We start from the raw sequence: 112,250 nt of genomic DNA, 5'->3' as shown, positions 1-112,250 counted from the left end.
CTTGTTAATAAAAATGCAATAGAATAATTGATTTCACTTGAATTTTGAGTATATTTGAATTTTAATTTTACAATCGATTTAATCTAATATACAATTGTTGAACTATCCTAACGTACTTTCAATTTTCCTCCAAGTATCTATCAACTAATAATTGTTAATTTTTTATAACAATTATTAATTTGATTCAATTAAATATGTAATAATTTGATTAATCTACATTAATTCGACTATATTACTAACGTTCAAGTATCTATTAACGTTTAACAATATATATTTAATTAATAAAATTTTACTATTGTTACTCTAAAACGATCAATCACAAATAGAGTTATAAATTAGTTAATTCTTACAACTGAATTAAGTTCAATAATGCTAAATTGTAATAAAAAGAAAATTAATAATTAAATCCAAAATTTACTTTTGATTCAAGTTAATTATTTTAGCAAATAAATTTTAGCCAAACAATGATTATAATTAAAGAAATTTAATCATATAGTAATCAATAATAAATTTATAAAAAATTTCAAACATTAGTATTCCAATTTCATAAAAAATCAATGAAAATTTATATTCCAAAAATATGGTAGTTAAAAATTAAATAAATAAATTATTTGATTAATCCCTTTTTTTTTTTTTTATCAACTTCTCTCCCTTCTCTTAGGCTGAAACATCTGCTTCTGCTTTCTGGTGCTCAGCTCACCGCGTTTCTGCTTCTTCTCCAATAGCACGCGACTTCGCTTCTGCAAGTTTCTACAAACTTATGTGTCTAGCTCTCTCCACTATTTTTGCTATCTTTTCTACTTCATCCCCTGGCAACTTCCTCTCTCTGTGTACAGATCTGATTTTTTCTTTTTCTTCTCCTTTCTTGTTTCTTGTTGTCACATTTTTGTATGCGGTTGGAAGAGAGGGTTTTCTTGTACACACCTCATCCTTTTCATTTCCAGCATTCTCTTTCCCTTTTAGCTAAATCTCCCTGTTCTGCAATTTATTTCTCCACTCCTCGAAAACGATGCCGTTTGGGCGTCTGGTTCCCATTCTCAAAGCAGTTCCATTTTTGAGGGCTAGGATGGGTTTGAACATGTCTAGGTTTGGGTGCTCTAGATCTGGACTTGTTGGACTTTTTTCTCTTTTCTTCTTTTCTCTTCAGCTTCAGTTTCATTTTTTCTTCAACAATTCAACTACCGTAAAAAAAACTTATATCATAAATCACCTTTTAACTCAAAAATGCATTTAAATTTATTATAAATTTAAGTAATAAGGATATAAAAATATAACACATCAGGTGTCTTATGTAAGTTTCAATCTCAAGACTTGCAATGGTTTGTTTGTAAACTCGTTCCCTCTTCAAACGAGATCGGACAATTAGATATAAATGCGATCAGACGGTCCATATTAGATCGTGATGAACGATCTAGATTAGATCGTGATCAGACGGTGCAGATCAAATATGATAGACGGTCCAGATTAGATGAGGACGAATATAAATAACCCTCTTCACATCAAACCTTAACCTTAGCCGCTAGATGCCCTTGCCGGAGAAGAAGACCTAACCGCTGGGAAGGAGAGCCGCTGCTGCACCAGAGCCCTTTTCGACCGCCAAAAGAGGTAAAAATTTTCTCATATGCTCGGAATTTAATTTTAGACACCCCCATGGCCAAATTGAAGCAAAAAGACCGGTTGATTGACAGGAAACCGCGAGCAAAACCTAGTGGCACTGCCGCAGAGAATTTCACAAAACGCCTCCAATGAGGCCCTTCTTAATTCCCATTTTGCATAATTTTTTCACCGTTGTAATGACCGTTTCATTCTTTACAGCTTGACTGGAGCAAAACACCCAACCACAACAAGAGCCGGATGAACCGCCGCACCGGAGAGCCCCACTGCCGGTGAGTTTCAGTTTTTTGTATTTTTTTGGCTAACTGAGGCCCCTTAACGTATTTTCTCGTAAAGATTGATGCAAAATCGGCCAAAAACAGCCGACCCGAGGCAGACCGCCCGTTGCCGGAATTTCAAAATTGGCTAAAGTGGGCCCTGACACTGTTTTTGGATTTTTTTGGGATATTTGTAGGTATTTGTAACGTGTTTTAATCTTAAAAAAAAATTTAGGGAACCCAGGAACCGCAAGTAGGTGCAGTCACAGTTTAACTTTTCGGACATCAAATTGAGTAAGAATCTCTCACCTTATTATTTGTTATAGAATTGAAGTATAAATAAATAATAATATGATATTTTGTATAATTTAAAAAATATTCATAATTAATTTCGGAGTACTAATGGAGCCAAAATCAGAAATTATCTAGTATTGTCCTGTTGGTTATTTTCACAGTTTAAATACATGATAGTAGCTTATTGATCGATTTTCTAGTTTTGAATGTATACATTGTTTGATTTATGTGATTACGATTGAATTGGAAAATGGAAACTAAAGAAAAACGAAAAATTGTGTGATTAAGTAAATGGATAAAACGACAGCCTTACTGAATATCCTGGGAGATGGTGGATGGACCGGGTACAATAGAGAACCCTACCGTAAACGATGTCTCATATCGGACGAGGTATCGAGACTTAGTAATTTGACATTCATATCAGACAGAGTATGGGGACGACCCGTTTCACCCTCATACCGGACGGGGTATCGAGATTTAATAATTTGGCGCTCATACCTGACGGGGTATGAGGACGGCCCATAATTAAGAATGTTAAAGAAAAGGGTTCACGTGTTGTTTATTTTTATTATTATTAGAATTATTTTGATTTGATTTGATTTTAATAATTAATTTATTAGGTAATAATTATATAATTTTAATTTAATTTAATAGAAATAAAAATAATAATAATGATAAAAATGGGTAAAATTATTTTTTGGATTTAATTGAAAATGATTTTGAAAAAAAAGGGTGAAAATTTGGATTCTGGGGGTATTTTTGAAAAGAAAATCGAAAACCAGGGGTCAAAACGCAATTTAAAAATATTACACCACGTCAGCAGCCGGTCAGCAGCTCCGGCCAACCAGGACAGGCCGCGTGGCAGAGACACTGACGCGGGAAGGCCACACGGAACGGGACACGTGGGCGATCCGCGTGTGCGCGATCGGATGGCTGAGATCCGTTCCCGCGAGCACGGACGGCCCAGATCAAACGTGCGCACGGACGGTCTGGATTGTACGCGTGCAGACGGCCCAGATTGAATCACGCACGGACAGTCTAGATCGCATCGCGATGGACGGTTAAGATTCATTTCTAATTTAATCGTGATTGGACGGTGCAGATAAAATCGTGATGGACGGCTCAGATTAAAAGGGAATAGTTATAAATAATCTCATCCACACCCAACCCCAAACTCTTGCCGGAGAAAACAGCCCAGCCACCGGAGGAACCGACTGTCGCCACACCGGGGCACTTTCCAGCAGCCAAACGAGGTAAAATTTCTCCCCTTGGCTCGAATTTCGATGCTGAACCCCCTGTGGCCAAATCGAAGCTAAACCACCGTCCAATTGGCCGAAAAATGCCGCCGAAGTCCAGTGGCACCGCCGCGAGTTTTTTCAGTTTTTTCCTCCGATGAGGCCCTTTCCGTTTCCCGTTCGATGTAATTTTTATACTACTGTGACCACCGTCCTTTTCTCTACAGGTTGACTGGAGCAAAACACCAAATCACGACTCGCGCCAGAAGAGCCGCTGCACCCGAGAGCTCCGCCGCCGGTAAGTCTCGATTTTTTGAGTTTTTTCGGCCCACTGAGGGTCTTATGTGTGTTTTATCACAGGAACCAATGCAAGTTTGACCGAATTCGGCTAAAAATGGCCAACCCGAGGCAGATCGCCGCCACAAACGGCGGTGTCGTTGCTGGAGCACGGCGGAGCCGCCATGCCGGAATTCTGAAATTGGCCGAAGAGGCTTTGGGTCTGATTTGGAGTTTTTTGGGGACATGTGCAAGTACCGGAAGTGTATTTCAGTTTTCGAAAAAAAATTTAGAGAATAGAGGGACTGTCCGTAGGTGCAATGAGAATCCGGTTTCAAACTCCGAAACAAGTAAGGATCTCTCACCCTATTTCCTATCACGGTATTAAAGTCTAATAAATGATAAAATGATATTTTATGAATTCATGGATATGTATAATTAATTAAGGTTACTAATGGAGTCCGAATCTGATATGTTTTTCGGTCAGTTCCTGTTTAATCTATTTTATAGTCTAAATGCAGTGTAATATCTGATTTGTTTATTCTGTGGCTTCGTATGCATGATTCACTGTTTAATTTATTATGGTTTGATTATTGTGAACCCGATGTTATGTTTGCCTGGTTTGGTGTTCGCTACTGGTTTACGTATTCATGTTTGATTGAGTAATTGAGACTAAGAACAAATAGGAATGGGATTGAGTTGATAAATAGATAGGTTAACAGCCTCACTAGACATCTTGGGAGATGGTGGACGGATCGGGTCCATAGGGGACCCTATTGGGAACGTTGTCTCTCATACCGGACGGGGTATGGAGAGTTTATGTTATGGCACTCATAGCGGACGGGGTATGGGGACGGCCCGCTTCACCCTCATATCAGACGAGATATTGAGATTTATTGTTTTGGCGCTCATACCGGACGGGGTATGGGGACGGCCTTGGAATTAAGTTGTTAAAATGAATAGTTCACGTGTGACGGGAACCCCTATGGATACTAGTAGGCTGATAAAAGAGGAAATTTATTGCCTGATGATTGAAATACAAGAGTATGATATGTGTTATGTTACAGAGTGTGCATGATCTTATGATGTTTATAATGTTATTGTTTTCATAAGTTATTTTCATGAATCTCACCGAGGTAAGTGGACAGTAAAGGGTTTTATTATTGATAAATGAATTTGTTATAAATTATGCCCAATTGATCGTTTTTGTTTTCTACCAACTTCTGTGACAGTGAGATAGTGTGACATCTTTACTGGGGTAGTGTAACTCATTCCTTACTTAACTATTTCAGATCAGGAGAACTTGGTTTCCGAGCCCGTTCCATAGGAAGACGGTGAATAGAAGCCTAAAGATTTATTAGTTTTCCTTATAGTATTCATTCATAGTATTTCCTTTAGTTAGTTTATTCTTTCATATCTTTAATACATTTTGATTATTGTGTAAGGGATGTTAATCATAATCTATTTTATTTCGCTTCCGCGCTTAGAATAAATATATACATTTCCTTTTAATTTCCGGGGCCGTTACACATGTAGTGGGGACATTCTTATGAACCCCCATTAATGCCAACAGGCTTATGGAAAGTGACAGTTTTTGTTTTGGTTATTTGAATATGAAAGTATAATATGTGTTATATTGTCGATTACATATGAAATCATGATATGTATAATGTTATTATTTCTATATGTTATTTTTATAAATCTCGCTTCGGTAAGTGGACGGTAAATGATTTTATTATTAATAAATGCATTTAGTTAATTAAGTGCTCAATTAGTTGTTTTGATTTTCTACCAACCTTCATTTCTGTGTTGGTAAGTTGGCGTGATATTCTTATTGGGATAGTGTAGCTCATTCCTTATTTAACTATTTCATATCAATAAGACTAGGTTCCAGAGCCTGATCCACAAGAGGGTTACGAGTAGGATGCTTGTTTTATTTATTTTTCGCTTATTTCCTTATTTTGTTATATTTCTTTTAAAAAGGTAATTTCTGTAATATTATTTGGTACTTTAAGTTATTGTGTAAGAAATGTAAATCTTAACAATTTATTTCTCTTTTGCACTTAAATTATAATTTATTTATTTGGACATTCTGAGATCGTTACATTAATAGTTACAAATTTGTATGTATAATAAGGGTATCTGTAACGCCCGGAAAATTTGTATTTTATTATTAAGTATTTTTATTAAGTAAAAAAAAAAAAAAGAGCGCCACGTCAGCAACCACGTCAGCAGACCCAGTCAGCAGTCTTGGCCAACCAGGACTTGCTACGTGGCAAGAACACGTCGACCGGGGACGGGCCACGTTAGGGATCCGCGTACGCGCGATCAGACGGCCCAGATCAAGCGTGCGCACGGACGGCCCAGATTAAATCAAAATGGACGGCTGAGATCAAAAGGCAAAAGGGTATAAATAGAACCCCCACACCTGACCACAAAAACCCTAGCCGCCTGCCCTCGCCGGAGAAGACGAACCAGACGCCGGAGAAGCCGGCCGCCGCCACCCGCTGCCGCACTGGGGAGATTTTCGACCGCCGATCGAGGTAAATTTCATACCTCCGACTCGTTTTTCCACGCTGATTTCCTCTGTAGCCAAATTGGAGCCAAAATCCTGGCCAAACGGCCGGAAAACACGGCCGAAACCCAGCGGCGCCGCTGTGCCCCTCCTCGGTTTTTGCTCCGATGAGGCCCTTCCCGGCCTCCGTTTGATGCAATTTTTATATTACCGTGATCACCATTCTTTTCTTTACAGGTTGATCGGAGCCGAATCACCAAAACACGAACCTCACCGGAGAGCCGCCGCACCCGAGAGCACCGCCGCCGGTAAGCTTCGGTTTTCCGTAATTTTTTCGCCCCCCGAGGGCCCTAGGGTTGTTTTATCGTAAGGACCGATGCAAGTGTGGTTGAATTTGGCCGAAAACGGCTAACCCGAGGAGAATCGCCGCCGCTTGCGGCGGCGCCGTCGCCGGAGCACGACGGAGCCGTCGTGCCGGAATTGCGATATTGGCCAAAAAGGGGCCCTAGGCCTAATTTGGGATTTTTGGAACACGTGCAAGTACCAGTAGTGCGTTTCAGTTCCCCGGAAAAAATTCAGGAAAAATTAGGGACAGCCTGTAGGCGCACTGTGAAGCCGTGTTCGGACCCCGAAACGAGTAAGGACCCCTCACCCTATTTCCTATCACGGTATTAAAGTTCAATAATGATAAAACGGTATTTCTTGAATCAACGAATGTGTGCAATTGCTTAAGGTCGCTAATGGAGCCCGAGTCTAGTGTGTTTGTCGGTTAATTGTTATTTGGCATATTTTACAGTTTTAAATGCAGTATGAGGTCTGATGTTTTCATTTCATTGTTTCGTGTGCATATTTTACTATTTTATTGATTATGGGTTGAATGACTGAGAAACCGATGCTGTATGTTGTCTTGTTTGGCATAAATTACTGTTTGCTTGTTTGTATGTAAATTGATGATGCTGACTGAGGAAAAGGAGAATGAAAGATTATATAAATTGATAATTGTATAATGTGGTCAGCCTGACTAGATATCCTGGGAGATGGTGGACGGACCGGGTCCGTAGGGAACCCTACCAGGATGGTGGTCTCTCATACCGGACGTGGTATGTAGACCTTATGTGTTTTGGCACCCATACCGGACGGGGTATGGGGACGGCCCGTTTCACCTTCATACCGGACGGGGTAATAAGGTTTATAGTTTTGGCGCCCATACCGGATGGGGTATGGGGACGGCCCTGGAATTTGGTTTCAAGTGTTAAGGGTTAACGGGTAGCGGGACCCCTATGGATCCCCATGGATACTAGTAGGCTGGCGAATGAGGAAAATATGTTGTGTAATAATTGAATTACAAAAGGCGTGATAAGTATTATGTTATACAGTTCATATGATTTCATGATGATGATAATGTTATTGCTTTCGTATATTATTTTATAAATTTCACCGAGGTGAGTGGATGGTAAAAGATTTATTATTGGCAAAAGGATTTGTTGTAAATTATGTTCCATTAGTCTTTTTGTGTTTTCTACCCACTTTTATCTCCGTGACGGTGAGATATCGTGATGTCTTTACTGGGCTAGTGTAGCTCATTCCTTATTTAATCATTTCAGATCAGGAAGACATTGTTCCCGAGCCCATTCCGCAGGAGGAGGACGAAGAGGACGCCTAAAGACTCCATAGTCATATTCATAGCTTTTACTTTCGAGTTCTCCTTTATTTAGTTTGATCTTTTATATTTTGTGAGCACGTTTTTGGTTTTAGTGTAAGGGATGTTAATCGAAATTTTGACTTCGCTTCCGCATTTTATATTTTTAATACACATTTCATTTTAAATTTCTGGGGCCTTTACAGTATCAATCATATCATACTTTTTAATCATAAAAAAAAATTATATTCAATTTTTGAATTCATTTTATTTATTCCAATTGAGGATTTTTTTTTTTTTTTGTATCATGAAACATAATAAACTTATTGTACTAAATTTGTTTGGTCACTACATCTTAGCTAACATATAAGTAAATTAAGTTCTCAATTTTACTAAATCACATATTAAAGATCAATTACCACTAATTTATAATGAATTTAGAAAGTAACAAATCTTATTTTCTTAATAATATATAAACTCATAAATTTTAAGTATAACATAAATGTATTATTTAGTAGACTAAATTGTTGATGAGTATAAACCATATTGGTATATTTTCTTTTTGTCAAATAATAATTCTGTTTTAAAAATATAACAATTGAATACCTTTCAAGAAAAGGAAAAAAAAAAAAAGATTTTTCATTTGTTTATTCAAAACTATTTGAATTAAGGTAAGCATGTTGTAAGGAGTAAATAAAGATGGAATTGCATAATTAGGTTTTTCTTGTTAGCTCAGTTTGTAGGTTTTTAAAATTAAAATAAAATTAATATTAATTAATAACTAATCGAATCAATTAGAGTTTTATTATAAACTAAAAACTAAACTAATGGAATCAATTGACTTAGTATGCAAAACTAAATTATAATAAATAAATTTTGAAATTTTATTTCTATATATAATATTCTTTAATTAAATTGATCTCAATTTTATATTTTTAGAATTAAAAAAAAAAACTAAATTAAAAAATTGATTAATTTTACTCTTTTCTTTTTTCCTATTTTTCACAAAGTGATCCTCACTTAGAATAAGTAAATATTTAAGATAGTTGTCATTTTTATTATGAGTTATAAAATTTTATTAAAAATATATGTCCTCTAAAAATATTTTTAATTAAAAATTATTTACTGTTAGATAAAAATAGTTATGATAAAATTATTGTTATTTTATAAAAATAGAATATATATATATATTTTTTAAAATAACTTTTAAGATTTTAATATATAATTTTTTTGTTAAAAGTAAAATTATCTTGCAAAAATTATAAATTTTTGTTTTTATTTTAAACTTATTTTTTAATAAGTTTTAACTTTAATCTCAAACTAAAAATATATATTTTTTTTTAATTTTAAAGTTACTTAAAAAACTATTTTTAAAATACAAAAATTGAAGCCCAAAGCTATCGAAAATTAAGCCGCATTATAGTTTCAGTAAACTCGGCCCACAAAAAGCGGGTGCCACGTCACTCTCGTCATTCTGACTGTTCTTGACTCCTTGTTGGGAACTGCAGGAGGCAGACTTTACCAATTTTCTTATACTCATTGAAACAGAGAGAGACCAGGACGAGATTCGAACGAGAAAATGAATATGCGACGGAGAGGGTTTTGGTCGGATAAACAATGGGCAGCATTTTTGGTGATGATTATGTGGATATGCAACACAATTACAGGCGTTTATGGTTCGATTCACGAGTACAGGAGGGAAGCGTTCAGCCCACGCTCTAATGCTCACTTCTTCCATGGCGGCAGTGAAGGTCTTTATGCTTCCAAGCGTCACTATTCCAATGATTCTCCTGAAAACGCCTTCAAGGGAAAGTCTTTTATTAGGTTATTTTCTTCTCTTTTCATTTCTGTTGGTGTTTTTTTTTTTCTTTTGGGTCGTGGTGGCGGGGGTGGCGGCCTGGGAAAATCTGGGGTTGGAAATGCCTGGCTATTTTCTTTTTCACGGAAGTACTCGTTTGCTCGCGTTGATGTTAATTTCTATGCTAATTAGCTGATGAGGATTGTGTGTTGGGGATTTTTCTTAACTTATTTGCTGCAAGATTTTGATTGAGGTGATAGTCTTAGGGTATCTTTGGAACTAATGAAGTGTTTTCGTAGAATTTATTTGAAAATGAACGCTTATTTTAATAATGAGAATGGGAATTCAACTGAAATAGGATGGAAGTTTTCATTGAATATAAAATTTATTATTTCAACGTCAGTTGAAATGTTTCCGGAGACCCGTAGTTGGAATAAGTATTTATTTGTTGGTGAATTCCACAAAAGTAGCTCATTTGTTCCAATTTGAAGTAATGGTTGAAATGTCAACATAGCCAAAATTTTAAAAAAAGTGATGAATTTGAAACTTAGTATTTTAATACAATTGAATTCCTTTGTAATTGAACTTTAATTCTCTCTCATGGCTGAGCTAAGTATAAAATTTCTCATACGGTTGAAGTAAGGATAAATTACAGATGAATTTCACGAGAATACAGATTTTCTTTTTTTTTTTTTTTTTTTTTATAAAATAATTCTATGCTGTGTTTAAGAAATTAACTTAAAACCTTGACAAGAAATGCACGCAGAATCCACATACACATATAGATACCACAAACATATTTATATATATGCATGCCCAGCTATAAACCTATGTATATTATACATTGTTAGACACACCTACGTTTATCATATGTGTTATTGATCTCTTCGCTAAAGCTTCTTATCTAGAAGAATTGATGTTTTAGTTATTTTAGCGAGACTTGAGTAGACAAATATACTTCTCAAGGATTTGACTGATGGTTTTGATTTTCTATTTTACATTTGTGCGGAAACTTTGACGCTTTTTTTTTAATATGATGAAGTTTTGTTTTGGGGCATGTTTCTATCATCTAAAAATTCATGGATGAAAGGTGTTGAGTAATTTTTTCTGATGTGTGAGTTTACTTGTATTCTTAGTGAAGAGCTTGACTGTAAGTTCATCTTTCTGTTTGAAAACTGAAATCTCCTCTGCTTACTCAAGTTAGAGCACCCTAACTTTGGAATATGATTGGAGTTCCTTATGCAGGAAAAACTATTTTTGAGCTATATGGTAGGGAAGATGTTTGTTATAAATATTGCAACCAGTGTAACTTATGCTGATGGGATTTCAGGTTTGATGATGTCACCTTTGTGAGGACAAAAGAGTCTGCTAGTAGGCAGAATGACATGCAGACCAACACTGGATTGGTGGAGGCAATTATTCTTGAAGTGAAAGACAGGGATAGGATTGGGGGTTCATATTTAAAATCTGATGTTATATGCTGCAACCGTAGTCTTGCTGATGAGACATCCTGCAAGTTGGGAGAGGTTATTATTCATAGAAACCAAGACAACCCTGACTGGCCTAAGCGCATCAGAACCTTTTTTGAAGGGAATAAGGAAGAAGTCAAAATGCATCCTGAAGTTGTTGAAATAAATAACACCGGAATGTACTACCTTTATTTCATGTTTTGCGATCCACAACTCAGTGGTACTTTGATCAAAGGGAAGACTGTGTGGAAGAACCCAGATGGTTATTTACCTGGAAAGATGGCTCCTTTGATGACATTCTTTGGGTTCATGTCTTTTGCTTACCTTGTGCTTGGCTTAGTCTGGTTTCTAAGGTTTGTTCAGTTCTGGAAGGCTATAATACAGTTGCACTACCACATCACTGTAGTAATTGCACTTGGAATGTGTGAAATGGCAATTCGATACTTTGAATATGCTAATTTCAATTCCACTGGAAGCAGACCTATGGATATTACAATATGGGCAGTAACTTTTGCATCTGTTAAGAAGACTCTGTCTCGCGTTCTTCTTTTGGTGGTCTCAATGGGTTATGGTGTGATGAAGCCAACTCTTGGTGGCATAACCTCAAGAGTACTTCTGCTTAGTTTTGTCTATTTTGTTGCAACGGAGGCACTTGAACTTGTTGAGCATTTGGGAAACATTAATGACTTTTCTGGAAATGCCAAGTTATTCTTGGTGCTTCCTGTTGTTTTTCTGGATGTGTGCTTCATCCTGTGGATATTCTCATCATTGTCAAAAACTTTAGAGAAACTTCAGGTAATAATATGTTCTTAATCTTCCTTCCACATGGGCATGTGCACAAATAGATGAATGAACCACAATACACTTATATTTGAAGTGGCATCCTCATAAATGAAACATACATCTCAAAAAACTTAAATATGTAACGGAATCAGGAAGCCTGTCATCAAGGTCCTGATTCAAGCCTACCCGTCTACTTGTCTGTGGGAGGAACTGCATGTTATGGAACTTGCAATAGTTCTTTCACTTGAAATTTGTCTTTGAATTACTTTTCATTGACATTTTTTGGTATCTTATTTCATGCCGCTTTCCAGCCGTTCTTTTTGTGTTTCCATGTATTCATTTAGTTTTGTCATTCAGATTAAGAGAAATATTGCTAAGTTGGAGCTTTACCGGAAATTTACTAATGCCCTGGCAGCATCTGTGCTACTCTCTATAGCGTGGATTGGTTTCGAGGTAATACCTTTGCTGCTTCTGTTTTCAGAATAACTTCTATTTTCAGATTAGCAATTCTGTGACACATATTGAAGATGTTGGTGAACAGTATCTCATTTATGCATTAATTCATAGGAAACTGATGAACAAAGCTTCTTCTCTTCATTTTTGTCAGTTATACTTCAATGCAACTGACCCACTAAGCGAGCTGTGGCAAATTGCTTGGATCATTCCAGCTTTCTGGAATATGCTTGCATACTTTCTTTTGGTAGTAATATGTGTGCTCTGGGCTCCATCCTGTAATCCAACTAGGTACTTTCTTTGATGCTGGCTCGTAATTGTTTATTCAGCTTCTGCCTCTTTACTTGCTGCTATTGGGTTTCAGTTAAAGATGACTAGTTTACCTTAAAGCCTTAGTAGATATGAAAGTCCATGAAGGGAGGGGGGGGAAGAAGAAAATAGTTGCAACTGATACGTTTTAACTTGCAGATATGCATACTCTGAAGAGATGGGAGAGGAGTTCGATGAAGAGGGTATCTCACTTACTGGCAGTGGGACAAAATTGACAGGCGACACCGAAAGAAAGGATCATGTCTATGGGCTCGGGGAAGATCTTGAAGAAGACAAGCGAGAATAATTGAAAATCATGGGATACATTAGGGAATCCCTTGGGAAGCGTGGTTGCATATCCAGCAGTTTGTATGTAAATGTTGCTATTACAATTACTATACTACATGTAGAAACGATATCATTAAAATACGGGGAGAAAGGTGCATTGGATAAACTTCCATGGCTGGACTATATTTCCGAACATCGCTGATATAGACAAAGAAACCAACTGATACAGAGATGCTAATTGCAGAGTTTCTCGTCTTTGTGATAGTTTTAACATCTCAAAATTGTGATTTGGAATGTCTAATGACAACATATCATCCAGTAAGTCTCTGTATCATACGGTGGTCGCATTGTGATCCCCTGTAGAGAAGTTCTTTCTTGCCAGTGAGATGGGTGAGATGATAGAAAATGGCAGGAGAAGATGTAACATCGTGTTTGGTATGTACGGAATTGGATGTAATAAATTTGTTGTATGAATCAAACCAGACCATACCTTGGTCGAAATGAATTAGAAATTTCAGTCTAATAATTTTTGGATTGAAAACTAGACTGAACATTATTCAGTCTAGTCCAATCCGGACAGGATAATATTTGCCCCTATCAGAACGTATATTTTATTAATAGTATTAGACAAACCTATTAGATTACATGTATTATTGATATTATTACAATATGTTTGAAAATATATTGTAATAGTTATTTCTTTAGTTCGATTTTACATCTTGGCCATAAAAGTTTGTCAAACTTACGGAAATTAGGAATCAACTTTTGATATTTCTCAAAAGTCAGATCACTAAGTTTTGCTTGCTCCAACTTTTCTAGTTCTCCTAATAAGATCCAAACTCTCCCTTTGATACTCATACATTGAGCATAAGTTCTTACTTGCAAAGTACACTCTGTTTAAAACTTTCAAGGTTTTTGAAGCTTAAGTTTAAATTTAAAGGTTGTGTATAAAATGAGATAGACCAAAGTGTTACATATAGATCTTCTCTCAGTTATAAGTAAAAATAATAAATATATATATATTTTTTTTGGGTTAGCGGAGATTTTGAAAAAGAAAATAAAGAAATTCTCTTCTAAATTTGCTTAAATCCATAAGCTAGGAGGGAGAAGAAACTAGAAAAAAGAAACTATATTTTTTAAATCGAATTTAATCAGCCAAACACCATTTAAAGAAATAACTTAATCTCTAATTTAGTTTTTTGATTGAGTTTGATGCATGTATAAATACTCATACATTGAGTTTGGTATTATATAGATTTCAATAAAAGATTAAAATTTATAATAAGTTTATATGTAATTAAGAGTTAAATAAATAAATTTTTTTAAATTTATTTCATCTGTTCTAAGAACATGTGCAAACTTACAGTTGTATTACTTGAATTTTTCCGACCTGTATCAATTTAATTTAAATAATTTATTAAAAATTAATAAATATTTTTTATGTTTAGTACTGTTTCTAACAAAATGAATAATAAATTTTTTATATTTTTTTAAAAATAAATATTTGAAAAGAGTTACTATCTTACCATTATAATAAATATATGATATAATAGTATATTCTAAAAAATACTATACAAACTTAATAATTCATATATGACATTTCTTATTTTACTTTAATTATGTTACATCCAAATATTAGTCTCCATACCTTATTAGAATTGATTATTTAATATCTTTTATTTCTAGTATAGGACTAAGTTGACATTGTCTAGTATACTACATGTAATCATAAGAGAAAATTAAATTAAGGTAGCTTGATAAATCACAGTGTAAACTACAAACAACATAGAATAAGAGATTGTAATTCCCAAGTTTAAATTTAAATATATATATTTTTTTAATTTTAGTTTAAAGTAAAAATAAAGTAAATTTGATAGATGATAAAATTAAAAATAATTTTAGAAAAAAAAAGTGAAAATTTAGGTTTTTAGGATATTTTTAAAAGAAAAATTGAAAACCGAGGTCGAAATATAATTTAGAAAAGTTTTACTACGTAGGATGCCCGGTCAGTAGTCTCGACAAACCAGGACGCGCCGCGTGGCAACAGACGTTGATGTGGAGCCACGTGGGAGGTCATGCGGGCGATCCGCGTGCCTGCGATCAAACGACTCAGATTCGTTCCCGTGCGCACGAATGGCTCGGATGCGTTCCCTCTTCAAACGCGATCGCATGACCTAGATTAGATTGCGATCAACGGTCCAGATTGGATCACGATGAACGGTCCAAATTCACTCTCTATTTAATCGTGATCGGACGGTTTAGGTCAAATGCAATGGACGATCCAAATTAAAAGGAGACGAATGTAAATAACCATCCTCATACCAAACTCTAACCTTAGCCGCTGGACGCCCTCGCCGGGAAGGAGAGCCGCTGCCACCCGCAGCCGTACTAGAGCCCTTTCCGACCGCCAAAAGAGGTAAATTTCTCCATTTACTCGGAATTCAATTTTAAACACCCCCATGGCCAAATCGGAATAAAAAGACTGATCGATTGGCCGAAAACTGCGGGCAAAGCCTGGCGACGCTGCAGCGGAGAATTTCATAAAATGCTTCCGATGAGACCCTTCCCGATTCCTGTTCGGCGTAATTTTTCTACTATTGTGATCATTGTTTCCTTCTCTACAGGTTGACCAGAGCAAAACACCCAACCGCAACATGAGCTGGAGGAGCTGCCGCACTGAAGAGTCCCACTGTCGGTGAGCTTAGGTTTTTTGTATTTTTTGGACCAATCGAGGCCCCTTAAAGTATTTTTTCGTAAGAATCGATGCAAAATCGGTCGAATTTGGCCAAAAACGGCCAAAAATAGCCAACCTGAGAGCACTGTCGCCGGAGCACGGCGGGGCCGCCGTGCCAGAATTCTAAAATTGGCCAAAATTGGACCCTAAGGCTGATTTTGAATTTTTTAGGACATTTGTAGGTACTTATAGTGCGTTTTGATTCCCGAAGAAAAATTTAGGGAACCCCGAGGCCGCTAGTAGGCGCAGTCAACAATTTAACTTTTCGGGCATCAAATTAAGTAAGAATCCCTCACCCTATCATCTGTTATGGAATTGAAGTTTAATTTTAAATAATATGGTATTTTGTATAACTTAAAAAATATGTATAATTAATTACGGGTTACTAATAGAGCCAGAATCAAAAATTATTTTGTATTAATTTTTGTTGATTTATTTTACAATTTAAATGCATAATAGTATCTGATTTATCGATTTTATGGTTTGAATGCATGTATTGTTACCTTACGTGATTATTGTTAAATTAGAAAACCGAGATATGATTGCATTCCCTGATACATGTTTGTTTGTTTATGTGATTACGGTTGATTTATAAAATGGAGACTAAAGAAAAACGAAAAAATTGTGTGATTAAGTGAATGGATGAAATGACAGTCTTACTGAATATCCTGAGAGATGGTGGACGGACCGGTTACAATAGGGAACCCTACTGTGAACGTTGTCTCATATTGCATGGGGTATCGAGACTAGTTAATTTGGCGCTCATACTATACGGGGTATGAGGACGACCCGTTTCACCCTCATACTGGACGAGGTATTGAAGTTTAGTGATTTGACGCTCATACTGGACGGGGTATGGAGACAGCCCTTTAATTGAGAATGTTGAAGGAAATGGTTCACGCGTAGCGAAGACATCCCTATGAACCTCCATGGATACCAGTAGGCCGATAAAAGGAAAGGTTGTTTGATTTATTGAATATGGATTTATAATGTGTGCTTGTTACCAATTACATATGAAATCATGATAAGTGCTATGTTGTTGTCTTTATAGTTACTTTTATAAATCTCACTGATGGTAAATGATTTTATTATTAAGAAATGTATTTATTTTAATTAAGTGCTCAATTAATTGTTTTGATTTTCTACCAACCTTCATTTATGTGTCGGTGAGTAACGTGATATTCTTACTTGGCTAGTGTAGCTCATTTCTTATTTAACAATTTCATATCAAGATGATTAGAATTCAGAGCCTGATCCACAAGAGGGTTGCGAGTAGGATACCGATTTTATTTATTTTCCGTTTATTTCCTTGTTTTCTTGTATTTTCTTTAAAAGGTTAATTCTTGTAGCACCATTTGAGACTTCAAGTTTATGTGTAAAGAATGTAAACCTTAACTATTTATTTCGTTTCGTACTTAAGTTAAAATTTATTTCTTTGGACATTCTAGTATCGTTACAGAGATAATCAAGTTGAAGGAATTAATGGAAACCATACTTAATGTTTAAAAAATGCTTTATGTGTTACCATTTGAGAGAAATGAAGTAACAAAATTAGTAAATAAACATATTATTTCATTCATTATGACTCATGCACATGCACCCATGTTATATACTTATGTTATGCATCTTTGTTTTAATGCACATTCAATTTATATATTTTAATAATTTAGATATTTTTTACACGATATTTGATTCGTAAATAAATAAACTTCATTAGCATCTTTAATTATATAACGATGAATTTATATTTTCACGTGATATTTTTAATTTTAGAGAGTATTTTTTAAAATAATAGAAAAATGAATTTTATTTTCACATGTTAAAGAATAAATCACAAAAATAAAAAATTTGAATAAATTATGAGATCAACTTGAATCTAAATCTTGTTTTCATTCAAAATTTAGTTTATCTTTAAAATAAATCTAACAATTCTATGTAATTCATTTACAAAGTTGGACTTAATTTAACTAAAAATTATAAAATTACTCCCTAAAATAATATATCCTAAGTTTGATACCCTTTAGAATTCATTATTTTAATTTCACATGTGAAGTTATTTTTTAAATTGAATATAACTTTACATTATTTTTAATTAAATAAATATGAATTTCCGCAACTTTTTTATATTTGTTCAAATATATATTTAATTATATTTGTAATACATTACTATTTTTATTCAGATAATTTAAAATTGATTTATGATATAATTAATTGATCATTAAATAACTGACCTACTCGCTGACCCTCTTGAGAGAGTTAGACTCGCGATCTTTATCTCGTTACAAAATTACAGAGCTGAAATTATCTACTCCATTTTAATCCCTTTCTCATTCGTCTTCCCTGTCGCCTGTTCTCTATCAAATCAATTTGTGGTTGCAGATCTTTGACGCCACACAAGAACCAGAAAGAGAGACCCCTCTTTTACAAGCGTTAATCACAAGGTCTGCTTTCAATTCTTTCTTCTAGGGTTTTGATTTTTCCTTTTCTTTACTTACTGATTTATGGATTTTTTTTTTGGTATTTCCCCCCCTATGGTTGTTGTTGAACAGTGGGAAGTAGGGAGGAGCCATGGGCCACCATCATCATCACCACCATCATCATCACCACCACGGCGACAGTCCGTACGATGATCCGTTATTGAGATGTTGCTGTTGTCCGTGTTTGCTCGTTTCATCGATTTTCATGGGAATCGGAAGATGTGTGTTTCTGGCTTGCTATCCTCTGTTCCGGTGTTTTGGATTTGACGAATGGCGCCACCATCACCATCATCATTGATACCGCTTATTTCTTCTCGGATCTACTTGATTGCTGAGTCGTTCATCTTCTTCAGTGTTTGGTTCTCTTTCCTTTATACTTTACTCTCTGTTCTTTTCTTCATCTTGAAGCTTTAACCGTTCGTGGAATTGGAGACTTTGCTGTAATCAAAGACATACACATTGCTAAAATTTTTCAATTCGCTGATGGTGTCTGATTAAAATAATCCTTGGGGTTTCGTATTTTATATATATATATATATATATATATTATCCTCTATCAGTAGGTTTTCCATTTTTATTTATTGTCATATAATTACAACCAGTATATATATATATATATATATATATATATATATAGTATGTAGCATCTTTTCATTGCTTTTGTAGTTTCCAAGTTGCAAAGTGCAAAACTTGTAGCCTTTTGGCTAATTGGTGAATCCCTTTGTTTTTTCAACTTTGCAGCAGTACATGGGTGTTGAATCTTTTTAGATTTCATAAAACACAAAAGTAATGTTTATTAACTTTCCACTTGTTCTTTATTTTATTTATAAATTTCAATTATTTGCATATAATACTCATAATTTGTGGATAATCAAGTTAATATTATTTATATCATAAAAATAACTAATTTAACTTGAGAAATTATGAAATTAAAATATTATTTTATATTCAAATTTGTATTGTACAAAACTATAATCTAAATTAAATTTTATTGCTCCATCTGTATGTTTATTAATAAATTGTGGAATGAGGCAAGCTAAAAAGTCCTTAAACCGGAAAAAGAATCCACCCCAGCCAACAACCCAAATAAACCTACATTTATATCGGGCCAAACAGAAAAATCTAAAAGAAGAATAGCCGAAGCCTATTTCACGGGGCGACTAACTAAGACAGAAGAGAGAAACTAAAGAACAAGAGTGGGGGAAAAACAATGAGAGATGGGTTGTGTGTGGCAATTACGGTAAGAAAGGGGAGAAACTAGAGAGATCAAGAGGATAAAGAGGCTGAGAGAGAGCTAGAAAATGGGGGAGAAGAGGAGGAAAAAATTTGGGGTGTAAAGGTCCAAATCCCCTATTAGGGATTTTGAGTGTATAATTTAAAAATAATAAAATAAGTAATACTGAAATTTGTAATTTAGCGGAAGTAATTAGAGTTTAGGATTGCATTCATTGCACAGTTTACTTAAAATACTCAATAAGATTACGAGAATGTTTTTAAAAATTTAAATGGAAAAAGTATAAAAAAAAAACAAATATTAATTTCTGCTCGAAATTGGGGAAGCAAAAGAGAATTTCCTAACTACTTTTCTTGTTGTTCAGTGTTCGGGTCTTGGTCGTCATGATCTAAAATTACTAATAATAAAGGTTGAGTTACACTAGTTCAGTAAGAATATTAATGTCTTATTATTGATACATAAAATTAAAGGGTTGTAAAAAACATAAAACAACTAATGAAACTCATTTTTAAACTAGTATTCATTATTCGTTTAACTGAAAACGTTAATATTTTCTCGACTTACTTGTAAATTCTTAAATATCATTTATTAAGGTAAGAACTAGAATAACAATCTACAATACGGATTCTAAATGACATATAACAATTAACTTTATGCTATTTTTCGAAACTGGATTCCTTACCATATTCATCTCTATCATTTTAACTTTTTACCGGTGTTGCTAAGGGTCCATAGGGATCTCCACTATACGTGGACACGAACATTCATTCAATAATCAAATGACCGTACCCATTTTCTGTCTCGTAATTGACGCCAAAACATACAACTACCTCAATATCCCGTCCAGTATGAGAGTAATTAAAACAATTCCTAGCCTTTTCTGGTATGAGACTTTTCAGCTTTGTACGACTGAGGATAACGTCCACGATAGGGTTCACCATATGCACCAAGTTCGTACATTCTTTTCTAAGACATCCAGTAAGCCCTATTCATTTAAGACCGTTAATGCACACATATTTTTTCTTTTATTTACTATTTAGTTTTAAAAGACACATATATCTATATTCCAAACAACAAATGAGTATGGAATTCATATTTTTGTGTGACCTTTATCATCTGACACTCAGAGACATTATATGAACTAACATACCTGCATTCTTCCTACTGAGGGCATCGACTACCACATTATCCTTGCCCGGATGGTACAAGATCTTACAATCGTAATCTTTAAAGAGTTCTATCCAACGCTCCTCTAATACATATTAAGGTCCTTCTGTGTGAATATATGCTTTAGGCTCTTATAATCTGTATAGATTTCAAATATTTTTCCATACAAGTAATAACGCTAGGTCTTCAAAGTGTGGATAATGGCAGCAAACTCCAAGTTGTGAGTGAGGTAATTCTTTTCATGAACTTTTAACTGCATGGACCCATAAGCTGACTTTCTCGTATTGCATCAAAACGCAATTCAGTCCTTAGTAGGATGCGCCACTGTATACTATATACCCACTTATTCTATTCGGCAAAGCCAATACTGGTGTGGTAATTAGTCGTTCCTTAAGTTATGTAAAGCTCTATTCACATTCCTCGTTCCTCTTGAACTTGACATTTTTTTCGTAAATCGTGTCAGGAGGACTGCTATACTTGAGAACTTTTTTATAAATATGCAGTAATAATCTGTTATATCTAAGAAGCTTCGAATTTCCTTGACCAAGGTTCGCGGCTTCTAACCCATTACTGCATCAATCTTGTCAGGATTTACTGACACTCCATCTTTCAATGCTATGTGTCTTAAGAAAAAAGTTTGCTCAAGTCAGAATCTACACTTACTCAACTTTACATATAGTTTCTTTTCTCTGAGAACTTTTAAGACCCGAATTAGATGCTGAACTTGTTCTCCTCTGCCCTCAGAGTAAAGTAGGATATCATTAATAAAAACTATGACAAACTGATCCAAGAATGACTTGAAGATCCTGTTCATCAAATGCATAAAGATTGTAGACGCGTTAGTCAATCCGAACGACATAACAAGGAACTCATAACGCCTATATCGGGTCTTGAAGGGATGTCTTAGGAATGTTTTCTGCCCATACTTGATGGTATCCTAAACGTAGGTCGATCTTCGAAAAAATCTGAGCACCCTATAACTAATAGAAAAGATCATTAATTATGGGAATGAGGTACTTGTTCTTGATTGTGACAATGTTTATTTCTTTGTAGTCTATACACAATCTCAAGAACCCATCACTTTTTTTTTGTGAATGTGACTCTAGCATCCCAATGGGATATGCTATGTCGGATGAATTCGTTATTCTTTAATTCTTTGATCTGTTTTATTAGTTCTTCTATTTTGACACGACTCATCTAGTATAGGGCAACTAAGATAGGTTGGGTGATGAGCTGAAGATCTATGACGAATTCAACTTATCGATCTACTGATAGTCCTGATAGTTCATCACGGAATACGTCTGAAAATTTGTGGATAATGGGGATATCTTGAAAGCAAATCTCTTCCTTAGGTTGTCTAACATGGAAAAGAATAGTTAAGTTAAATGCATTCAATAAACAATACAGTCACCATATGACAACAATATATAATATTTCATTAATTAATGAAAGACTCTTCATTAGGAATATTGAATACAAGGTTCTTGTGATAACAGTCCATAGTGGTGTGATATAGTTCTAACCAATTTATTCCCAGAATTACATCAAAATTTTCTATGTCAAGTGCTATCAGATTTATGCTCAATTTCCTACATGCTATCTCTATGATACAAGCTTTGTATATAACATTCCTCAGTAATGTTTCATTCCCAAGTGTAGAGACAAACAATACAGAATCGAGACTTTCAGGTAATACATTTAAATTATGAGTAAAAGAATGTGAAGCACCAGTATAAATAAAAATATGTGCAAGGTGGTTGCAGATAATATACTTACCTTTTATTACATACAAGTTGGCTACAACATCCTGCTGAGTGAGTGTGTAAACTCTGTCCTACATTGTGGGTCTGATCTGATTCTGATTCCTCGGGCACTCTCTCACGTAGTACTAAACACTTTCGCATATGCGACAGGTGTTGTTGATGCGATAGCAAAGTCAATCTCCATGATCATTACAATAATACTGGCAAACTTTGTTGCGTCCTGCTATCGGGGCCAAGGGATGAGCTTGAGTTGCAGGTCTTGATCTTTTGTTTTGCTAGTTCAGTACAGTAGGTGCTGGCCTGCGATGCAAAAGCAGGGGCTTGGAGTTGCCCACTACTGAGGAAAAAATGCGGAGGTTTCTCTTTATTAACTGTGTCTTGGCTAAGACCGCGGAATAAGTGCCAAGCTCAAAGACATATAATTGTCGTATGATCTCAAGACAAAGATCCTATTCAAACCTTCTTGTCTTCCTGCCTACATTTATCATGTTCTTAGGGGAGTACCGGCCTAACTCCAAGAATTTTCGAGCATACTCTAATACTGACAAATCTCCCTGGATTAGGTGTGCAAACTCTATTTCATTTAGATGTAGGAGGTGTTCTAGAAGATAGTCAGCATTGAAGGCTGCTAAAAATCATTCCCAAGTAACTGAAATGGGTAAAGTAGCTTGCTTAAGTTGTCACCAACGTCCTGCCTCACATACGAGCATATAAGTGGCAAGGATAACTTTCTATACAAGAACCACCTCAAAGGTCACGAAGGCCTTTTCCATCTCTTCTAACAAATACTCAGCTTCCTCAAAAGTGGATGCCTCTGTAAAAATAGATGGATTAAGTCTCTTGTACCTCTCGATGTAGTCCAGGTCTATCATAGATGGAGCTGGGTCCTGCTGGAGGGGGATCAGATTACACTGGGAAGGAACCGAGTGGCCCTGTGGCGGTACTGGGATGTATGGTGGAGGCACCGAATTGTACTGCGGTAGTGCCGGATGGTACTGTGGAGGAGTTGGGTTATACTGTGGGGGCACTAGATCCTCTCGGTGTGGAGGTGACTCGTACTGTGGTAGGAGTGGAGGGGGATGAAACAACTCCCTTCTCTCCTTCTGAGTTTGTTAGGCAGAAATGAGTCTCTCAAGCATCTCGAAGAGCCGATCAATATCCTAACAAAGCGATCCCTTCTAAGCTGCTCTATTTAGCGGGGGCTTTCCTCTCCTCATGTTTCTTTACCTATATTTCATAATAATGGTTTAAGATTCGGGTTGTATTAAATTTACTCTAACCCTATGTGCAAGGAGTGGTTTTGAGAAACGCAGCTCTGATACCAATTGTAAAGACCAAAACCCCCTACTAAGAATTCTGAGCGTATAACTCAAAAATAGTGAAACAAGTAATACTGAAATTTGTAATTTAGCAGAAGCAATTAGAGTTTAGGGTCACATTCCTTACACAATTTACTTAAAATACCTAATAGGGTTACAAGAATGCCCTTGAAAACTTAAATAGAAAAAATATAAAAGAAAACAAATATGATTAACTTTTACTCAAAACTGGAAAAGTGGAAAAAGTAATCTCCTAACTAGTTTTCTTGCTATCAGGGTCCGAATCTTGGTCGTCCTGATATGAAATGGTTAATAATAAATGGTAAGCTACACTAGCTCAGTAAGAATATTAACGCCATATCACTTATACGAAAAATCAAAGGGTTGTAGAAAACATAAAATAATCAATGAAGCTCATTTTTAATAAAATTCGAACGCTAGTGCATTCATTATTCATTTCATTGAAAATATTAATATTTCTCAACTTACTTGTAAATTTTTACATTTAATTTATTAAGGTAAGAATCAGAATAGTAATCTGCAATACGCATTCTAAAGAACATATAACAATTAACCTTACGCTATTTTTCGAAACTGGATTTCTTACCATATTCATCTTTATCATTTTACCTTTCTACCAATGTCGATGGGGGTCCATAGGGATCCCCACTACATGTGGACACGAACATTCATGCAATAATCAAACAGTTGTCCCCATACCCCGTATGATAATGGGTGCCAAAATACACAACCGCCTTAATACCCCGTTTGGTATGAATATAATTAAAATAATTCTCAACCCCTTATAGTATGGGATTTCTCAGCTCTGTATGAGTGAGAATAACATCGACAGTAGGGTTCACCCTATGCATCAAGTTCGTACACTCTTTCCTAAGATACCTAGTAAGCCTCATTCATTCAACACCATTAATTCACACATATCTTTTCTTTTGTTTACTATTTAGCTTTAAAAGACACATATATCTATATCCCAAACAACACATGAGTATGAAATTCATATTTTAAGGTACATACGTGAAATAATCTTGCATTATACCGACAGAAACGTATTATACACACAGTAGAATAATATGACAATATAGATTAAGAAACCTTATCACGTTAGTCGTAGAATTAAATGAATAAATTAAAGTAAGCAGTACAATGATTAAATAAGCATAATAAAGAATTGAAGAAATAACTAATGCAATTAAAGCTCAAAACAAACATAGATTGACTGGTTACTTGCTCCATTGGCAACCTGTACTTAATCAATTAAAGGACTGCAAATTAGATAAGTTTTCGTTTATTATCAGTTTAGCTTCAATTTAACCATAACAGGAAAAAAGGGATGAGAGATTCTTACTCTAGGTTGGTTTCTAGAACACTGTCTTTTTCACTACGGTTCTCGGCAGTTTCCAGTTCTTGAATTTCTTAAATTTTTCTATTAAGATCAAAATGTACGTCAAAATAGCAAGAAAATATGCGAGAAACAGCAAAAAAAGACAACTCTCACTAAAGGGTTGGGTTGGGTTCTAGAGTAGTGGTGGCGCCATGCTCGGACGGCTCCTCATCTCGGTCAGGCCATTTTCAGTCGATTCTCAGTAAAAATCTGTTGAAATCAAGGTTAGAAGATGTTTATCGATGAAAAGAGAGGAGAAATAGAAGCTCACTAGTGATTTTAGCTTTTCGATTCGGTGGCTCAGTTGAGCTCCACCGTTCTTTCTCGTGGGTCACGGTTGTTTTCGGTTATTCTGCATAAAAAATGTGTTAGGCAGTTAAAGGGCGAAGAAACAAAAAAGAACAGGAAAAAAATCGCACTCATCGGCACGTTTTGGGTCCTCGGTGCGGTTGCGCCAGTAGCTAGGCTTCTCCTCCGGCCGCCCTTCTTCTTCTTCTCCGACAAGTGGGTGCACGGCTAGGGTTAGGATTTCGGTGGAAGAGATGCTTAAATACCCCCTCCCTCGATTTGGACCGTCTATCCAGGTCTGCATGGATCCTCTTCAGCTGTCCGATCACGTTATTACGGAAACAGATCTGGACCGTTCAATCGAAGATGCGTGAATCGTCTGATCGTGCTTATCCGGGAAATCAATCCAAACCATTCGTGCGCGCGGGAGTGAACACAGGTCGTTGGATTGCCCTGGCACGCAGATTGCCCGCGTGGAGCCCATGCCAGCATGTCTGCTACGCGACACGTTCTGACTCGCCGTGCTGCTGACATGGCTATCCTACATGGCCCGCACTTTCTCTTTTTGTGATTTAACCCCTGTTTTTATTTTTATTTTTCAAATATACCCCTATTTATTTACAGTTTTACCATATTTTCTAAAATTATTTTTAAATTCATCCAAAATTTATATATCTAAAAAAAAATTAAAAATAACCATTTTATTATCATTAAAAAATTAAATTACATCATTTCGAGTCTAAATTCTAGGCTCAGAATGAATGTTACAGGGAGAATATGGAGAGGTATAAAGGTGAATTAAGAGAGAAGAAAATATTGAACAACAGACAAAGAGACGTAAAGGAGGAAAACAATGAATAGAACTTGGGAGATTGAGAGCAAAATGGGAGTTTGTTGAAAAGAAAGAGAAGGGGGAAAGCATTAAGGAAAAGAAAAGGGTAGTCTGGAAAGGTGAAGTTTTTTAGTTTGGACTTCGGTTTTTGTGAGATGGGATATATATATATATATATATATATATATATATATATATATACATAAATGATGATTCGATAGATTGAACACGAGAGAGTAATAAATTATATTTGGATCAAATACCGGGTTGAATTATACCAATCGATTTAATCTAGTTGGAAGCAAATTGAATTGATTTTTTAAATGATATTTTTAATCAAAAAAGTAATTAATAAAACTAAAACAAATAATTAATTTATAAATTATAATACATTATTTTATTTCATAATTAATTAAATATTAACTACATGATGGAGCTTTGTTTAAACACCATTTATATTGTCTTCTATCATATTTCCTTTTCTTTTAATTTAATTCTATACCTACTTTCACTTTTACTTAATTTTATCTCAACATGAACGCTATACATGCATACATACATACAAATTAATATTTTATTATATAGTGTATATTACAGGATGGGTGCGCTCAGATTTCTACTTTAAAGACTGATATTAAATGTCTCACGTCGTCTAATTTGGTAGAACTAATGGCAAACCCTTTTTATTTTACAATAGAAAAAATTAGAGACACAACAATTTTTTTGGTTAATTTTAATTTATTGCATACCAGAACATGATGACAACTTTTGCATTTACTAAATTGAATAATGCACATAAAGCTGAACGGCAGTATGCCTTAGTGGCTTTGCCACTTGACACCAGAAAAACTTTTTATTTCACATTACATGTGTATATATATATATATATATATATATATACAGACTTACATGTATACACACACGCATATATATATATATATATATATATATGCCTCGGATGGTACGTACCTCCCAACAATGCCAACCGACCATAAAAAATATTATGTGCATAATGACCTAAATCCCACCAAACGCCAAATATTCCCAACCCATGAGAAGGAAAACCACTACACATGCCTCTATATATACGACATATATATATATATATATATATATATATATTTGAGATGGTAAACTCATATAAACACAAAATCGCAATATGACCATCTGTCTAGACGCCTACCTAATCCCATTAAGTCTCTTCCTCACGCTGGGTTACCATGCATATCTATGGCACATCTACAAGAACAAACCCTCTGCTACCTCCATTGGAATTCTTGCACTCAGAAGGAAATACTGGTTCCTCACCATGAAACAGGTAAGCTTCACACTTAGACCTAATCTTAACTCACAAATTCATCCCCTATATGATAATCCACTAAGAGATAATAAAAATTGCAGGGTCGTGATGATAAGAAAATTATGCTGGGTGTGCAAAGCTTGAGAAACGCATTAATGGTGAGCATACTAACTGCCATCATCGCAATTATGGTTAACGTAGCATTGGCAGCATTGACAAACAACGCGTACAAAGAGAGACATCTATTTAGCGCTGAGTTTATGGGTTCGGAGTCAGGGAGGATATCCGTGGTGAAGTATGGTTCGGCGTCATTGTTTCTGTTGGTTAGCTTCTTGTGCAGCTCCATGGCAGTTGGGTACTTGGTTGATGCAAATTTCTTGATTATAAATGGCTGGAGTTATACGAGATCAATAATGGAAAGAGGGTTCGTGTTGGGTTTTGTTGGGAGTAGGATGTTGTGCATCACCTTCCCTTTGCTGCTATGGATGTTTGGTCCTATTGCAGTGCTCTTGTCCTCTGCTGGACTTGTTTGGGTACTATACGACATTGACTTTGCTTCGAAATTCCATCATACATGATATTTAAACATCATATATATATATAAGCATCTAGATCTATATACTTGGAGAATATAAATATAAATATAAATATATATATATATATATATATGATTTCTTCAATTAGTATATGAAATTATTAATAATTCCAAGATACAATCCAATCAAGGTGTAAAATTAATTCGGTTATCATTCTTTGGTATATATCATTTCCCTACCAATTACTTTTTAAAGTTTGTGGTTGTGCTTCCCATTTGGACATGTATTTACTTTTCCTTAGCCCCATAATATTCTTCTAAATACTCAAAAGTTAATAGACATGTAGTATTTTCAAATCTTATATTATATGTATAAAATTTGGTATAAGTGTAACCATATCCAGTCACATAATCAAGAAAACATTAACCTTTTTCTAAAATAAATTTAATATAAACTTAATTTATATTTTAATTTACTTATTTTAGTTATATATTAATTAATATATCGCGAACATAAGTATACATCATCGCAGATAATTAAATTAATTATTTATATGTACCAATTGAACTGATATACAGATTGTGTATAATATAGATTCATAATTAATTTAATTATTTATGTGCATCGATTTGATTAATTTGATTAAGATATATATGGTATATATTACATAGATATATATATATATTTAATACGTACCTCACATGTTTAATAACTACTAAAATAAATTATTTTAATTAATACTATTTTATTATATATTATATTTTAATTTATGTTATATTTAAATATTATATAAAAATTATCAAATAACATAAATTTATGTTATTCATATTTAACAAACACACTTTGTTTTATATTTTTACTGATTTTTTTTTTTATATAAGCTATTTTAGAAACCAAAAAATAAAACATAACAAATATATTTAATCTAATTACATCAATTATATATTTCAATTAAAAAATATATATATACGTAGCCATGAAAAAGTAATTACTTTTAGAGGAACAAAAAAAAAAAAAAAAAAAAAAGGATCAGACATCCCACAGCAAGCCCTAAAAATCAAAGCAGATTTCCCAGCATTTCACATATAGAATCATCATAATAACATTTGGCTTCTGCTTATTAGGTTGGTAAAAACTCAAAAGAATTCACTGAACTCACCTGGGGATATTGGTGCTTTATCCAGGGAAACCATGCAATAAATTAATTGCTTATTAGTAAAAGTGTTTAGCTCTAGTGGCACATTTCTCTGTATGTGGATGAAAGATCATGGGTTCGTTCAATCTTTCTTTATGACAAGAGCAATAATCATTAATAAGAAAACAAAAAGAGAAGCACTGGGAAAGTGGAGACAATGGTGTATGCATGCAAGATAGATGTTGAGTAACTCCAAAAGCTATTTCATTGTTTATATAGGCCTTTGGTTCTGTAAATTTTCTAACCGTATAAGTTAGAGCATATATCTGCACTATAAATGAGCTCATTGTTGCGAGAATAACTCTATCATTCTACCCACCATCCAAATCACCTACTTAAACTGCATATGAAAATTCCCACTTAGTTCACACACCTCCGGGCCTCCTTCTTATTCATTACCTAGATTCATACAATCGCCCAAGAGAAAAGAACAGCATCTACCCTTTAACCAATTTGCTCCATAATCCTTCAGGCTTCCCACAAGCCTGAGTTCAACACATTCTCTATCATCCCTCTTTTCCAAAATTTCCTAATCCGATCATCCCTACTTTCATAGATAAAACCTAAGTAAGAGCAACACCATATATATGCATGTGCAAGAAAACAAGATCTTACTCTCCTATCTCTTCAAGAAAGTAATATAACAATGTATGATCTCTTAACTAGAAAGATCTTACAAAATAAAGGAAGGAAAGCAAAGGATAATACCTCTACACCAACCGAGAGGCGCAACCCGACTTCATCACGCCGGAGCAACTAACCCTATTGGGGTTTCTGGATTCTTCGCCTAGAGAGAGAACGAAAAATTAGGATTTTTTTAAGGAAAGCAAGATACTCATACTTCCGTGCCACTCCAGCTACAAATTGCATAACACATGATAATCTCATCATACTTAATGAAACAGTGTGCATTAGGTATGGATCCTCTCTGTGTTTCGGGCTTCCAGCCTGTTTGCCTCTAATCCATACTCAATTTACATCCCCTCTCAAGATGGAGAATAGATATATATTTTTCGCCCACTTATCATCCAATGGTTAATGTTGTGGATGATAAGTGCTTTCTTTTTTCTTCTTGTTGTATAAAATAGCTAATGAAATTTTATTTCTAAAGGGTTACAAATTTGATATGACATACAATAACAGGAATGTATTACACACACCCATCAAGGAGGTAGCTAACTACTGCTTCGGGAAACAGTATTGAATTGTAAACAAGGAAACCACTAATATATATTCTACTGTGGAGAAATATATATTCTACTGTGGAGAAATATATATATATATATATAGGAGAAACATCATCAAAATTCAAATGGGAAAACCTCATCAAATCCAACAGATATAGATTTCCCCATAACATCCATCTCCAAACTGTGATGAGTGCTCGGCATGCACGATTCAAATGTGGTGATATCGGGAGACAGAAGATAATTGGACGAAGATGAAGATAACTGGTTGTTTGTTGTCAATACCTCTTGTTTGCATTCATTTTTTAATGACGAACTACTGGGAAAGGAAATAGAAAATGGAGTATGATCTCGTTTGATACTGTCATTGGTGATACTAAAACCGAGCTGAATGGATTCATTGACTAAATGATTAGCGTTAAGAAAGTTTTTGCAGGTGTGATGCCCGTAATACGTGGTTCGATACAGTGGAGGATCGTCTCTAATCTTTTGCACTTGCTTGGTTGCTTGGCACTTTTGATCAGTCTTGTGCGTACACCTAAAGTAGCTCCTGCACACACACACACATATATACCCACAAATTTATGTAAGTACCCACTCCTAATCTTGAATCTGAATGTGTATATATGTATATACCTGGGATGGTTGGCTTTGAGGATATCTTTTTGTCCATACTTTCTCCAAGCAAATCCATCATCAACCAAAGCAACTGCCTCCGTAGTCCAAACATGTGGACTCTCTCTGCAAGTGTGGTACGAGTTCAAGCATTAATTTTCCTTCAGATAAATTTTTTTATTATAAGTAAATACATTTATTAATATCTAATAAATTAACAATAATCATAATATAATAGAAAACAATTTGACATAGAAGAAGAGTACGATCTGATTCAAAACCACAACTTTTATAAAAGAAGTAACTTACTTATCATTAAGTTTAGTGAGGGTTGAAAATTTTCATTAACATAATTTGCAGATCAATGGATATGCCTAAATTCTTCTTTAATCTGTAACCATGTGCAACTCAGGGAGATGTAGTATATGACCCACCTCTTACTATTTTACCTCATGATATTTTGATATCAAAATTTTTTATCAAACTGAGTATGACTGAATGTGTGATAGCATTTAGTATACCAGGAATATTAATGATCCTGGTTATTGCAATTGTTCTAAAAACCCTTTTTTTTTTTTTTTTTTTTAATCTTCTAGTTACCTTCTAAAATCTATTTGTTACTTCAAAATCCCTCTGACTAACATTAATTAGTAGATGGGTTCGGTCCAAAATAGATAAAATTATGACTAAAAATGTATAATCATTCCAAGATTATAAATTCATTGCGGCACTTATTATATAAAAATATATTACATAAATGAGAGTTATTAATTTTCTTTGTTATAATTTTTTCATTAATAATATATAAATATTAATCATAAAGTAATTAAGTATTAAGTTAAGGAGTGAACTAAAATCTTCACCGATATAACTTGACTATTGTGCTGAGGAGTGAATAAAAATTTGGATTGATATAATTCAAAGATTAAGGGATCCGTCTAAATTTTTCTTTAATCTATAACCATTGCAACCCAGGGAGATCTAGTCGATTTTGAATCCATTATCAAGCTCTTACAATTTGAACTTATGATTTTCCTGTAATGTGCGTGTGCGTGTGCGTGTGCCTGTGTGTATATTGCCCTAATTGTAAATAAGAAGTAATGTTCTCGAAGAGAGAAGGATATATCTATGTGTAGGTGTACCTTCTCTCGCAGGAGCCTCTCCTATCCTGACGCATCTTACTCCTAATACTTTCTGTTGAGTCTTCAGAGGATTTGTGGCCATCATAACAGGCAAGTGTATTTTCAAAGGACTCGAGAATTTCTGAGACGAGATCTTCCTTGGTGATAGAGTCGAGATCAGGTTGGTTGACGAGTTTCTGCAACTTTTTTGCGGACTCATGACCTCGAAGAAGCTCTTCAATGGCATAGATTTGGTTAAACGCCATCGTCTTGGTTAGTGTGCGCGTGTGTGACCTTCAGGCAAGAGGAAGAGGCTTACAGAGAAGAGAGTGAGGTTTTGGGTTTTTATTTTCAAAGGAAAGACAGAAAGAAGGAAGCCAGAAAATTCCTAATTTTCAGGAGTCGTCACGCACACGCGCTTTTCTTAAACGACCTTCTCCGCTAACTTACCCACATTTAATCATACATTATTGTATTAAGTTTGTAATCTTTTCTTATTTTTATAATTTAAAAAATTTAATTATTACGAAATATTTATCTCACTTAAAAATATAATAAATTTATTAAAAATTTAATTTAATTTGATCACCGTAATTTATCAATAAATTAATAAATAAAATTCTTAATTCTATTGATTTAAACATTATAAATTTATAATACACTTTTAAAATAACAAATTCTATATTATCAATATGATATTTTTCACTTAAATGCGGTATTGAACATTCAATAATAATTTTATGTTACACCGATCATATTAAAAATAATATTTTATTTATTAAATAAAAATTATATTTATATAAAAAAATAAATGTAATTTTTATACATGTGTATTTAGATATTTAAGAATTTTAAAGAAAAAAGAAAGACCTAGAAGTTTTTTTTTTTTTTTTTAAAGAAAAACTAAAAGCTTAGAATATTTGAATATTTGCACTTTTATAAATTTCTATGGTCAAGATTGTACTTTTAAATAACATTTTAATTCCCATTAGTAAACTAGGTGAAGTTTGAGTTAGTTGATAGTCAGCTTAGCGCGTGGTCAATTAGTATTGAGTTGCTTCCATACTTAAGTGATGTCATTTCATCACGTCACGTCCATGACATCATACCCTCGTTGCCAATTGGCACGCTTCGTATTAAAAAAGCATCATTATCCTTGTGAAAAGACTAATATACCCTTGATTATTGAATGCAACTCTGGTCGAATCCTAAAAAAGCAAACCAGACAATAACCCGGTCGTTAAATTCCTCGTTTCTTAAAAATGAGTTCTGCGGATAGACATGCACTTGGGGACGAAATTGTATACCCACTAATTACCGTTTCTCATGTACTTTCCTCACCAGTGATCCTCATCATTCAACACCAGCCGTCCGATATGCCCAACCTGCCCGATTCCAGTTTCCAATGCCAATTAGATTTCACTGGAACTATAATACTGTTATGAGGGATTTTTTTTTATTTATTTTATATTATGTTTTGTGTTTTTCTTACGTTAGTATTAAATTTTTTTGGACATATACTTATATTATATTCATATATTAGTTAGCAATGACTCCCAGGTATTATTATATTATTTTAAATTAATTTTTTATTTAAAATTTTTATTAATGTTAACATCTTAGTATCTTAACGCCCCATAAATGTAAGTATTATAATATGGTCTAATGTTTAGTTAATATTGATTTTTTAAAAATAATAAAGAAACTAAAAATACATGTAAACTCTTTTAACTTTTTGTTACCACTATGTATAATTTTTCACGTACTCCAATAAGAATACTACTTTAAATTTCATCATCTTGTAAATTTAGCACATTTTATATTTTATACTTTACTTTGTTAACATTCAATTAATTGGATTATTATCTAATCATACTTAATTTGGTCCAATTAAATATATGTAAATCTTGATCTTTTACTTAAAACTTAAGTACGTTAAATTGTTTTGATTTTACATTTTTAAGTCATACATAAGAATTAAACAAAAGAACAAATTCTACACTGTAAGTATTTTACCTTAGGAATCCCCAAAACTTTCTTAAAGAAAATCACATGTACAAAACACTTTTCCTCTTCACTTTTCATTCTCCAAGCTTGCAGTTTTAGGATAATATTGAGGAAAAAAAAAAAACCTTTTTCTCTTGTATTCAAGTCTTGATAAAAGGTTCGTATATATCTTTATATGTATATATATATATTTTTTTAAAAAAAAATCAAAAGTAAAATCTCCTAATATCACACACAATCCTTAAATTTTAGAATTATTTTTTAAGATCTTTGAGTGATTTTAAGAAAACTAAGTACTTTAACAAATAAGATTGTATACTCCATTTATATGCTATAAATGAATACTTTGATCAAATTATGAGATAAAGAAAGATCATGACTACTCGTCCGGTATGAGCCGACGTTCATGGTAAGGTTTCCTATGTACCCGGTCCGTCCACAATCTCTTAGGATATCCAGTAAGGTTACCATTTATTTATTCACTTAATTAATCAATTTTTTGTTTACTTTTAATTTTCAGTTTCACAATTTAACCGTAAATCAATGCAAGACAAACAATACATGCATAAAAAAAATACAACTGAATCATTTTACTAGTATGAATCAAACAATCAGTTAAATAGGATAACAATAATAAATAACCGGTTCTGACTCCATTAGTAACCTGTAATTAATTCTCGAAACTTTTTAAATTACGTAAAATACTGTATTATTAATAATTAGACTTCAATTCTATAATAGGGAATAAGGTGAGGGATTCTTATCTGAATCGATGTTCAAAATATTAAACTTTTAGATGCGCCTATTGGCGGTCCTTAAGTTTCTTGAATTTTTCTGTGGATGTTAAAACACGCTTCATGTACCTAAAAATACTCTAAAAAAATTCAAAATTGGTGTTAAAAATCTTTTATGGTCAATTTTAGAATTCCAACACAGCGACACCGCCATGCTCCGTCGTCGATACCGCCGCCCATGACGGCAGTTTACCTCAAACTGGCCGTTTTCGACTGATTTTACACTCATATTCACGAGAAAACACGTTAAAAGGTTTCAGTTGGCCGAAAAAAGTCGAAAAATAAAAACTTACTGACGACCAGATTTTTCAGTGCGGCAGCTTCGCCAGCTCACCTTCGCGGCTGAACATTTTTCTTCAGTCAACTTGTAGAAAACAGAATGGTGAACACAATGGTAAAAAAATTGTACGAAACGGGAAACAGGAAGGGACTCATCAAAGGCGATTTTTGATTTTTTCTGCAACGATGCCGCCGAATTTTACCTGCGATTTTTGACTCATCCGCCATTCCTTTTGCTCCGATTTGGCCATGAGAGCGTTTAAAATCAAATTCCGAATGAATAGGAGAATTTTTACCTATTTTGGCGGTCGGAGGTGGCTCCGGCACAGCGGCAGGCGGCGGTCAGTTCCCTTCTCCAATGACTGGTTATTCTTCTCGAGTGGGAGGCTAGTGGCTAGGGTTTGAGTTCGGTGTGAAGTGAGATATTTATATCCATCTTCTTTAAATTTGAGTCATTCATCACGTTTGATCTCGATTGTCTGATCGTGTTTAAAGAGAAAATGAATATGCACCGTTTATCGTGATTTGATCTCGACTGTACGATCGCGTTTAAAGAGAGAACGAATCTGGACCGTTAATTGCGTTTAATCGTGACCGTTCAATCGCGCTTGAAGAGATAAAGGATCCGGACCGTCCACGCACACAGGAACGCATCCAAACCGTCCACGCGCGCAGGAACGCATCCGGATCGTCCGATCGCAAGTACATGGATTGCCAGTGTGACCTCCCGCGTGGCACCGAGTCAGTATGCCTTGCCATGCGGCACGCTCTGATTCGTCGGGGTCGTTGATTGAGCAATTTTACGTGGTGTATTTTTTTTAATTGTATTTTAACCTCCAGTTTTTAATTTTTCTTTCAAAAATACTCTCCAAATTCAAATTTTCACCAATTTTTCCTAAAATTGTTTTCAATTTCATTTTCTACATATTTTTTTTTCTAATTTTACGTTAAATAAAAATTTAAAAATTATATTTATATATATGTTTTTTAATTTTAAAATTAATTCCAAATCAAATTTTGGGTCTGGGTATTATAACATTAAATGAAAATAATAAACACTAGTTTAACTACTTTAACATTTCAATTAATAAGTTAAACTTAAATGGCAAATATAATGGTAAAAATTAATTTTAATTTAATTAACTTCCGATTATAAGTGACCAAATACAGGACAATTAATCTATGTAGTTGTCACCTCTTATATGGTCAAATTATTGAAGTACTAGTTATTTAATTGAATGTTAGGTTTTCCCTCGTTAGGGGGGCAATCTTTACTCCTACTGGATGGTAACCAGCACTGAATCCCATTTTGGTTTGAATGTTTGCAAAACTTCCATTACATGTGTGGAAGATTGTGTGATTAGATGAGATTCTCTACTGTAAAAAATGAAGGGGGTTAACTGAAGAATGTAGAAAATGCACTATATTGAGAAGCTAAGAGCCTTAAATGGAGGAAATGCAGCCAGAGAGGGAGGAAATGATGGCATCTGAGAGCTGTTGAAGCAAAACAATGGTATATGCATGCAAGATATGAGTCACTCCAAAAGCTATTTCATTGTATATAGAGGCCTTAAATAACTCTATCTCGCTCTACCCACCACCCAAATCACCTACTTAAATTGCACACCTCAAGACCTCATTCTCATTCATTATCTAGATTCTTACAATCACCCAAGAGAAAAGACCAGCATCTACCCTTTATCAAGTTTGCTCCATAACCCTTCAACACATTCTCTTTCATCCCTCTTTTTCGAAATTTCCTAACATCCAATCATCCCTACTTTCACCAATAAAACCTCTATAAGAAGAACACCTTATATATTCAGTCAATCCATAATGTTGTGGATGATGACTGTTTTCCTTTTTTCTTCTTCTAGTATAAATTCGATATGACCTACAACAACAGAAATTATGTTACGGACACCCATCAATGAGGTAGCTAACTATTGCTTAGGATAACAGACATACGTAGTACTGAACTGTAAACAAGGAAACCATTAATGTATATTTTGCCGCAGAAATATATATATATATATATATATATATATCATCAAAATTCGAATGGGAAAACATCATCAAATCCCACAGATACAGATTCCTCCATAACACCCATCTCTAAACTGTGATGAGTGCTTGCTTTGCACGATTCGAATGTGGTAAGATCAGGAGAGAGAAGATACTTGGACAGCGATGAAGATAACTGGTTGTTTGTTGTCAATACCTCTTGTTTGCATTCATTTTTTAATGATGAACTACTGGGAAAGGAAATTGAAAATGGAGTATGATCTTGTTTGGTACTGTCATTGATGATACTGAAGCCGAGCTGAATGGATTCATTAACTAGATGATTAGCATTAACTAAGTTTTTGCAGGTGTGATGCCCGTAATACGTGGTTCGATACAGTGGAGGATCGTCTCGAATCTTTTGCACTTGCTTGGTTGCTTGGCACTTTTGATCATTCTTGTGCGTACACCTAAAGTAGCTCCTGCACATACATATACATATATATATATATATATACCCACAAATTTGTATACAGGTATCCACTCCTAATCTTGAATATGAATTTGTATATTAATTACAAAATTAACATATATGCATATACCTTGGATGATTGGCTTTGAGGATATCTTTTTGTCCATACTTTCTCCAAGCAAATCCATCAGCAACCAAAGTAACCGTCTCTGTAGTCCAAACATGTGAACTTTTTCTGCAAACGTGGTACAGGTTCAAGCATTGATTTTCATTAGAAATACATATGATTTATCAATACTTAATAAATAGACACTAATTATAATAGAAAACAACTTAATATGCGAAACAGCATAATTTAATTTAAACTTATAATTTTTTATAAAAGAAGTACCATACTAATTATTGTGTTTAAGTTACCGAAAAAAAAAAATTCATTAATGTAATTTGCAGAATAAGACAACTGCCTAAATTCTTCTCTAATCTATAACAACTGCAACCCGGGGAGATACAGTCAAAGTCGAATCCATCCTCAAACTCTTGCTATTTGAACTTATGATTTTATGTATACACAGTATTGATTTTCTTCGATATAACTTTTTCATTAATAAAATATATAAACATCAATCACAGAAAAAATTATTACTAACTATTGAGTTGAGGAGTGAATAAAAATTTTTATTGATATAATTTAACTATTGAGCTAAGGAGTGAATGAAAATTTTCATTAATATAATTCGCAGATTCAGGAATCCGACTAAACTTTTCTTTAATTTATAACCATTGCAAACCCAGGGAGATGTAACCGAGTTTGAATCCATCACCAAACTCTTACTATTTGAGCTTATGATATTTCTATAATATATGTGCGCACGCGTATATATTGCCCTAGTTGTAAATAAGGGGTAATGTTTTCAAGAAAATTGAAGGTGTTAGCACTTAAACTTAATTTAATGTATATGTACATGTATGACGGCAACCATAAAGTCGGCAATCAACATTAAGCATATCAAACTCAACACCTTTGAATTACACCAAAAGAAAGAATTATGGAAATCTTCTAAGCAACTCAACCCAACCTATTTGAACCCAACAACAGTAGGTATATTAAACCTACCATTTTTGAATCACAAAAAGGTAGAAAAATTGAATTACGAACTTATGGTTGCTATAAGTACAGCCTAGATCATTTAAGATTGAGAGAGAGAAATTGGGCTATAAGGTGAAAGAAATAGAAACGAGAGTGAGATTTATTGGTTGACGTCAATAAGGTAACCCATGACAGGATTACGATGTGAAATTTTATTTTGTGAGTTTTGTAAAATTTGTATCTTTTTTTATAAATAAAATTATGAGTATTTGCGTACTTATCAAATTCAATTTTTAGACAATTATAACAAATATAAATTGCAAATATCTGGTATCAGAATATAAGGTTTACTTAAAATGACTTCAAGTTCAACAACAGGAGTCCAAATTCAACAAGTGCAGCCAACGATTTCCAACTTTGATAGCAAAAATAATTTTGCAATGTGGAAGTACTTAATGAAGTGTTTGAGAAGTAATGGTTATGGTGAAATTTAGAAAAAATATCTTATTAAAAGGAAAAAGCCATCAGCTAAACAATTACAAAAAGTTGGATTGTGTTTGCTCGTTGAATGAAAAGGTTTTATCTTTAATTTATAAGTCTGTTAGAGCCGTTAGCTCTGGAAAAAATATTACATACTAAACTAACAAAAGAGACTTAGAATATTCTGCTCAAAACATATAACGGTATAATTCCAATCAAACAAGCAAAATCACAATGGTTAAAAAGATAGTTTGAGCTGATGGACTAAGGCAATGATAAAAGTTTTCGCAGTTATTTTTCATAAATGAAGAAGTTAGTTAACAAGATGAATATAACGAAGATCAAATAACGGAAATAGATGTCGCAGAGAAGATCTTACATGCACTGCCCAGTCAGTTTGATTACGTAGTGATAACCATTGAAGAGTCCAAAATTTTGGACATTGACCCTTAATGATTTACAAACTTCACTGGAATCATGCGAGATATGAATGAAGGAAAGGTCACCAAGCACAATATAAAAAGCTTTAGAGGTTCAAATGAATTTGAAGAATGAGAATGAATCACCCAAACCAATGCATAATCAAAGAGGCCCAAATTTCAGAGACAAGAAAGGAGGAAATTTCAGAACTACTTCAAGATAAGGAGCGATAAAGAATGAATTTTTTCAAAGTAAGTCTCACATTCAATATTATAAATGCAAAAATATAGTCACTATCAATCTGAGTGCAAGTCACCTATTTAGTGCTATAACTATAAAAAAAATATAGCCATTATAGTAGAGAGTGTTGTATAAGAAGACCAGAGCACGAAGACAATCGTGTCGGGTAGCTCAAAATGATAGTCCAGAGACTTTGGTGATCAACTCACAAACCTAGTGGAAGTAATAAGTAGTTATTATACTCATGTTGTAGCAATTGCCTAAGTGGAAACAAGGAATCTTTTTAGAATTAGATGAATGTTTTCGCACTTCGATGAAACTTGGCGATAACTATGAGGTCTCAATTTTAGAAAAAGAAAGAATTGCTATTAAAATGAATAATAAACTTTTAGACTCTATTTCTAAAGTTTATTATGCTTCTAATATTTGTCAAAAGCTGTTAAGTGTATGACTGTAAGAAAATTAATGCAAAATAAACTATCAATGAAAACTAGGAGAAAAAAGTTATGATTTGTGTTTCAACAAGCACGAGTACATTGTAAGTGAGATAAAAAAAAAAGATTGATACTAAAGACGAAAATGTCATCTAATCGTTCATTTCCAATGCACATCAGTTGTGATGCCTCCTATTGTAACTTTATGATTGTTGATGATAATTTGCTATATCATATGCGGCTCGGGCAATTAATTTGTTGGAACATCAAATTTCTTGCAAACAAAGAATGAATTTTAGGCTTGCAACTATTCAAGCTCTTAACCAACTTTATGAGCACTCTATTTTACAGAAGAAACACAAAGATCCATTTCCTACAAAGTAGGCATAAAGAGCCAAAAGAACCACTTAAACTTGTGCATTCAGACATAGTGTATGTGAAGGTTCCACCAAATAGAGGTAATAAATATTTCATTACTTTTATTAATGATTTCAATAGAAATGCATGGGTATACTTTTTGAAACATAAATCTGATGTATGTGGAATAATCAAGAATTTTGTGGCATATATTAAAAAGTAAAGTGGTCATGCTCTCAAAACTTTAAAATTAGATAGAGGGATAAAATATATTGTTTGTGATAGTTTTTTGAAAAAGTAAGAATCAAACATCAGTTAACAGTTAAGTATGTTTCTGAACAAAATAGAATATCAGAAAGAAAAAATATAACTAGTATGGATATAGTGAAAAGCATGTTGCATTATAAGAAGTTGTCTAAGAGTTTTTGGGCAGAAGCCATGGCTTGTATAATTTATATTTTAAACATATATCCTGTTAAAAGTGTTCGGGATAAAACCTTACAAGAAGCATGGTACGGATGGAAGTTAATTTGAGCCATACGAGGGCATCCGATTGTATTACTTATTTATATGTACCAAATGAGTTAAGAAAGAAGCTTGATGGCAAAGTGAACAAATGCATCTTCATTGGTTACGGCCTGAAAATAAAAAGCTATAAGTTGTATAATCCGAAAATCCAAAAGATGTTGTCAATTTCAGTGTTCATAAATAGTAAAATAGAAACAAGTAATCACACTGGTTAATAGCCTTTTTTTTTTAATTTCTAAGGAGTCATCTATTATCATTCTAGAAGCTTTATCTCCTCCTATACATAGACAATCGCAACGAGATTGTTATTCACCTGCTTATTTAAAAGATTATGAAGTTGGTGATAATAATGATGACATTGTTCACTATGCTTTCTTTACAGATTGTGATCCAGTAGTCTTCGAAAAAGCATCTAATGATGATCGGTGGATTAAGGTAATGGATGAAGAAATTCATGCCATTGAGAAAAATAATACATGAAAATTAACTATTTTGCTAAAAGAGAAGAAATCAATCAGAGTCAAAAGGGCATACAAGATAAAATACATATCTAATGAAGAAGTGGAACAATTTAAAGTAAGGCTAGTTGCAAAAGGATACATGTAAAAATTAAGTATTGATTATTTTGAAGTGTTAGTACTTGTTGCTAGATTGGCACAGTGCATATGATCATTTTGCTTGCACTTCAAAATCATCAAAAAATTTATCAAATTGATGTAAAGTTGGCATTTCTAAATGATGTACTTGAAAAAGAAGTGTACGTTGAACAACTACTTAATTATGTAAAGAAAAGTAAAGAAGATAAAGTTTATTGGTTGAGAAAGGCTTTGTATGAGCTTAAACAAACACCAAGGACATGGTACCCTCGTACTGTCACCTATTTTCTTAATCATAGTTTCTACGAGCATCCGTATAAACAAACTTTGTATATTAAGACCAACAAGGATCGAGACCTCGCCGTTGTTGACCTTAATATTGATGATTTGATCTTCACAAGTAACTAAAGTTTTTGTTAAAATTCAGGGAGGATATGATTTCCACTTTAAGATAATAGATATGGGGGTTAATGTCTCACTTTCTTGGTACTAAGGTCAAGCAAATGGATGAAAACATATTCATTTCCTAAAAAAAGTATGCAGGAGATATTTTAAAAAATTTAAGATGGAAGCTTGCAAAAAACTAACTCCAATCGAAGAAAGACTAAAACTTTAAAAAGATGGAAGCAGTGATTTGGTTGATACATCAAACTTCAAACTTCAAGAAACTTATTGGAAGCTTGAGGTACTTAACAACAACTCTTACATTGTCTATGCAGTTGCTACTGTGAGCAAATTTATGAATTCACCATGACAGTTTTATTAGCAAACTACAAAGAGAATATTGTGATATGGTAAAGGTATGCTTGATAGTGATATTTTATATTCAATTGCTAATAAAATAGAATTGGTTGGCTATATAGACAATGATTGGACATGTAACACTGAAGAAAGGAACGTATTTCGGGTTATGTGTTTAACCTTAGTTCAAGGGCATTTTCTTGGTCCTCGAAGAAACAACAGGTAATAACACTTTCACAACCAGAAGTAAAGTATATAGCAATCACGAGTTGTGCCATTCAAGTAGTTTGGCTAAGGATGATACTTAATGAATAACAACATCAACAAGATAGTGCAACGACAATCTATTGTTATAACAAATCAACAATCTCCATAATATAGAATCCAATGTTTCAATCCTCTTAACAAAGAATCCAATGTTTCATGGTAGTAGCAAATACATCGACATCAAACATCCTGACATCCAAGATTTGATGAAAGATGAAGAGATCATGGTCAAATATTGTGCATCCGGAGATCAAATGGTAGATATTTTTACCAAGATACTTACAGCATATACATTTATCAAGTTAAAGAAAATGATTGGAATGATTGAATCAAATTTGAGGGAGGATGTTAGCAATTAAACTTCATTATATACATATATGTGGCAGTAACTGTAAAGTTGGTAATGACTGACTTATGGTTGCTATAAATATGGCACTAGGCCGTTTGTGAGGTTGAGGGAGAGAGATATTGGGGTGTGAGGCGAAAGAAAATAAAAAAAATTAAGAATGAAATTGATTGGTTCGCTTCAATAAGCTAACACATAAAGAGTTAGAAATCTAAAATTTTTTCTTGTGAGTTTTATAAAATTATGTCATTTTCAGTCAATAAAATCTTGAATGATGATTAGTTATCAAAGTCAAATTTTTAAAGCAATTATAACAAATATAAATTGCCAACAGAAGGACATTTGTATGTATAGATGTACCTTCTCTTGCAGGAGCCATTATCATCCTGAATCCTCTTACTCTTAATGCTTTCCGCTGAGTCGTCAGAGGATCTGTGGCCATCCCAGCTGATCTCGTAACAGGAAAGTGTATTTGTGAAGGAATCAAGAATTTCAGAGGCGAGATCTTCCTTGGTGATTGAGTCAAGATCAGGTTGGTCGACTAGTTTCTGCAGCTTTTTTGCGGACTCACGACCCCGAAGAAGCTCTTCAATGACCTGGATTCGGCTGAACACCATTGTTTTGGTGAGTTGTGTGGCTGTGACCTTTCGGACAACAGTAAGAGGCGAGAGAGAGAGAGAGTGGGGGTTGGGTTTTTATGTTGAAAGAAAAGAGAGAAAGAAGGCAGACACGAAAATTCCTAATCTTCAGGACTCGTCACCTACACGCGCTTTTCTCTAACGACCTTCTTCTCTCCTTCCTTCATTCTCCGCTAACTTACCTGCCCGTTTACCCATTTAATTATAGATTATTTTATCTTTTTATTTAGTATTCAAATTTTGTTCCCACCAATTCTTTTTTTAATTTATTAAATTATTTTAAATTATAATTTTCTTTATAAAAATGATAAAAGCATTTATAAGAATAGAAAACTTTTTATTTTAAATTACGAATTAGAAAAAATTTAAATAATAAAAATATACAAAAACACACTAATAATAAGTTGAGACACACACTTATAAAAAATATATTAATAAATTAATCAATTATATTAATGTAATGCTCTTCAATTTTTTTAATATCAAAAAATTAAATTAAAATTTTAACTTATCATAATTATCTTAACTAAAATAATATAATTATTATAAAATATTTTTTTATTCTAAAAAGATAATACATTTATTAAAATTTAAATCAATTTACTTATTATAGTTCTACCAAAATATTAAAGAGTTAAATTCTAAATCACACTAAATTAAATATTGTACCGATTTATAATATATTTTTATTAAGTACCAAGTTTTACTTTATTAATATAATATTATTTACTTAAAATATTTTTTAAAATATTTAATAAATTATTTTATTTTACACTTATCATATTAAATACTAATCCTATTTATAAAAAGTACATAAAATCTAATCTATATATATATATGTGTGTATTTAGATATTTAAGAAACATTATATATATTAACATCAAATGTGGTTTGAGAGTTTAGAAGAAAAAAGTAGGCAAAAAAAAAAAAAGAAAAACTAAAAGCTTTTGAGATTTTAATATTTGTAGACCATTAATAAATACTTTTCTAAATTTCTATGGTCAAAATGTACTTTAAATAACTTTTTAATTCCCATTACTAACCTAACACAAAACGCCAGATGGTGGAAACAAACGGCAACCACCTGAAAACGTTAAGTTTGAGTTAGTTGGTCGTCAGCATTAGCGCGTGGTCATTTAGTCTTCGAGTCCCTTCAAAAATCAGGTGATGTCATTTCATCACGTCACGCCATGACATCATATCCTCCAACTGACAATTTTAGCTTATGAAAAGACTGATATACCCTTGATTATTAAAGGCCACGAAGCGGTCGAATCCGAAAAAAAGCAAACCAGACAAAAACCAGGTTGTTAGATTCCGTGTTTCTTAAATGTGATTGCTCCAGATATACATGAACTTGGAGATAATACTGTATATCCCACTCATACCATTTCTGGTGTACTTCTTCTCACAAATTGATCCTCGTCATTCAACGCCAGCCGTTCGATAACCCCAAATGCCTGATCCCAGTCTTCAACGGAATTAGATTTCACTGAAACTATCATACCATTAGACATACATATAAATAAATGTCAAGTTTTTTTCCTACAAAAATGTATTTAGGTTAGATCTGCAGTCGCTATCTCCAAGGCCAAAGATATCCCTTAACTTCTCTTCCATTACCCATGAGGGATTTTTTATTTATTTATTTTATATTATGTTTTGTGTTTTTCTTGCGTTTGTATTAAATTTTTTTGAACATATACTTATATTATATTCATATATTAGTTAGCAATGACCCCCTAGGTATTATTATATTATTTTAAATTAATTTTTTATTTGAAAATTTTATTAATGTTAACATCTTAGTACATACTATGGTTTTAACACCCCATAAATGTAAGTATTACAATATGGTCTAATGTTTAGTTAATATTGATTTTTAAAAATAATAATGAAACTAAAAATACATGTAAACTCTTTTAACTTTTCGTTACCATTATGTATAATTTTTCACGTACTCCAATAAGAATACTGTTTTTTTCAATTCCATATCTTGTAAATTTAGCACATTCTATATATTATACTTTACTTTATTAGCATTCAATTAATTGAATTATTATCTAATCATGCTTGATTATATCTAATCAAACATATATATATATATATATATATGAACTTTGATATCTTATTAAAATTTAAATATGTTAAACCATTTTGATTTTACATTTTTAAGTCGTGCATTAGACTTAAACAAAAGAACAAATTCTGCGCGCAAGTATTTTATCTTAGGAATCACCAAAACTTTCTTAAAGAAAATCACAGGTAGAAAACATTATTTCCTCCAAGCTTAGAATTTTAGGATAATATTTGAGAAATAACTTTTTTTCTCTTGTATTCAAGTATTGATAAAGGTTCTTAATCGGCTCTTCAGTTAAGAAAGATCAAAAGTAAAATTATCTGATATCGCATATAATCTTTAAATTTTATTTTATTTGTAAGAATTATTTTTTAAAACTTTCTTATGATTCTAAAATAATTAAGTACCTTAACAAATAAGATTATATACTCTATTTACATACATTAAATGAGTATTTTGATCAAAATATGAGACGAAAAAAGATCCAGACTCTCTAGGATGTCAATTGGTGTTGGACAACATTCTGAAATCAATTTGCCCTATATCGGTTAGCCTCGATGACAAAATTCTCTTTAAGCTGATTTCTGTAGTTCTCTTCTTCAATCAATATTCTAATTTATAATACAAACATATATAGATTTAATTAGTACCTAAATTTCTAAAGTTTAGTCTTTAGATTATATCAAAATAATAAGTACTAGTTTAACTATTATTAGTACTTTAATTAATTGTAATACCCAGTCCTAAAATTTGGTTCAAAATTAATTTTAATATCAAAAAATGTATAAAAATATATTTTTGAAATTAATAAATTTGAATTTAATATGAAATTATGAAAAAAAAAATAGGTTGATGATGAAATTAAAAATAATTTTGGAAAAAATGAGAGAAAATTTGGGTTCGGATAGTGTTTTTGAAAGAAAAATCAGAAATAGGGAGTCAGAATGTAATTAAAGAAAATTTTACCACGTAAGACTACCTAGTCAACATTCTCGACGAACCGGAGCGCGTCGCATGACAAGGTGCACTGACTCGGTGCCACGTAGGAGGCCACGCTTGTGATCCGCGTGCCCTGCGATCTGATGATCCGAAAGCGTTTCCGTGCGCGTGGACGGTCCAGATCCGTTCCCTTCTTATGCACGATCGGACGGTCACGATTAAACGCGATGAATGGTCAAGATTCATTCTCTTTTTAAACGCGATCAGACGGTCAAGATCAAATTATAATGAACGGTCTAGATTAATTTCTTCTTTAAACACGATCAGACAGTCGAGATCAAACGCGATGAGCAGTCCAAATTAACGCGAGACAAATAAAAATAATTTGCATCACACCAAACTCAAACTCTAGCCGCCAGCTTCTCGTCAAAGAAGAAGAACCAGTCGCTGGAGAAGGGAGCCAACCGCTGCCCACCGCCGCGCCGAAGCTACCTCCGACCGCCAAAAAAGGTAAAAATTCTTCTATCCCCTCGAAATTTGATTCCGAGCACCCCCATAGTCAAATCAGAGCAAAATAAATAACGGGTAAGCTAGAAACCGTAGGCAAAACTCGTAACTTCCTCCGATGAGCCCCTTTCCATTTCCTGTTTCGTGCGATTTTTTCACAGTTTTGTTCATCGTTCTGTTTTCTACAGGTTGATCAAAGAAAAATGCTCAACCGCGAAGGTGAGTTGGCGGAGCTGCCGCACTGAAAAATTCCATAATCAGTAGGTTTCCATTTTTTAATTTTTTTTTCGGCCAACCGAGGCCCCCTAACATGTTTTCTCGCAGGGATGGGTATAAAATCGGCCGAAATTGGCCAAAACTAGCCAAAAACGCCCAGGCCAAGGCAAATCGCCGTCGCGGGTGGCGGTGTCGCCGTGCCAGAACTCCAAAATTGGCCGGAAAAGGATTTTTAACACCAATTTTAGATTTTGGGGTTATTTTTAGGTACGTAAATTGTATTTTAATCTTCATAGAAAAATTCAAAAAATTCGAGAATCGCCAGTAAGTGCAATAGAAAGTTTGGTGTTTTTGACACCGATTCGGGTACGAATCTTTCACCTTATTTTCTATTATGAAATCGGAGCTTAATAATCGATAATATGATATTCTGTGTAATTTAAAAAATTTTGAGAATAATTATAGGTTACTAATGGAGTTGGAACCGGTTACTTGTTCATTTGTCATGTTTAACTGATTGGTGAATTTACAGCTTTAAATACATGATGATATACTGGAATAGTTAAATTCAATTATGCTTCCTTGATATATATATTACTTGTCTTGCGTGATTTATAATTAATTTGTGAAATTGAAAATTAATATACAAACAGAAAATTGTTTAGTCATGTGAATTAATAAATGGTAGTCTTATTGGATATCCTGAGAGATGGTGGACGGACTGGGTACATAGGAAATCCTACCGTGAATGTTGCCTCATACCGGATGGGTTATCGAGGAATGATATTTTTTGATCTCATAGCGGATGAGATATGGGGATGGCACGATTCACCCTCATACCGGACGGGGTATGGGGACGGCCGATTAGTTGATAATGTTGGATATTAGTTCACGCATAGTGGGACATCCCTATTAACCCCCCAAGGATACCAGTAAGTAAATAAAAAGGAAAGGTTGTTGCTCTTACTCACTTGAATATAAGATTAGAATGTTATTTGAGTTATTGTCTCTATAGTCGATTTTAAAAATCTCACAACAGTAAATATATGCTCTTATGATAAATGAATTTGCTTAAATCAAGAACTTCATTGATTGTTTTCATAATTTTTACCAACCTTCAGTTTTTGTATCGGTGAGTAGTGTGATATTCTTACTGGGCTAGTGTACCTCATCCTTTTATTAACTATTTTATATCAAGAGGATCAAGATCCAAATCCCGATCAATAAAAGAGTTGTAAATAGTTCACCACTTGAACTCCCTTCAAAAAGTAATGAAGGTCGTCCTAGAATACTTAGTTATTTGCCTTTTTTTTTTATTTCTTTAATTTTTGTTCTTTTAGAAGGGACATTCATGTAATCCTATTAGGCATTTTAAATTATTGTGTAAGGAATGTAAACTCTAAACTCTATTATTTCGCTTCTGCATTTAATCTATAACTTTATTTCATTTTAAGTTTTAGCCATCTATAATTTATGTCTTGTATGATTTACGGTTGATTTGTGAAGTTGAAAATTAATATACAAACAAAAAATTGCTTGGTCATGTAAATTAATGAATGGTAGTCTTACTAGTTATCTTGGGAGATGGTGGACAAACTAGGTATATAGGGAACCCTACAATGAACGTTGCCTCATACCGGATAGGGTATCAAGAAATATTATTTTTGGCACTCATACCGGACGAGATATGGGGACGGCTTGATTCATCCTCATACCGGACGGGGTATGGAGACGACCTGATTTACTCTCATACCGGACGGAGTATTGAGGGATGGTATTTTTGGCACTCATACTAGACGGGGGTATGGGGACAGCCGGTTAGTTAACAATATTGGATACTGGTTCACGTATAGTGGGACATCCCTATGGGCCTCCAAAGATACTAGTAGGCAAATAAAAATGGAAAGTTGTTGTTCTTATTCACTTGAATATGATATTAAAATGTTATTTGAGTTATTGTCTCTATAGATCGATTTTGAAAATCTCGCAATTGTAAATATATGCAATAAATGGTTTTCCTTATGATAAATAAATTTGCTTAAATCAAGAGCTCCATTGGTTATTTTTATGATTTTACCAACCTTCAGTTTCTGTATCGATGAGTAGTGTGATATTCTTACTGGGCTAGTGTAACTCACCTTTTCATCAACTATTTTAGATTAAGAGGACTAAGATCCAGATCCTTATCAACAAGAGGGTTGTGAATAATTCATCATCCGGACTCCCTTCAAAAGCTAGTGAAGGTCGTCCTAAAATGCTCAGTTATTTGTCTTTTCTTTATTTATTTGATTTTTGTTATTTTAGAAGGGACATTCATGTAGCTCTATTGGGAATTTTAAATTATTGTGTAAGGAATGTAAACCTTAAACTCTATTATTTCGCTTCCGCATTTAATTTATGACTTTACTTTCTTTTAAGTTACGGGCCTCTACAGTTGGTCTCAGAGCAGCATTCTTCGGAACCATTCCTTACACAAAAACCTAAGGCAACACCAAAAAAATAAATTATCACTCAACCATTCCTTGTGAAATGCAGGTACAGATAGATGAGGAGAGGAAGACCTCCACTAAACCGAGTAGTCCGAGAGGGTTTACTTTAAGAGGATGTTGAATAACTTTTTAAAATATTGGAGAGACTCGTTGCTGCCCAGAAGGATTGGGAGGAAATGAAGGAGCTACCTGACCCTCCTCCACTACCACAATTTGAGCCACCCCGGTACAATCCTGTTCCTCCACAGTACCATCTGGCACCACCACAGTATAGTTCAGTGCCCCAATCGCATCACTTGACACCACCACAGTATAATCTGGTGCCCTCACTGTATTATCTAGTACCAATATAGGGCCATCCGGTCCCTCCCCAATACAATCCAATCCCTCTTTCACGGGACCCAGTTCTACCCATGATGGACCTAGACTACATTAAGAGGTACAAAAGACTAAACTCATCTACTTTTACAGGGGTATCCTCTTTTGAAGAGGCTAAGTACTGGTTAGCTGAGACAGAGAAGGCTTTCACGACTCTTGGGGTGGTTCCCGAACAGAGAGTTATACTCGCCACCTACATGCTGGTGGGAGAGGTAAGTCACTGGTGGCAACTCAAGCAGACCACCCTACCAGTTCTAGTCACTTGAGAACAGTTCCTGATGACCTTCAAGGCAGAGTACCTCTTAGAGCATCTCCGACATCTGAAAGAAATGGAGTTTGCACACCTGGTCCAGGGTGATATGATTGTGTCAGAGTATGCCCAAAAGTTCCTAGAATTGGACTGGTATTCCCTTAAGAGCATGATGGATAAAGGCAGAAAGGTAAGGAAGTTCAAGTGGGGCCTCCGACCTGAAATTAGACAGCAGTTGTATGTGTTCGATCTCAGTACTTACTCAGCCATTCTGGCCAAGGCACAATTAGTAGAAAGGAACCTTCGCATTTTTTCTTTAGCAGTAGAGAACCTCAGGTCTCTGGTTTCACACTGCAGACCAACACTCATTGTACCTGTTTAGCAGAATAAGAGACTTAGGCCAATGACTTAGGCTCCTCTTCATATTCTGGCAACATGACGCGGTAGGACTTACTAGTACTGTGGCAAGGATCATGAGAACTGACCCTACTATCGCCTCAATAATACTTGTCGTCTATATGGGATTGTCCAGCATTACGCGAGAGAGTGCCCAAGGAATCAGAATCAGACCAGACCTCCTACCTAGGGCAGAGCTTACAACCTCACTCACTAAGATGCAGAAGTCAACCCAAACGTGATACATGATACGTACACTATCTATAATTATCTTGCACATGTTTTGATTGACACTAGTACCTCATATTCATTTGTCTCACATGCTTTTACACTAAACTTGAATGTATTACCTAAAAGATTTGATTTTATATTGTTTGTGTCTATTTTTGGGAGTATGACACTACTAGAGGAGGTTATATACAGAGTCTGTATCATAGATATAGCAAATAAGAAATTGGGTGTGGACCTAATAGAGATTGACACGAGAGACTTTGATGTAATCATAGGAATGAACTAATTAGAGGCGTATCACGTTACTGTAGATTATTTTTACAAGAAACTTGCATTCAACCCTCCTAATGAAGAGTCATTTATAAATTAATAAAATTCTTTAAATATTATTCCCTCATGGCAATTTTTTTATTACCAAGTGCTTTAACTCGGTTGTTTTCTCTAATTAGGCAAACATAAGAAAGAAATGTGTATTCGAGAGATTCCTATAGTCTGAAATTTTCTGGATGTGTTTTCGAATAAACTATCCGGATTGCTAGTAGACAGAGAAGTTGAATTCACCATAGATCTTCAGGCAGGCACCCAGCCTATCTCAGTTGCCCCTTATCGCATGAGTCGTATTGAGATGGAAGAGCTGAGAAAACATATCAATGAATTGCAAGATAGTGGGTTCATCTGACATAATTTATCCCTTTGGGGTGCTGGAGTCACATTTGTACGGAAGGGGGATGAGATGTTAAGGTTATGTGTTGACTACATGGGACTGAACAGGGTCATGATCAAGAACAAGTATCTCCTCCCGAGGATCGATGACCTTTTTGATCAGTTGCAGGGTATCTAGATCTTCTCCAAAATAGACCTGCGTTTAGTTTACTATTAGGTAAATATCAAGGTAGAAGACATTCCCAAAATAGCTTTCCGAACTAGGTACGGACACTATGAGTTCCTGGTTATGCTATTTGGACTAACCAATGCACCAGCCATCTTTATGGATTTGATGCATAGGATTTTCAGAAAATTTCTGGATTTGTTCGTCATTATATTTATCGATGATATCCTAATCTATTCAAAAAGTAGAGAAGAACACGCTCACCATCTGACTCAGGTTTTGCAAGTCTCAAAGAAACGAAGTTGTACGCAAAGTTGAGTAAGTGTGGGTTCTGGCTTGAGTAGACTACCTTCTTAGGGCACATCATATCAAAGGATGGAGTGTAAGTGAAACTCAAAAAAGTTGAGGCAATGCTCGATTTCGAGAAATTGACATCAGCCAAGGAGATATAGTTTTTTGGGGATGACAGATTATTACCGCAGGTTTGTGGAAGAATTTTCTAACCTAGCTGCTCCTTTAACTCGGTTCACAAAGAAGAATGTTAAGTTTGAGTGGAACGAGAACTGTGAAAGGAGCTTTTTAGAATTAAAGAAGCGGCTGACTACTATCTTGTGTTAGTCTTGCCGAATAGGACATGTAGATATACAGTTTATAGTGATGTCTTTTACTTAGGATTGGGTTGTGTTCTGATGCAGCATGGGAAGATCATAACCTATGGGTTCAGGCAATTGAAGAGTCATGAGAAAAACTATCTTACCCACGACTTAGAACTTGCCGCGATTATCCACGTCTTTAAGACTTGGTGCCATTACTTGTATAAGAAAAATTTTCATATCTATACCGACCATAAGAGCTTGAAATATATATTCACTCAAAATGATCTCAATGTGCATTAGAAACGATAGATTAAACTCCTCAAGGACTACAATTGTAACATTTTATATTACCCGGGTAAGAGCAACGTGGTAGCCGACGTACTCAGTAGAAAAAGTACATGTATGTTAGTTCACTTAATAGTTTCAAAATGTAGGGTAATAGGGGCTGCATAACAGGTACGACTTCAGGAACTGAAGAGAGTTATATGTTTGGTCCACCTGACTATTCAACTTGAGTTGATTCAGATAATAAAGGAAGCCCAATCTGTCGATTCCACCCTAACAACCCTCAGGAAAGATGTAGAATAGATAATAAATTTAAAATTTTGAGTCTCTATCGATGGGTTGCTCAGATTTCGGGACATGGTGTGTGTTCTATGTAACAATAAGTTAAAAAAAAATATTATGATAGAGGCTCATAGCTCAAGATTTGTCATGCATCCTAGAAGCACTAAGATGTATCAAAGTATGCGACCTCAGTTTTGGTAGAACGGGATGAAAAGAGATGTGGTCGATTTTGTTTTCAAGTGTCTAGTGCGTCAGCAGGTCAATGCAAAACATTAACGCCCAGACTAGGTACTTTAGCTATTACCAATTCTAGAGTGAAAGTGGGAACACATCACAATGGATTTCGTGACAGTATTGCCTAGGGCACACTCGGAATATGATGCCATTTGGGTAATTATTGACTAACTCACCAAGTTTTCTCACTTCTTAGCCATCAAGATGACCGACTCCTTAAACAAGCTAGCAAGAATGTATATCCGGGAGATTGTCAAGTTACATGGAGTGTCAGTGACAGTAGTATTCAACAGGGACCCTAGGTTTACTTATCAATTCTGATCTAGTTTTCAGCAAGTTATGGGAACGAAACTGTCTTTTAGTACCGCTTTCCACCATCAGACTGATGGACAATCAGAAAGGACGATCTGCACACTGGAGGATATGCTCCGAGCTTGTCTTCTTGACTTTGGGGGCCATTGGGATAATCATTTACCTTTAATAGAGTTTGTCTATAATAACAATTACCAAGCAAGTATTGACATGGCTTCGTACGAGATGTTATATGGCTGCCCATGCAGATCGCTGATCTGTTGGGAAGAGGTGGGTGATAGAAAATTATTCGGTCCAGATCTTATAAAGTAGACTACAACTAAAATAGTTAAGATCAGAAAGAACATCCAGACAGCTTAGAGCAGGCAGAAGAGTTATGCGGACACCCAGAAGATGGATTTAGAATTTGAGAAATGTGATCGAGTGTTCCTTAAGGTCACTCTTTTCAATAGAATCAATAGGTTTGGCAAAAGGGGGGGAATCCAAATTCCTAGTTTATTGGGCCATTTGAAATTTTAGATAGAATTGGTACCATTGCCTACAGATTGACACTACCTCCAGAATTATCCAAAGTCCATAATGTGTTTCATGTGTCTATGCTATGCAAGTACAACTCGGACCCCTCTCACATCTTGGCCCACGAGCCCCTTTCACTCCATAAGGATATATCCTATGAGGAGGTATTGGTGGACATTGTAGGCCGAAATAGCAGAGTACTCCGCAACCAGAAAATTTCATTCGTTAAGATCCTATGGCAGAATCACACATAGAGAGAAGTCACATGGGAGCTAGAATCAGACTTCAGAGCCTAATATCCTCAACTGTTTGATTGAATGAGAGAGAGAATAATTTGAGGGACTAAATTTCTTTTAAAAGGGAGAGAGATGTAATACCCAGGCTCAGAATTTGGCCTGAGATTAATTTTAACATAAAAAATATATATAAAAACCTATTTTTGAAATTAATAAATTTTAATTTAATGTGAAATTATGGATAAAAATAGGTTGAGTATGAAATTGAAAATAAATTTGAGAAAAATGGGAGAAAATTTAAGTTAAAATTATATTTTTGAAAGAAAAATCAGAAACTGGATATTAGACAGTAATTAAGAAAATTTTTGTCACGTAAAAATGCCCAGTTAGCAGTCTCGACGAACGGTAGCGTGCCACATGGCAAGACACACTGACTCAGTGCCACGCGAGAGGTCACACTGGTGATCTGTATGCCCCACGATTGGACAACCCGGAAGCATTCCCGCACGTGTGGACGGTCCATATCTGTTCTCTTCTCATGTGTGATTGGACGGTTGTGATTAAACGCGATAAACAGTCCAGATTCGTTCTCTCTTTAAATGCGATCGGATGATCGAGATCAAATTGCGATAAACGGTCTAGACTAATTTCTTCTTTAAACGCGATCGAACGATCGAAATCAAATGCGATGAACAACTTATATTAACGCGAGACATGAATAAATATTTTTCCTCACACCGAACCCTAACCTTAGCCCCCAGCCTCCCACCGAAGAAGAAGAACCAATTGCCGGAGAAGGGAGCCAACTGCCGTGCCGGAGCCAACTGCCGTGCCGGAGCCACCTCTAACCGCTAAAAAAAGTAAAAATTCTCATATCTGCTTGAATTTTGATTTCGAGTACCTTCATGGTCAAATTGGAGCAAAAGCAATGGCGGACAAAGCCCTGAAGCACCGTCGCGGGCAAAACCCGCAACCTCCTCCGATGAGCCCCTTTCTGTTTTTCATTTCGTGCGATTTTTCTACCGTTGTGTTCACCGTTCTATTTTCTACAGGTTGACTAAAGAAAAACGCCCACCCACGAAGGTGAGCCGGTAGAGCCACCGCAACAGAAAATTTCAGCATCGGTAGGTTTTTGTTTCTTAATTTTTTCAGCCAACCAAGGCTCCCTATTTGTGTTTTCTTGCAGAGATGGTTATAAAACCGGCTGAAACTGGCCAAAACTGAATTTAAACGGCCAGGCCGAGGCAAAACACCACCGTGGGTGGCAGTGTCGTCGTGCCAGAACCCCAAAATTGGTTGAAATAAGATTTTTAACACCAATTTTAGATTTTTAGGGTATTTTAGGTACGTAAAGTGTGTTTTAATCTTCACAGAAAAATTCAGAAAACTTGAAAACTGCCAGTAAATACAGTAAAAAGTTCAGTATTTCGAACACCGATTCAGGTAAGAATCCCTCACCTTATTCTCTGTTATGGAATTAGAGTTTAATAATCGATAATATGATATTTTGTGTAATTTAAAAAACTTTAAGAATAATTACAAGTTATTAATGGGGTCAGAACTGGTTAGTTGTTCATTTGTCATGTTTAACTGATTGTTGAATTTACAGCTTTAAATACATTATGATATACTGGAATGGTTAAATGATTCAGTTGTGATTTCTTGATACATATATTGCTTGTCTTGCATGATATACGGTTGATTTGTGAAATTGAAAATTAATATGCAAACGAAAAATTGTTTGGTCAAGTGAATTAATTAATGGTAGTCTTACTGGGTATGCTGGGAGATGGTGGACCGAGTACATAAAGAACCTTACCGTGAACGTTACCTCATACCGAACGGGGTATCTAAGAATGGTATTTTTGGCACTCATACCAGACGGGGTATGGAAACGGCCCGATTCACCCTCATGTCAGATGAGGTATTGAGATATGGTATTTTTGGCACTCATATCGGATGAGATATGGGGACGACTAGTTAGTTGATAATGTTGGATATTGGTTCACGAGTAGTGAGACATTCCTATAGGCCCACAGGAATACCAATAGGCAAATAAAAATAAAAAGTTATTATTCTTACTCACTTGAATATGATATTAGAATGTTATTTGAATTATTTTCTATAGGTCGATTTTGAAAATCTCACAAATTGTAAATATATGTAATAAATGATTTTCATTATGATAAATGAATTTGCTTAAATCAAGTACTCCATTAGTTGTTTTTATGATTTTTACCAACTTTCAGTTTCTGTATCGGTGAGTAGAGTGATATTCTTATTAGGCTAGTGTAGCTCACTATTTCATTAACTATTTCAAATCAAGAGGTCACAGATCCAGATCCCGATCAACAAGAGGGTTGTGAATAGTTCACCACCCGGACTCCCTTCAAAAGGTAGTGAAAGTCGTCCTAGAATGCTCAGTTATTTGTCTTTTCTTTATTTATTTTTTATTTTCGTTCTTTTAGAAGGGATATTCTCGTAATCTTATTGGGCATTCTAAATTATTGTGTAAGAAATGTAAACCCTAAACTCTATTATTTCATTTCCGTATTTAATTTATAACTTCATTTCCTTTTAAGTTCTGCGCTTCTACATCAGTAATTTAAAATCAAATGACAAAGATAATAGTAAATATTAATTTTAATTTGATTAATTACCAATTACAGGTAAGCAATATACAGAAAGATTAATCTTCATAGTTATCACCCCTTGTATGGCCAAATTACTAAAGTACTATTTATTTCATTAAATGTTAGATTTTCCCTTGTTAGATGGGTGAGCTTTACTTTCTTCAAAATTGCCACTTTGAAATATTAATAGAAAAAGTTATTCAGATATGCATAACTATTTATGTCAAGAGTTATAAAAAAAAAAGAATGTTGAAAATGAAGTAACTTGAAACTCAATAAAGAGTTGAAGAAAAAAAGTACTCATTACTATGTAAAAACTTTAAGTGAAAAAGTTTAAGACACTAAACTCTGTTTAGGATGAGAGTATAATAGCCAAGAAAAACACAAAAAAGGGAAGTAAGAAGAAAAAATATTTATGTAAGTAAATTATGGCAAAAATATATTATGAGCTCCTGTACAATTTATTTTTTTCATGCCTCTATATCATTTTGAATTTAATTTAACTTTGTATGTTCAATTTTTTATCGATTCGGCTATTAACACTAATTATCATCTGGGGAGCCATCAATCGTTGGACACATAATCGATAATGCATCAAAATTATAGCATATTAATTATGATTTAATATATGATATGATAAAGTTGATAATTAATACCGATGATTTAATTATTAAAAATTTGAAAGTACAGAGTTAAATAGATCAAAAAATTAGTAAAATGTCTCAAATAAAAAAAAACAAATAAGATAAGAGTTCATAGGATATATTAGCTACTTCTTTTTTCTATTTTCTAGCTTTTGTTAATTCAAATTGCATAGCAAAAATAATGAGAATTGGAAAATAAAAGGTATATATTTTATGCAGGGTTAACATTTGTATAGGATTTGGACAAGAAATTACAACAATTTTTTAATATTAAATTTTTTAGTTTATTAAGTTGTTCCAACAAAAAAATATATTCGTCAAAGAATATTCTCTTTATTTGAATATATTATATCTTGTTGGAATTACTATACACTCATCTAATATATTAATAAATTAAATTGTATATTTTACTAAATTAAATATTATAAATTAAAATATTCAGGAAATGATAAATACTAAATGAAACATAATCCAAAAACAAAATTATGGGTTGCATCTATCTTTCTTTCTCTTTGTAAAGCTTTTTTCGGTGAAGTCTTTAAGAAAAAAATAACGAGGAATAAGAGCCATTGTAATAGAAACTCCGAAACATGTTCTAGTTCTAAGAAAATTTTCATTCATTATTAAAGACTTATAACTATTTAGATAGTTTTTTTTTTCATATAATCTTTTTTAACACTCTTCTATATTTTAATAATCCTATAAACTCAGGTGGCATATAATAAGAAAACCAAAGCCTTTTGGCTAGAACCTTTTGTCTATATAATAACCGTGGCTAATTAAAGTGTATGTCATAAACAACTTATGTCAAAGCTGTTGGGTTGTGGGTCTCCTACATGACTTTTGTCAACGTTCTAACAGCAGAAAATAAAGCTCTATTTCCATTTCGATCGTCCTGGAATGCCTTTTGTGCTCTGAATTAAGTTTTCTAATGGTATTAAGATAGCAATCTATTTCATCTCGGATTAAGAGATTGTTAAACAAAGCTAAAGATTTTCTCAATATATTTGTGTATGACATATTCTATTATGTTATTGGACAATACGTATTTCTTCTATCGAATAGAATTTTATAGTTTATTTGTATATTTGATGTTAAATCATCTTGAAATTTAGATTGACTGCAATTATGTAAATTATTGTGTTATAAGAGGAGAATTATTATTATTATTATTATTATACACTTGTAATTTATCTTCAAATAAATTATTGAAATTATTATTATTATGCACTAAGAATTCTCTTTTACTATTTTAATTTCTAAGTTTGTATTTCAGATCTTCAAACTATGCATTGAGGATATGCGTTAATTTTAATTCAGGAAATCACATTTATGTTTTTACACCAATTTTGAATTTTTTTAATAGATTATATATATATATGCATTTATTAATTACATAATATACATAAATTTACCTTGAATTGGTTCAGGCAAAAGAAGAAATATGATGAATAAAAGAGAAAAAAAGAAAAGATCAGAAAGATAGGCGACGACCTTGACTATACATACAATGGGTTGGATTTTTCTGTGAGCAATAAGCAGCAGATCTCCCCTTATTTAGGGGCAAGCTGTTGGCCTTACGTGAATTCTTTCGAGACAAGGGCGGCCCGATTCGACATTGTAGTTTACTCTGATCTTCCTAGACTCAGTCTCTCACTCTTGCTAGCCCCTGTGAACATTTTTTATTAAAGAGGGTCTCTCTCTCTCTCTCTAACCCGTAAAAAATAATACACACAAATTAATTATAATATAATAAAAGTAAATTTCAAATGAAAATACATACAAAAAATTAGGGTAATATAGTCAGTGACCTTCTATTAAGGACATTAATTGTATAGCGAACATAATGAATCTTACGATCTAACCCATAGATTGGGGCTGTCACATATAATCCCCTCTTTACGTTTTTTAAGTTGTAGCATGCCATGATTTGACATGCCACATGTCACAATCTGATGATACAACCCTTTTGAACATAATTGACTTTTAATTTACAGTCGGTAAATATTGGGATTCACATACACAATCTGCATTTCTAGGATGGCTACAAATAAATGAAACTATCTTTTGATTTCTCTCATCTATCTTAAACATAATATTAACATGCCTTAAACAGACGGTTGATTTGCTAAACAAATGTATAAAATTTTATAAAGAAAAAAGCATTAGATTGTTAATTACTTTACCCACTTTTTTTTATTTTTTTTTTAATTTGGCTAAAACAAAGACATGCCCTGACACTATAAATTGAAAAGCATTCCCTCCTATATCCCCAAAAATTAACTGGCTTTTTTCAGCTGTTAATTGTATGTACTAACTACTTTATATGGTATTAAACCCCTCAAGAAAGAACACTAAATACTGTATATTGTGGCTGACTGACTTCCGTTCATATCATTGTTGTTGAAGGTGATGAAGCCTAGGCGACCACCTTGTACCCACAAACTGCTAAAAAAACATATGAAAATATGCAAGTATGATTAGTCCTTCACCGTGGTCTTTCTCCCAATTCCTTTCCTCATTCTTTTTGTTTTTGGTATACAAGATTTGAGAAAAAAAATAATAATAATAAAATAAAATTTGAACCAAAAGAAAATAAGAATAACAGTGACAAAGATGCCAAACCCCTTATCTTTACAAGCCTATTATATACTTGGTTATTTTCTCTTGATGCTGAAGACAGATTGGGCATTTTCCGAGCCATATGTTAAAATCCTGACCATCCCCAACCAAATTTTTAAGTTCTGCAGACCTCTATTTGCTCTCTACCAAACTGATCAAGATCCTGCAAATTGGCAGCTTCCATCCTTTTTATTCCTATGACTTTTCCTTCCTGACCATACACCGTCCAAGTAATATTCTTTACACACCGAATACCACAACTCCTACGCTCTCCACCTCTCTTTAGTACACAATCTGCTCTGCAGTTAATTGTCGATCATTTGTTCCACACAGGTTTGCAATGAGCTTCTGTAATCAATATAATAAAGAAGAAACACACAAAGAAGTAAGTAGCACAAAAAGGCACTGGAAGTATATGCATAAATAGGCATTGAAATACAAAACCCTTTACAGGCCCAATCCCCATCAAGAACACATCTTTGACAGATTTCAGGAAATATTATGAGTTTAACAACATATCTAAACGAACGGATAATTGAACTCTCTTTTACTGACAGTTCCCACAATGATTATAAATTTCAATACATGGGAACTTTCATAAACAAGAATATGACACATGCAACTGAATGCATCTCTAAGGCAATGTTTGGCACAAATCTAGTATTTTTGACATTCGGTTGTAACCCTCCACTTACTCCAATTGACCTCGTGTGGAATTTATAGATAAAATTTGGAATACACGTGAAATTCCAAATATGGTCAAGTTTTATCATCTTCTAAAGGTGTGAGTTGGATTAAGCGTGGATTTAGAAATGAACTCTACAAAATCTTGAACTTGTTCTTAAAGTAGTCTAATTTACTAAATTTAAAAGTTTTGTCATCATTTCAGGCCGCAATAAAATTGAAGGACGAGCAAGGCTCCAGTGAAAGGTTTAAGCATCTCTTCTTCAATATGATTTGACATTTATTTTTCTCCCCAGAACAGGAAGTTAAGTCAAAAGCTCCTTATATTGAAATTGATTTCCAAAATTGATTTCGAAAGATGCTGAACACCAAGCCGGAGCAAATTTCACTGCAAAATTTTAGCTAGCAATATTGGAGGTAGATTCCTAGATACCATGAGATTGCCAAACAGTAGGTGTCTCGTGCAACTGTACTTGCAACAGCTCCAAGATTCAACGGTGAGTAGTCCTAAAATAGGTTGAGATCCTTCATTATCTCTCAATTATGTCTACTCTAACTAGTCATATCTAATCTTCAGAAATGAACTCAATCATTCACATTATACCACCAAGTTTAAAATCACACATCAAAAGGTGAGTTAGGCAAGTTCCATGCATTTATGGGTTCCACTCAAACCTATTCCATTCTACTATTCCTAGAACTGAATAATCATAACAGTATACTTGCTTCACGATTGATCTAACTCCACCTCTATGTTGAATTCCATAATAAGAGATTTATATTCTTACTTGTTGAGATAGAATTCCAAATTAATCTAATGCTAGTTTTATTCAATTCTTTACTTTATTTGTATTGTAGTCTTATTGTTTTTTAGAAGAAAAATATATATATTATAAATGAAGAAGATTGAGAGTTTGGGAGAAGAGAAAAATCATCTATTATTATTATTGGACACAAAGATGCTAATTTATAGGCATTTGGTCAAAACAAACAAAAGAAGTTATGAAAAATATTCTAACAGTCTAACGGGGTGCAATGGTAGTGGGCATTTCCCAGCTGTCATAACAACCTAGTAATACTAATTTACCCCCTAGTGTATTTACATTTCTACACATATACATTTCTACACTTCCCCTTAATTTATGATACATAAATGTTAAGTAATCCTATATTGGATACAAAATTATTAAATTCTCTTTTTGTTAGTGCTTTTGTGAGAATGTCTACAGCTTGTTGACTTGTTGGGATATATTGTAGTGATATATCCTTACTTTCAATTTTCTCCCTGATGAAGTGTCGATCAATTTCCACATGTTTAGTTCTGTCGTAATGCACAAGATTCTTAGCCATACTTATAGTTGATAGATTGCCATACCAAATCCTCATAGTAGTGGGAGTCGAGAACCTTAGTTCAAGTAAGATCTTTTTCAGCCATACTCCTTCACATATTCCATGGACAAGAGATCGTAATTCAGCTTCAGCTTCAGCACTGCTTCTTGACACAACAGTTTGTTTTTTACTTCGCCAAGTCACTAGATTGCCCCATACATAAGAACAGCAACCAGATGTAGATTTCCTATCAGTTACTGAACCAGCCCAATCAGCATCAGTGTGGATTTTAATATCTCTGACCATAGTCTTCTGAAAAAATAATCCTTATTCAGGTGTTATCTTTAGGTACCTCAAGATGTGATAGACAACACTCATATACTCCTCAGTAGGTTGAGACATGAATTGACTCACAGTGCTTACTGCAAAGTAGATGTCAGGCCTCATGTGAGTCAAATATATGAGTTTTCCAACAAGTTATTGATATATCTCTTTATCAACAGATTTGCTATCACTTTTGGAGTCAAGTTTAGCATTTGATCCCATAGGAGTCTCTGCAGGTTTACAACCAAGCATGCCTATTTCATTCAGAAGATTTAAGATATATTTCCACTGAGATATAGAAATTCCCTTCTTGGATCAAGCGATTTCCATTTCAAGAAAATATTTAAGTATTTCAAGGTCTTTGATTTCAAATTCTTTAGCTAGAAAGTCTTTCAATTTCTAAATTTCTTCATTATGATCACCTATTAGTATAATGTCATCGACATAAATGATTAGTACAGCTCTCTTTCCTGTGATACAGTGCTTGATGAATAGAGTGTGATTAGATTGACACTGTTCATATTCCATATGCTTCACTGCCCTGGTGAATCTGTCAAACCATGTCCTTGGTGACTATTTGAGACCATACAGTGCCTTTTTTAGTTTGCATACTTTTTGTGGATTTATCTCAAGTCCAGGTGGGACTTCCATATATATTTTCTTGTTCTAGATCACCATTAAGGAAAACATTTTTTACATTAAGCTGAAAAAGAGACTAATCAAGATTAAAGGCTAAAGAGAATAATACCTGCATTGTGTTATGCTTGGCAACTAGAGCAAACGTCTCTTGATAATCGGTTCCATATGACTGGGTGAACCCTTTAGCAACAAATCGTGCTTGGTAGCGATTCACACTACCATCAAGATTGTATTTAGTGGTGAAGATCCACTTGCATCCTACTAGAGTTTTCCCTGAAGGTAGATCAGATAACTCCCATGTTCCTTTTTTCTCAAGAGGTGAAATTTCTTCTTGGAAAACAGCATTCCACTCAGGAATTTTGAGAGCTTCATGAACCGTTCTCGGTTCTAAAGGGATACTGTCAAACTTACTCATAAGAGTCTAATATTTTGAAGATAGTTTGCCATATGAGATATAATCCTGTACGAGATGCATTTTACAAGAGCGAACACTTTCATAAAGTAATAAGTAAACCAATATCATCAGTTGAGTTAGAGATCTCATTACCTGTGTTATTCTGGGTGCTTAGTCCAGGAGTTGAATCATGACAGTGTATAGTTGACTCAGGTAATTATATTTACTTTGAGTTTTGTTTCTCCTAATATAAACACGCAACTTACTTATTGCAAATAATGTGTTATCAGTCTCTGTGATGGAGTTCAGGTTCTTTGGTAGTTTGAGAGACGGGTTCTTTTTCTAATATTGTTAATAGAACATGTAATAGAGGTGTGTTCACATCCCACAATTGATATTCCTGAGTACCAGATGTTTCCTCCTGAATATCGAGAATGGGAGAAAAGAGTTTGTTATATAAAAATATGACATCCATAGTATTATAGAACCGGTGGGTGATTGGACAACCTTTCTGAGAGGAGGAATACCCGACAAAGATACACTTAAGGGCTTTAGGATTTAGTTTCCCTTTGAGATGGGTGTGAATGTGAACATAGGCAGAGCAGCTAAAGACTTTAAAAGGAATTGTGTGAAGAATATGAGACTCTGAGAATGCTTGAACAAAGGAGTCATAAGGTGTTCTAAATTTAAGAATACGGGAGGGTATCCTATTAATCAGGTATGTGGCAGTGAGAATAGCTTCTCCCCAAAGAAATTTAGAAACATTTGTGGTAATAAACATGAGTGAGCGAGACACTTCAAGGATATGTCTATTTTTTCTTTCTGCTACACCATTTTGTTGAGGAGTGTAAGCACAAGAACTCTGATGGACAATGTCTTGGTCAGTAAGGTACTTTTCAAGGTTGGATGCAAAGTATTCACAGACATTATCAGTTTTTAACACTTGCATATTTGTTTGAAATTGTGCTTGGATCATAGTGTTGAATTTTTGAAAAATTTGATCAATCTCTGATTTTTCTTTCATTAGATAGACCCAGATTATTCTAGTGTGATCATCAATGAAGGAGACAAACCATTTTGTACCAGTAATGTTTTTCACCCGACCCGGTTCCCATACATCACTATAGATCAATGCAAAGGGTTTTAAGGGTTTGTAAGCAATAATGAGATATGAACAGTGTCAATCTGATCACACTCTTTTCATCATTCATCAAGCACTGATCACAGGAAAAAGTTGTTAAGAAAACTGTGAATATGTTTAGAAAACTGACACACTTCACATTGAAATGAACTTGAATTTTTATTTATGAATAAAACAGAAAATAGTTGTTTCAAATACATAAAATTTGGATGTCCTAATCTATAATGTCATAACATAATAGATTGTTCAATACTAGAAGATCCTACAAATACGGAATTAGCACATATTGCACTTGTGGTTTGTCCATTTAGAGGTGATGTTGTGATTGGTAGAAGATAAAGTCCTGATTCCTTCTTAATATTGCCAGTCATCTTCCCTAAGTCCAAGTCCTTAAAAACACATATCCCTTTATCAAATTTAACTACACAGTTCAAGTTTTTACATAATTTGCTTACAAATAATAGATTGTAGTCCAAATTTGGTAGAGGACAGAATGTAGAACCAAATTTGGTGATATATAGGTTGAGCCAATTCGTACCACTGTAGAACTTGTTCTATCAGCGATCTTAATAGAAGAAATTTTCTTACACTCACAGTACTGATGAAAGAGTATAATATCCGCAGTCATATGATCGGATGCCCCTGAATCAATAATCCACATTTGCTTTTTTACAAAATATGCAGATAAATTGAGTAAGCAATTACCTTTATGAGCAACTAAAGCATTACTAAGGCCCTTCTGAGAAAACATTTGTAAGAGAACCTCCATCTGAGCTGAACTGAAGGGAGCTGTTTATATGGATGTGGGGTAAAGGATAATTCCTCAGAAATTACCATATTGCCTTCAGCTCTTGAATGTTTTTTCTCAGCTGGTTTGCCATGTAATTTCTAGCACTTCTCACGGGTATGACCGGCTTTTTTGCAAAACTCACACCACGGTCTCCCCTTTCTTCCTCTAGTTTCCGAAACACAACCCACAAAGGCAGAGGTGTGCTTAGAGGCAAGAGCACTGTTCTAGGATTTGCCCAGAGAGGATTTCTTTCGAGCAGCAAGCGCGGGACCCATTTCCACAACGTTCGGGCCAAACTTTCCCATCATGATTTTCTTCCTACTCTCTTCTAACGGATTTCCGAGAAAGCTTCTCTGAGACTCGGCAGCGGTTTAGTACTCAGAATGCATCCTCGAATTTCATCAAAGTTTTTGTTGAGACCCTTCAGAAATTTGAAGACCCATTTTCGTTCAGTAATGGTTTTGAAAATTTTAGAATCGTCGGGGCAGCTCCATTGATGTTCTTCGAAGACATCAAGCTGTTGCCAGTTGTGGGTGAGGGCATTGTAGTATTGAGTGACAGAGAGCTCCCCCTGTCGCAAGTCATGAAGGTGGCTTTCGATTTCGAAGATTGCTGAAGTGTTATCACAGTTGGAATAGAACTCGCGAGCAACAACCAAAATATCATATGCGGTCTCATAAAGCATAAAGTTTTCTCCAATTTCTGTTGTAATGGAATTCACAAATCATGACATTATGAGATTGTTTTCGACTTTCCACGTATGAGCGTTCGGGTCGTTTGCTGGAGGTGGAACAATTTCTCCAGTCAGGTACTCGTCTCTTCCCTTTCCGCGAATGAACATCAGAACAGAGGAGGACCACTGGAGATAGTTGCTTCTATTCAACCTATGTCCAGTGACGAAACGAGGGTGCCTGATCAACGTGAGAGTTGTTGACAGGCACTGGAAGATAGGATCCTGAAAGAACTTCAGGTGAAGGAGGTTTGCTCATCCGTGGCCATTTGACTTGATTTGGATGATGAATGTGGATCAGACTGGCTCTAATACCATGAAGAAGATTGAGAGTTTGTGAGAAGAGGAGAATCCTCTGGTATTATTATTGGGCACAAAGATGCCAATTTATGGGCATTCAGTCAGAACAAACAAAAGAGATTATGCAAAATATTCTAACAGTCTAACGGGGTGCAATGGTAGTGGGGCATTTCCCAGCTATCATAACGAGCTAGTAAAATACTAATTTACCCCCTAATGTATTTACATTTCTACATATATACATTTCTACAATAAACAAATGCAACAAAGGGATGTCATCCATGTACAAGATGGAAACAAAAAAGACTATATGAGAGAATTAGCCAAAATATCAAAAAGGTGCAAAAGCCAGTAAGAGGATGACCTTTGAAAAAGTAAAAAAGGTCTAGAATTAAAAATTACTAATTCTAGAAAAGCGAGATATTGATAAATAAGGATGATGAAGTTCTTGCTCTTGGCAGCACTTGGTACCTCCCAAAGCAAGGAACTCGGCTAAGACATATCCATTCACCACTCATTGGATACCCGATAAGCTAGAAACCATATCCCATAGCATTCTGCCTCCAGGGACCATAAGAAGAGATATTCGTTCCATGAAAACAAAGAGGAACCAATTGACGATGATGCAGCCTCTCCTCCTTAAATTACCTATAACCCAAATGCCGTCTGAGGACACCTCCCACACAAAGAAAGCCACACGGGGAGAAACTTTACATTTCCAAATGAATTTCCAAGGAAAGTTATTAACAATCAAATCACAGTTCAAAAGAAAGAAAAGGATAGGACTTAAACGAGGAAGAAGTATCATTGGGAGCTTCCAAAACCAGCACGTCTTCTTCATATGGATGAATAGAGCATGACTCAAGGAAGGCCATCAAAGAAAACATCTCATCAAGCTCCTAATCATTTAGGTTGCCAGAGAGGGTAACATTCCAGGAAACACCATTTTCATTCATCAAGAAACAGTCATCACTTTTGCCTCTTTGAAGCCATAGATGATAGAAATCAAGATTTAGAAGTTTGCCAACACCACAAATCCTCAAAAAATCTCACCATATTTTTGTTATGACTTTGAAGCTCTCATGGTAGCAAGTTTCCTCTCTAATTCCCCTCCACAAGCTAGTACCAGAGACTTCTCTGTTTAAGCTAGGCATTCATTCCCCCACCAACAACACATATTTAAACCAAATACCTTCCACCGCATAGTATCTTTGCAAGGAATCATCTTAGTTAGTTAAAAAGAAAAAGAACATGAGAGTGATGCTAGGTCCCCAAATATAGTCTTTAATATCATCCCAATTCACTTGGTAGATTGTCTCTACTTATCAGTATCACCTAAAAGGAATCTGCATGAATCTGCTCAAGTGTTCTATACACTACTACGCATGGTGCCAAAGGAAATGAAGCAGATGGAAAGGCTAGAAAGCATGCTTTTTTATCAATGTTGCCTACCCCCTTCAAGAGGAACCTTCTCCTCCAACCAGCAAGCCTCTTCTCAACCCTACTATGAAGATTTCCACAAATCCCATTATCCTTGCATTTTTGCCCAACGGGAGGCCAAGTAATTGACAGGGAAAAAGAAAACCCTCATCCACCCAACTATTTTGTGCCCAACAGGAGGCCAAGGTATTGATGCGAACAATGAAAACCTAACAGCAACATTTATCCACCCAAACACCCTCCCTAATAGAGAGACCAATTCTAAATTTTCCAAGCAATTCCCTATCCCAACTTTACCTGGGAGAAGAGGAGGAGAATAGGAGGAAGCCACTTGGTTTGTGAAAGGGGAGTCATCTATGAAAAAAATGTGACTTTAGTCCACTTGCTTTCATGGAGTATTGTGGGCCAATGTGAATTTTTGAAACTACTTTTTCCTTTTAGTCAGCATCAAGACCAGAACTACGATCAAATATTTGCCAAGGACCTAAGTAGAAATTTGTGAATAAAACAACTCAATCCTCGCAACAATCTTCACTCAAAATGCAGGAAAAGAGGCAAGCACAACAGCTAATTTGGTTTTTCACTTTCTTTAACATCCATGAGTGTTGGAGAAGTTAAAAACTGTAGACCTAGTCACCAAGTCTCTCAACACCACCAAATCTTCCTCAACTGTCTGGATGTCCAAATGCAAACCTGCAAGATTGCTAGTAGAAATCTCCACCACTCATGGGTTTAGTGCCTCTAGGGAATCGCATGCTCCTCATACTGATGTAGAATTGATTAGGTGTATATTTCCTAATTGGTTAGAAATTAAATTCTAGTTTGAGGACTCTATTACTATAATTCTAGTAACATTTTGATTCTATTCTTTTTCATATTTAGTTTTCCTCCTCTAACTAGTATCAGTATTTCTTAATTAATCATATTTGGAAAAAGTTATTCTCGAAGCATACCTCATTTGCTAACATAGTTCATTTATTCAATAGAAAGTTCTTTGAGAATTTTTTTCAAATTTCTAGTTTTGTGATGCAATTAAACTCATAAATATAATACTTAAGACATCTTATGTACAATGTCTAAATAACCCTCTGAGTGATATCTAAGTGGATAAATTAGCACTAATTTGCTATATCAGTCGAAACCAAAGCCAAAATCCTGCACCTAATATCCCAAAACCTCATATCTAAAAAGATACCACCCTTTTAAAAAAGGAGGAAAAGAAAAGAAAATGCAAACTCTAACAATCTTCATTATTGTCTAGGGATGAACACCTACAACCAGCAGCCTTGACCAACTCCCCCACAACAAGAGATCCCATACCTGTCTAACAGAGCATCCCTAAAACCCCACTGATATTGGTGAAATTTGGGTCAGTAGCACTGCAAGACCTTCTAGCAGCTTTAGAGCAGATCGACAAATTCCTGCCTGTGATGCATCACATCAAGCCCCAATCTGTGATCATCATTTCAATCTAAGACAACTTTTGTGACCACGTTGTTGTACAACAACGAAAAACTAGTGCATATAACCCAAGTGTGCGTAGTGGCGAGGGAGAATCGCGAAATCGTGCTATATTTGACTTTTTAACTGAGTTTGACCAAAACAGTTCATCCAGAAAGTTTTTGCCTCTTCAAGACCTTTAGCAGTTAGAAACAGTTGCCAAGTGTTTTTGGCCTGTCCTTATCGTTTTGCAGTCTTATTCACCAAATTGTACCTTAGTGTCCTATGATGAAAAAATTTTAAATACATGGAATAAAAAAGAATAGAATGAGTCATCTACAATAGTAGTGTTGACAAGTTCTTCTAGACTGAGCTAAGCATAATCAAGCAATTAAAGTGGAGAAAGATTGGAAGTATTTTTCAATTTTTCAAACCCCAGCCAACTGTGAAAATAAAAGTAATAAATTTGTCATTCATAGACATTCTGGCAAGAAACTTGCTTCAACTTTTACAGCTGAGTATATTAAAATTTTAGATGTAACAACATCTATAACTGTAAAAACTAGCTCCAATGGATAATATTTATGGTAACTCAGCAATGTGTTATTTCTATTCATCCTAGTACCTACAATGATTCAATCTTGTGTGATGTAGTTCCTATAATATTTATGCATATCTTCTAGGCAAACCTTGACTTAATGACGAACATGTTTAGCATGAAGACACTACCAATATTTATCATCTTATGCTTGGTAGAAGAGATAGAGTTTCAAAACCTAGGGCCATAGAAAAGATGAATAAATATCAACATCCAAAAGAACCTGCAGCCAATGAAAAGGAAAGAATAAAGCCTGTTGGAACTTGATGAATACGAACCGGCATGTTGTCTTCAGGAAATAGATTCTAAAGTCATTCAAGATCTTTCACCACCTAAAGAGAGTCTTATTCAACAAAGAGGAAACCAACCCAACAACTGGATTTAGTAACGCTCAACTCAAGGATAGCCTTGAAGCACAGATTTATTAATATATTAATTTCATTATACTGCCAAGATTTCACTCCTAAACAATTGTGTGTTTTCGTTAATTACTATTGAGGAGAATAACGAATCATAGAGTTTGTTAAAATTTCATAGGAAAGCTTGAAAGTCAAAATTTTAGATCATTCACTAATTCGAAATTCATGTAGAAGTTTTTTCCAACCAAGAATGATGCATAGAGTGGATTAGGTTTTGATTGCCTAAATAGATTAAAAAAATGAAATAAATAGATTTTTTATTAGATAAATTATTATTATTTTAAATATCAAACTATGTACTATTTGGAATTGCTAATTACAAATTTAGTAACTTTACAATTCTATTCTTCTAGTACTAGTTTCCTAGTTCTCATTAGTATTTCTTTTTTTAAAAAAATAAAGGAGTAAATTGTATTAATTACACGCATTAAGGGGGAGTGCAGAACCCATGTACAAAAAAATTTATGTTAGGATGTCAATAAGTTCTCCTAGATTTTTGTAAGCCTTATGTAGGAGTAAGGGTAGATTAAAGCAAAGATAGTCACTAAATTATGGATATGAAGACCACAACCGGGTGTTGATGGTCGGCAGCTAAAAAATTGGTCAGTATCTCATCTCTCTCTCTCTCTCTCTCTCTCTCTCTCTCTCTCTCCTCCCTCACTCCGCATGTGAGTCCATCTCCCTTACCCCTTCCCCATTATCTCTTCCCTCATTTCTATTGATCTAAACCCTAAACCTAGCAACGAAAGAGTCTCCCGTTCTGTAACTCTATTCAAAGTTCACAACGATCCCAACTAGGAAAATCATTCAAGTGGACAAAAAATCTTTTCATATCACCTATGAGGGGAAGAAAATGGACGGTCTTCAAATTAGCGAGAATGGCAGAGGAACTAGAACGTCCATCGTGCTGAACAGGCAAGAAGTTTTATGGCTTGTAGAGGCGTTAAGTGATTTCTTCTGGCTAAAAGGGGGTGCCCTGGGGAAAAAACATTAAAGACTCTTCGCACAGAATCTAGATAGCCCTCTATTGGAACTGGTATGGTCGTCTCGAAGGAGTGGAAGCAGGCAGGTGGTGGCAATTCATGAAGTCCATTTTCGAGCTCGCCGAAGTCCCCCTGATGAATCCCTTTGAAAGCGAAATCGTGGCAAAGCATAACCCAACCCTCTCCACAAAGTGTTTAAGGTAAACAGATGCTCCTTATTCCTTCAATGCCCATAGTGCATACACAGCTTTCGGGTTAGTGTAGAATATACAAATCAAAAATCATTTGCTGATGTGCTTCGCTCGAATCAAGCTACCTCTAACCCTGTGTTTGGATCATGGTGAATAGTAAAATTTTAATGTATGGTATTTTACGGGTGTGAGAAAACCGTATTTATTTCAACTTCCAATGGTAACAAATGGTATTTGACTGACAAATAGTAGAATGAATTTTTAAACCACCGAGTTTGTGGTATTTGACCGGCATGCTATTTGTTTCCCGTTATACCCCATCTAATTTAATTAATATTATATTTATCATGACAATTAAATTATGTAATAATATAAATAATTATTATTTATTTTATTAAATACAAAATTTTAATTTGATTATGTATAATAATTATTTATTTAAATACAAATATAATTATATTGATAAATAATTTTTTTTTTTTATTTACATACTTCTTTTACACCATTTACTATTACATATAATATATAGAGGTAAATTAGTAATTTAGCTGAAAATACAACCATACTATCCTATCATCCAAACAAAAATATGTCATTAATATACCATCATCTAAATATAAAAATATTTTGTCATTTCAATCATCTGTTATTGTCATTCAATTACTATCATTACTAAATATTAATTAACCATCACTGAAATTTATCCAAACAAATCCTAACGTAGTAAAGAAGGCAATGCCCAACCCGACTTCTAACCTAACTGGATTTGAAATTCAAAATTCGGTCCCTACAGGCAGCTAAGAATTTCCTCTTACAATGGAGCCCACAAAGACGCCCAAACTGACCTGGTAAAAAAAGGGTAAGTGGACTGATTAAGTTGGATCAAGCCTGAGAGGTTAAAAAGGCAAAAACCCAAAGAAACGCAGCCCAAAGGTAAAATGGAAGTGGAAGGCCAAAAAGGGACCTGCCGCCGAGTCTGACTCGGAAAGGAACTGTATTTCTTCCCCTACACGATCAAGTACCCCTAGGGCAAAAAAAATTGGAGTTTCCACCAGTGTTCTTGAAAGCGAGAGGAAGACTAATTATAATCTCGGGAAGTTTAAGCTTTCGGACATGCCGGCCGATTTGTTTTGTCACGACAATCGGGAGGTGGATACAGGGATGTGGTTAGACCCTATTCTTATAAATAATACGGCGGTTCAATATATTCTAATTAAACCAGTGAATTCAACTTTGGGTCTAGAATTAGCTCTGCTACAAGATTCGGAAGTTCAGGTACCACCGGTTAGAGCACAGAGGCTCTTCACCGAAACCCCGTTCTTCCCGATGTACTCTAAAACAAATATGCAAGATGACGCAAAAACTTAGTCCAAATGGGTACTTCAGAACATTTTAAGCAACACCAAATCCCTGGGAGTCACTTTTGAGGGGTGTGAAGCTCAGGCTCAATCTATCTTTGTACTGAACTTGATAAAAGAATGAGTTGAGGGAATCCAGGAGAAAAAAGGGAATAGAAAAGTCAAGAAAAAACAGACAGGAGGAATTTGGGAGCTGAAAAGATTACAATGTTCGGAAAATTATGAAGGCAGAAGCAAAAAGAACAAAGGTACTGGGAGAATTCCGACAAAAATCAATGATTGGCAAAATCATCTCATGAAACATCAAGGGAATCAATGATTTGGGAAAGAAGAACACGATCAGAGGATGCCTTAATCGGTGGAATCAGACCATTGTCTGTCTTCAAGAAACAAAGATGAAATCCATTACAGATGCCACTATTAAAAGCATATGGCGAGTTGACGAGGTGGATTGGCATTTTCTAATTGCCAAAAACACCGCAGGTGGCATTCTTCTGATGCAGAAAAAAGACTGGGTGATGTGCCAGGACGTCAAAATTGGTGAGACTTCCATTTTTGTCTCTTTCTAACATTAGCAATGGCACAAAACGGTTCTTTTCCGGCGTTTACTGCAAAGGAAATGAAACTGAAAGCTCCCTGTTGTGGAATAACACCTGGGGTAGGAAAGAGATCATTGGTGGTGATTTCAATATGACCCTTAGACAATTAGAATGTACTGGCTCACAGGACAATGTCGCTTTGCCAAAGATTTGAAGGACAATATGGAAAGACTTGACCTTGCAGATCTTCCATTGAAAGGGGGTAACTGGACCTAGAGCAACCAAAGAGATCCTCCCACATTCTCTAGAATCGACAGATTCCTGGTCTCCACTTATTTCCTTCCTAATCTCTCGGGTCTTAGCCAACAAGTATTTTCTATACCAAGTTCTGATAATTTTTCTATCTGCCTTTTTATGGATGATAGAAAATGGGACCTCGTACCTTTTCGGATAAACAACAAATGCATTACTGATGATAAATTCAAATCTTTGGTGGTGGATCATTGGAAAAGTATCAAGGTCAAAGGCACTGCCAGCTTCATTATGGCACGAAAATTAAAATATCTGAAATCTGCCATCAAAATTTGTGTCAAATAAGCCAAGATTGCTGAAGACATGAATATCAAGGAGTACTTGACAGAGATTGATATCGTGGACAGTTCTGAGGGGAGCTGTGGTTTGTCTTAGGTTGACAGGGAGAAAAGAGACTTACTCAAAATTAAGCTGGCTAACTGTTTACATAAGGAAGCCATCACTTGAAAGCAAAAAACCACGAAAAAATGGCTTAAGGAGGGGGATAGAAACACTGAGTACTTTCATTGTTTGGCTAATCACAGAAGAAGAATCAATTATGTTAAGGATATCACCATTGAAAACTGTTGTGCCAAGGGCAATGATGGATGAGAGAAAGTGCCAAGTTTTACTTCAAGAAACTGTACACCAAAAAATATGATCACAGGCCAAAGCTGAATGAACTACAGTTTGCTTGTTTGGACAGTTTGGACATAATGTAGTTTGAATCTGAATTTACTGAAGATGAAACTATGGCTGTCTCAACTATTGCAATGGAGATAAAGCCTTGAGGCCCAACGGTTTCAACTTTAAATTTTTTTAACAGTATTGGGAGGTGCTTAAATATGACATTTTAGAGTTTTGCAAGGATTTCCACAATAATAGTTCCATGGTAAGATCTTTGAACTCTACATTTATTGTCGTGATCCCTAAAATAACTTGTGTCAAGAACATAAAAGATTTTCATTCCATTAGCTTGGTGGGTTGTATCTACAAGTTTTTATCTGAAGTGTTGGCTAAAAGACTCTTCAAATGCCTCCATAAGATCATCGGGGAGAATCAACGGGCTTTTGTCTCTGGCAGATAGATTATCGATGCCATTTTGACCGCAAATGAAATTATGGATGCGGTTTCTAGAAATAAGAAGAACGATATGGATATGCTTTGCAAATTGGACATGGAAAAGGCTTTTGACCACGTATCTTGGAACTTCATTGACTATATGCTTGATAGATTGGGTTTTGGTGGGAAATGGATCCAAACATGCATCTTCACATCCAACTTCACAGCGATGGTTAACGGGGGGCCCTCATCTTTCTTTTCAGCTTCTAGTAGCTTGAGACAAGGAGATCCCCTTTCTCTACTACTTTTCATAATAATTATGGAAGCTCTAAACCAACTCATTGAAAAAGCTAAAGACCTTAGGCTGTTGAGGGACATTTGTGTTGGTAATTTTGGCAAACAAATGGAAGTCACTCACCTATTTTTCACTGATGACACCTTAATTTTTTGCCAACCGGATGTTAATACGCTTATGCTTAGGTGCATTCTCCTTTGTTTCCAAGTGGTTTTCGGATTGAATATTAATTTAAACAAATCTGAACTTGTGGAGATTGGCAATTCGGTCAATGGCCAGCTCCTTGCTCAGGTTCTTGACTGTAAAATTTCTCAACTTCTCATCATGTACTTGGGCATACCCCTCGAAGCTAAATATAAAGATGGGAGGAGATGGGAATCAATCATTGATACGGTGGACAATGCATTGGCATGCTGGAAAAGGAATTTTCTCTGAAAGGGGGGAAGACTTACACTCATTAAAAGCACTTTGTCCAATCTCCTAATCTACTATTTGTATGTGTTGCATAATCCCACCAAGCTGGCTAAGAAATTGGAATCAATTCAGAATCGCTTTCTTTGGGGTGATGAGGATAACCGCAAATTTCACCTTGTTAAATAGAATGAGATCAAGAAACCTAACGCAAATGGTTGCCTGGGAGTCACAGCCTTAATCACCCTAAACAAAACCCTACTTAGAAAATGGATCTGGTGGTTTTGGAGTGCAGCAACTGCCTCTGGAGGAATGTCATCATTCATGAATGGTACGGGGAGGATCTGCATAATTCTTGCTTCCTGGATCACAATCTGCATGGTTCAAGTCTATAGAAAAACATAATACAGTCGGGCCACACTGTGTTACAATGGTCTATTTGGCCGGTTGGTAAAGGCAACAAAGTGAGATTCCAGAAGGACACATGGATCGACCAGGATAAATTCCAAAATCATTTTCCAAATATTTTTGCTATTGCCAGGACAAAGATGCACTCACTAATAAGATCTTGCGGTCTGATTTATCCAGGGACTGGAATCTGGTGGTGAACAGAAATTTACAGGATTAGGAAGTGGAAAAATACTTCTCTTTGCTTCAGGTGCTATCCAGTTCTAATATCAACAACAACGAAGACAAACTCATATGGAAATTGAGCAAGAATGGTGCTTTCTCAGTTAAATCTCTTTATGATCACATGGCTGGTCACAACAGATATTCCTCCCTGGATTTTCATGCCAATATGATTTGGAAAACCAAGGCTCCCCCTAGAATATCCTTTTTTGCTTGGGAAGCTGTTAAAGAACGCATCTTTACTATTGACAATCTCAAAAGAAGAGGAATTATCGTGGTTAATCTATGTTACCTCTGCAAAGCTAATTTGGAAACCACCAATCATTTGCTCCTATGGTGTCCGTTTTCACAATCACTTTGGTCTCTGGTTTTCAGCATTATGGGATTGCATTGGGTTACTAATGGTATGGTTAAAGGAGAATTACTTGCTTGGAAAGGTCTTTGCAAGAAAAAATCATCCCACAGAATTATTCCCTTATCTATTTTTTGGATCATTTGGAAAGAAAAAAACAGAAGAGCCTTTACAGGAAAAGAAATGGATTTTGTCTCAATCAAGGACAAATGACTTCACCTTTTTGGTTCTATTATTTTAGAACACAACCTTGATAGCATCATTAATCTAAGAAATATTGTAGATATACTCACTGATCTGTAAATCCTTTGTACGTGGGCGGCATCCTCTTAGTACCTATTTTAATACACTTTACACTTATATTTCAAAAAAAAGAAGTTCTCCAAGATTTTCAATTGAATACAGTTGTTACCTCAATATCAAAATATGTGTTTGGAACCATCTCTCTAATTCCATCTAGGTTCTCATCCAACCCCTCAAAACTCTCATGTCCTTTCTTTCCATAGCACCCAAATAACTGCCAAAGAAATAAGCCCCAACTGCTTTTTCTCCTCACAATGTCCTTCCACGCTCAGATATCCTATTTGACAGTGCCAACCATAGACCATAAACTACAGGCTAAGGTACATCTGAGCCTTTTCTGCTCTTTTACATAAACAACATCAGTTTGTTATGACCTTCTCTCTCCTTATAAGCTTATCAATGCTCAATATGCATCTACGAGTTGCTTCCCAAGCAAAAAAACTACTCTTAGGGCTGCATTTACTTTCTACATTTGTTTGAATGGGAAATTTCCTTCAATAGGCTCTTTCTTGGTCAAATGTTTGTAGGACAACCCCGCATTAAATCTTCCAGTTGTGCCAAAATCTCGTACAAGTTGATTAGACTCATTACTACATGAGATCAAAATCAAAACACTTAACAATGATTCATATTTGTTTAGTTCTCAGTCACTAAAATTCCACACTACCTCCAAATGTGACACCTTGTAGATCTCGCTTCATTAAGCATCTCTTTAACAAAAATGTCCCTATTCTGCGCTATTGCAAAACTGAGGGAAGCTAGCTCCCACAGTTCCTCCATCAAGCCAAAGGTCGAACCAGAAGCTTAATGTCTCCCCATCCCCAACTCTTCACTTAACACATTCGTGAAATTTTTCCTTTCCTACACAGATCCTCTTCCATAGCCTTTTTCCATTCTCGTGGGCACTCTAGAATACTACCCTCTAGCAACAATACCAAACTTCACCTCAACAATTCTTTTCTATAGACTCCCTCTTTTATTCATAAATCACCACAACCACTTCTCTTAAAGAGTCAGATTCATTTCAACAATAGATCTCATGCCCAATCCACACTGATTTATTGGACTTTTAATCTTGTCCTAAACCACCAAAAGATATTTCCTATTCTCTATTGAGTCGCCTCACAGGAATCTGCATTATACTGTTTTTAATTTCTTGACAATGCTCTTCGGTATAGAAAGTAAGGATATATAGTATATAGGAAGATTGGATAGAGTGTTTCTAATAAGTGTTAAAAGATTGTCATTGGAGAGAAAATTCTTTTTCCACCCTACAAGCATCCTCTCAAGTTCGCCAACAATAAATTCCAAGTCCCCAAATCTTTACAATTAGCACCTAACAGCATGCCCAAATGCTTGATCACCAGGTCCACAACTTCACAACCAAAAGTCGTCGCTTATCTTCCAATGTTACTCCCATTCCCCAACCTAACCATTTTCGACTTCACAAGATTAATGTTAAGGCCAGAAACAACTTGGAAACAAAGCATAACACATTTGAGATTTAGCAAAAATCTCTCTTGCGATTGACAAAATAATGTGTCATTGGCAAAGAATAGGTGTGTTACTTCCTTTATCGTCTTTCCTTCATCCACCTTGATCCCACTAAAAAAACCCAATTCTCTGACTCTTATGAACAACTTGTTCAATGGTTCCATAATAATTATAAACAATAGAGGAGATAGTGGATCTCCCTGCCTAATGCCTCTAGAAGTTTTGAAAAAAATTGATGGCCCTCATTCACCATAACTGCAAAAGAAGTTATAGTGATGCAAGCATTGATCCACTTCCTCCACTTAGCTCTAAATCTCATTCCTTCTAGCATCTCAATAAAACCCCATCTCTCTTCCTGTACAATTGGTCTTCTACAACCTCATTTTCTATCAAAACTGCATCCATGATTTGTCTTCCTTCTATAAACATATGTTGACTCTCCCCAACCACTTTGTTCAGCACTTTAACCATTCTCCTCACTAGAACTTTCGCAATAAGTTCATAATACAGCCCGCTAAATTTATTGGTCGAAACTCTTTAATATTAACAGCTCCCTCCAGCTTAGCAATTAAAACCACATAAGTATAAATGGGAGACTTTACAAACAGTTCCCACCTCATGGAGTTCCTTGAAAAGCTCCATTTTATCATACTTTGACCAAAAATTTCTATAAGAATCCCATATTAAAATCATAAGGTCCTGAAGTTTTATATGTCCTACATTACTTGAGCGCCTCAGTAAATTTCTTCTGCAAAAAATTCTCTTTCAACATACTCCCTACTCGCCTTGTCCAATACATTAAAATTGATGTCATCCAATCTACGTCTCCATTCAAACTCTTCACAATACAATTTACAAAAATATTCCTTGACCCCTTGCGTCAGATCTTCATTACCCCTCACCTCCCTTCCTTCAGTCTCTATTGTTTCCACATAGTTACATCTTTTATGATGATTAGCCATACAATAGAAAAACCTCGTGCTATGTCCCATTCTTTAATCCACCTCACTCTCGATTTTGTCGTCATTCTACCTCCTCCCTTTGCAACCTAATCGTCAATTCAATCTTACCGTTCCTTTCTAGCAATATATCTTCAATGGATAGCTCCCTCTTTGTTCCAATTTGTCTATAGCTGCATATCATGAAACAAACCTTGCATATCCATGCTCTTCCTCTGCTCCTCTTTACCCCATTCCTTAGTAGCAGATTTTATCGCCTTTAATTTACTCGCTAGCCTGTGGCAAGCCTTGCTATTGACCTCTTTTCCCCTCCACCACTTTTGAATCTTTTTACCAAAACCATTACATTCAATCATTTATGGGTACAGCTCCATTTTATCCTATCCGAATCAAGGCAAATAGGAAATGGTCTGAGATTATTCTTATTCGTATTTCTTAATTTAATCATATTTGGGAACTTAGTAAACATTATAAGTACATTTATAATCTCCTCTGTATGACAATTCATTTATTCAATGAAAAATTCTTTGAGAATTTTCTCATTTTTCTGGTTGTGATGTAAATGTGATGCTTAAAACTACTTTTTATGAAATGTTAGGTGTGATGTCCAAGTGTTTATTTCCGAATCCGTAAGTACACAAATTGATCTTAATTGGTCCTCCTTTACATACCTCTTTATTTCTCTATCTTCTAAAGAGTTCCCCCAATAAGTCCTTCCCAATCTGACTGAGCCGTCCTCTCTCCTTGGAATATCCAACTCCGTGACACCTTGCCTCGCCAACCAAAAGTGATCACATGAAGACTAGAAAAGAAAAAGCCACCTAAATGTCCAGAGTGAAAAGGTAAAGGGAGAAACAAAACTGGAAACCACACTGTAGATATTCTCACAGATCTGTAAATTTCTCTCTATATCTTGTACATGAGTCCACCCCCTTGGCGCCATTTTAATACATTTACTCTCTTTTATCTTAAAAACGAAAAAAAGCCCCTGGAAACTACAATCCATGAGCCTAAGAGTGTTGACCAATTCCCCCTCTAGGACAATGTAGAAAGACTTCCTCTTATGACTATGAACTTATTAGAGAAGAGGAAAGGTGTGATGTCTAGTCTGTAATGATTCTCAGATGAGTAGAGAGAGAGAGCGAGATAGAGAAGTCTTAATGCTTCTACCATTCTTAACTAGTTTTTTGTTTAACAAACAACAATTGAACAAAGTTTCAAGTAACTGTTCTTCCTATTTCTATTCCTAAAGATTAACATTTACCAAACAAAGCCTTAATATACACAGCAATCAAAGAGAATTTTGGGAAAAAAAGTCAAATCATAAGTTTACAAGTCAACAAAACTTAGTATGGAATCAAGTCACCTTAGATTAACAGTTTCTGAGCCAAAAAGAGAAGTCACCTTAGATTACAAGTTCAATATCTACCCAATACAAAGACCTACAACAAATAAAATCATTAGAATCAGGGACATACCTTCAAGCCTTCACTGCACACCACAAAAGAACATAGGAGCCATAAAAGTCAAGGAAATCCACATCCACAAGAGGTGTAACATGTCAACTGGAACCTTGATCAGTTCTTGACCTCAAATTTTCTCGTTTTTTCAGTATCTCAGCTTCTCTGGCAATCTGGATATCTGAAGGCCAAAAAATTTGATGTACAACTTTAAAAAGAAAGCGAGGTAATAGTGCCACAATTGTTATGAGCAAAATGGTGAGCCAATATCTGGGTGACTTTGCCAGATGGAAGATGGTCCTGCCAAAGATATGTAAAAAATACAATTAGCTCCAATAAAACCTGAGTAAGATGGGGCAAAAGCATAGACCATCAGAAATTAGAAACTAACCCGTAATTGGGGAAGATTGGAATGGAATCCACTACCACCATACAAGCATATGTGATTATAATGGATCCCCAAACAGCTACATGAGTAATAAAAACCCAGCGCTGAATGTCCATTGCTAAGTGCACATTAACAAGGACAACAACTGCTATAGTCCACAAACTACCCATGCTCCATATATCAATTGTTCCCTCCTTATAGGTGAATAAAGGTATATAGAAGAGAACGAGACTCTGCCACAGTGTGTCACTCATTGTGATCCAGAAAAGGTGCATATTGTAGGCCTCATGTCTATGTCCCGCACCATAGAGTTTTGGATACTTTAGTAGCGTCTTATGGCTCAAGTCCTTGTCCAAAATACCAACAACAATGGTAGGGACAGAAGTATATATTACAGAGTAAAAAACACTACTCCAATCTGTTAATGCAGAGGTTGTTGAGAAAGCTGTCAACAGTATATACCTATAAAAAGAAAGCAAATCATACATTAACTCTTCCTGAATCATTTATTAAAATGGAAGACAAAAAAAAAAACATGTCAACAAAATATCATGGTTCTTTCAGTGATGTGTGTAAGAAACAAATGAAAGTCTAATTTATAAACAAAATTGGAATACTACGGATGCTACCTCTTTTGGCCCATGAAATTTATGATTTACAACTACATAACATCAACAAGACAAACTAGGTCATCTGATGAAGATCTCTAAAAGTCTCAAAACAACCAGGAAAAGCATAACTTGAATTTAAAACTCTTTGGCAGTTAAATTGTTTTGTTTATAAGGCAGTAAAGAGCATAACAGAGTTGCTTGGTACTTCCCTAGTCTATTTAGGTCAGAGGCTGACAACAGAAAAACACTCAAATTGATTAAAAAATTTGTGCCTTCCCCTGAAAATATACCAATGTATCAATTCCATTTTATCCCCAGAAAACCAAACAAATAATGTAATCAGGATTTCGTATCTGATAGTATATTCTTGATACACATAAGGTTTCTACATTTTGACATTATTGTTTAACTACTGACAAATTACAAAAAGCCTCAATGAGTTTTGCTTCATCTCATCCACGAGGATGTGATATAGTTCAAGCTTATGAGAAGTTAAATTGATGCATATGAAGTCTACAAAATCTACAGTCTACCACGAATTATCTACTTTATCAGAAGATCTCTCTTTTACCAGACAATAACTTCCTAACAATAAGATTTTCTAGTCATAAGAATTTGCTATTTTATTACAAAATCCTAATTAAATAAAACTGTTAAGAAACTTCTAACATATAAAGGAATTCTGTAGGACTAATCCTGTAAATTCCTAACTGGAAATGGAGCCTGGACAGATTTGGTTTCTTACTCTCCCCATGATCCCCATGATTGCACTGGATCTGTATGGACCGCTCCCTGGTTGGATTGCACGGATCTGCCTGATCCAACTTGGAGTTGGGAGACGTGCAAGAATATAAATGTGAAATCTTAATCTAAATAGAAATCCAAATCTAAAATACAATCTTACTCCTGTAAGTAACAATGCTATAATATTTAAAGTATTCTTATCCATGTCATTTACAAAGACAAAGAAAAATATGATCGTATAAACTGCTAAGTATGAAACAGAATCTCTGTCCAGAAAAAGACAAAACAGCCACCCATTTCATCTGCAGAGTAAACTTCATTCCATAATAGCAGAAAAATAATATATACCACAAGAATTCTATTAAAAAACTACGTACCAGAATAGCATCAAAACAAAAACTGCATTGCGGTAGAAGTTGTAGAGAACTAAATAACCAACACGTTGATAATTCCAATGGCCATGAACTAGAAGTAATCTTTTCAGAAACCGGAATTGACCCATTGCAAAATCTGATGCCATCACAGCTTGACGCCCTTCCTGACCACAGATTCCTACTCCAACATCCGCCATTTGGATCATTGAAACATCATTGGCTCCTGGAAAAAAAAAGTTTTTCATCAAAGAAACAGAAAAACAGTTTGTGAGACATATAAATTGCAAAATGGACCATTCAGCTGCATGCAAATTACAATATCCTACTAGCGATCAACATCCCAAAATTAAATTTCTGCTCCAAGGTCAGACAGTAACAAACCTAATGCAAGTTAATTGGACAAGACCTCATCTATGACTCTCCTTTAAACTAAAAGGAAAAATCAAAAAACAACTCACCATCACCAATTGCCAGTGTCATATCATCAGTTCGACTCTTGACCAAATCAACGACCCCAGCTTTCTGCAATGGTGCGACACGACAGCATAGGACAACCCTACAGTAAGTTGCAAGGTCGAAAAGCTGTTCAAACGTGAAGGAAACAGTAAATGCTTAGCACGGACCACATATAATGCATAAGACAGTACAACAATGCTCACACACACCAGCAGATATTCTGAAGACAGAGAGGAGTCTCACCTCTGACTCAAGATCTTTTTCTAAAATGTAGACCAAACTACTTCCATCAATTATGAGTGCAAGTGGTGCAGAACCCATTTCTTCTTCCTTCCTTTCATCCAATTGGCGTGCAGTGGATGATTTTGTATCATCAGATATTGAAAGATGATCATGTTCACTATTCTTCTTACAGTTATAACTTTGATCTTTTCCATTTGATGACTTCAGACAATATTTAGCCTTTGCATTGGCCAAGAGATTTCTGCATTCCTCCTCAGAATCACCATTTATAATTATCTGCTGCATATCAGTGGCCAAAAGCTTGCAAGAGAGACCTATTGAAATTGCTGTTTCTTGTTTATCTCCAGTTAGTACCCAGATCTTTATTCCTGCTTGTCTTAGGGCCTCAATGGCTTCTGGTACACCTTCTTGTAGCTTGTCCTCTATCCCAGTTGCGCCAAGTAAAGTTAAGTCACACTCTATAAGAGCTGCTGTTTGGTGTAATTTTGCACCTCTATCAAATAAAGAGGTACTTGCATCTTCGTAACAGCATTTCCATCGCTCAAGCTCTGCATCTGTAAGATCTCTTGAAGCAACTACAAGGGTGCGTAAACCTTGTGAAGAATATTCTGTCAAATGGCTCTGAGTTGCTTGCCTAATCTGATCTGATCTTCCTGCATCTTTTGCCAATATGCTAAACACAGAAGTATCAGCACCTTTGACCAATACCTTCACAGTATTGTCGGGAAATCTGATAACAACTGACATTCTTTTGCGCCAACTATCAAACTCATGCAGGCCCAAGACATCCAACCTGTATATATGAAAAAGATGCACATTTTAAGTTAAGTAGCGTGCAAAAGCTTATGCACAAAAAGTTGTATCGGAACTTAAATATTAAATATGAAACAGTTTACAAAGCGGTAGAAAATTATTAAAAGAGCTAAAAGAAGAAGCAAGAAGCTGACTCCGCACCTTAGTTTCTCACCATTGACATCAATTGCAATGTGACCAGATGTGCGCTCATACAAAGTGTAACCATAAGCAGAGGCTGCAGAAACTAATGCTTGCTCATCAGGAGATTCACCCTGATAGTGAATTGTTGCTACATCTTCGTGTTGTCCAGTTTGTGGACAGCAAGATGTACCATGATTGAGAATCGGGATAACAGTATTACATGCAGCCAGCGTAAGGAAAAACTCATGAGCAGAAATCTTCTCATCGTGGTCCCCAGTTAAATCATTATGTAGCAAGTCCAGGAGATAAGAATCCACAACAATTTCAGATTTAAGTTTCCATTTCCTACTTGTAGCTGCAGCCAGAAAAGATTTTGTTATAATTCATACAAAAGGAAACTGGAAAGTGCTCATATAGAAATGTCTTCTTTGAAAAAGATGTTTATGTTCCTTTTTTTCTTCCTTTTTCTCTTTTGACAGAAGTTGACGTGGAAAAATCTTATTTTCAAAGATGGCATGACCCAACTTCTTCACTATGAAATTACCATTGAATGTTTACAATGTCAAAGCAATGTTGTCAAGGATTGTCAAATTCCATTATCTCTAGATAGTATTCAGTTATCTTATTCAGAGGACCCACCAATCCTATTCCCAGAAGCTGACACATGTATGTTATACAATTTTGCAAAACCATTAAGCCATTACATAATGCTCTCCCCTCCACCTTGCGCCACATATAGGTAAAAAAGAGGTGTTAGATAATCTAATAGGTACTTACTGATGCAGAATGGAAAAAAATGTAAGATTGAAAATTTTTAGTATTAGAAAGTATCTTATAATAAATTTTTGTTTCTCTTGCGTGCTTATATTATATAGGGTATTCAGGATATATTAGTTAGATTTAGGAGTTACTGTGTTGTCTCTTTCTATATCCAGGTAGATGAGTGTCATATCCTTCATGCTCGTGATGTAAAACGGCAGGTTATGGTTTGCCCTTATCCACGGTCAATATGAATTTAGCTCTTCAAGGCAAATGGATTTGGAGATATTTGAAAGAAGAAAATAGTCTATGGAGAAAAATAATTCATGTTCGGTGGGGTATGTATATAGATAGGAGGATTATCAGCAGAATTCCCATATCCCATGGTAGAGGCTTTTGGCGAAAAATTCTAATGCAATGAAGCAACTTTCAACAACATGTCACTTGAAAATTGGGGAGAGGTAACAAGATCATATTTTGGGAGGATGATTGGATTGGGGAGGGTTGTCTAAAGAGTTGCTTCCCCAGAATTTTCAATATTGCACAATCTAAGGAGATAACTGTTGAGGAATCTTATCGGATTGTTAATGACAAAATTGTATGGTCTATCAATGTCATTTGTGAATTTGAATGATTGGGAGGTTGCTGAATATGAGGGTTTGATGAAGATGCTGGCCGGGTAGGTGGTTGATAACAAAGTGGACTGGATTGTATGGAAATTTGAAAAAAGTGGTAATTTCTCAGTCAAGTCTTACTACAATCATCTTAGCAGTAAAGTGAACGTGATGAGACATAATTTGCCAGCCAAGCGAATTTGGAAAACAAAGGCCCCACTCCATATTGCTTTTTTTGCTTGGGAGGCATGTTGGGAGAGGATTTTGACTATTGACAAGTTGAGAATTAGAGGTAGAGTGATGGTTAACGGCTGTTATTGCTGCTTGCAAGCGGAAGAATCGTGTAACCATCTCTTATTATGGTACCCGTTAGTGTACAGCTTATGGTGTTTGATCTACGGCCTTCCGTGGATTGATTGGGTTGTTGCGGGGTCTGTTGAGGGAGAATTATGGGCGTAGGACGGGCTTTATGTTAAAAAAGAGATTGCTAACTTGATTCCTTTGGCTGTTTTTTGGATCATTTGGAAGGAAAGAAATGGTAGACTTTTTGATAGTGTTGGGAATAGTTCCAATAAATTAAAAAATAAATGAATTCACTATTTTGGTTCTATTTTGTTAGCACATGACATTATTAGTAATGTAAATTTTAGAAATGTCATTGATATGCTAACATTATGTAAAGCTTTTATACATGGGTGGTACCCCCAGTTTTTGGTGCCTTGTTAATATATACTGTACTTTTTATTTCAAAAAAAAAAATGGTTCGCCCTTATGACCAGAGATGGTTTGAGGTAAGAAAGCAAAGAATGACATGGACCACCACATCATTGCAACTTGCAAGAAATGGAAATATACTTACATATAACAAGCTAAGAATCTCAATGTCTACATTACTTATCCTTGATCTCTTCCCTCTAACCATTGGAATTCTTTTTTTTAATATGTTACAGTCGGAGTGGTGAACCATTGTGTTTTGGTAATTATTGTAGTCTTTCGATTTTCTGGCGAACAAAAAAGACCAAAAAGAAGAGTTCAAGTATGTAATAGATATGGTTTCAGCTTGATTAAGATTGCCATTTCAAAATTTTCAAAGGAGTCTTCTATCATACATTTGGAGGTACAACTTACAACGGATGGTGTGGGTGAGTATTTTGTTGTCCTTGATGTCTAATCAGAAGAGGAGGTTTCAGCTGGTTTAGAGAAACGAGTAGATATTTTCTGCCTGAAGTGTTTCAAAAAAATGGTGGGAAATTCCTCTATTTGTCAGAATTTGCTGCCGGGAGGAAATGAAGTAGCCTAGTTTGTCTAGAAGGTAGGGTTGGAATTGGAGGGAGAAGTCTTAGAGGACCTCTGCTTTCAGCTAAAGAAGAGGAATATCAAAGTAGCACCCTTTGAGAAAAGACAGCAAGAAGTAGTGCTGGCACTACTTGAGGGAATAATAACACAAGGCAACAGGTTTCCTTGGCCTTTTTATTTTTCTTTTCGATTTTCAAAAATGCTGGAATTCAGCCTAGATTAGGTGTGTGTAAATAGGAAAATTTTATTTGAAGAAGTTGTAATGTTGGTCTAAAATTATTGGATGAGTATTTATTGTAATTGCAGAATGACCAACATAATTGCAGGAGAATGAGTTGACAGCGGAGCACAATAAGGGCACAACTGGCTTACAAGCAGAAAGTCAATGTCTAATAGGCTGCTTTATCCGACCTAACTATCTGGTTTAAGTGCCTGTGAAATGGAAACAAAGAAATCGATTTCTCAAAATCAATTCGATGTTCGGTGTAATGGAGACCGGGCCAGAAACTAAGAGAGATGGGAAGGAATTCAATTTTGGTCCTCGTCGAGTTATAGGTCCAAGAGAAGGTGTGGGATAATGGTTTGAATGGTTAGGAAATAAGAAAAGCAATGGGAACATAGGGATTTACAGGCAGAGGTGGGGAAGGCCCCTAAACTAAAATCCACTTTGTGTCAAGTTCTTTGGCAATGAAGATTCTGCCCTTATGGAAACCTCAGGAACTGGTAACAAATGGAAATGAGAACATAGGGATTTACAGGCAGAGGTGGGGAAGGCACCTAAACTCAAATCCACTTTGTGTCAAGTTCTTTGGCAATGAAGATTCTGCTCCTATAGAAACCTCAGGAACTGGTAACAAATGGGATTTTAACAAGCAGGAAGCAGATAACAAGGCAGGTGGATTAGCAGCTATTTAAACGCCTCAATATTTTCCATGCAATTCAAGAGGACATGACTAACTCACCTGAATTGCAGAAAATAGTAGATCTAATGCAGCCTAACAAGGCAGGTGATTTATGACCCTAGGTCTTACTCTTCTATAAAATATTTTTAGAAAAAAAAAAGTTTATGTGCAATCCAGTTCATAATAAATTCCCTTTAGGAAGCCATAAAGGATAACAAAAAATTCTGATCCTGGGATAGATGACCAGGAGACATTGGCACCAATAGCTAAAATGGATTTAAGTCCAAGAATCCGACCTTGATCCTGTAACTGAAAAAAGTGCTGTAGAACCTATACAGTTTAATAATAATATACTTATTCCAATTTGTAAAGGCACAAGAGAATGTATTAAACATTATTTTTATCATATCTCACAGTTAGTGTCATTTTATAAGTGCTTACTGTCGCATAAAAATTTTCTCACAAGTTTTGAATACTAAGCCTATTCCTAACATAGTATTTGAGACACTATTTGGTAAAAAATAGAAAAATACTATGAATGTAGAAATGTAAACACTGGAAAAAAACTATACACATGAAATGTTGGATCTAGACAACGACAAGAATCCAGTGGGATGCAAATAGGATTTTACAATCATATACAAGACAAACAAGACAAATGAGATATATAAAGCGAGACCAGCTTATTTTCAAAAAAAAATAAAGCGAGACTGACGGCATAAGACTAACACAAACATATGGGATAGATTATCAGAAAACATTCACACCAGTAGCCAAAATGAATATTAAGCCAATCTTGTTGTCATTAACTACTCATTTTGATTGACAACTACAACAATTTGATGTCAAAAAAAAATTCTTATTGCATGAAGATTTTAAAGAAAAAATTTATGGATATCTCATTTTTGACAAAGAACCAAGACCAAAGAAGTTAAGTAAATTAAAGAAGACTTTGTATGAACTCGAACAACCGGCAAGAGTATGATTTTATAGGTATGTAAGAATGATGATAGATTTAGGATTTAAACAGACCACACTCTATTTACCAAACACTCAGAGACAAGGGGAGCTACAACTCTCCTAATATACGTTGATAATATTATCACAACAGAAGATGATAAGAAAGAAAAACTGATACTAAGATATTGTCTAATAAAAGAATTTAAAATCAATAAACTTGATAAGTTGAAGCATTTACTAAGAACTGAAGTCATCCACTCAAAATCTTAAATTTTTATTTCTCAGTAAAAAATACATTCATAACTTGTTGAGAGACAATAACAAGTTAACATATAAACCAGTTAGTACTCCTATTTATCCTAATCACAAATTAGGAATAGTAAAAGAAGATATACAAGCAAAGAAAGAAATATATCAAACATTAGTTGGGAGATTGATATACCTATCCCACATGAGATCAAAAATTGCATATTCAGTGAGTGTCATAAGACAATTCATGCACATTCCGAAAGAAGTACACCTACAAGAAACCTATAGAGTATTCCATTACCTAAAAAAGTCACCTAGAAAAAGAGTTATGTTCGGCAAGAGTGATAAACTACTCGTAAAAGCTATATTGATGCAGATTATACAGATTCAGTTGTAGACAGAATGTATATCATAGGATATTGTACCTTCTTGGAGGCAACTCAATCAACTAGAGAAGTAAAAAATAAAATATAATTGAGAGATTAAGTGCAGAATTAAAATTCCAGAAAATGGCATGAGAGGTATTTGAACTATTATGGATAAAAAAAATTTTAGAAGATCTTGGAATCAAGTGGAAAAACTCTAGGTACCTATACCGTAACAATAAATCGGTCATAAGCATCGCTCACACTCTGGTGCACACAACCAAACCAAATACATCGAGATTCATAAACATTTCATCAATGAAAAACTTCACAGTGGCTTAATATATACCTCACATGTGCCTATCAATTTTCAACAGACAAATGTATTAAATAAAGGCTAAAGAAATTCGGCATTTCAAGCTCTTATTGGCAAGTTGGAGATAGACAAACATCTATTTTCCATCTTGAAAGGAAGCGTTAAAGAAAGAGTAAATTAGGTTAAAGGATATACGGGTAAATTACATCTTTTATAATTAATTGTAACTAGTTATTTATTTCCTTTTCCCGTCCTATAAGAATGTGTATATATAAAATTGTAATATTAAATAGAATACATATCAAACCATCCTTAACAAAACGTATCAAAAAATTAGTTAAGTAGTCTAAAAAACGGGGCAAGCTCTGGAATTTGGAGGTTCTTTTTAAATAAGCCTCAAGATAGGTTGTCAAGGCCACAAATCCAACAACCACACTAATGGCTTACTTCAAAGCTCCTCATTGTTGGACCTGTGAACAGATCCCAAGGCCAGGACCATGAGATTTGAAGTCAGATGAAACTAATATCTTGGCAACCAAATTGGACAACAATAACCATTAAATTAAAATACAAATAACAAGAGGAATATATTTGCAGAAAATACACAGCAAAAGAAATGTGGGACAAACGAAAAATTATAAAAGTATTAGCAGTAAAGGAGATTTGCCTACGTAGAAACATTATAAAACAAAATATCATAGAGATCTCTGAAACATTATTTTTATAAAATGATATACAACTGCAAGTAATTACGCATTGCCTGTACAAAAATGTGTTATTCAGTACGATTAAAGTAATATCTCGGTGACCAAATGAACAGCAATAACGATTAAAATACACATAAAAAAGAAGAGGGATATATAAAAGTAAAACACACAACAAAAGAAACAATGTGATAATTGAAAATTAACAAAAATATTAGCAGCAAAGCAGTAGCAAGCATTTAAGTTTAAATAGCTAGATGCAAGAAATTTTACTTGGGAAATATGATTTTTATAAAAAGATCTTGCAACTGCAACCAACTGTGCAATGCCAAGATAAAAAGAATGTTTATTCAGTTTGATTGATTAAATTAATTGCAAATTACAGTTTGATATTCTGTAGTTTGAAACTGCAAGATTCAATGAATGTAATTTACTTTTAGCAGTTAACTTGTAGTTTAACCGCTACTTATGTAAAATAATACCATTAGTTTAATACATGAATAGCCTAAATTTTAAAAAATTAACAACCAAATGGATCATATCTAAATTTCCATAATAAAATAAATAAATAAACTAAAATAAAAAAAATAAACTAAACAATAAAACTTCAAATACAAACAAATAATAAAAGAATAAAAAAATATAGATTGCTTTGAGGAAGTCTATGTGTCAAAATTAGTAAACTTCAGTTTTTTTTCTGTTGATTTAGATGGTACTGTATGAATTTTTCAGATATCAAATTTTTTTAAGATACCAACCCACCTCCTGTTCAAAATAATGATTTTACATTGTCTTACTAATGATCAAATCAAGAGTACTAAAACTGCTAAGATAAGCTATAGCCTACTAAATGTAAAAAACATTAAACTACCAAATATCAAACTGTAATTTGTTCTTAAAATAATATATTTTTTCAAGCACAATAAATAGCAATAACCATTAAGATATACATGATTAAAAAAAAAGATAAATATCTACTCAAAACATATAGCAAGCAGAGCATTGAAACAATTGAAAAATTACTAAAAAGTTAACAGAAAGGAGTTACAAAATGAGAAAAGGTCTTCAGATAATACCTGTTGTATTTTGTTGCTGTGACGAACCAATAGGAGGAAAAGAGCTCCCATAATTCCCTCCATGAATACTTGCTCTTCGAAATTCCATTTTGTTTTCAGTAAGTGTCCCAGTTTTATCAGAAAATACATATCGTACTTGACCTAAATCCTCATTTATATTCAATGATCTACATTGAAACCTCGAGCCAGAGCTATCATCATACATATGCCTATCTTCAATCATGAAATACGACTGCCCCAAACGAACCAATTCCATTGAGATATAAAGAGAGATTGGGATCATGATTTGAAATACAATAATAGAACTCAAAAAGGAAAAGAAAGTCTCCATTGGGATCCCATAGTATTTGAATGTTTTCCCACTATCTTTCCCTTTTTTGAAATATCTTTTTCTGTAATAAGGCATGGTATCAAGCTGTTCCCTATGACGGTTGAGCCATAGACCCATTCCAAGGCCCACGACCAGACACATGACAAAAAGAAAAATTGACAACCACAGGGTTTCCCTGTTCATATAAGTTTCTAGCTTGCTTCTCTTGGTAGGAGATGCAGCACTATTTAACATGGCTTTAGTTTCCTGTCCAGCATATACCACAACACCAATTATCCAATCCGTGTTCTTCAACTGACAACCACGCAAAACAATATTTGACTGGCTAAGGGAGAATTGTTGTCCTTTGAATTCCATATTGGCAGTAAACTCATAAATGTTCCTATTTGGTTGCTCGCATCTTATCAAACCCGATACTGTGGAACCCTCAAATACCACACAAGCTGTTTCTTGCCTAGCATACCTTGTCTTCAAATTTGACTCACCATCCAAGTTCATCGTCTGAATGTAAGCAAGTCCACTAGGATCACTTGTACCCAACAAAACCATGTCACATGGAATTGTATCATCAGCATGAATCTTGACAACCTCACCAGCACATATCTTTTTCCATTTTTTTGGTCGGAATTCCCCATCTTGAAGCACCAGTGCCGTCCTGTTATTCTCATTCCTATCTGACCTGTGCCTTCGCCAATCCTCATAGCCATCTTTAATTGCCGTGACACAAAGCACAAACAAGAGTGGAAAAAGGGATACTGTTCTACCGAAAACTGCAAGAGGTGGAAGCTGGTTCAGAGCAGCTATAGCCAGAAAGTATAAATAGGCAACCCGGTGGAACTGAATGAAAAGATTCTTTGGCAAGAAAGTGATCAACGTGTACTTGCTAGTTCGAATCTCATTCCCAGTGAACTCATACTTGTCATTTGTCCTTCTTGGATCATTGATATATATCAATCGAGGATTCTCTCCATGTAACAAGTTATCTCCACAACCCACACTTTTCCGGCAGGACTTCTGTGACTTGTGGAACTTTTCTCGTTGTACTGTAGTAGTTCTAGAAATTTCAAAGGCTGGGGAAGTATTGGCATTGTTGTTCAGTTCCATTGCACCCCACGATACCAGATGTTTCCTCTCGCGCGTGGGGCGCACCAATGAGATCTGCCGTAAGAATTGAAGATCAACAGAGTGGAACTTCCTTGTCTTTTCTAGTGGATGAGTACGTTCAAGGGGACTTGGCTGAAAAGCAGTTTCACCAACAGAGAAAGCTTCTTCTTCTTCTCCTTCCTTTACATCTAAGTAATTGCTCTGTCCCTCTTCAAAGCTAGAGGATGAAAAAGAAACATTGCTGCAGAGGCAACCAATGGATCCTAAGCTGTGATTTCGAGGATGCACTGCAGAAGAAGTATCTGATGACAGCAAAGGCTGCCCAGAAGTCATAAAGCATTCTCCAATTGCCACATTGGAGAAACTTGAAATAACCCAGCCCACTGCAGGACACTATCAACAAAGATTAATGCGCACAGTATATCTCTTGTAATCCAAGTACGCAGCAAAATCTCACAGACTAGAGTAACCTGGGCTTCCCCAAGCAACACATTTTTCTTTCCCAATCAACTAACTCATTTGAGTCCACCTTGGCAATGCATCAATAGGAAAAGGGCAAACTTCAACTTTTGAAACAAGGGTCGCTAGAGATTTCGTCCCAATCAGTACTCCGCGAAAAAGCAATGCAGCTCAAAACAACCCTGTAGATATGGTTCTCAATTTCACAAGGGCTTTAGAGACCGCATAAAAGAGAAAAATACCGTTCAAGTCACATTATGCGCAGAAGCAAACAGGGGCAAAAAGGTCGTTCATTGCTCATGCCGAGATAAATCGCTAAATCCAACGCAAAGTGATGCGCGGATTTCAATATGGACAAACCCGATCAGATCCAGATAACAACAACGATCCACAGATCTACTACTATATGCCAAAACGGAAAACACATGGACAAAATAGGACATAATTGGGACGTATCAGAAAATTGGCAGACCTCAATTGCGATAAGAAAGCAAAATCGAAGTTCGATTTAGATTTCGGAAAAGCAGTTTAACAGCGAAATGTGGTGATTAGCTGAGAAAATGTGTGTGTGTGAGAGAGAGAGAGAGAAAGGGAGAGAGAGAGAGAGAGAGAGAGCACATACCTTTTGAAAATCGCGGGAAAAGGAGGGTTATCGTCTCGGGAATCGTGAAAGGGAGCTTGATCAGAGATGTTTCAATGCACTGAATTCGAAATCACGAAGTGTACAAATCAAATTGATTGCAGAGAAAAGATGGAAACAGAATGAGAGAAGAAGAAAGCAGATCTCAGGGTGCGATGAATCAAAAAGGGGGGTTTAGGTTTATTTGTTGTTTGATGGGGGATGAAAAACTTAGGGGTGGATGAAGAGGGAGAGTGTGATTAGTTTGGCCGAAAAAGTATTAGGGGGATCACAGAGGCCGATGATTTCGCAGACGGACATAAGAGAGACGAATGGTTAACCACAAATCTTGGCTTTTGGCTTTTGCCCGTTTACTGCTACGGACTCAATTCCTTTCCTCGCTCGAGTTTTTTTCTTTTCTTCCCTTCTTTTTTTAAAACTTAAGCCATTTTCTGCAACTGTTCCCTTCTTCTCATGGTGAGTTTTGGAGAGAAATGAAATGCAGCCTACTCATCATCTGTTTCATAATTATAATATGGGCACTAGTTCAAATCGTTATGGCTTCTCCTCAATAATAGGGTATAGAAGAAAACCATTTTGCACTGGGAAAAATAAAAAAATTTATAATATCTGAAATACGTTTGGGTTTGTTGAAATATATATATATATATATATACAAATATATACATACACATGTACGTATGTGTATTTGAATACAAGATACATATATTTAGAGTGTTAAGATGTTTTATTTAATTAAATTTTTATTAAAAGAAAAGTAGTTATGCATTAATACAAAATATTAATTGCAAAAAAATATTCATTTTTATAAGCTTGAATAAATAATATAGTATTATACTATATTATTATATTGTGATTTACTTCATTTTATGTATATAGTATTTTTTTATAAAAAAAAGAAAAAATATGAAGAAATCAAAAAACATCCTACAATAATAAATAAAGAATAAAACAGGTTTGCTCTTCAAGAACTTACAATATGTAACACCCCAAATTTATTATTATTTTTATGAATATTATTTTATTTTATTTTAATTTTTTGTAAATTTTATATAAATTAAATGATTATTTATGTAATAATATATGGGTTTAATTTAGTTTAATTTAATTAAATAGAAATAAAAATAATAGTAATGATAAAAATGGGTAAAATTATTTTTGGGACTTAATTAAAAATGATTTTGAGAAAAATTGGTGAAAATTCGGATTCTGATGGTATTTTTGAAAAGAAAATCGAAAATTATGGGTCAAAACGCAATTTAAAAAAATTAAATCACGTCAGAAGCCTCGTCAGCAGCCCTGGCCAACCAGAACACGCCGCGTGGCAAAGACGCTGACGCGAGAGGCCATGTGGAACGGAGCCACGTGGGCGATCCGCGTGCGCGCGATCGGACGGCTGAGATCTGTCCCCGCGCGCACGGACGGCCCAGATCAAAAGTGCGAGCGGATGACTCAAATTGCACGCGTGCGGACGACCCAAATTGAATCACGTATGGACGGCCTAGATCACATCGCGATGGATGGTCCATATTTATTTCTAACTTAATCGCGATCGGACGGACCAGATTAAATCGCGATTGACGGCTAAGATTAAAAGCGGAAGGTTATAAATAATCTCATCCACACCCAAACCCAAACCCTAGCCGCCAGAGCCCTCGCCGGAGAAGACCGCCCAGCCACCCGGGGAACCGACCACCGCCACCCACCGCCTCATCGGAGCACTTTCCAGCTGCTAAATGAGGTAAAAAAAAATTTCTTGACTCGAATTTCGATTCTAAACCCACCTGTGACTAAATCGGAGCCAAACCACCGACCAATTGGCCGAAAAACGCCGCTAAAGCCCAGCGGTGCTGCCGCGGGTTTCCTCGATTTTTGCCTCCGATGAGACCCTTTTCGATTCCCGTTCAAAGTAATTTTTCCACCATTGTGACCACCGTTCCTCCCTCTACAGGTTAACTAGAACAAAACACCAAATCGCGACTCGCCCCGGAGGAGCCGCCGCACCGGAGAGCTCCGTCGCCGGTAAATCTCAGTTTTTTGTGTTTTTTCGGCTCACCGAGGACCTTACGTGTGTTCTCTCGCAGGAACTAGTGCTAGTTTGGCTGAATTTCGACGGAAATGGCCGAAAACAGCCAACTCAAGGCAAATCGCTACCGCGGGCGGCAGCACCGTCGTCGGAGCACGGCGGAGCCGCCGTGTCGGAATTCTGAAATTGGTCGAATAGGCCATGGGTCTGATTTTAAGTTATTTGGGGACATGTGTAGGTACCAGAAGTGTATTTCAGTTCCCGGAGAGAAATTCAGGGAATTTAGGGACTGTCCGTAGGCGCAGTAAAAAATTAATTTTAGACTCCAAATCAAGTAAGGATCTCTCACCCTATTTCCTGTCACTGAATTAAAGTTTAATAAATGATAAAACGGTATTTTATGAATTAATAGACATGTATAATTAATTAAGATTACTAATGGAGCCCGAATCTGATATATTTTTCAATCAGTTCATGTTTTATTTATTTTACAGTTTTAAATATGTTACGGTATGTGGCTTATTTATTCTATGATTTTGAATACATGAATCATTGTTTGCTTCACTGCTGCTTGATTTTGTGAATTTAATTTATGCTTGCCTTGTGTATGCACGCTGCTTGCTTAAATAGTTATGTTTGAATGGGTAATGAAGACTAAGGATAAATAGGAATGGGATTGAATTGATAATTGGGTAAGTTGACAGCCTCACTAGATATCCTGGGAGATAGTGGACGGACCGGGTCCATAGGAAACCCTACCGGAACCGTTGTCTCATACCGGACGAGGTATGGAGACTTTAAATGTTTTGGCACTCATACCTGACGGGGTATGGGGACGGCTCTGGAATTAAGTTGTTAAGGTGAATGGTTCACGTGTAGCGGGGACCCCTATGAATCTCCATGGATACTAGTAGGCTGATAAAAGAGGAAATTTGTTGCCTAATTATTGAAATATAAAAGTATGACACGTGTTATGTTACAGAGTGCGTATGATTTCATGATATTTATAATGTTATTATTTTCATAAGTTATTTTCATGAATCTCACCTAGGTAAATGGACAGTAAAAGATATTATTATCGATAAATGAGTTTGTTACAAATTGTGCTCCATTGGTTGTTTTTGTTTTCTACCAACCTTTACTTCTGTGACAGTGAGATAGTGTGACGTCTTTACTGGGCTAGTATAGCTCATTCCTTACTTAACCATTTCAGATTAGGAGGACTTAGTTCCCGAGACCGTTCCGCAGGAAGATGGCGAGTAGAAGCTTAAAGATTTTATAGTTTTTCTTATAGTATTTCCTTTAGTTAGCTTATTCTTTCATATCTTTAATACGTTTTTGTTATTGTGTAAGGGATGTTAACCATAATCTATTTCATTTCGCTTCCGCATTTAAAATTTTTATATACATTTCTTTTTAATTTTCGGGACCGTTGTAGTTAGTATTAGAGCCGCGTTCTTCGGACTCATCTCTTACACAATAATACTTAGAGAAATACTAACCGATGAATCATTACTCAACTCTTCCTTGTGAAATGCAGGTACAGAGAGATGAGAAGAGGAAGACCGAGTAGCCCGGGATGATTCGCTTCGGGAAGATGTAGACAAAATATTTGAGATGCTAGAAAGGATCATTGTTGCCCAGCAAGGTCGAGAGGAGAGAAGGGAGTTACCCGACCCTCTCCCAGTACCACAGGTTGAGCCACCATTGTAGGGAGAGGATCCCGAACCCCCGGCACGAGCCTGCTCCTCCACAGTACCACCCGGCACCACCACCGCAGTATAATCCGGTGCCCCAGCCACAGTATTGTCCAGCACTGCCACAGTATAATCTAATGCCCCCACTATATCAGTAGGTTCTACCACAGGACCCCCCAGTCTATCCTCAGCCCGGCCCAGTCCCCTTTCCATGGGACCCAACTCCTTCTTTGATTGACTCGGGCTACGTAGAGAGGTACAGGAGACTGAACCCTTCCACTTTTGCAGGAAAATCCTATTTCGAAGATGCCCAGTACTAATTGGCGGAGACAGAGAAGGCTTTCAAGACCTTAGGAGTGGTTCCTGAGCAGAGGGTTACCCTTGCTTCCTACATGCTGGTGGGGGAAACAGATCGTTAGTTGGAGCTCAAGCAGACCACCCTGCTTACACCAGTCACTTGGGAGCAGTTCTTAGCAGCCTTTCATGCGGAGTACCTCCCCGAGCACATCCGACATTTAAAAGAGATGGAGTTTGTCCAGCTGGTCCAGGGAAACATGACGGTGTCGGAATATGTTCGTAAGTTCCTAGAGCTGGGCCGATACTCCCTTAAGATATTGATGGATGAGGGTAGGAAGGCTAGGAGGTTCCAGTGGGGCCTCCGCCCAAAGATCAAGCAACACCTATTTGTACTAGAGCTTAAGACATACTCAACCGTTCTGGCAAAGGCGCAGATTGTGGAGAAGAGTTTCAACACCCTTCCTCAGTCAGCAGGGAGTCACAGACCCTCAGCTCCACCCCACAGACCAGCACCGACTGCGCATGTCCAATAAAATAAGAGGCCCAGACCGGTGATCCAGGCTCCCCCTTGGGCTCTAGGGGCAGCACGTGGTAAGATCTGTCAGCACTGCGACAGGGATCACGGGGACCGACCATGCTACCGCCTCAACAACACCTGTCGCATATGTGGTAGTGCCCAGCACTATGCGAGAGAGTGCTCGAGGAACCAAAATCAAGAAAAACCTCCTATTCAAGGCAAGATTTACAACCTCACACAACAGGATACCGATGCCAACCCAGACGTGGTATAGGGTATGTACACTATTTGTAACCATATTGCTCGTGTTTTATTTGACACTAGTGCATCGCATTCATTTGTTTCACATGTTTTTGCATCCAAATTTAATGTATTACCTGATAAACTTGATTCAATGTTATTTGTGTCTACTGCTGGGGGTGAAACACTATTGGAAGAAGTTGTCTACATGGCTTCTGCCATGGAGATAGCAAATAAGAAACTGAGTGTAGACCTAATAGGGTTAGACACGAAGAATTTTGATGTAATTTTAGGGATGGACCGGCTAGCAGCGTATCACGCCACCATAGATTACTTTAGCAAAAAGGTTATATTTAATCCTCATAATGAAGAGGCATTGGAAGAAGTTGTCTACAAGGCTTCTGCCATGGAGATAGCAAATAAGAAACTGAGTCTAGACCTAATAGGGTTAGACACGAAGAATTTTGATGTAATTTTAAGGATGGACTAGCTAGCAGCGTATCACGCCACCATAGATTACTTTAGCAAAAAGGTTATATTTAATCCTCCTAATGAAGAGGCATTTACAAATTAATAAAATCATTTAGTACTTATTCCTTGATGACAAGTTTTCTTAATTATCAAGTACGTTAACCTTGTTATTTTCTCTAACTAGGCAAGCCCAAGAAAGAGAATAATATTCAAGAGATTCCAGTAGTCCGAGACTTTCCAGATGTGTTTCCGGATGAACTACTCGGACTACCAGTGGACAGGGAAGTCGAGTTCACCATAGACATACAGCCAGACACCCAGCCCATTTCGGTTGCTCCTTATCGTATGAGCCGCGTTGAGATGGAAGAGCTGAGAAAACAGATCATTGAATTGCAAGACAGTGGTTTTATTAAACACAGTGTGTCCCCTTAGGGTGTTGGAGTCACTTTTGTAAGGAAGGGAGATAGAACGTTGAGACTGTATATTGCTTACAGAGGATTGAATAAGGTCACAATCAAGAACAAATATCCCCCTCCTAGAATTGATGACCTCTTCGATCAGCTGTAGGGTGCGTAGGTCTTCTCCAAAATAGACCTGCGATTAGGTTGCCATCAGGTGAAAATAAAAACAGAAGATATTCCCAAGACGGCCTTTAGAACCAGGTACGGATACTATGAGTTCCTAGTCATGCCATTCGGGCTAACCAATGCCCCGACCATCTTTATGGACATGATGAACAGGGTCTTTAGAGAATTCTTGGATCAATTTATTATCGTGTTCATCGATGACATCTTGGTCTACTCAAAAAGCAGATAAGAGCATGCTCACCATCTAGCCCAAGTTTTGCAGGTCCTCAGAAAAAAGAAGCTATATGCAAAGTTTAATAAGTGTGGATTCTGGCTTAAGCAGACCGCCTTCTTAGGACACATCATATCGAAGGAAGGAGTATTAGTGAATCCCGAAAAGGTTGAAGTAGTATTTGGCTGGGAGAAGTTGACGTCAGTTAATGAAATCCGTAGCTTCCTGGGAATGGCAGGTTATTACCGCAGGTTCGTTGAAGGATTCTCTAGTCTAGTGGCTCCCCTAACCCGACTCACAAAGAAGAATGCCAAGTTTCAGTGGAATGAGGACTGCAAAAGAAGTTTTTCAGAATTAAAGAAGCAGCTGACCACTGCACCCATGCTGGCTTTACCGAGTGGATCGGGGGGATGTACAGTTTATAGTGATACCTCCTATCTAGGCCTAGGTTGTGTCCTAATGCAGCATGGGAAGGTTCATAGCCTATGGGTCCAGACAGTTAAAGAATCATAATAGGAATTATCTCACCCATGACTTGGAGTTTGCTGCAATCATACACGCCTTGAAAACTTGGCGGAGAGACCTTTCAGATCTATACTGATCATAAGAGTTTGAAATATATATTCACTCAAAAGGATCTCAACATGAGTCAGAGAATATGGATGAAACTCCTTAAAGACTATAATTATGATATCTTGTACCATCCGGGTAAAGGCAACGTGGTGGCAGATGTTCTTAGCAGGAAAAGTGCAGGTATCTTAACCCAAATGATGGTTTCAGAATGCAGGCAAATTGGGGCCACACAACAGGTTCGACTTCAGGACCTGAAGAGAGTCACATGTTTGGGTCATCTGACCGTCCAGCTCGAGTTAATCTAGAAAATAAGGGAAGCCCAGTCAGTTGACCCCGCTCTAATAGCCCGCAAGATTGATGCAGAACAGGGAGTGAGTTCAGAATTCTAAGTCTCTACCGATGGGTTACTCCGGTTCCAGGACAGGATGTGTGTCCCAGACGACAGTGACTTAAAGAGAGACATCATGACAGAGTCCCATACCTCGAAGTTTGTCATGCATCCCGGAAGCACCAAAATGTACCAAAGCATGCGACCCCGATTTTGGTGGAATGGGATGAAGAGGAACATAGTCGACTTTGTATCTAAATGCTTGGTATGTCAGCAGGTCAAGGCAGAGCATAAACGCCCAGGCAGGTTACTTTAGCCTTTACTGATCCCAGAGTGAAAATGGAAACATATTACCATGGACTTCGTAACGGGATTACCTAAAGCACATTCTAGACATGACGCCATCTGAGTAATTGTTGACCGGCTTACCAAGTCTTCCCATTTCTTAGCCATCAGGATGACCGATCCCTTGGACAAGTTGGCAAGAATGTATATCCGGAAAATAGTCAGATTGCATGGAGTTCTAGTGACAATGGTATCCGACAGGGACCCCAGGTTCACCTCTCGATTTTGGAGTAGATTTCAGCAAGCCATGGGAACAAAGCTGTCTCTCAGTACTGACTTCCATCCTCAGACTCATTGACAATCAGAAAGGACAATCCGTACACTTGAGGATATGCTCCAAGCTTGCGTCATTGACTCTAGGGGCCATTGGAACGATCATTTACCCCTGATATAATTTGCCTACAACAACAGCTACCAAGCGAGTATTGGCATGGCTCCGTATGAGGCGTTATATGGGCGCCCATGCAGATCGCCGATTTGTTGGGAAGAAGTGGACGATAGAAAATTGTTCGGGCTGGAGTTGGTAGAGGAGATCACGTCCTAAATAGTTAAAATCAGAAAGAACATTCAGACGGCTCAGAGCAAGCAGAAGAGTTATGTGGACACCCAGATGAGAGATTTAGCGTTTGAGAAAGGCGACCGGGTGTTTCTTAAGGTCACTCCTTTCAAGGGAATTAGTAGGTTCGGTAGGAGGAAAAAACTGAACCCTTGATTTATTGGACCATGTGAAGTCTTAGACAGGATTAGTACTGCCGCCTACAGACTAGTACTGCCTCCAGAGCTCTCCAAGGTCCACAATGTGTTCCATGTATCCATGTTACGTAAGTATAACCCGAACCCCTCTAATGTCTTGGCTCATGAACCGCTTCCACTCTAAGAGGACTTATCTTATGAGGAAGTACCAGTCGGTATTACGGACTGAAAGAGCAGAATACTCCGCAACCAGGAAATATCATTTGTAAATGTCGTGTGGCAGAACCACATGCCAATGGAGGTTACTTGGGAGCTAGAATCAGACTTTAGAGCCCAGTATCCCTATTTGTTCGATCAAGAGTAAGAGGCAAATTTGGAGGACCAAATTTCCTTAAGGGGGAGAGAGTTGTAACACCCCAAATTTATTATTATTTTTATTAATATTATTTTGTTTTATTTTAATTTTTTGTAAATTTTATATGAATTAAATGATTATTTATGTAATAATATATGTATTTAATTTAGTTTAATTTAATTAAATGGAAATAAAAATAATAATAATGATAAAAAGGGGTAAAATTATTTTTGAAATTTAATTGAAAATAATTTTGGAAAAAATGGGTGAAAATTCGGATTTTGGGGGTATTTTTTAAAAGAAAATCGAAAAACATGGGTCAAAACGTAATTTAAAAAAATTGCGCCACATCAGAAGCCTCGTTAGCAACCCCGACCAACCAGCACACGCCATGTGGCAGAGACGCTGAAGTGGGAGGCCACACGGAACGGAGCCACGTGGGTGATCCGCGTGCGCGCGATCGGACGGCTGAGATCCGTCCCCGCGCACACGGACAGCCCAGATTAAAAGCGCGTGCGGACGGCCCAGATTGCACGCATGCAGAAGACTCAGATTGAATCACTCACGGACGGCCTAGATCGCATCGCGATGGACGGTCCAGATTCATTTTCAATTTAATCGCGATCGGACGGTCCAGATTAAATCGCGATGGACGGCTCAGATTAAAAGCAGAAGGTTATAAATAATCTCATCCATACCCAAACCCAAACCCTAACCGCCAGAGCCCTCGCCAAAAAAGATCGCCCAGCCACCGGGGGAACTGACCGCCGCCACCCGCCGCCACACCGGAGAACTTTTCGGCTGCCAAACGAGGTAAAAAAAATTTTCATGGCTCGGATTTCGATTCTAAACCCACATGTGGCCAAATCGGAGCTAAACCACAGGCCAATTGACCAGAAAATGCCGCCAAAGTCCAGCGACGCTGCCGCGGGTTTCTTTGATTTTTGCCTCCGATGAGGCCCTTCTCGATTCCCGTTTAAAGTAATTTTTCCACCATTGTGACCACCGTTCCTTCCTCTACAGGTTGACCAGAGCAAAACACTAAATCACAACTCGCACCAGAGGAGCTGCCGGTAAGTCTCAATTTTTTATGTTTTTTCGGCCCACCGAGGAGCTTACGTGTGTTCTCTCGCAGGAACTGGTGCTAGTTTGGCTGAATTCGGCCGAAAATAGCCAACCCAAGGCGGATCGCTGCCGTGGGCGGTGGTGCCATCGTCGAAGCACGGCGGAGCCGCCGTGCCGGAATTCCGAAATTGGCCGAATAGGCCTTAGGTCTGATTTTGAGTTATTTGGGGACATGCGTAGGTACCGGAAGTGTGTTTCAGTTCCTGGAGAGAAATTCAGAAAATTTAGTGACTTCCCATAGGCGTAGTAAAAATCCAGTTTTAGACTCCGAATCAAGTAAGAATCTTTCACCCTATTTCCTATCATGGAATTAAAGTTTAATAAATGATAAAACGGTATTTTATGAATTAATAGACATGTATAATTAATTAAGGTTGCTAATGGAGCCCGAATCTGATATATTTTTCGGTCAGTTCCTGTTTTATTTATTTTACAGTTTTAAATATGTTACGGTATGTGGCTTATTTATTCTATGATTTTGAATGCATGAATCATTGTTTGCTCCACTACTGCTTGATTTTGTGAATTTAATATATGCTTGTCTTGTGTATGCACGTTGCTTGCTTAAATAGTTATGTTTGAATGGGTAACGAAGACTAAGGATAAATAAGAATGAGATTAAATTGATAATTGGATAAGTTGACAGTCTCACTAGATATCCTAGGAGATGGTGGACGGACCAGGTCTATAAGAAACCCTACCGGGAATGTTGTCTCATACCGGACAGGGTATGAAAACTTTAAATATTTTGGTGCTCATACCGGATGGGGTATGGGGACGGCCGCTTCACTTTCATACCGGACGGAGTATTGAGGTTTATTGTTTTGGCGCCCATACTAGACGGTGTATGGGGACGACCCTGGAATTAAGTTGTTAAGGTGATTGGTTCACGTGTAGCGAGGACCCCTATGGATCCCCATGGATACTAGTAGGCTGATAAAAGAGGAAATTTGTTGCCTAATTATTGAAATATAAAAGTATGACACGTATTATGTTAGAGAGTGCGTATGATTTCATAATATTTATAATATTATTGTTTTCATAAGTTGTTTTCATGAATCTCACCGAGGTAAGTGGACAGTAAGGGGTATTATTATTGATAAATGAATTTGTTACAAATTATGCTCCATTGGTTGTTTTTGTTTTCTACCAACCTTTACTTCTGTGACAGTGAGATAGTGTGACGTCTTTACTGGGCTAGTGTAGCTCATTCCTTACTTAACCATTTCAGATCAGGAGTATTTGGTTCCCGAGACCGTTCCGCAGGAAGACGGCGAGTAGAAGCCTAAAGACTTTATAGTTTTCCTTATAGCATTCATTTATAGTATTTCCTTTAATTAGCTTATTCTTTCATAACTTTAATACGTTTTGGTTATTGTGTAAGGGATGTTAACCATAATCTATTTTATTTCGCTTCTGTACTTAAAATTTTAATATACATTTTCTTTTAATTTCCAGAGCCGTTGCACAATACCTTCCTAGTTAAGGCATTAATCACCTAATTGTATAATGTAAAAATCGGACTCATAATAAAAAATGTTGTCTTGATCACCTAATTATATAATATAAAAATTTGACTCATAATAAAAAAAATGTAAACTATTTAGGACGGTTCAAAAACATCCTCTAATAATAGCCAAAATTCACCATAACACTAGTGTTTGGAAGATATTACAATAAATACTCTTTGAGCATTCCTTTCAATGATGAGATTTTGTATACTTTTTTCATGTGCTAATTCAATACTGATTTTTAAAGTTGATAGCTCAACAAGCTTAATGTTATCAAACAAAAGCAAATGTCGTATACCTATAAAGATTACTTTACCATTATAATATCTAGATATTATACCAAATCATGCTCAACCATTATTTCTAAGGGAGACATCAATATTTAGCTTGAGATAACTTGCAAAAGGCATGACCTATGAAGTAGGAATAAGGATGGAGGTGGAATATGTGTTATGCAATATTCATGCCCTATTGCTTATTCATAATCATATAAGTATTGTGCGAGTTTCATAATTAAGGTTTAAGGGTACATTTTTTTTCCGTTATGGCATTGTTGGTTTCTACTTCAGCATATTCCCCATTAAATCATCATAAACCATGCTCAATCATATTTATGGTGGGATTTTATGTTTAATCATGACTATATTAATGTGTAATGAATTATATAACGTACGTTGTAATGACTATATTAACGTGTAGTTATATTTATTGAATAAGTGCTACTTGATTCATCTACTGGTACCACCAGTTTATGTCATAACTTCTTCAATTTGTCCATGTTCTTTTAGTGAAGGCTTGTTCTATTTTTTGTTTTTTTCTAACTCTATAGTATCCGCTTTCCATAGCATGTTGGTCATCTTTTAACATTGCTAAATGAATTCATCATATAGATCATAGGCTAAGAGGGACACTTACAATATATTGAGCTTTCACTTGTGAAAAAAAATGTTGGCTATCAAAGGCATATTCCATGTCACATTGTGTGGATGGATCTATTATACTTTGGAGTTGTTTTTACAACCATCAGTCCATTCGAACTTTACATCTTTTCTGATAAGTTGAGTAAGGGGAGTTTCAATCTTAGAGAATTCTTCAACAAATCTAAAATATAACTTGCCAACTTTAGGAAACTCTGAATTTCTGAAACAATTGTAGGACGTTTTCAGTTCACTTTTGTATCAATCTTGGCATAATCCATTATTATCCCATCTTTAGAGACAACATGACTGAGGAAGAAGATTCCATTGAGGTAAAATTCATACCTGTTCAACTTAGCATATAATCTTTCTCTTTTAAGGGTCCTTAAAATGTATCTCAAGTGTTCGGCATGTTCATCATTATTGTTGGAGTAGGTCAAGATATTATAAATGAATAATGAAAAATTTATCTAGATAGAGCTTGAATACTTGATTTATCATATCCATAAACATCGTTGGTGCATTAGTTAAACCAAAAGGTAAGACTTAAAATTCATAATGGTCATACTTTGTCATGAATGCGATATTTAATATATTTTCAACCTTAATCTTTATCTGTTGATATCCGGGCCTCAAATCAATATTTGAGAATAAATTAGTACCTTATAATTGATCGAAGAGATCATCAATTCTTGGTAGATGATACATATTCTTAAATGTGATTTGGTTGAGCGTTCTATAGTCAATACACAACCATTAAGTACACAACCATTTAGTACACAACCATTGAGTCTCGTCTTTCTTATTCATAAATAAGATCGATGCACTCGATGGAGAAATACGGGGGGCGGACAAAATTTCAATTTAGGGATGAATTTAAAAGCATTGAAAATACATTTAAGGATAAATTTCTATTTTAATAATTTTCTAAGGGTTTAAGTTATGCTTTAATTAATTATTTATAATTTAAAAGCATGAATTAAAGTTTAAATTTGAGATTTATTTAATTTAAACGGTTTAACATTCGATTACACATGTGACGTTACAAAGTATTATTTGTCGGTCTCCCATTAATCAATAATATATACAGTATTGTTTTTAAAAGATATAAAAAAATAATTGAATAATTTCTTTAAATGAAGAGTAAAAAGTTAGGAAACTTACATTTATTTTTTATTTTATAAGTTATTTTTCATGCCCTAATAAGTATGATATTTAATGTTATTAAATCAAACAATGTGTTTAAAAGTTTGTTGTAAGTAGTAAATAAATACTCTTTTAACTCATGCAAGTGTAAATAATATAATATAATTACTTACCACACTAGTTTATAAACATAAACTATAACATAATATAGTTATATTTTCTAAATGTACCACTAGTAAAATATTTAAAACGTTTAGAGCTTAATATACTCAAATATTATAATATTAAAAAAATATTAACTGCATATACAAAATGGTCGGAAATACACTCAAGAGTAACGAAGTACGTCTTATGAAATATTAGCATACACAAAAGACATCTCTAAATAAGCAGGGTATTTTAAAATACCATTCAGTAGTAATTACTCTACGTATATTTTATTTTTATCTATTAATAATATTTATTTTTTAACTATATTTACTGTACATCTCACTGAGAATTTTAATTTTTGTCATAGATATAATTTTTTATATGTATGCGGTATAACCAAAAAAATCATACTAAGTCTAATAACAGGAAAAATAAAGTTTCCCAAAAAAAATAAGTAGACAAATTCCTTTTATATGATCAAATATTAAAAAATTACTACAGAACAAAGAAAAACCTTAAAAAAATTAGAAACTAGGAAATATCTAAAATTAAGGAAACATCAATTTTGTGCATATATAACATCTGATATAATTGTCAAAATCTATAATTATGTAAATAAATTAGTTAAAAGTGTTTTATCATTCAAACTAATTTGCAAAAAGAACGTATCAATAAAAAAATATTAGATATATAGATAAGTCTCTTCAATTGTAGTCTCCAATCCACATCTGTGAACTCCTCAACTTCAAATCTAGTACTCTACTCGGCAGGGCATACTATACTACATTCAAAGAGTTGCTCTAAGAAATTTGCGACATTAAATTTAAACTGCATTCTATTCATCTAACAGACAAAACTAACACAACAAAAAAGCTAAAATCAACAGAAACAATCAGATTCTCTCAAAGGATTGGACTCCTTCTGAGACACTGACCAAAGTAAGACAAATGGCTAATCATCCCTGAAGTAAATTGTTCCTATAGTTGAATAACATGAATTAATCTCCTACATGAATGAGAAGAAAAACTCAAATAGCGAATCCCAGTAAAATGGATAAAGCTTCTCCGACGATTATGACCTCTATTTCCTGCACTTGCAGATGGCAAACCTGAAGAAAATCCATTAGCAGAATTTCCAGTGATTGTTGCAGTTTACACATGTTACATAGGTCGTCATGGGTTCATCTGCACTCCTCGTCTGCATCTGATAGTAAGTGCATTTCCGCTGACCACACCGACCACACTTAAATTGATCTGTTGTTGCCTTTGGTGCACCACCACGCTCACAGTCAAACAAAGCTTTCTCTTTGATTTGGTTATTCTCCCGCTGCCTCTGATCACTTGCCATTTCTTCAGCGGTCATACTGATAAGCCTCTCTGGCTTGATCTCTCCTAGAAGAACTTTTCTCCTCAAATCTGGGTTGTTTGGGTCCTTGATATTGAACATTATAGACCTGTATTTGTACTTCTGAGCACCATTTGACCGACCCATCTTTTCAAACATTACAGATTCTACAGCAACAGCAACCCGGATAGGATCACTTGCATTTACTTCCTCTCTAATGTCATCATCAGCCTCATTAGCAACTTTGGACAGGGCCTCCACAAGGAGTTCCCGAACTTTGTCACGTAAAACATCATTACATTTGATCAATGACGTCAGCTTCGGGGGAGCATTAGGTGCCTGAGATGGTCTCTTTATAGATGCATGTCTTTCCTCTTTGCGGGTATTCTCACCCATGACAGCATCCACTTCTGCTTCTTTTTTCTCAAACTTAGTAGCTCTTGTTGAATCACCCTTGTAAGCTTTCTCAACTTTGACTGGCTGAGCATTTGAAACCTTTTCAACCTTCACTGGCACTTCTTTTTGAACTCTCTCAACTTTGACATTCTCCACCTTTGCTGCCTGAGTTTTTGCAGACGGTATATTATTACTAGTTCCACTTTTCTTATTTCTGGTTGTCTCTTCAATGATTACTTTCTTCCACATCTCAAGCAAGTCAGTAGCAACAGTTTGTATCTTGTCTGCAGGATGTTTTGTGAGAGACCGAAGCTTTTTTCCAACCTGTAATATGAAATAAAATGAACTTTAGTCCATCACGAAAAGAGAAATATACATATAACATCCCCGAAAAAAATAAATACATATATAACAAGAGCACAAATTATTCTACTTGTTTGCTCTATGGTAAAATCCATACAGAGGATAATGCAAGTAATTGAAATGGTTAAAAGCATTTGACAGTTCTTCCGAAAAAAATGCAATTCACAGTCAGATAGTTCTCTGAAAAACCATTGCCCATTATCATCTTTCTTATTAAAAGGACAGCAGACAGCTTAAATCAATGGACACAAAAAAGCAGGGACTAGGTCACCGGAGTTTTATCTTCCCTCCAGCATATATTCTTATATTCCTTTTTGTTAAAGTATTTATGTACAGTCAGTAAAAAAGGTAAAGTATATCTAACGAATAAGACCATTTAAAAGAATATCAATCAAGAAATTTGAAACTGGATGGAAACCAGAGCAATTATGTGCTAACTCAAATAGACATATGATGGAAATCAAATAAATTTCATGTGCTGACAGCAGAATAATTCAACAACTTCCTAGTTTTTTGGTATTTAGGGATACCATAACTTCGAATTTCTATCAATAACAGCAGATAAGGTGCCTCCACTTAGCAAGAGAGAAGCTTAGTGTCAGTCTGACGGAAAAACTGAGGGAATCTTGTTTCTTGTTATTTACAAATTAATTTTTTATAGTCTAGTTTAGTTTTCTCTTGCTATTTGATAGAGAAAGCTAGCACCTCGGTTTATCAGGAACCCCAAGCAAAAGCAAAAGCAAAAGCAAAAGAAAGAGTCTTGCCTTCAAACACAAGTTTTTACACTTCTTATTCTTCATCTTACACAGAAACCAAAAAATTGCAAACAGTAATTCAGGAGAAATGCTTAGGTATAGAGAAAGAGAAATCTTTGTTCCTTGTTTTCACAGAAGTATTTTCTTCTCATCAATGTTACCAGCAATCACAACATATTCAATCAATGATCAAAGCTGATATATAGGTGCAGCTCGACAAATAATTAACCAGAATCCCTTTCTCCCCTACTTTCCCTCTTTTTTTTTTTTTTCTTTCTCCGCTGAAGAGAACATTATATGATAGATGATAACGATATATCTTATGCAATTAAAACGGGAAAACAGTAAAACGGCGAGATACCTGAGTGGCGACGAGAACATTGTAAGATACAGGAAATATCTTGAGTCGATTCAAAGCATCGATGCATCGCGATATCTCAGGTCCATTGCGAGATACTCCGTCAAGGGCCGCCGCATCTGCCGCCTTCTTTGCCGCTTCAAACAATTCCACCAACTCGCTCTCCATTATTTATCAGATGGTCCGTTAATCTCCGCACCACCTTCCTCCGCAGAGAGGAACGAAATACAACCTTGAGAATAAAGGAAGTCGGTAGGTAAATAGGCAATCGAAACTCGAAAGACCGAGAAACAGAAAGAGAGAGATAAGAAACGGAGAAGAGACCTGAGAAATAGCAGAGCGATCTGGTAGATGAGAGGAGAGGAGAGAAGGGAGATGTGATAGTCTCCGGTGAGATTGCGGATGGCGATTTGGGGTTGGCCTTCCCCCTTTGCCTAGCTTTATTACTGGGTCAATACAGTCATGAACCAAGCAGTAGGATACCGGTTTCTCTTATTACAAATCACAAGATGATGGACGGTCGCTGATGGCCTCAGCAAGTTAATAAAAAGAAATAAAATCTTATGATATTGATAATACTTATCCTTAATTAATTAGCCAAGATTACATGAATAATTGTAATATTAAATATAATTTGAAATTAATTTTAATTAAGCAACATTTTTTTAATTACTAATTTATAATAAATTAACCACTAAAACATTTGAGAGCTTAAAAAGTAACATAAAATAAATTTTATAATCCACAAGATCATAAACTAGAACAATTAATGGATAATGTCTTTTCATTTATGCATTTCTTAGGAGTTCTTTTATCGGTTATAATTATTGTTTATGTTTTAGGGTTTAGTTTAGTTAGTTGCATGATATTCCAATACAATAGTTTGTTTTATAAACTTATTTTTATAAAAGTATTTTAAAAAACAATCGATATATACAAAACGATCGATACTCATATTCGTACTGAATAATTTAATTTATTATAAATTTTTATTATTTATGTATATTGATATAGAGCTACCATATTAATACTTAGTATTTTAAAAGTGGTTGTATTATTTTTATAAAATATAATTTCCTGATTGTAAAAGTAGTATTTACACACATATTCTCACGTTATCTTTCAGCATTTATGGTCTATCACTATTTGACTACATCTTATTTACATTATATTTTATTTTACTTTTTAAAGCAAGTCCATATATTGTCATTATAATAATTTGTGTTGTTTTCAGAACGATTAAAATATTTTCAGTAAATGAATTATTGGTACATTGTCTTATAAATGTGTACATCAC

General features: G+C 35.4%; 7 protein-coding genes across 8 annotated transcripts; 3 read left to right on the top strand and 4 right to left on the bottom strand.

Annotated features, from left to right (window-relative positions):
- Positions 1-9,326: 9,326 nt before the first annotated feature.
- LOC110811650 (Lung seven transmembrane receptor family protein) lies at positions 9,327-13,634 on the top strand. The gene is made up of 5 exons (XM_022038201.2): positions 9,327-9,654; positions 10,959-11,892; positions 12,238-12,333; positions 12,488-12,624; positions 12,802-13,634. Exons 1-5 carry the CDS (start codon positions 9,410-9,412, stop codon positions 12,947-12,949), a joined length of 1,560 nt encoding a protein of 519 aa, XP_021893893.1. The 5' UTR covers positions 9,327-9,409; the 3' UTR covers positions 12,950-13,634.
- Positions 13,635-27,269: 13,635 nt separating this feature from the next.
- On the top strand, positions 27,270-28,039 carry LOC110811620 (transmembrane protein, putative (Protein of unknown function, DUF599)). The gene is made up of 2 exons (XM_022038172.2): positions 27,270-27,464; positions 27,548-28,039. Exons 1-2 carry the CDS (start codon positions 27,306-27,308, stop codon positions 28,022-28,024), a joined length of 636 nt encoding a protein of 211 aa, XP_021893864.1. The 5' UTR covers positions 27,270-27,305; the 3' UTR covers positions 28,025-28,039.
- Positions 28,040-28,899: 860 nt separating this feature from the next.
- On the bottom strand, positions 28,900-32,448 carry LOC110811633 (WRKY DNA-binding transcription factor 70-like). Its single transcript, XM_022038185.2, has 3 exons — positions 32,122-32,448; positions 31,001-31,105; positions 28,900-30,914 (listed from the first exon to the last, which is right to left on the bottom strand). The coding sequence occupies exons 1-3, from the start codon at positions 32,364-32,366 to the stop codon at positions 30,479-30,481; spliced, it is 786 nt and encodes a 261-aa protein (XP_021893877.1). The 5' UTR covers positions 32,367-32,448; the 3' UTR covers positions 28,900-30,478.
- A 4,714-nt stretch (positions 32,449-37,162) lies between these two features.
- Positions 37,163-43,835, bottom strand: LOC110811605 (WRKY DNA-binding transcription factor 70-like). The gene is made up of 3 exons (XM_022038145.2): positions 43,513-43,835; positions 37,787-37,891; positions 37,163-37,666 (listed from the first exon to the last, which is right to left on the bottom strand). The coding sequence occupies exons 1-3, from the start codon at positions 43,767-43,769 to the stop codon at positions 37,231-37,233; spliced, it is 798 nt and encodes a 265-aa protein (XP_021893837.1). The 5' UTR covers positions 43,770-43,835; the 3' UTR covers positions 37,163-37,230.
- Positions 43,836-60,302: 16,467 nt separating this feature from the next.
- Positions 60,303-95,112, bottom strand: LOC110811603 (phospholipid-transporting ATPase 1-like). Of its 2 annotated transcripts, none has more exons than XM_088223222.1 (9): positions 94,531-95,112; positions 92,015-94,310; positions 84,792-85,128; positions 83,838-84,630; positions 83,597-83,720; positions 83,142-83,361; positions 81,413-81,871; positions 81,040-81,321; positions 60,303-60,813 (listed from the first exon to the last, which is right to left on the bottom strand). In XM_088223222.1, the coding sequence occupies exons 2-8, from the start codon at positions 93,780-93,782 to the stop codon at positions 81,123-81,125; spliced, it is 3,900 nt and encodes a 1,299-aa protein (XP_088079348.1). In that variant the 5' UTR covers positions 93,783-94,310; positions 94,531-95,112; the 3' UTR covers positions 60,303-60,813; positions 81,040-81,122. The 2 variants fall into 2 exon arrangements, with proteins under 2 accessions (XP_088079348.1, XP_088079349.1); XM_088223223.1 differs by having other exon boundaries at positions 92,015-94,307.
- LOC148253486 (uncharacterized) lies at positions 75,176-76,855 on the top strand. The gene is made up of 5 exons (XM_088223392.1): positions 75,176-75,503; positions 75,621-75,703; positions 76,365-76,427; positions 76,482-76,730; positions 76,829-76,855. Exons 1-5 carry the CDS (start codon positions 75,176-75,178, stop codon positions 76,853-76,855), a joined length of 750 nt encoding a protein of 249 aa, XP_088079518.1.
- Positions 95,113-108,554: 13,442 nt separating the features above from the next.
- On the bottom strand, positions 108,555-111,435 carry TFIIS (transcript elongation factor IIS). The gene is made up of 3 exons (XM_022038194.2): positions 111,278-111,435; positions 110,957-111,185; positions 108,555-109,801 (listed from the first exon to the last, which is right to left on the bottom strand). Exons 2-3 carry the CDS (start codon positions 111,119-111,121, stop codon positions 108,860-108,862), a joined length of 1,107 nt encoding a protein of 368 aa, XP_021893886.1. The 5' UTR covers positions 111,122-111,185; positions 111,278-111,435; the 3' UTR covers positions 108,555-108,859.
- Positions 111,436-112,250: the final 815 nt, after the last annotated feature.

The sequence above is a fragment of the Carica papaya genome, chromosome 6 (assembly GCF_054855325.1).
Source record: "Carica papaya isolate Zhongbai chromosome 6, ASM5485532v1, whole genome shotgun sequence".
NCBI lineage: Eukaryota > Viridiplantae > Streptophyta > Magnoliopsida > Brassicales > Caricaceae > Carica > Carica papaya.
The sequence above is the reverse complement of the archived record's forward strand: the minus strand, read 5'-3'. Positions and strand labels throughout refer to the sequence as shown.

Bases quoted from the DNA above. Each gene is read 5' to 3' on its own strand.
- LOC110811633 (XM_022038185.2), bottom strand. From the start codon at position 32,366: ATGGCGTTTAACCAAATCTATGCCATTGAAGAGCTTCTTCGAGGTCAT. The intron at 31,106-32,121 runs GTACACCTACAC...CCACACTTGCAG, and splicing joins AGAGGCTCCTGCGAGAGAAG to AGAGAGTCCACATGTTTGGA. The intron at 30,915-31,000 runs GTATATACATAT...GTGTGTGTGCAG, and splicing joins CTCAAAGCCAACCATCCCAG to GAGCTACTTTAGGTGTACGC.
- LOC110811605 (XM_022038145.2), bottom strand. From the start codon at position 43,769: ATGGTGTTCAGCCGAATCCAGGTCATTGAAGAGCTTCTTCGGGGTCGT. The intron at 37,892-43,512 runs GTACATCTATAC...CCACGTTTGCAG, and splicing joins AATGGCTCCTGCAAGAGAAG to AAAAAGTTCACATGTTTGGA. The intron at 37,667-37,786 runs GTATATGCATAT...ATGTATGTGCAG, and splicing joins CTCAAAGCCAATCATCCAAG to GAGCTACTTTAGGTGTACGC.
- LOC110811603 (XM_088223222.1), bottom strand. From the start codon at position 93,782: ATGACTTCTGGGCAGCCTTTGCTGTCATCAGATACTTCTTCTGCAGTG. The intron at 85,129-92,014 runs GTATTATCTGAA...TTCTGGCTGCAG, and splicing joins ACAGCAACAAAATACAACAG to CTACAAGTAGGAAATGGAAA. The intron at 81,322-81,412 runs GTTAGTTTCTAA...TATCTTTGGCAG, and splicing joins CCAATCTTCCCCAATTACGG to GACCATCTTCCATCTGGCAA.
- TFIIS (XM_022038194.2), bottom strand. From the start codon at position 111,121: ATGGAGAGCGAGTTGGTGGAATTGTTTGAAGCGGCAAAGAAGGCGGCA. The intron at 109,802-110,956 runs GTATCTCGCCGT...TTCATATTACAG, and splicing joins ATGTTCTCGTCGCCACTCAG to GTTGGAAAAAAGCTTCGGTC.
- LOC148253486 (XM_088223392.1), top strand. From the start codon at position 75,176: ATGGATGCGGTTTCTAGAAATAAGAAGAACGATATGGATATGCTTTGC. The intron at 75,704-76,364 runs GTTCTTGACTGT...TGCTATTGCCAG, and splicing joins ATGGCCAGCTCCTTGCTCAG to GACAAAGATGCACTCACTAA. The intron at 76,428-76,481 runs GTGAACAGAAAT...TCTTTGCTTCAG, and splicing joins CCAGGGACTGGAATCTGGTG to GTGCTATCCAGTTCTAATAT.
- LOC110811650 (XM_022038201.2), top strand. From the start codon at position 9,410: ATGAATATGCGACGGAGAGGGTTTTGGTCGGATAAACAATGGGCAGCA. The intron at 11,893-12,237 runs GTAATAATATGT...TTTGTCATTCAG, and splicing joins AAACTTTAGAGAAACTTCAG to ATTAAGAGAAATATTGCTAA. The intron at 12,334-12,487 runs GTAATACCTTTG...CATTTTTGTCAG, and splicing joins TAGCGTGGATTGGTTTCGAG to TTATACTTCAATGCAACTGA.
- LOC110811620 (XM_022038172.2), top strand. From the start codon at position 27,306: ATGACCATCTGTCTAGACGCCTACCTAATCCCATTAAGTCTCTTCCTC. The intron at 27,465-27,547 runs GTAAGCTTCACA...TAAAAATTGCAG, and splicing joins GGTTCCTCACCATGAAACAG to GGTCGTGATGATAAGAAAAT.